Source organism: Pezoporus occidentalis, unplaced genomic scaffold (assembly GCF_034315485.1).
Source record: "Pezoporus occidentalis ecotype Australia unplaced genomic scaffold, CSIRO_AGI_Poc_V1 ctg234, whole genome shotgun sequence".
NCBI classification, from domain to species: domain Eukaryota; kingdom Metazoa; phylum Chordata; class Aves; order Psittaciformes; family Psittacidae; genus Pezoporus; species Pezoporus occidentalis.
This window is the reverse complement of record NW_026914222.1, coordinates 358,405-486,451: the sequence shown is the minus strand read 5'-3', so window position 1 is coordinate 486,451 and position 128,047 is coordinate 358,405. Positions and strand designations below refer to the sequence as shown.

Below are 128,047 nucleotides of genomic sequence, written 5' to 3'. Positions count from 1 at the left end.
GAACTTCTGAATGCCTTCTTTGCATCAATCTTCATTGCTAAGGACAGCCCTTGGAGGTCACAGACCTCAGAAGTAAGAGAAGGCCAGAGAAGGGAAGACTTCCCCCTGGTTGTAGAGGGTTGAGTTAGGGACAGGCTGGACAGATTAACACTCATAAATCCATGAGCTTTGAAGCGATGCACCCATGGGTGCTGAGAGAGCTGAAAGATGTTGTTGCTCTGCTGCTCTCCATCATCTTCGAAAAATCATGGGAAATGGGAGAGATGCCCGATGACTGGAGGAAGGGCAAGATCTCTCCCATCTATCAAGAGGGCAAGAATGACTGACAAGGGGGAGAGCAGACTTTACAATTCTCTCTCTTTAAAACTCTCATCATCCTTCTGCACACCAGAAATTTATCTGTGGGTAGTTTCTTTTGGGAGAAAAAAAGAGTCCAGAAGAAAAATGAATTTGAGCTGTGAACAGTTTAAATGGTTAATGCACTCAGTAAGACGCAAACCAGCCAGATTCAGTCCTCTGCCTGAGAGGGAGGGTGTAGATACCTCCACTCCTTAGGTAAGCTTTCCTGACAGCCAGCTCAGGCCTTAGGGGAGTGTATTTTACATTCAGCGCTACATCTTACTGATACATAAAACAGAGAAGAAACCTGAGGAGGGACTGAAGTGCCCATTCCCTCCCGTCAGGTGGGCACACAGAGCATGGGCTTCCCATGCCCTGACCATTAGATTATGATAGAATGGGATGAAAGTTGTGTTCTTTGGAAGAATGCAGTTTTTTGTCCCAAATAATTGGATTTGGGCTTTACACAGCAAGAATCCAAAGGTACCAGCTCTGCTGCAGTGCCAGAATTGCAGAGGAATACCCAGTATTTTCTATTGGCTGTTTCAGTAAAATTTTCATTGCAAGTATTTTGAGTTCCATTTGAAGCAGCTGACTCCATGCACTCCACACACACACTCTCCCCTAAGAGCCAGGCATTTTACCTGGAGGTGCTTTTACTGGATTTTAGCTTTTACTGCAGTAACAGCTGTCATCACCAATGGAAACCACTCAGAGAGCCCTTACCTTTAGTACACAGCAAAAGGGACCATTCCTCAGAGGCAGCACTTTGGAGACCAAACTGCAAGAAGAGAGGATGCTGTGTCTCAGGTGCTAACAGAGATGAGAAGCTGGCTGGCTGACATTTAGAAGTCAACACATTATTATGCAGCTTTAGAAAAAGGACCTAACTCACTGAGTACGAGAGCAAAGAGACAGCTGAAGAGTCTTCCCTTTTCAATCTTTGTTTTTAAAAAAATCAATCATAATTTAGAGGATGGCCACAAGTGTTTTGTTGAGAGGATCTGCAGCTGCTGAAAAGAAAGAATGGCAGATGTTTTCCACAGCTGGCTCACTTGAGAAAACCTGATGCTGAGATACATAAGCAGGAAAGAAGGACATTGGGATTTGTATTTCTTAATAGAACAAAGATCAGTAACTCTGCATGCTTCCTTATTATTAAAAAAAAAAAAAAAAAAAAATCTGCTGGACTACACAGCATAGCCTTTTTTGCAAACCAAGTAAAAAATGAGATTTTTACATTAGTTGTTCACACAGCCTCTTCCCAACTCTGCCTTCCAAAAGACTTCTCATGACAATTCTAAGTGCCAAACACCATATTCCCCTAACTTTTGGAAGTTTTTTTTGGCCTGAACTGACATTTGAATGGGGAAGTGAGTCTGGTATTTTGATTCCATAAGGCGAAAAGCAAACTGGGGGATGGAGAGAAGGTCTACTTATAAATATATAATCTGAAAGCTCATGCCCTACAGAGCAATATCTGATCACACACAGATCAGTGGTCTGGTTCAGCATGATGCTTTGTTTCTATCCTGCTTCTCCTCAGCCCTAAAAGCTGACTTTCAGGACAACATGTATTCTGAGCATTTATTCTAATTTCCTTATCTTTCAAAAACGAACATTATATGTATAGGGGGATCAGAAAAAGTGACAAATGTTCAATGGAAGTTTGTTAAATCTGATTTTTAAAAAAGGTTGGTGCTTTTTTCTACCAACATAAATACACAAATGTTCTGGTCTTAACACTTTGGCTGAAAACATGTTTACAGTCACCAAAGGCTTACACAGGGACAAACACAAACATGACCACTGCATGAGGTTATACTAACACAAGGCTGTGTGGAGTGCTTGCAGCAGATTACATCAGTGCATGAGGATCAACAGCCTTGCACCAGTTTTTCAGGGAACAAACGTGATTCTCCCTCTTTTCCTGACCCAATTCACTGACGGTTACACTGGCTTGTGAAGTCATTATCAACCCTGAACTATGATCTCTTGCAGCCTGTGGTTATAATTCAATTTTGTCTTACAAATCGTCATGCCCACGTTACATTTTCATTATTTAGCTAGCACTATGATTTTTACGCAACTCCTCAGGACCTCACATCTGCCAAGCAACAGGTAGTCATCCCCTCACAGCTCTGAGGCTAGCATACTTGTTTTTTCATTCACAGAGTTGAATTCATGCTTTCTTTATGCCCAACGTAGGTATCAAAGCTGGGGAAGAGGCAAAATAGCTTCAAGACTTCTTTTATGCTTCTCATGGCCTCATAGCCTGGGCTAAGAAATAAGAGGGGAGCTCTAACAAAGGATCTTTTCTTCCTGAACGGATCCCCTGGCCCGCTGACTGTGAAACATGAGTGGTGTGTTCTTACCATGGGTCCCTGCATAAGTTTCCTATCAACATCCATCCTTTTTGAGGAGCTGCCAGGTAGCTCATCAGAAGAGGGGGAGCTCACTGTGTAAGGAGCCATCATTCAAAACAGATTCTTACACATTGGTTTGATTTTTTTAGCTCTTCTTCTCAGAAGGGAACAAAAAAGCTCCAGTGAACAGTGTGCCACGTACATTGTATGTGTGCTACTGTGGAACACGGCAGGCAGGACTGCAGTGGGGTTAATTTCTCCTGCCTCATTAGTAGAAAATCTGATGTGCCCTGCTTTCGGAAAAGGCCACACTTCACCAACAATGGGAGACAGCCATAGCAAATTCTGAACAGTAGAAAGATGCATGAGTTGGTACACATCCTCCCTGTCCTCCTCCGTGATGTCACTGTCTGTGTACAAACTTCTTAAGATTTTTTGGTTGTTTTTTTTTTTTCAATAGAATTAATACAAAAATAAAATATGTGGGGCTATTCTTGGCAGCTTTTTTTGGAATGCCAGATGCACGAGTTTCACAAGTCCTAGGGGTACGGGAAATGCCAACATTTTGGAGGAAAAAAGAAAACAGTAGTACCAATTTGCAATAATTAGTTTTGATTTGCTTTTATAAAGTCTGCTACTTAAAGTTAAACAAGATCAGAATCAATTCTCATGTCTTCATATTTTTATAGTTAAATGTTATCTGCATGATATAAAAAATATTTATATTCTACTACTACTTGGGCAGGGACTACCTTGCTGTGTTACACAACACCTAACATAATGAGAGACTGAAACCTTCCTGCACTACCCAGAACAAATAAACTATTAATGAGAATGTTGTTAATAATATGCTGCTTCTGCAGTTCTCACTCACTGACACTGGGAAGGGCTCTGGGTTCTGGATTGGGCCTGCTTGTCTTTTGAATTCCACTTAAAGTGATGTGATCACCAAATATTCCTCATTTGCAATAAAGGTTACACTGTGAAACTTGCACAGTGAACCATGCTCCTCTCTCAGATAACAAATCAAGGCTGCACAGATGTAACACAGTAAAATTTGATCAGGAAAATACACAGGAACAAATTAGCATGCTAATCTCTTTTAGGTTATGTTTACAACTTGAAGTCAGGCAAACAAAAATACTCCTTTATGTTTCCTCTTGTCTACAGTCAGCACTGACCATGTGTTTCCAGTTAAAGATGGGCCACGCTGGCTTTTCAAATCCTTCAGGGATCTAATCTTTAGGTTGCAATAAAAACCAAACAGGAATAAGAGACAGTAAGTGCTGACTGTCCTTCCCAGGGGAGGTTCTGTTCCTGCCAGAAGACATTACACACACACACTCTCCCCATAATCAATTTCACTGCTTTTCTTTCAAATTATCTGATGGTTTCCAGTCCACCAAGTACTTGGATGGAAGAATCGTCCTGCGATTTATTTATTGACTAACTTGGGCAGGGTGGTGATTTACTTTGGCAAGTGAATTTGGTATTTTAGTTCCTCATTGCTATTCCAAAGCCTGTTTTCCTGGCATTGGAAAGTTGTTTGCAATAACCTGTTCTCTTTTTGTAGTTTTAAACCCCAAACTATTTCATCACTTTAGGTCAGCTAGCAGGAAGCGACTGATGCGTATCATTTAACTACGAAACTCAAAGCTAGTAACTACAGTTTGAAACAAGCTCCTCTCTAGGGGAGTCTTTCCTTGAATAACTACATTTCATCCTAACATTTCTGTCAGCTCTACCTCTTCTGCTTTGAAGAAGTAGGGCTTTGAACACACTTCTCTGGCCCAGCTTCCCCACAAAAAAAAAAAGCTGCTTTTTTTGTTTCCTCCCTGTAAACTAATTAGAGACCTAGTGAGATTGGGTAATGCTTATAAAGCACTTGGGAGGTAAATGTGAAATGCCATCATGGAGGCAGGAATACAAGAGGAAGAAAACAAGGGTCAGTTAAGCAGTTTTCCTTTGATAATATATAAAGGGACATAACATTCAATTGCATTCAGATGTATTTTATGCATGTCAGAGAACACCTTTGTTCAACTGTTTTGAAAGCCAGCAGTTACCTCCTTCAAAAGGCTGGTAAACCATTTTGTCCTGTTGGTACCTCTGCAAGTCCTTTTGTCCTCCATCAAGTAGACCATTCAATTAACTCCTAAGAGCCTGCAAGTATTTTTATTTTGGGATAGAAAAAAAGCAGAAACAGCAAATACCCTTCATAAACATGTCAGGAGAGTGTTTTCAAACTCTGTCTTCAACACAAACCATTCTGATGCACTGTTTTTTTCAAGTCTGGGTACAGTACAAAGTTGAAAAATTTTAGTAGAAGGTTTCTCATTACACAGAGAAAAATCAATGTTTGTTACCTCTGTAGATGTAATTATGTCAGTGTGCCAAATCAGCTGGAAGCTCAACTGAGAAAGCTTTTCTCTCCATCAATAAAGCAATATTCTGCCAGGAAAACTGGAGTGATATTCTGGCATAAGGAAGTATTACCAGAGCCAGGGAAATTGACGTTCTCTACCTTCAATCAATACTACTTTTGAGAGATGCTCCCCCCTCTGGTTTATATATACCACCACCAACTCAGGAAGAGAGCATTCTGTTATAATCATGCAACTCAAGTTCACCTTGTGCACTTGAAAGCTTTTATCTTTCACATAAGCTTAAAGTATGTGTACACTATGTGGCGATGCGAACAAACTCAGTGGAAGGCCAGTCCTTCTGCAAGCTAAGGAGACAGAGAAACTGGATGAAGAAAAAGCTAAAGCAAAGCAATTCTTCAACACTTCTTTTTTCAAACAAATAGCCTATTTTATGATACCGGTTAATTTCTTCCAGAGGAGGTGCACCTACAGCTTGTTGTGTAAGCAGTTTGGACAGATTCTGATGAAATGTGTGGTGTATGATTAGTCCAAAGCATTTTCCACCTTTTATTGAATACCTTGCGTAACCTTGCATGACAGGTGACTGCTTATGAATATGTGCCAAGGCAAAAAAGTTGTACTTGGCATTTGCAAACCTTTATACCTGTCCACTATAAAGATGGAAAATGCTCACTCTCTTGATGACTAAGAAGACACTGCCTGTTTTGCAGAGCTAATCCAGGCAACAGACAACCACAAAGTGTGCCAATTCATCCCTTTGAAATAGGCAGCAAAAGAGACTTTCTTGTAATTAAGTACAAGATTTTCTTATTTGAAACAAGTTTTCAAGAAATTTGATCATTCAACACAACTTTCAGTGGTAGAAACTCATTGGGAAAAAACTCAGGATTTTCTTCTTAACAGAAGCAGGTTTTAACACTCATGGAGCCCCATAAACTACATACTTAGGCCATGGTTTTGCTTAAGTAACACTGCAGCATTCCTTCTTTGCCCTGAGTGTGCAGAAAGCAGCAGCAAGTACAACCCACATCTCTTTGGAAGGGCTGGAGAATAGTATCAGATATTCCTAATGGCAATAAATATTTATCATGACAATAACAGACAATCCACTTTCATATATTGCAATTACAAGAGACTGACAGTACATAGTAGAAGCTCTGCTGTAGAGCCTCTTCTAAATCAACTTCCAAAGGAGAAAGAGGCTCAGACTTTTACAGTACTTCATGTTCCTAGCCTAAGTTCCCATACGCTGCAGCCAGAGCCATGTTATTTTTTCAAGGAAATACAAACTGAAGCAAGGACTTGGCACTGGAAATTTCAGCCATGATAAATATATTAACTGCAATGGTTTAATCTTTTAAAGAGAATCTCCTGGCTTTGGACAGATTTAGATTTTGAAAAAGAAAATAAGCTAATTTTACAATACGTTTGTTCTGCATTTTAAAAGCTACAATTCAGTTTTAAAAGCTACAATTCAGTTTTAAAAGCTGAAATGTGTCAGTCTAGAAGTTACATGAAGTGACTCATGGGATTTGGCTTTAGTTGTTTCACTTTTTCATGCTTTTCTGCATATTAAGAAATCATCTGGATAAAAGAGTTCTTGAAAAGACAGTTCACTTCTTCAGCAATAGGAAATCACGGTGAATGATAGGAAGACAAGCCCAATCTACAACCTCAATTTTAGCCACCTACCTTCCAATTAAATACAATCTGTGGTGACTAGAATGCAATTTAGTAGAACAGAAGTAGACTTCTCTTTTAGGAAGAGATGAATCATGTTTCAAGCACCAACAGACAGACTAGATACACGCTGAATACAAAGGGACTCTGTGATGAGACAGATGTCTGCCATCTAGTCTTGCAGAATCCAGCTGAGGTATGTGGGTCAGGTACACTGAAGCAGAAGCAAGCTTTTCATCTAACCTGAAGTTAAGTCAAGCACAAACGCAGCTCTATACTGTCTCTGTACCCATATAAAACTACTAGAAATGCCATTTGGTCAACTTTTACATAGACATGCAAGACGGATGAAGCAAGATGCAAGAGCACGTTAAATTGTTTTTACTTTGGGGAAAAAAATGATAAATAATGTGCGTACATTTTCATGGCACGAAGTTGTAAGTGCATTTGTTTGGCTTATTTATGTTTGATGTACAAGGAATACAGAACATTCACTCAAAATATGCTTGTAAATCACTTAAAACTTTCACATTAACAAAACATGTCTAGAAAAAGGGAAGATCTATCTCTCCAAGGACTAATGAAACAAAAATTACTTGTGTTAAAAGGTTTTGCTATCTAGAGTATTCTATATCAAATCTCTCCAAACGTGCTTCCTTGGTAAGATCAGGAAAATGAGTACCTGTGTCTATACATTATACACAGTTACATGAATAAAAATACATAAATGCTTTTGTTGAAAATAGATGGATAAAGCCTTATTACTTAAATCTTACAGTATTCATTTATCCCAGAAACACTTCAGGCTTTTAGAGCAGTCATCACAAAACTTGCTTCTAAATTGTTGACAGTAATATATAAAAAGAAGTTGGTTTTGTTCGACTATCTGCAATTTAAACTGAAACATAAAAGTGAAACTAGCAGCATTAATAACCTTGTAAATTCCTTGTGCCAGTGTTACATCTGCTGTCTTTGGTTTCATTTCTTTACCCAGTTCCTGTACCAGCACTCACAACTACCAGCTTTTTTGGTTCATCTGTAAGATTGTTGGGAAGGAGTGAACAGCACATCAAGGAAACCACCACACACCAGTCCAGGAGCCCTTAGTGTGACACAATATTTAAGTGAAAGACTAAGATCAAAGTAAGACTGAGTTCCCTTGGCAACCTGAGGAAAGCTTCAGGGACATTAGTATCATTCCTTGGACAAAGGAATTGTTTCTGTGGTGGACATGGCAACAGCATACAGTCTGACTTGCTCAATTACCCTTGCAACAGTTTCAGGGTACAAATCCATTTTCACACAGATTGTTCCCCCATATTTACTAATACAAATGTTTTCAGTCAATTCGTTTTGATTAAACAAATCTGTTTCTACAAGCTGCTTAGAAATCTACTTAACATTTCAAACAAAAAGAATGCAGCATCATTTATTTTCAACATTCTGAAATTTTCTTAACACTGCATTAAAATGTTTTTGCTAACTAATAGCATACCTGTGTTTCCTAGTCACTGAGACAAACACTCCTCCTTACCCTAGGTAAATTTGATACAAAATTAGGTTAAGCAATAGAAGATGATTATATAAACACAGACCAAAAGATCAGTGTGTGAGATATATAAATACAAGTACTATTTATCTTTAATAGCGGGTCTATGTTATATGTAATAGAAAACAGTTCTACAATACAGAATTCAGTGTAGAGGCCATGAAATGTGGAAAATTTTAATAACTAACTGAAGTAACCAACTTACTGTTTTGAAGAAAAGCCTTATTATTGTGGTGGTTTTTTGTTTTTTTGTTTTTTAAGAGATGCAAAGTGTATTTTAAACCAACAGCCCTTCCTTTGTTTCAGTGCAAGGTCTGCCTGTAGCAGGGAAACAAAACCTGGATCGTGGATTCAGAATTAGTGGCTGAACAAAGCCCGTGCTGTGCAACACCTGTAATATAACATTTACTCTGTCCTGAATAAATTTACATAATTGACAGAATACAGATTGGCTCCATTAAACAGAAATGTACTCTTCTGATGCATTTCATTTAGCTTCATACTGATAGTAGCTGATGGAATAAAAATATATGTGTTCAAAATTAACTATGAACTAACATTTCCTTTAGACTGAATTCTAACCCCTTCCCTCCCTCATTCTGGAACTTTATTTCCATTAGCAAAAGAAATGTTCTGCTAGTAATAAACTAATACCAATGGCCTGGCTGTTAAGATTACTTCCACTTAATGCAAACTCCCTTGAAGCACAGCACCAATTATGAATAATTCACTTATCAATAACCAATTAAAGGCACATGATGCAATACACTTCCCTGTAGAATAAAGTGGTACCAGGAGTCAAGTGAAAAATACAGATTACATTTTAAATATAAACTGGTAAGAAATGTGTTTACTCTTTCTGTTAAGGCCACTGGGACATTAGGAAAAATTTTGCCTTGTTTCTGGAGGACTGGGGAGAAGAAGCATTCTAACACTTATCTTTAAAACTTGGCAATTGTTAGTACCTACTTTCCACAATAGCAGTCCATTAAACAGGAAAAAAAGCAGCAAAGTTCTAACAATAAAGGAAACCACCACACTTTCTTCAACTTGGTAAGTACCACTTGAAAATACATGGAAAAGTTTAGATTAGCATAGCAAATGAACCACTGAAATAACTATTGTTTTAGTATCATGAATTGTGCACAGAATTAACTTGAGCTTTTTAACATTTTTTTTTTTTTGTGTAATTCACATGCTTTTTGTACTTCACACTTATCCTTTACTGTAAAGGATGCAGTAAAAGCACAAATTCATTATGGTTTTAGTGTCTTGGTTTATTTTTGCCATGGTTTTGCTACACATGGTAGGTATCAATGCATAGTTGTAAATACCAATGAATTTGAAATGCACATGAAACACTGGCAAGGAATTGTTAGGCAATTCATTCCTAATAGGCAGGTGTATCTCCTAGGTGACATGAACTTCACCATTGTTCTCTAATCTGTGTACCCACAAATTACAGCATTACATGCAACCTGTCAGTTTACTCTGAAAAGCTGTCAACAGCCTGAGGTGAAGTTGCCTGAAGGCCAGGATGTGAGACTGCCAGGTAGGTCTGCAGGGAGAGAAAGAATTTAAGTGTCACATGTTCTTGCTACCTTCCTTCATATATTTCTAAGTGGCATTCACCTGTTGCTGTGGTAGAACTGGTACAAGAACATGACCAAAAAAGTAAGATATTGAAACACAGCTGAAAATTATTGTAAAAAGCCCTCACAAAAATCGCAATACAGAGAATGAAAATATGTGTTTTTAAACTACTGAAGATACACCTTTAACATCGCCAGGACATTACAGTACCATACCAATCTTAAGGACTGTTGGTGGACATAGAGTTACCGAAAATACTACAGCTACAATCTAAAAATGAGAAAATGCAATTCTCCACTTTGTTCCTATATGCATTTCCCTTTGCAACAGACCTGTATATTATAAAGCACAAAATTATATGAGTATTATACTATAAATAAGAATTCAGAAAATTTGCTGCAAGGATTTAAGTGTTCACTTCTTGCACAATATATATTCATAACTGGAATTTCATAACCTTATAGTTTAAAATACAGGTTAGAAGTAAATGCATGAACTCCTCCTCTTCTAAACCATTAAACCTTTGGATAAAAGGCAGTTCCTGCTTTGACGGCTCTAAACCAACAGAGTTTTGATTGTTTCCCTAAGCATACCTTTCTTACATGAAGAACATATAGGGCAGAGACTATTTGGAAGGCACATTTTAAAAGGTGAAACGCTTTCTGTAATTAGCTTAGCGTACATCAGCCAGCCTCTAGTACTTTGCAGCCATAGGTCGCTGGTACTCAGTAAGCCAGTCATCCCAGATAGTATCTTCTGTAACTTCTTAGCACTTTATACTAAGATGTATTTACCCACATAAGTGTCGTATGAACACATCACCTCATCTTTACTTCCTTTGATAACTTCAGCTCAGCACATGCTACCCTATATATGCTCTTCTATAAACATAAACCCTTTTGACTGCTGTTCATCACAAACTGGAATTAAGGTCCCGTCTCCTTAATGGCCAATGGAGTTCAGTGAACAAAAAAATTAGTAAAACAATGATTAATAGACAATTCTCAGCTTGTACACTGTAACCTAGACAAGAGCTATACTTTTACTTTGGGACTTTTTCTGAGAAATTTCTGTAAATGAAAACTGAATAGATCCCAGCACAAATTACTACATTATGAACATGCAACACAGTAACATGTTCTGTTAGAGAACTTGTTTATGAGGAAATTTATACTTCCATGTAATAATACTGAATTTTATGGATGACATTGCACTTAATGGAAAATGTTGTTTATGAGGACAGCAGTAAGGTCTGTAAGCAAACTCACATTTTGAGCAATTTTAATTTTCTCATATCTGAATCTTCCTGAATCTTCCCAAATTTTCCCTAAAGCTTCTGTTTACTGTAATAAGTAAGTTTGCCTTCACACAGTCCTTAAATATTCAAGCCTTAACAGCCTTTAAGAAACTTCATTCTTAAACATCAATGCGGATTCCATGTTTTATAGACATTAATTCTCTAGTGCCTGTTAAATACATAATAAATGAACATAGATGAGGTAAAGATGCTGTTATTGCCACATAGAGCCAATATGGCAAAGGAGGAGTTTTTCCAAATGGGCAGATCCAGAGGCCATGACGAATCCCGTCACGGATGTGATGAGAAGTCCAGGATATGAACAACATCCAGGGAAGAAAGCACCATGAATCCTTAAGCCTGAAAAGGTGCATAATAAACTTTAATGTCAGAGCCACAACAGGAATCACAGTAGAACAGTGAAGAAATGGTCTCCGTGGAAGAGTCAGAGCAGCCTGCAGAAAAGAAAAATGTAATTGGCAATAGGTACAATTGTGACAAGAAAAGAAATGTTTCACGGATGTTTACAGGTGTATTATCAAGTGGCTAAGTGCAAGTGCAAAGAAAAACACACTGTTTCTTTCCACTGTAGTTTACCAAAACCAACATGATTATTTAGACATATGAGAGCTGTTTACTGGGCTGTCTCTCTATTGTATGGTATGAATCACGCATCCAATGAAGCATTACCAATGATGAAACAGGGAGGGAGAGGGATGAGCTGTGCTATCTGTCAGATAGGCATGTGGAACCTTGTACACACAGAACTTGTACAGTCTGCTGTACTGATTACATGTTTCTAATTTTGAATTCAAAACAACCATATAATACACTTAAAAATTTAATATGCTCTACTTGAAATATTTCATATGTTTTAATGATTCAAAAAAAACCCCACTATACTGGTTAGCACCTGTGAAGCTGTTTTAGTTGAACAGCATCTGAAACAGAAGAGTAACTTCCAATACAACAAAAATATCATCTAAGTTACATATATTTTGGTTGCCTTGACACAGTATTCTTTACAGACAGGTAAAAGAAAAGTTCAGAAGCCAACCTCTGAACCATTTGTGACTGGGTTCTTTTTAATCAACAAATTGTTTAACACTATTTCAGTTGAAAGCCTGATATTTGGTTTTAATTAAGGCAAATGACTAACCAGTGAGATTAAAATTAAGTGTTTTAAGAAGTGATAGCTATCAATTTAATATATATACTTGAGAAAACATTCCAGATGTACTTACTAGCAACAGCTAGAACTATCTCCACAAATTTAGGTAGTAAAAAAAACAAAACAAAACAAAACACCTGTTTCGGTTTTCTAAGCAACAAATAAGTAAATCCTTGCTTCTGTAAGCATAAGAAAAATGATAGCACATTACTAAAAGAGCTATACAGGTGCTGATGTAATATTAACTGGTTCAATTCAGATACCAGTGAGCATTTGGAAAGACTGTTAACAGGCACCAGAGGCATACTCTTTGTATATAATGGTGCATCTGATTGTTAGTTTGAATACTGCATCTACTGCAGAAAGCAAACAAAGCATTACTACAGGACACCAGACAGTAACCTGTCAATGCTTCAGCCATGTTAACTGTTGCAGGTTTCAGCTACGGGAAGTGGGACTCTGGAATGGCTTAATGAAGTTTTTATGAGTAATTCAGACAACTGCTTGGAACCGTCTTCGTTGTAAGGAAACTTTGATGTAGCCTTAGCCACAAATCAGAGATGAAAACTTACGGGCCACCTTAGAATAACAGCCCGTGCTTTAAACTAATGCCAACGTTAAAAGGCTCACAGAAAGCTTTGCTCTATTAGGTTCCCACCACATGCTTCTCTGTGACTCTGTCAATCAGGTGACGGAATTAAAAAGCTCATAAACTGTCTCAGCAACTTTTAACTGCAGTGGTATGGACTCAGGTCCTTAAAGTTGGTGCAAAGGGTATATTTTCTACAACTTCGTTTCTGCTTTATACAAGCAGAATTCAAGGACTGAGGCAGAAAAATCTTGTGCTGCTACCCTACAAAGAGAAGTCATTGCTATTGTCAACAAGAGTCTGAAAAGTTCATACCAGCCTAATTTTGAAAAAATTCCACGCTGGATAGTGATACATTCTGGCAGACATCCTACTGACTAGTCATTATTCCTGCACTTTATAAAATTCAGTGGTAAAGTCTAAATGAATATTTTCCCAATATTTGCCCTATGGATGTTAGGTACCAACAGCAACACAATGAGTAAGTAGAATGGAAATGTTAATTACATATGCAATTTATCAGTATTAGTGCCAACCTCTATCCAGTTTTGGGGAGGTGATGTTTTAATTTGTTTCATACAAAGTTTAGATGGTAAGGCTGTTCATACAGCAAATTGACCGTGCAATTTAAGCACAAGACAACCCTATTCTGTAATAGCAGTAGTCATTGAACGTCTGAAATGCTGTGCCTAAGTTCTGAAAGAAGAACGCTTTGTTACCTCTTTTCCATCCGGTAACTAGAGAACATTTACATCTTTGAGTTGACAAGCCCAAGGGATAGACATGTTCCACTTGTCTATATAAGTTGTTACACACTTTCTCCTAACTTGTTTGCCTTTAGAGATTACCAAGGCCTTTTCTGCCTTAAATCTCTCAGAAAAAGATGACTGTGATTTGGGTAGATTTAGGGGGATGCCTACCATGAGAGAGATCAGGCTGCAGTTGCAAACAGAATTTATTCACAACACAAATTACCTTTCCGTTTCCCTGAATGTTGAATCAGGTGCAAGATCTTCTCGAAGCTCCTGTTGCTCCAGCCCCTTTTACCCATCACCATGAGCATCTGGAGACTGGAGACAATTCCATGCAAGAGAACCCAAGCTAACTCTGCTTTACTGCTCGAAGTGACACCACAGAATTTATGTAATAACATGGGCTGCGTCACTCATATTCCATGATATTTCACAGACCTGAAGTCTTTAGTTTTGGGCCTGATCTATAAATTCGATGTTGTATTAGTTGTTCGTGGGCAAAACTTATTCTCCATATCAGGAATGCCTCCTGTGCAGCCCAGGCTGGTCAGTAGAGGCACATTAACCAGCTGTTATACATACGTTTGCTGGTACAATCTTGTTTGCCGCTGACTGCATTCTCTACACTTTAGAAGCTGGTAGTTTTAAGCAGCAAGCTAGCAATTCCTGCACATCTGTTCTACAACATGAGTTTTCAGGCTACAGTCCTGTGCGACACTGGGAACAGCCCATAACGCTGTTCTTGTTTATCAGCAATGCTGAGTATGATGGCAGGCTGCAGAAATGTTCACCTTTAGAGCTAGTCAATGACACAGATTCTTCAAACACAAATTCTTAGATTCTTCTACACTTATGTCCATATAATACACAGTAAAAAATGGAATACAAAGAACTACAAATTCTAAGTAGCAAGGTCTTTGTAGACTTTATATTTGTTGCAAAAAATAATGTGGCCAAAAGGGCAGATCACATGCTACTTGGTACACAAGTATTTATCAGAGTAAACATATAAATACCACAGGTGACTATTTAACCTGAATACTGCAGAAAAATAATGATGATACCATGAAAAGCAGCCCAGTAGCCAAATAATCCAAACAGCCAGCTGCGTCAGCAGGAAATGACGGGAGGAGTGTGACTGTAGCAACTGCAGGTAGATGGCAATACTGCCTACTTAAAAAAAGGAGCCCATCATCAGATTTAAGAGTGATTATGAAGAGCTTTATATGTAATTGTGTAATGTGAAAAATACTGTTGTTACAAATTAGTAAGAGTGGTGTGGTTAATTAGATTCTTAATTTATTAGTTACTTAGGAATGTGTTGCATAAGCAGTAAACACTGTAGTCTCTTAAATCAGTTACTCTCAATTCTGCAATCTAAGGAGGAAGAATGGGACCGGTGCTAACAAATACATAGTAAAAAAGTATTCCACGGAGTAATAAATTATATAGGCAACAGCCTGAAATTACTACATGAAACTGAAAGTTACATCATATAAAGCTGAAGAAAGAAAAATCACGTATTACAATCAAGTCTAGCTAACTGGGCAACAACAGAGCAGTAAAGAGTAGCGTATTACATTATATCACAAGCTAAAAACCCTCTGATTGCAGTGGAAGAAGATTTAAAACCTGTAACAGACTTGGTTTTGTTTTTATTTTTTTCTTTTCAAAATGACAGAAATGTTGCATGCGACACTAAAAGGAATTAATCTATGCTATCTGGATCTAATGAAATCTCACCTAAAATACTATACACAATTTGGGCCGGGACCCTTTAAAGATAATTTAGGCATAAGGTAATACAGAGGAGACCAAGAAAAATAGCGAGGGGTTTAGAAAACATAGATCTAGGCCCTTCAGATTTTTTGCAAGCCAGCTAGTCAAGAAGAGACTCTTTGAAAAGCATAATGGTTTTGCAAGTTGTAAAAGTAATGCTGTTACTGCTATAAGGGTCAAGAGACATACACAGGACATGATTTACAGATAAACATCCTTTATTAATGCAGTTAATGTTTGGAAGGAGAAGTTTATAGGCAAATTGCTATGAAAAAGCCTTTAGGCATCCTGCATTCTCCTTTCCTCAGCTAAATAAGTTTGGCTACTAACTTACTGCTGGCTATTCTCCTACTTTCAATACCTTGTAGTTCTGATTTGAGCAGCATTGGGGAAAGCACAGCAATCAGCTGTCTTCTCCAGAGAGGGCACAAAGAATAGGGAAACAAGATCTAGCTGTCACAGCAATACTTTAGGCTGGATATTAGAAAACAACTGCTAGCTGCTTGGGAACCAAAACAACACAGGAAAAAAGTCATGAAACTGCAGTTATTTACTTTGTTTGGGATACTAGGGATACGCTATAAGAGCAGTCTCCATTATGGAAAATATAAGCATATTTAACCTCACCTCACTGAAGGTGGCAGAGACAGGTCACCTCCCAGTTTTTTGACACAACCCAACTTTCTAAACAGACACTGGTGAAGAGTGTCATCTAGTGGTCATAATTAAAAAAAAATACTGGTAATAACCTCAAAAGCAAGAATAAAGCAGCAATAAAACTTTAACAATACTTTCTAGTAATTAACTATTCATTACTTGCATTTGCTGATTTTAAAATAAGGAAATATATACAGAAAGTATTATAGATTTAAATTCCATACCAAAATGTTAATATTATAGGACTCCTTAATGAACCAAACTTTCCTTTTCTTTATATAGTTTTATAATTTTACAGTATTTCCATATGCAAGAAGTACAAGAGAAGGGGAGAACCAGAAGCTGCCTAAGGAGGAACAATACCAGGCAGCGCTACATGCTGGAGGCTGCCTGGCTAGAAAGCTGTTTTGAGGAAATTTAATTTGTTAGAGGAAATTCAACTTGTTAAATACAAGCTGAGTATGAGCTAGCAACATGACCTGTGGCAAAGGCGGCCAGTGGGCTGCTTAGGAGTGTTGCCAGCAGGTAGAGGAAAGTGATGCTTCCCTTTATCCTCAGCACTGGTAAGACCACCTTCGGAGAGATGAGTCCAGATGGGCTTCCGACTATGAGATACATGGAGCTACTGGCAATTAAGTCTGGAGAAGGGCCACTAAGAGTGTGAATGGACTGGAGCATCTTGCATACGATGAGAAGTGGGACTCTGCAGTGAGCTCCAGGTGAGCCTGCTTCAGCAAGGGGCCTGAGAAGGTGACTTCCAGTGGTCACTTCCAACTACAACCAAGAGCAAGTTCCTAGTAACAAGCAGAGTGGCAGGGCTGCTGCTATGGGGAGCAAGAGCTAGCTGGCTGTCTGCCTAAGGTATGAGATATGGCAGGCACAGAGCTAAGAGAACTGGGGCTGGGTCTGGCACAGACGGAGCTTACAGAAGGTGCCAATGTTTTGTAGAGTATACAGAAGAAACTGTTGTGGTCAGCAAAATCTGGGCATACATATCTACAACAAGCAAGAAAGACAGGGATATAGGTATGTGAAGGGGGAAGGAGGAACAGAACACACCGAAACCACCAGAGCACTACCAAAAAAAAAAAATGCCAGAATCTGGTAGTACTCCTACTGAGAAACTCTTGTTACAAGCAGTTCTGCAAGTGGATGATGATCATGTATACTCCTTAACAAGAGAAAAATCACCTTTTTATGTTTATAAAGAAGTTGACACTTGCCTTTTTTTTTTTTTTAAATGAACTATATTTAAGGGCAAACTCAAACTGCCTTTTTAACAGTGACAGCTCATATATAGCTTGTTTGTGGGAGAAATACTTAGGGCTGGCTAAAACCAAATGTACTATTCAGTCAGACTGAATGAAACCAAACTGCAGCTCAATTATCTACTTTCCAGATGTTTCTATCCCTTATTGTAAACAGAAATGGAATAATCCACTTTATACAAAAAGCACACACTGCAGCACTTAACTGTTTAACTTGGATAACAAAGCAATTATGTGATACACAGAGGATATAATAAACAAAGGCTTTCAGAACTCTTTTTTACAGAGCAAGAAGAACTTGACAGCAGATATAAAATACTTCTAGGGTTTTTAAAATTTTAACAACTGCATCAAATATAATTCCCATATATCTACTAAATGTATCTAATTGGAACTTTTTTTGCTTAGGATATGGCAGAAGAACAAAAAAGTAAACAGTAGTGAAGAAAAAAAGTACACAACCACTTATCTACTGACTTACCTTTAATGACAGGGAGCCAGCAAGAACGAAGTGGTCCACATCAATGACAGAGGAGAGGAAGCCAGCCAGAGTGACCTCAGTGAAGTCACTTTTCTTCCTGAGTCCAACCACTATTGCCCAGGACCACATTCCTAGTATACTGTGCACTGCATTATCAGAGAAGGCTCGGAGCCAGTCATTTTGCTGAATGAAAGAAAATTGCAGAACTCTGTCTGCTACAAAGCAAAATACTCCCAAACCTAGACTAGAAATAACTGAAGCTGTGCTGAAAGTCTGGAGAAGAGCATGGGCCTTTTCAGTCTCAGATGCCATGGCAATAAGCATGTTACATCACACAAAATGTCATCAGGACACACACTGTACATTGTCCTTTGCATAATCAGTTGTTCTGTAACTGTTAAGAACAGAGAGAAAATTATTAAAGAAAAAACCTAACATCACAAAGCATTTATCACTACTACAGCTGAGCAAAGAAAACTCCAGTTCAATATTTTATTATATATTCCTAGGGATTTCTTTTTTCATTTCAGTTATTGTATTCTATTTGATTGTATTATATGTATTATCACTCAGGTAGTCCTCTCTGAGCGACATTTTTTTCTTTTAGCTTGGAGACTAGCACATAGAATAAGCATTAAGAAAACCAGAACCACTAAAATATCTTTACTATTTATCTCAAACTCTAAGACAATAATGATTCAGTCAAGCAGAAGTAACAAAAACTAACTCCGTACAGAGCAAAACTACTTATGCTTCTCCTCAGTATGTGCTCCAGCAGCAAACTCTGCTGTTACTTTTAGGACTTGTTTATTGTCTGTCATATTACCTTCACAACAGCTCTTCTTGCAGAAGAAAACAAAAAAAAACAACAAAAAAAAACAACTATCCCAGACATCTTACTTTTCAAAAGTTGACTGTTTTAATTTGAAAATAAATGCACTATTACTAGCATTAATAATCACTTAAACTTTTTTTTAAATTATGAATGTTCTGTAATTCTTATGAAACTCTCTCCTAGAAGGTGATTTCTTGGGAATTACTGTCCCTAAATAACCATCTGACACCTCAAAAGAAATTCCAAAAATAATTCAAGCCCTAAAAGACACCCTCACCGCACTTCCAAGAAGCAATTATGGGATACTTGGATTATAGAGACAAACTACTGATTTCTGTGATACCATAAAAAGCCACACATTTGAAGTAAAAGTGGGAATACGTTAAAATGATGTATTTCCAAGCTTTATTATGTTAAACACACTGAATAGCAGTCTGAAGGACAGTATAATTTCTGACTTTCCCAACTATTACCCTATTCTGCCTTTTGGTGGAGCCATGGAAACAGACCACAGTTTCAAAGCCTACATCCTAGCTAAAAACCTTTTTCTCCAAGAGTTTGCTATTTCTGTGCAATCTCAATAACTCTTCTTCACACAGTACTATTAGGTAAATTTTTATTCTAAATGGGCTTTTACCAGTGTATTAGACTTTCTTTAAAAGTGAAAACTTCTAACAATCATGACACATAATAGTTTAAACATGTTATTGATTATAAGGCCCAGAAATCTACAATGTGTCTTCCAGATTATGTGCATGCCTGCTTATTGTAGAATTACTCACAAAAATATGCATACTGACACTGATCTTTGTAGAAAAAAAGCCCACTGATTTACTTATTTATAAGCTCTTAAGGAGAAGAAAGCATGAATAATACATGGACTTTGCTCACAGATGAAAGTAGATTGTGTTTAGAGTCTGTTAACCATGACTGTCCTGAAGGAAGATGTAAACACAAAGTACTTCCTGAAACACTGGAACTGCCATTTCTGGTACGTGACTTTACAACACACCCAACATTTCTGAATAAATTCCATTTTAAGGAACAAATGTTGATCTCCTTACAAATGTTTCTTCTGTACAAGCATCAAATCAGATTGGTTTTTATTTACCATAAAACCTGTCATAGGAAGCCAACTTGTGAAGAACTGATGTAGCAGCATACCTTTAGAAAGCACACCAGTATTCAGAATCCAACTTACTCTGGGACTAAGTGAACATATTCTTCCCATTGCAGTTGCTTTATTCCAGTAGCAAATCTGGTCTATGCCTCAGCATGGAGCTTCTGTGCTTTTTGAATCCTGCCTGCGCAGTCCAGTGCAGAGAAGACCAAACACCATTTGTTCCATCCTAAATGAATTGAACCAGGTAGCAGTAAGCACTGATACTACACAGAGCTCTTCAAACTCTCTATAAAACATACATAAAAATTAAAAAATTGTATAAAATAGAGAAAGAAGCAACATATTTTAAATGAATTCCTTAACAAATTTAATTGAGCTAAAAGTATCTTCAGCAAGGGCTTAGAAGCCCTGTGAGAAAAAGCAGGAAAAGACGACCATAAAACACAAGAAGGGCACTAATTAAAGATGGAACAGGGTAATAATTAAAAGATAATAAACCCCAATGTCATAAAGTCAGAAAAATGCACTCCCAGCCTTCTGTTTTAAGTAACTGCATTTCAAACTACATGGAAACCTATTTTAACAGATACTTGTAACAGTGTGCTTCAAAGATTCCCACCTAATGAAACATTTGTGAGTCACATTAAGTGGTCTCTTTCTAATTTCATTCCATCAGTTAGTGAGCTTGTCTATTCCAAGTGGTGACCTATAAATTCAAACAGCAATAGAGGTCTGCATCAGTCCTGTGGTGGGCTTACACTGCTTTGCTATAGATATTATTAACGTGCATAAAGTGCACAGGAAAACAAGTAACAAAAAATAAGTATGATTTGAGAATTATTGTATAGTGAAAAAAGATAACAATACCAACTGGAAAACAATATATGAATGGGTGTATTTGAGCCAGAATAAAGAATAGGAAGCAAAAACGTGGCTTCAGATTACCCTTAGTAGAGAGCCATGTCCATGGAGTAACTGTTTTTAAACTGTCTGGCTCTGTCACCTTTCACAGACACAAATGACTGATATCTGTGCAAAAATCAAGTCAAATTCCCAGGTACAATGGCGTAACTATAAATATTCTGCAGATCAAGAGTGAAATCAAGACTAGAAAAAGCAAAACTCTGTTCAACCAAAATAACCTCTGAAACAACAATTTCTAATATAAAAGTAGAAAATGCATTTTTTACGTGAAATGAACAACGCTTTTCAGGTGGTGTAAATATACCACAATAAAGTGTGATGTTTACACATATCACAATAAAATATAAATTATCAAGTAAAGTGTAAAATATCACAATGAAGTGTCAAGAGCTTTTCTATCCTACAAATCTGACAAAGCACAGTTCTGAAGCTTGCATTCTTGTTAGAAGAGGAGTCGGAAAAAGATGTATTACACAGAATGCTTAGAAACCTATGGGTGATCAGTCCAGTCGACATATTGAAAGAGAGATTTAGGTTGGGTTTACATAAAACACATGCACACAACAGCTGACAGAGTTACACTGCTCAGAGTTATGCTTTCTCACAACATTTTTCTATGAGATATATATAGCATTATGCATAATCTCTGCCTATACCCAGAAAATGCAATTTTGCTGATGCATTTAGATTCACTTACGGAAACTATAAAAATAATTTTAGCAAACATGCAGTTAACATTGTAAATTACTGACACAATAAGATATTTAGATCAAAGTTGCAAATATGTATTTGAGGAAATAGCTGATACTAAGAAGTCTTTCAACTTACTTTGTAACAGCAAGAGAAAAAAGTCAGGTACATGAATACATATAGGAATTCAATGCTTAAAATTAGTAGAACTATGCACTTTATGAAAGCAGTGAAAAAGACCTGTGAAGAACCAGTAATGCAAGTATTTTCGGGTTAGATAATTACAATGCATTATTGATGTTGGAGGGTGGAAAGGGGCTGAACAGGAAAGAAGACAAAAGCACACAAGAGATCAGTGAGATTTTACCAAATTACTGAGGAAGAAACGAAATTAAAACCACAAGGAAATTAAGAAAAACAAATACCACCACCCCCCCCCCCTAAAATCAGGACTTAAATAAATTGTTTTTTTCAGGGACCATAACTTAAGGTGTTTTTTGAAAAGAGACACCAAGACAGCAAACGGCACACCTGCTCCTTAATGAGTACTTTGGAACTGAGATGTACCTAAAAGAAAACATTTGGAAGAAATATCCTTAAAGTATTTAGGAACAGAAACAGATCCCAGTACTATCCAGTAGAAGAAAAAAAAAAAATCACCTGTCATCCTAAACAAGAAAAAAAGAAGCACGAGCAGTTTATGCATTACCCTCATTAACTACAACATCATTTGCATCGTAAATAACTAATCCAATTTAAGACTAGAATACAATCAGTATGTGTAACTAAAGACGAGGAAGAAGGAAAGACAGGCATGCGGCAAGCAGACGTGAAATTACACCGATCAGCAAAAATTTTTACGTCCTGAAGAAGGAGTATGCTTTGCTTCAACACCCACCACCAAAGCCCCTCATCAGCCATCTCCTCAGTCATTAAGAAATAAAAATGTGCCGTCATCTTTGCCACAAGAACGGAGCGTGAGGCAGCCTGGCAGCTAAGTGACATGCCTGGCTTCAGGCAAAGCACCGCATTCTTACATGAAGAGCCAACCCGTATATCCGGCCCGGGCTGCTGCGGCCGGCTTCCCGGCTCCGCGGGGCGAGAAGGGCTGCCGCTCGGAGCCGCCGAGTCCGCGGAGCCGGGAAGCCGCCCGCGGCCGCCGCCTGTAGCGAGGCCGCCCCGCGCCCCTCGCACCCACCTCAAGTGCGGCCACCACCACTGCCAACAGCCCCCTTCGCCCCATGAGGTGAAGCAGAGCGGCCCGGACCCGCAGGAGACATGCGTGGCCGCGGAGCAGGCTGGGAGGACGGATGAGGGAGCTGCTTGTGTCGTCGTCGGCTCGGTCTGCGGTGCGCGGGTTGGCTGTGTGGAGACGTGTGCTGGGAAGTGTTGGGAAACAGGGTGGGGGGAGTCGCAGTGAAGCGACTGCTGGAGGACAGGAAGGCTCTGCAGAGGGATCTGTACAGGCTGAATCAACGGGCTGTGGCCAGCGGTAGGCGGTTCAACAAGACAAAAATGTGCCTTGTCCTGAGTTTGGGTCAGAACAACCCCATGGAACGCTCCAGGCTTGGAGCAGAGTGGCTGGAAAGCTGCTCATGGCAAAAGACCTGGGGGTGCTGGTTGATGGAGCTTAACTCGATTCAGCTGGCCTTTATCAGCAATAGTGTGGCCAGCAGAGCCAGGGCAGTGATGGGGCTGCGGCATCACTGTTCAGTTCTGGGCCCCTCACTGCAGTGGAGTCATTGAGGTGCTGGAGCGGGTCCAGAGAAGGGCAAAAAGCTGGTGAATGGTCTGGAGAATGAGTCTTATCGCTGAGGGAACTAGGAAGGGGTTTAGCCTGGAGAAGGCTCATGGGGGAACGTTATTGCTCTCTACAACTGCCTGAAAGGAGGTAGTAGTGAGGTGGGGGTCAGTCTCCCAAGTAACAGGCGATAGGACAAGAGGTAACAGCCTCAAGCTGCACCAGGGGAGGTTTAGGTTGGATATTAGGAAAAAATTCTTCACAGAAGAAGGTGCTCAGGCATTGGAACAGGCTGCCCAGGGCAGTGCTGGAGTCAGCGTCCCTGGAAGTGCTCACAAACTGTATAGCTGAGGCTGTGACAGGGTTTAGTGGTGGACTTGGCAGTCCTCAGTTAATGGTTGGACCTGATGATCTTAAAGATCTTTTCCAACATAGCTGACTGTGTGATTCTATACAGGTAAACAGGTTTCTTTCTATGATCTCGGCCTTTGTACTGCTAATCTTCATCTCTGGAGCAGCAGGCTACTGTGTTTTCACTATACACCACCAGTACAACAACGCACCACCCAGTAACAGAAAATGCACCAGGAAGCACTGATGACACTTTAATACTTATTTACTACAAAACCATGAAGTAGAAAGCATTTGGAAAGCTTTCTATTCAATACTGGACTACTCAGTGTATGCATCTGCATAAAAGCGCATTTATACAGTTAAAACTGCTTATCCCCACCCTAGCCACTTGAGCAGTAACTTAAGTTCCTTGTACAGTCCTCTGTAGAATCACATGATTCAAACAGACATTCTTACGTATAAAAACAGCACTTCCAGGTCAGCCCTGATGTATTTATACAGCTGTGCTCTGTTATTTCACTGTTCTTTTTGCCTATCCGCAACACAAAACTCTGGTCATCCAACAGCAACTCAGTCACTCTGCCTTAAGCCTTCATTCCTCTTGCACCTCGAAGCCTCCTCAGACAGAACTGCAACAATTCCCATGAAGATGCAGAACACAGGTCTTCATGAAGCCATGGGGCTTCACCTCCCACAAGCTGCAAGCAGAGATTCAATATCATGAATTACTTTGGAAGTTTTTTCCAAAGCCTCCAGGACGTACCCTTCACTGATTCCTTCTGGCTCACTCTCATTCTCTGTTTTTCTGACAGTAAGACTAGATGGATTGGTTTTTGCAGCAGATGTCCCTTCCAGAACATTGCTATTATCCAATAAAACTAGGGTTATTTTGTTAAGGAAAGAAAAAAATAATTCAAACTCTTCCTCCTAATGAGAAAAATACTTCTCTGGATTCCTGTTCATCATTCTGCAAAGTCTCACATTTCATAGCATGGCAGTTACATAAAGCTAAAAAATAAAAGTGTATAACTTAAAATGTCTACAACATTTATAGAAAATGTCTTTGAGACTTTGATTTATCCAAAAGTTACCTTAAAAAGGAAATTATGTGATGTTACACTGCACATTCAACAGCAAGCACTTTTCATACTAATCAAATTGAATGCTGGCTTGGAGACAATTGTAAGAGTGGCTTTAAGCAGAGGCAGTGCAGCACACTTTTTTGAGCTATCTGAATACAGTGGAGTGGAACTTGGGTAATTAAAAAACAGAAGGGTTCTGTGCTGTAACAACAAGCCCCATGGCAACTGCATCATCCTGCTTTCAAGAAAAGATCAGCAGGTGAGTGTTAGTGAAGTTAAGGCAGTGCCCATTAAAGGGCTTCCTATTTTTGGTGATTTATTTATTTTAGTTTTATACACTGCCATTGCTTTTACTACTGGTGCTGTGATACAGAAATCAGACAAGCTAAACAATAAAAGGATAAATAAGAAAAAATGGCTTTATAAGATAATCTTAAGAAGTGAGTAAAACAATAAAAGGTGATAACAGGATAGACAGACTTTGATGATCAAAAATGCAGATAAACAACAATGTAAAAGTAAAAAATCTTTACAGCTTTCAGAAAGGATACGGTTAAATCTCTGTATTTTTTCAAGCTCAACATCAGCAGACCTGTGCAAAAAAAAAATAGATTATTAAATGATGTAGTATCACGAAAAGTTCTCTTAATGTATTTTCTACTTCAAATTTTAATTTTTAGTAGTTTCCAGCAATACTAAAAATCAGATGAGCAAAATCCAAGTGAAAAAAAAAAGCAAGCTGTATTTTTGTCCTTCATACCTCAAGTAAATGGCTGCCATCTGTCAATCAGTTGTGTTACCAAAAATACGGACTCTCCTCTAAAAACAACCTCTTTGCTATATGTATGTATGTACAGATACAACTTTTATTTCATCAGCTACTGAATCTGCTGTAATTTGAATACAAAGTGTAGTCATTTTAAATGATAAACCCCACTTTTTTAATACCTGAATGTGTTTGTATATGATGTCAGCAGACTTTTGTAGCATGTATTAAAAAGGACAAATGTATTAGCAGGAGATGTTAAGTGTCATTTAGCAGTTCAAAGTACTATTTTGAGCTGCTTGGTGCTCTGTTAAAAGACGCCTTTCTTAGCCTAGTTTCTCTTTTTCACCTTGCAAGATATTGTCTCTATAACATTAATCCTCCTTTGGCAAAGTCACCATAATTCTGATTTTTAAATAAGATAGGCAGAAGGTCAATGAAACAAGCTTCAGCTAGAACTCAATTTAGCTAACTTTTTAAACAATGAAAGAAAAATAAATGAACTTAAAATTATTACTTCTGACCCTTAGGAAATACAGTCTATGAAATTCAAAGTTTATTAGTCTTTTTGAATTTTATTTTCAACTTATTTATAGGTCACTTATTTAGGATAAAGGTTATTTGTAGTCAGTTATTCAGGATAAAGATTAATACCAATTTTCTTCAGTTACAGAGTGTTCAGTATATTCAGGAATCTCCTTCCTTTCATTCAAACTTCTGCACCATTTTATTGCTGTTCTTGTGTACCTACATTAACATGAAAATTTACAAAAAATAGTTACTTATATGAGAAATATGCTGCAGTAATTCAAGCAAAAAGACCTGAAGGCATTAAGCAATAGACCTGGATCTGAAAGAAAAACCATGAGTCAAAATCTAGCTTTTTTCTCTAGGTTCCCTTGCCAATTTTGATTCCCATTTTTTGTCTAGAATCTTCTTCATATTAAAATTTGTGCTGTCACAGGAAATCATAACAAAGCTGTATGATTTGTAATGAATAGTTTACAAATGTTAATTTTTGTTTGTGAATATCTCCTTGCTGAAAAGTAGCACAGTAAGCTTCTAATGATTCCCATAATGAGGCTGTAATTAGAGCAAGCAGATTAGAGAAAGCAATCTGCAGGCAGAGGTCAGTATCTGAAAGTCAGTATCTAAAGCAAAAATCTGATAAAGTGCTATCCACTTCTGTGTACCAGCTCTATATAGGACAAGGATTTTTTTCTCCCCCCCCATCCTTATCCACTGATCTAAGTGCCAAGTTTCAGCTCTAGTCACTTTTCTTAAAAGATATTACTGGAATAACCATAATGGAATGACAGTATGCAGAGGTCCTGAGCCATAAAGGTCCTGAATCTTTGCCAGATGAAACACAGAGCTTTTATCATGGTGTGTTTGGTGTTACCCCCCTTCCGTATATTTTCTGTAAATACCATGTCTTCATATAAGAGATCTGTGCAGAATTCTTTTCCATTTAACTTGTTTAAGTTACTTATACCTTTCATAGATTCCAGGATGACTTATTTGTATTAGCTGCTGTAACCCATCAGAAGTAGTTAACTTACACCAGCCTACATCTTCATTTATCTTAGAAGAAAAAGAAAATTAGAATTATTAGTTTTCTGATACAGTCCAAAGAAAAAGAAAAAAAAAAAGCAAGTATAATATGCCAGTTTAAGAATTAAGTATCTATGAACATTCCACTTTAAATACTTAATAGTCTGTATTTCACTAAGGATAGAATTCGGTTATTGAAGAATAAACTACTTCCAGAAAAGTGTATAGAAATGTTTCCAAACCTGTAGAATATTCAGTTCTTCCTCCTTTTATCAGGAGTGAGTATATAGATTCAAGTTCACATCAGGAAGTTATACTGTATCTCTTAACACACTATCATATTTATATATATATAGCAATGGAACTGAAGTCAGGATGCAGACGATTAAGCAGTCACTTCAGGTCTCCTTTTGCTGTTTCTGGTGTGGGAGAAAACTGTAATCAATTTCAATGAATTGTGGGGGCCTATAAGGATGCTGGGGAAGGACTATTCAGTAGGGACTGTAGTGATAGGACAAGGGATAATGGGTTAAAACTTAAACAGGGGAAGTTTAGATTGGATATAAAGAGGAAGTTCTTTACTCTGAGGGTAGTAAGGCACTGGAATGGGTTGCCCAAAGAAGCTGTGAATGTTCCATCCCTGGCAGTGTTCAAGGCCAGGTTAGACAGAGCCTTCGTGACATGGTTTAGTGTGAGGTGTCCCTGCCCATGGCAGGGGCTTTGGAACTAGATGGTCTTAAGGTCCTTTCCAACCCTAACTATCCTATGATTCTATGATTCTGTAATAGAGATGTCCTCAGACACTTTAACATATTTTTGTGTCTTGTCACCTCAGGATAATAAGCAAAGGCACAGAAGCAAAAGTCTCAGAAGTCAACCTTGAATTCCACACTCATATTTTCTCTGTAGTGCCATTCAGCAAAAATCGACATAGTCATTTTACTTCTGTAGTAAATAGATTTAAATACATACATGGAATACCATACGCACAAGGTTACTTTTCCGAGTAATTTTTCACTATCCATTTACTCAATGGCAGGTAATTTGAAATAAAAACCAAATACTCCCTTCATTGATCAATGTGACTTCTTGAAAGGATATTTTCATTTGCTTCCTTAGGCATCTGTGAGGCACTAAAATATTTTTCCCCCTTGTTTCTGGTTAAAATACTGGCAATACATTAATGGTGGTATTTGCAGATAGTTCCTGTTTTCATTTAGATGACTATACAAGCTTGTGAGACAAACCTACTCTTGAGCTTCTGTACTCTTCCAAATGAAAAATGCTATGAATGAATCTCTCCAAAGTCTTCAGTTTGTATTTTACATGCATCAAAACTTTTGTTTCATGTTCTCATTAGTTTCCTAGTGATACTTTTCATGAAGAGTTTTAAGAATAGTTACCCCTATAACTCATGAGTTACCTGGATCTTGCTATAGCAAGAGCTGAAATCCCAGACCATATTCAAGGTCACCCCATCCCAAAAAGCAGCATGGACTTTATGATCCGAGTACACGATGAGTCTTCCTATGCTGGGAATAACCTTTTCATACAGCAAAACTGGCAACATTTCTCGTCCATCTGTCTCGGGTACCTAGAATGAGACAGATACATTAAAAACTTGAGGAAAGGTTACTTACATCATTCAGATACTTGAATCTCTCCCAGATCTTCAATTCACTTGTTTTTCCACACCATAATGAGATCCCTATCATGCAGTTGCCTTCTGTTTCACAAATATACATTTACACTGCATGCTATTGGTTCCCAATATATATCTTGTGATCTTCAAGGATACACTAACCATTCTTCCCTATAGATTAGGTCCTATTCCCTATAGGGCCTGCATAATCAACCTTGTAACACTGAAAGGTTTATAAATCTTCAGCTACATACCATTTTCCAGCAGCAGAGATAATAGTTATGAGTTAGTGACAGTTTAGTCTTGTAGCAGTTCTGAAGTATTCTGAGAAAAAAAAACCAACAGAGTATTAAGCATTTCATACTTACTACATTTTCTAAATAGTTGTGATCTTCTGTAAGTTTATAGACATACTTAGTGCTAATATAAACTCCTTTAATTTTTATACTTCATGTCATAATATGTATTACGTGCAATTTTAACTACTGTCCTTTCACAGTCAGAGGAATTAATGTAACAAAGATAAAGTTACTTGGTTGCCTGAGTGATGATGGAGGATATAGAATATGAATTTCCTGGTACGTCGGGAGGTAGGCTGTTGACCGAATACATCTTCTCTTCCCTCTGCAGTAAAAAGCAGAAAGGAGGTGAGTTAGTTACAGGTACTGTAGCATGAAAACAGTATTAAAAGGTTGCAAGATATGAAACTTCTGACCTCCCAGAAAGCAACTGTAATCACATTTTTCCAGAACACAGACAAGTATCTCCTTGAAAAGTACTGACCTGCAGTTGTATTCTTCAAGCCTCCTTCTGTGGGAAGAAACATGCATGGGTTCCATGCACTCAGTATGTAGTTTGCTTATCAGAGAGTCAACTAGTTCATTACTGAGTAACTACGACTGACTACAAGTCACAGGCTTGGTTTGAAAGGGACAAAGTCGATGCTTAATTCTGCTTTAAAAATACAAAACACTGCATGAGCCTTCAGAGGATGTCTATTCTGAGGAAGTTTAACAATAGACAGACGCAGAGAGAGGCAAAGCCATTTCTCCAGCAATGAACAGCAGGTCTGTGACAAAGCTAGAACAGAACTTGCATCTTCTAGGTTCTGTCTCTGTACCATGAAAAAGAAAACATTTCCAAGTGCACAAAGATTAACCTCTCATCAGTATATTAAAGACTAAATGTCTCTTCTAAATTAGTAAGAAATGGTCATTATAGAATCCTACTGCAGTGCATACCTGAGCTTGTGAAATGAATGTTACAATGACAAAGAATTTTTTTATCTGTAAGAAAATCATATCCGTCTGTAACTTATAAAAATACATTCTGGAACAGAAAGTATAATCTCATTTTTTGTATGACTGATTGATTCACTACAGATTGCATAGGCAAATGTCTTAAAAATAAGGAAACTGCTTAACATGAAGGAATTTAGAAAATATTTTAAAATTTTAGAACAGTTTTATACCTTTTTTGTTCCTTTCTGGATTGCATAGTGTATGAAATAATTTCCAAAAAGCGTTCCCTCTGACTTGAGAACTGAATCATCACCAGGATAGATTTCTATGATGTTTTTCCTACCATGGATAAATCTGAAAGAAATAACAAGTGTTTTAACAAGTATTTTAAACGCTGTGTCACTACCCAAGCAAAACAGGTTGGTATACTTCAAGAAAGCACAAAGAAGAAACATATTTTCAGTACGACTCCTACATGAGAAACCTTCTACTGTTTTACAAACACCAGAGTGTACCAATTATTTCTTTTAACACAGAACATTAACATTGCCAGGCTCTTTCTTTGGTAGTGTACATGGTGTGCAGGAGTTAAACAAGCTAAGGAAAGCTTTTTTTGTGTTGAGGTAAACATATCACAAGAGCTCATTCTGCTGAGAACAAAATACAGCAATTCTAAAGAGAAAAGTCTTAATTTTCTTAGTGGTCCAGCCCTACCTATGTGTACAGAGAGCATCAGAATGAATGATTTCTGAACAACCTGAAGGTCTTCACTTTCACTGCAGCTGTGTTTTTCCCTAAAATAAATGGTCATTCACTTGTGATCATATGGTATCTCAGAAGCCTAAAAAGCATTTAATGGACCAATTCTGTGACTCTGTGATTATGTGCCTGGAGTTTGGTAATGGGACTTACAAGACTAATTAGGTACAGCTACTCACCATATCCAAAGAAATAGGTATAGTACTGAAGAGCTGCTGAGCATTTTGTTCAGAAATGAGATAAAAATTTAGGAATTGCACTGAGGAAAGTGAAGAACACTGGGCAGAAAGATTAAAGCTTTAAACACTGATTATGTTTTTATCAGAGACTTTTAGATGCTGCTAGCAACTGTAGAATTTTCAGGTTTTACAACAGATTGGAAAGGGCAATTTTAGAAAAAAGTTTGGGGTTTTGTTTTTGTTGTTTTTTTTTTAACCATACACCAGTAAAATCCACAGTTTAGCTGCCTGCAAGATGCGAATTATGTAGGTCACCAAGACATCAAGACCAAGATAGGTCACCATGCATTTATAAAGCATGAAATCTTCAGCATCAAAAGCAGCAATGTAATTTTTAAAGAAACCAAGCACCATTTTGCCAGTGGGAGCTCCAGCTGTGCAGTAAATCTTTAAGAACTCTCATACAGCACCTTGAGCAACCTTGAGCAAGTAGGTGGTGTCCCTGGCGATGGCATGGGGTTGGAACTACATGATCTTAAGGGCCTTCTTCTGTGATTCTAAAATCAGATCACTACTTTAAAAGCCTTAAACATGATTTCAGATTGATTGTTTCAGACATACCCACTTTCAGACCTGGAAATACACTGTACCAGAAAATCTGCAGTCCAGTGAACAGCAGAAATGAACACTCTTACATGAAGACTGTGTACAATCTCTCAAAGAGTGAGAAAGGGACAAAGTAAGGCATCTTAAAGCTTAATTTCTGTAAAGTCTTCCAAACATGAAACACAAGATCTTCGACATACCTATAAAAAACACCTTGCCACCATATGATTTGAATTAGCTGAGGGCATGAATACTTTTCAATGTCTTCATTCTGAAAGAAGTCACAGAAAGTCCACCTGTATAAAATACAACAAATGCTTCAGTAAGGCTGAAGGTCAGATTTTTTCTTTATGTGCTGCTGATCGTTTCTGTATCAAGAACAGATGGATGCACACTTATTAAAGGAAAAGAGACTAGGTATTTTCAGATTCCTCTGATTCCTTAATTACCCATACTAGTTACCAAATTAATTTTCTCAAACCTGCAAAGGTTTTCTTTTGTTTTGTTTAATTATTTTTAGTGGTGCTGACAGAAAGCGTATGCCACTGGCACAGCTCAAAAGTATTATCTTCTCAAAAATGAAACCACACCAAACAGATCCAAAAACTGTGTTCTTTTTTCAGTATTCTTTTTTTCCTTTACATAGTTGTACAGCATGTCAGAAATATAAAAAATACTTTTCTCTGGACTAATTCCTGTATTTTAATTACAGTAAGATACAGAATGTTAGTTTCACAAACTTTGTGTCTCTCATTCCTAAAAAAATAAATACTATTATAGTAATTAAAAAAAAATCTTTCACAGCTAGAATTCAGTTATTTTGCTAGAGGTTGAAGTTCCAAATTACATATTTCAAAACATGTCAAGAACTATGAAGTAAACAAATTACCTGTGTAAGTGTGGGGCTCTGCAACTGAGTGGCAAAGCTGTAGGTAAATGAGAAACTGTTTCCTTTTTTCCAGGGTCTATTAAAACATCAGTTTCCATAGATGCATGGTTCTTTTTTTCACATGTCTGCATTACCCTCTTAGCATTGTTTAAGTTATAGCACATTAGTGCCAGTGACAAAGGGTATTTCCATTCTTCCGGGTAGGAGGAGACGGACCAACACTGTGTAACCCATATGTATTCACAAGAATGATTCATGTAGAACAAAGGGACTCCATCTCTGTCTCTTTGGTCCTCTGGATTGGTTGATTCTCTGTATTTACCTTCAGCACAACCTTGATCATTCTTCTTACCCTCTATTCTCATTTGTTTCAATGACATTTCAGCAACAGGATTCTTTCTTGATTTTCCATACTGATCTCTGGTTTGACAGTTGCTGTTCTTTTCAGAGGCGTGTAGGGATGCTGCAGATGACTGGCTGACTTTGCATAAGAACTGCACTGTGAATTCCTGCTGCAATTCTGACAGGTAAAGGTGAGCATAACCATCTACTGATGAGATTTTCACACTGCCATTGTCTGCACATCTTGTCAGATCAGCTGTAGTAGGGTCAGGCCATCTAATTTCTAAGATATCCCTGAAAATAATCTAAACCAAGAAAAAGGACTGGAGTATTCAGCAAGATAAAGATGACCTGCTTCCCACAATTTGCAGTGGAGGATTACATTTAAATGAATTCAGTCCTGCAAGGTGATACATAGCAAGAAATATTATTCTGCATTTATTTGCATACATGTACTCAAGAAGAGGCAAAATATCTCATTTTTGTGTCTGCTTTCTTCTAACAGAGTTCTACCTAGCAATAATGTTTTAATATGCAGTATTAGCTGGTAAGGTACATGGTCAGCTGACCAGGCACAACTGTCCACTAGAGAACTAGAGCTTGGTAACTGTTACCTTGCTATAATGGATTGCTGAGTGTGGGAAGTAGCAAAACAATGAACACTAGTTGAAAAGAGGGCACAGAACAATAAGCTAGCAGTGAATTACCAAGGAAGTACAATCTTAAGAGCTACAGAAAAACCTGCTTTTGCTTTAACAAAAGCAACAGTTGATAAACAGTTGCTGTGGGCTGGGAAATTTACCCCCAGCACCCTGAACAGTGAAAGCTCTAAGTTAGGAAACATCTAGAGGCCCAACCATGCTCCAGAAGATGGTGGCCTGGGGTCGGGTGGAGAGTGATTTGGGGAAGTCTCCAGGAACTCGCCAACAAAGTTTAAATTGACAAGCAGGTATTCTTTATTGCGGCACCGGGAGACACGGGGGATAGCTCCTCCTAATGTGTCTCAGCCGAACCTCAAACAGACTGTGATTATATTGTTGCTTAATATGCATATTCATTAAACATCATACACATTCATTAACCACCCGAGCACTGCTTTACATAATTCCATGCCCATTTTCACACGCACATAACAATGTGGTAGTGGTCTTCTGGGGATTGTTTTCTTCTTCCAGCAATCTTCATCACTTCTGGCAGTCTTTGAAGCACATGCAGTAGATAATGCTTACACCAGCTTAATTGGTTTGGTAACACTGCAGACATAATCATCCTGTCCTTCTACCTGTCAGGTAGCTTAGCTGCAGCCTGTCCTGGACATCTGCTAGTTTCAGGTACTCTTTTATCTACATGTTCTGTTTTTCTATCTGGCTTTTCTTACACATATTTTGTACTAAGGTCGTAAGGACCTAGAACTATATCAACTACAATAGTTTATCTTATACAAGGATTCTCATTATGTTCTCTAGCTGTACTCTTTTTTTTCTTCTGTGAAATATATATCTTAGTTATTTTCCATTGCTACTGTTACAACACCATCAAACTTAACATTACTTAGAACTGATTCTACTTATTTACAAAGGTTTGTATTTCATTTTGTGCCTCCTTGTCTCAAGTGTGACCCACGTGTGCTAATGACAGAGCATCAGCCTACTGCTAAGTATGTAGTGATACTGTGTTTTCAGGAACTAAATGTTAGCATGAAGTATGCTACTAATGAAGTTTTAACACTCGGTGGCGCTCTTAAATTGCCTTAAGAGTCTCACCATAGCGTGTACACGTGTGCAGTGGGAACCCGGACGGGAGCTCCTAGAAATGGTAATGGGGGTCTCCGGATGGACCTCAGCCAGACCTGGAATAGCCATTCCTAGAGTAACATTGCCCCTGCCCTCCTGCAGCCTCCAGAGTCACAAAGGTGCTGCAGTGCAGAAACAATGGGATGCTGAATGTGACAGCTCTCAGAAAACACTGCCCTATGTCACCCAGTCTTCCCTGGCAGGTTTTCAGTGCAGGAAAGTGACAATATATAAACCAGCTCATTCTGGCGTATATACAAACCCCAGGTTTTAGTCTTACTATTGATGCGAGGAATAGTAATGGACTAAGGAAAGGGTTAAGAGTTTTCTTCAAACTGTGTATTGATTGTGTTAACTTAGTATGGGGAACAGATATGTTCTTGTTCTTGCTAGTCTTGTGGTTAAACTGTAACTCAGAATAGAATAGGTAGCTAAAACACATTATTTAAAATCAGGGACCCTTTTCCCTCAAGAAGATGAATGTCTGACAAGAACCTGTTTCAGCTAGTCTCTGTAAGACTTGAGGTTGCCAGCTGGGGAAACTGCACCAAGGGTGAAAAGTGCACAGCGAGGAAGACCTCATACTTCATCCAGAAGATCCCAGCCCAAGACCACCAGATGGCAATGTGCAGGTGTAGACAGGTGAATGGTATTAATGAATTCTTGGAACTAATTGTAATAAACTCCTCCTATGTTTGTAAAATCTGATGAATATGTATGTTTGTGTGCAATAACTATCCAGCCTGTTGAGCTCTCAGTGTGTGAGTTAGGAGGAGCGATCCCCATCACACCTGGCGCCGCAATAAACATACCTGTTTTATAACTCTTTGTGAGTTATGAAGTTCTGTTCCGTAAATCACTATGAGTAAACAAACTCTTTGGTGTTTGGCTACAAAAGATGTAGAGAGAGGACTAAATAAACTGTTGAAACTGTAACTAAAACTAGCAGTATTCTAAAGTTGTTAGCTGCACTCACCAGACTGTCCTCTGTACATCATCAAGGCCTGTGCTCATCATACATATGCATGTAAAGTTACTGGAGTCCACCTTGCCAGGCTCCTAGGGATGTCCATTGTACAACAGCATTATATGTGTAACTCTCACCTTTTTTCTTTCTGGAGGTATAACATGTGAAGGTAAGTATGGGCGAGAAGAGAACCTGTTCCGGAAATCTAGAGCTCGTACAAGTCGTTCCTATTGAAGAGAAAAACAAACCAAAACAAGCCTGTTACGGGTTTGTCTACACACTGATGACGTTTAAAGCTGATTTTATCCTTTCTGTTTTGCAGCAGAGGCTGAGAGATCCCCGCCGTATCACGCAGAGGAACTTTGCTGGACAGCAGAATAAACTGCACGCCGGGCACCCCGCACCACGGCTGCTCCCCGGAACCCGCGCCGGCATGCACGGCACGGCAGGGCAGAACCCAGAGGGAAGCTCCGAGAAAGCATCTCGACACTGGTCCGGCACTGCACATCAAGGCCAGGAGCACAGGGATCAATCAGCGGGCGCGACGCCAGCGTACCCGGTGAGCGCTGCGGCAGAAGGCGGTCCGTTGCCGGGTGCTCTGGGCCGGCTGCAGCTGGTGGGAAGCGGCAGGCCGCGCCGCCTCGTACCGGTACTCGCAGCCGCAGGGCGACAGCAGCAGGCGGGCCCCCCCCGCGTAGTGCACCTCCGCCGAGTCGTCCCCGTACAGCACCATCAGCCGCTCCGCCATGGCCGGGGCGGCGCAGCCTGGGCCGCAGCCGGCACCGGGAACTGGGAAAGCCCCACCTCACGGGTGCCGCCTCCGCCGGGCGGGAAGAGAGGGATGGGGCGTGGCGCCGAGCTCACCGCCCACACAGCGGGGCTCGGTGGGGTCGCTGCGGCCTCCTGCCTGCAGGGCAGCGGGCGGAAGCGTGAGCCGGTTTATGCGCACGTCCGTAGAACAGCTGGGTGGGAATACAGTTTCAACTTGTTAGGGTTCGTTATTACCTGCTGGAAACACAAGTATCTTTTTGTTGCTCCAGAGATGAAGACTAGCAGTACGAAGGCCGAGATTATAGAAAAAAACCCCTATTTACCTGTATAGAATCACACAGTCAGCTATGTTGGAAAAGATCTTTAAGATCATCAGGTCCAACCATTAACTGAGGACTGCCAAGTCCACCACTAAACCCTGTCACAGCCTCAGCTATACGGTTTGTGAGCACTTCCAGGGACGCTGACTCCAGCACTGCCCTGGGCAGCCTGTTCCAATGCCTGAGCACCCTCTCTGTGAAGAATTTTTTCCTAATATCCAACCTAAACCTCCCCTGGTGCAGCTTGAGGCTGTTTCCTCTTGTCCTATCGCTTGTTACTGGGTGAGGAGAGACCAACCCCCACCCTCCTTTCAGGTAGTTGTAGAGCGCCATAAGGTCCCCCCTGAGCCTTCTCTCCCCTCAGCTGTTCCCCATCACACTTGTGCTCCAGACAACAGCTCTGTTGCCCTTCTCTGGACCCACTCCAGCACCTCAATATCTCTCTTGTAGTGAGGGGCCCAGAACTGGATTCAAGGTGTGGCCTCAACAGCACACAGTACAGGGGGATGATCACTGCCCTGGCCCTGCTGGCCGCACTACTGCTGATGCAGGCCAGGATGCTGTTGGCCTTCTTGGCTGCCTGGACACAAGCTGGATCATGTTCAGCTCTGTCAGTCACGACCTCCAGGCCCTTTTCTTCTGGGACCTGTACCTGTGCTTTAAGAAAGACCTTGTTCAGCAAGTGCCCTGATACAGAGCAGGGCTACCTGGAGCACAGCAGCAGCAGCACCAGTGCATTCCTTCCTCCCAGCTACTGTACAGGAGCTGTGGGTGTCTCCCCACAGGGTCACCTCTAGAAAAAAAGGAGGCCAATGGCCAATCTGCCACATGTCCCGAAGACAGATTATATTTAAGTAACTGTCTGGTCACTGCTCCTGTGTATTTATGCATTTGCAGGGCAGGGAAATCTAACAGGTATCCCTGTACTCAGAACTGAGTTGCAGAAGCCCTAGCTGAATGGACTGAAAGATTAATTTACCAAAGGCCAGTTTAAAAATTATGCCTAATTGCATTCAGTACAGATCTCCATTCTTTCTCAGCAAAGCAGAGAGTAGATCAACACCCAGTGAAGTGGCTACAGACAGCTATGCATCAGTCAGTCTGCTTCTGTTTGCAATACCCTTTTAAATGACTATTATCCTGCATTGTCCTTGCCTGAAGCAAGTTTCAAAGTAGGTATCAGGATTACAAATCCTTCATTACTCTTTATGATTTATGGACAATGCATTGTGTGTTACTGGCAACTTCACTGTTGTGGCCAGAATCCTCAGCACAGGAACTGTGGCAGTAGGTCACACATGCTGAAGTAGAGGTGGTAAATAAGCAGTACACGAAACAGTGCACTGCTTTCCCTGACTTCTGGCCAGAGTATCATTTTGTCTTGCTGCATCAGCTAGTGGGATTCACAAGTATAAACTGGGTGATTAGAACTACAATGCAGATGGGGGAAGCTGCAAACTTGAGCTGTCAATACCAAAGGGAAGGCAGGACGTAGTAAGAAAGTACTGTCCCAGAGAGAAATAAAAGCAACTGTTACAAACCAGACTGTCACAAACACTCAGTGCCGTAATGGATTATTCTATTTAAACAGAAAATAAAATCCCAGCTATGCGTAATTTCTGATATAGGACACAGCTGAGCTAGTTTTGCTTGTTTCTGTAGTGCTACAATTACTGAACCCAACATTCAAAAAACCAGTGACCATGTTTTCCTAAAAAAAAAACCCCAAAACCCCACCCCAAATCAAAACCAAACACAAAATACCCAACCAACCAAAACCCAAAAGATTAGCAGATTTGAAACTACCAAGAAAAAGTTGACTCAATATCTAAATATGTAACTCTCTCTCAAAAGCAAACCACATGAAAAACAGCACGTTTGAAATGACTTCAAGCAGCGTGTGATTTTCAAATACTAAACATTTTTGTTAAATCACAAATAATTTGTCTGGAATGGCAAATACTGTTTTCTAATGTGTGAAGCTTCCTCATGTGCTTGAATTTGGAGGCAAAGTCTGTTTCTTTTCAGAACCAGTGCTAAAGAAGTTTGCTTCACTTCTCTCCCACAGTTTGCTTTCCATGCTTTTGTACCTTCACTGGTTTACCATTATGTCATAAAGAAATCTATTTTAAAGTGTTATTTATCTGCAACGTGTTGTTCAGAAACTTGTGGATGAGAAACATACACAGTGCACTTGAAAATTCAGGTGAAATTATCTTTAAACCTCTCAAGACTCATCTCTGTCATGTACAGAACTACTGGCAGTTAAAAGCAGAGAGATGAGCAGGAAATGGTGATTATGATGATGCAAAACCTGCTGTTGGCTTTGCTCTCTCACATCTCATTCCCCCATCAGTAATTTGTGTTAGACTTCTGTGAGGTTTAAGACAAGTAAGGTTGTCAAGTGTTTAAGGCCAAGATTATTCTGTCTTCCTTATACAGTAAGGTAGAGTTAAAACCAATTTTTTACTCCAGTATGGCCTTAAAAACTCTTACAAAGCTTCCTATGTGGAGAGACCACCACCATTGCCACTACTTTGAACAGAAGCATCATTTTATGTCACCAAGCAGCACTGCTGGTGGAAGGCAAATCTTATGTTGCAAACTTTGAACCAAATTGCTTCATCCTTCCAATTCCTAGTCCTCAACATTTTTGTACAGGATGACTTGCCCTATTTCTTACCTACAGGGAAGACACACTGTCTCCACAAGCTGACACGGTATACAACTGGAGTCCGACAGCTACATTAGACAAAAAGACACTACAAAAGATACAAAACTAAAACACAAAGTGGAGTCCCTTGAAGACACTATTAGTTTACTATAATGGATATATGAATACTTGTTCCTTGGGAATTCAAGGTTTGAGTAAGTATGTTTTCCACAGGACATCTGCCTGTAAAGTCAGTGGAGGTCCAATCTGTGTTTGGATTCAAATTTTTGTATGAAAAACATGCTAAACATTTGAGAATGTGTGTGTGAAAAGAATCTAATTTAATATTCACTTTTCTATATTCTGGATTTTGTTCTAGAGACTCTGAAATGCTAATATAGCTCTTACACCCACACTGCTCTTTGATAAACTTTATTTTTCCAATGAGTATTAAAAGATAATACTCTCTGCAACTATCTAAAGAAAAATAGGAGTATTAGGTAAAGGGGAGATAACAGAAAAAGGACAAAAAGTACCTTTTTTATTTTTAAGCAAAAAATGTAGTGAAATTATACCAAAGGAAACAAAGCTGGTTAAGTTTTATTTTCCAAAACCCCAACCTAAATAAGTATGTTAAATGAACAGAAAAGAGTCAGTGCTCACTCTTAGCAGATGCACAAGTTATTTAATCAAACAAGTAACAGTGAAATATTACCAGAATTATTTACATGCATATTTACAACATGTGTTCTTTATAGTTGCTAACTTTTGGGATTTTTTTTTTTATTTTTATTTTTTAATTTTTTGGTAAGGGATTCTACTCAATCTAACCAGTAACAGATAACAGGAAACAGTACAACTGAGTTTGGCAACAACAATAACAGAGTATCCTAGGAAAGGTAACATGATTATATGGGGTCAAAAGAAGAGCAGTTGGCTTCAGAATGTTGACATTAATGAAATACATGAATTTACTCCAACTACAAAATCAAACTACATAAAATTAGAAGAATAAAGTAAGTTAGAAGAGTTACCAGCTCAGACATGTTAGATACATTGAAAAGAAAACCAAAACTCTATACTGAGCACTGCACAAACTCTTGAGAAGCATGGGTTAAAACAGAACTACATTTGTATGCTCTTGAATAACACCGCAAATTAAAGGCTAGTTTTTGCTTGTAGAAGTTGAAAATAAGCTTATCTAAACCAAAGACTTTGAAAGCACCCAACTTCCAAAATACTGCCTGCTTTCTCACCGATCAACATAGAATGTGTTTGTACCAGGGGAAAAAAAAAAAAACAAGCCAAACACATCTGGACCTCACCCGTACAGGTTTGGGGGAAAAAAAGAAGGAAATAAACAAAACAAAATTTCCCACAAAACAAAACTTACACAAATCACTTCTCATGGCTGTAATCTACAGGGGAAAAAATAAAACAAAAAAACTCCCCCAAAACACCCCTCCACCAAAAAAAAATCCCAAACCCAAGACTCAACTGTTTTTGGATCATGTTTTTTTAGGGGAAAAAAAAAAATTAAATGTGGGTATCTTTAAAAAGGGTGAGTAAATCCCAATGTATACTGGAACAAGCAAGAAAGCAGTTAAATTCAGATCAAGTTATTCTTACCCTTTTTCTCAAGTGAAATTTTACGGAGTAATTCCCCATTAGCTTGTAATTTCAGTTACGATAATTTTAAAATATTTTTTATTGCAGCCAAAACATTGTTCATATACCTGTACATAAAATAAACTATGATTATATACACAACATTTTAAGATACAGGGCATGAGTTTACAATTTTTGGCAGTTTCTGTTAATGACAATTGTGTAACTTTAGTACTTGGAGAAACTCAAGCTCCCTGTTTTGGTACAAATGTTTTTATCCCCATGAATTCTAACCATAAAGTGGCTTAATAAACTAACATTAATGTGTAACATCTCACTATTTTTTCGTATGTTCTGATTCTAGACAGAATTTTTCATATGCCTCTTCAATTTCTGGATCCATCTCATCATCAATGTCATCAAAATACCTGGGGAAAAAAAAAACAAAAACAAAAATCACCAAAGACGTTAAGTACAGCTTTTCAGAAACATTTATGTAGATGTCAAAAATAAAACACAGCTCTGTAAATAGCTGTTAACTATGACATTTTCCTAAAGGAGCTGAAAAGGAAAAAAACCATGGGTAACTAAGAAAATAAGTAAATAGAAACCTCAAAGCAGCATGGGCATGGTACAAATAGTGACAGTGCTTGTCACCATTTTGGATCATATTACACTGTCCACAGTTTAAAAACAGAAATAGTTTCCAAGATGATAGTAAGTGCCATAATGTTAACCAAGCTTCATAAAATTCAATAGTGCATCTGTATTGATCTATTTGCAAGAAACCATAATTAGCATTATATTAGCTTATTTTTTTGGTTGGTCAGCATCCTAGTTCAAATAGTGCATCCACCGCCTTGGTTGCACACTAGTTAAAGAATCCGTTTATATAAAAACCTGCATTCCTTTTTGTTGATACATGAAACCTTAATTCCAAAGGAATACTGAATAACCATTGAAGGAATACTACTTATTCTAAGGAAAGAACCGTAACAAATGTTGAGATACTGAAAATTTTGTAATCATCTCTAGCTGGGATGTATATGCATATCACTCAAGTGAATTCAGTTTGTCTCACTACCAACACTTGAAAGTCTGCTGCTTCATTTTGCTTGCAAATTTATTTATTTATAATGCAGAAAAGAGTTTGTTTGTACATGTATATGAATATCTGAATTCTAATTAACCCACTCAGTTGGATAAATATAAAATGTTTCAAATTTGTGTGATTACAAAACAGCTAACCTCCACTGTAGAGGTAACTATTAATTATTTAGTTTTATTTTTGGCAAGACTGGATTTCTGAGTCTGCAGTAAAAAGAACTGGTATTAAAAAAAAAAAAAAAAAAGAAAATTATCACTCAAAAAGAAAACATACGGATCTCCAGGTCCTGGCAGATACGTTCCATTTTCTTCGTATTCTGGAAAAAAGTCCTCTCTTTCAAGTAGCTCTTGGTATTTTTCTTGATAATCTGGCAAAGCAAAAATGACATTGAATAATATATAAAACTAGTCTTCTAAATTACCATACATCTGTATGGTTGGAAAATAACCTTCTAAATGAAACCAAAATGGTATGAAACATCTTATAGAAAAAAACCTCTTGCTACTGTGTTTCTCAGGACATGAACTAACCTTTAAGAATGATACCTAACTTCCCAGGCACAGATGTCTGCTGCAAGAGATTTCATGCCACACTGTGCTCAGATTACAGAAAACAAGGAAACTAAGGAAGAAACAACCCTTTTTGCTACTAACAAAAACCAAAAAATTGACTTGAAGATTTCTGGCTTTCTGGAGAGATCAAGTGCTGAGAACTATGGCACAAATTCTTCTGAGTGACAGGAACTCAAATACATGCTCTCCATTTCAAATATTTATTTTCTTTTAATGCAGGATAAGGCATGGGTTACACAAAGTCAGAAATTCAGACATAATTTTGTCTTTTAATCTGCATGAATTTCAGAAATTTGAAGAACAACTTTTTATGTACTTCAACAGGACAAAGTTGATTACAACTTTTCAAAGACTAAGAAGAAAGGTATGCTAAGCTATTGACATACCTGGATCCGCTGCAGTGAAAGGAACACCCTCAGAAGTGTAAAATGTTGGCTCATTCTAAGAATAAAGTTACACAGAAAGTTATACGTATTCAGAGAGACAGCTGTTTGTAGTTTTCAGCAATGTGACTGTCTATGAATCAAATTAAATTCACAATTAAGGAACTGAAGTGTATGTTCTTACCATAAAATAGTTAGGGTCATTTTCAGGGGTAGCTTCTGTATGTGCAGAAGATCCATGAACTCTACCCCAGTTACTTGATCTCAATTCTACTAGTTTCAGAAGCATATGTTTCACATCTCTGAAATAAAAAAAGCAGCACTCCAAAAGTTAGAATGTTTTGTGCGAAGTAGGAAACTGGGCTTCTCACATCTTGCAAATATTACGTAGTTAAATCCCCTCCCAAAAGCTCTATAACGGACAAAACCTGGTCCAGTCGACAGATAACTCTGAGTTAATTTCCACACACACACCCCCCCCCCATGTCTAGATGCTTTATATATCAAGTATAAGATACTCACCCTCTCCACTTCCTCTGTGGTGAAGTAAGGAGCCCATATGAAACAAAAATTGCTATAGTTTTTATCAAGATACCAAACCTGTAGCACAAGTTTTTCTGATAAAAGGATTGTACTGGGAAAAACAGGCAAATGATCTTCAAATTGTATTTAATAATCTAATTGATTCTCCTAACTTCAGCCCTCTTAATCACACTGTAATTTTGCAGTCAACAGTGAGAAGTAATGTCTCCAATACACTAGATATCACGAGTCATTTCACCCCTAAAATAACAGAAATTGCTTTTTTTCTTTTAAGCAAGTTCATGCAGAAGACTCTCATTAAGGAATAAATAAAATCTTCACTTGTTTTCTCTATTAAAGTAAGTTTGTGCTTCTGTGTCTTTGAAGCCTTTGCTTGTGCTATCAATTTTCTCAGGTTCCTGAAACAAAATTTTCCTCATCCTCCCTGGGGACAGCTCAATTACAACCCACAGATGCTACAAGCTACCTGTTGGCCTCCCTCCATATGGCAAGATATCAGGTCACAGTGCCTGGACCATCTATAGGTTTTTAGTGAATTTGCAAGAAGCTGAGGATGAAGTACAACAGAATCAGATCACCTCATTCATGCTGTTGATACCACTCATTGTTCTCCAGACTGCACTAAGACCATGCTCTCCAGAAAAAACAACACAAAACCAAGTTTCACTTTGCCTTTACATTTATAGTTATTTGTATATATTTATATAACCCTAATACTGTTAAACTAATATTTAAAAGTATAAACTAAGAGATATCACCACAGTTGTCTCCTTGTATATATACACTTGCTCTTAGAAACCAAAGCACTTACGAAAGATTTCAAGATCTAAAAAGTTGAAAAAAAAAAATTAAAAAAATCATTACTGTGGACACACATACCTATCAAAACATAAAATACACTTTTTTTAAAAAAAAAAACAATCTCCCCAAGCCTCCTCAATTAAGAAATATCTGATTTTATACATAGGAAGTGAGCCAAACATCCCCTTCCTTCTTATAAATAGACGTTTTTAAAATGTTTTGGATGTGTTGTTCATTATTCTTGAAGATTTTTAAGGTGTTCTGTTTAATATAAGAAAACCCCACTGCACACAAATTTATCTTCTCACCTGCTACAGTTTGCATCCAACACAACATTTTCAACTCTCTGAATAATATCCTCCATATCACTTTTTCCTTTTTCTTTCCAGGCATCTTCTAAAACTGAGCCTGTCAACTAAAGACATTGGATTAGTTTCTTTTTTTTTGTTTCTTGTTTGTTTAGTTTTTTTTTAATTATAAAACATTAATAAACTGTCAAAAGAACAGGTTCTGTAACAATTCATAACATTTAGACGTACTGCATGACTGCTTGAGGACTGACATTCCCAATTCCCAATACCTTTTTGCTAAACAGATTAACAGATCTTGTAAACAGTTTATTTTAGATTACAAGCAGTATGGTAGCTTTATGTCCAATGTTTATGTCACCAAGAAGTTCACAACCACTTCTCTCTTTTCAGTGTTGAAATGTGATTTGAAACAACTCTTCAATGACATTTGTCAGATCTTATGTAAGTATATGCTATAAAAATAGGAGACCTTATTTTTGCAGATAATGCCACTAGCTTACCTGAGAATAATGAAGAGTTTAACAAACAGTTTAGAAACACTTCAGTAAACTTAGCTAGCATCACACATGCCAGAGGATTTCATCTGGGTATATATGAGGAGCTAAGAATTATCTAATTAAGCCAGCCTGAATTTTAATCCATAAAATCTGGGAGGCTGAAGCTGATGCCAAGTTTTAGCAGCAGATAGTCTACTACTGCTGTGGATGAAAGCCTTTTCTGTTAAAAATAGGTACTTCGCTGCCCAGTAATTGCACAGTAGGAATTAAATCACAAGAAAAATAGTTTGCCTCTGTGATCAAAGTTAACAGCAATTCCTGATCTACTCAGCATAAATATTACACTTTCCAAAATGCCTGGAACGGCACCTGATGATACAAAGGAATAAAATGCAAAGATAAAAGCAAGCATCTTGGTCAGCATTTGTTTGGTGTTCTCAATTTTCTACTGCAGTCCTACCCTGATCCTAGACAATTAGATAATAGCACCAAGGAGTTTTAATTACAAATAAACATATTGCAGAGCAAACAGGTAAAACACCTGTATCTATCACTATATTAAATGGAAAAGACAACAGGAGACATTTACTGCTTCAATAATGAAGCCAAGGGGTTGGACTAGGTGATCTCCAGAGACCACTTCCAACCCTAACAACTCTGTGATTCTGTGTGATTCTGTTTCATGAAGTAGCCCAATCTAGCTACACATATACTCTAATATTTGTAGCTACTGTAAGACACTAGAGAACACTTGCATCACCCCACCCCCCCCAAACCTGTGTTCTGTAACACTCTGTAGGTTAGTACTGTGTCATAAAATGATTTAGATTGCTGTCTTTTATTTTGAATGGATGCTGTGAAGTCAAGTAAATATTCCAAGAACATTCACACAAATAGCAAGACGTCCACCTTCTTTTGAGAACAATTATAAAAACCAGCAGCACTGGAAAACCTCATGATTTGTGTACTGCCTTTTTGGGAAGTCCTTCAATGGGCCTTGCTTCAGGGAAGCACTGCCAACATAAGGATTGACCACAGGAGGGACTGTGCTTATTGAATACAACCTCACGTTTTTGCTTTGAAGCAACCTGTTTAAACATCCTAACTTCAAATGAAAAGTTTAAACAGAAAGATGTAAAACCTCTCTTCCCTATTCACCATATCAAAAGAAGCTTCCTGCATTTCAAGACAGAAGAGTCTGAAAAACAGTGGAGTGGCAAGAAGAGGGAAGAATGAGGAAAAAGCAACTAAACAACCAACCACCCTTCCCCTACCCCCTTTTTCCCCCAAAAAACCTAAAGTCCAAAAAAATGCTGTTTAGCTTTTAAATTGCTTTCCTGTAAAAGTCTTTTCGCAACTATGAATATAACCATGGCTAGCAAAGAGAAAAATTTCTCCCTGCATAGAAGCCACCATTTTTTTAAGGAAAAATTTAAGAGCAAAGAGGTTTGTTTTCATCATGAAAGAGGAATATATTTATTTGTGCAGTAGCAATGATACAGGCAATACAAGATGAAATAACTGGTATCAAGAACCTTTTGCCACAAAAAGTGGCAGACACGTCCTTCAGAACAGAGAACATAGAATCATAGAACAGTTAGGGTTGGAAAGGACCTTAAGATCATCTAGTTCCAACCCCCCTGCCATGGGCAGGGACACCTCACACTTAACCATGTCAACCAAGGATCTGTCCAACCTAGCCTTGAACACCGCCAGGGATGGAGCATTCACACCTTCCTTGGGCAACCCATTCCAGTGCCTCACCACCCTTACGATAAAGAATTTCTTCCTTATAACCAGTCTAAACTTCCCTTGTTTAAGTTTTAACCTGTTACCCCTTGTCCTATCACTACAGTCCCTAACAAAGAGTCCCTCCCCAGCATCCTTATAGGCCCCCACAATTCATTCAAATTGGTTAGTTTTCTCCCACACCAGAAACAGCAAAAGGAGACCTGAAGTGACTGCTTAATTGTCTGCATCCTGACTTCAGTTCCATTGCTCTTGTATGTATAAGAACAGCCTTTCATTTTACTTTTAGAGCTTATGTTACTTTTTTGTTGGCTCAATTTCATAATGGTACTAAGGAAGAAAAACACAGCAAACAAGTATAGCTTCCTCTGTTAATGATGTAATGCATAAAACCTTATAAACATTTCCTCATTTGCAGTTTCCCCCACTGCTTCCAAAGTTAAGAAGGTTAAAAAACTTGACCATTTTTTCCGTTAAAACTACTGTCTCACCTTCAGCAGTTTCACTGCACATATCAGATTACTGTCCACAGGATTAGACAACAGCGCATTTAGTAATTCCCGAAGGCCTTCTTGAAGAATTTCTGCTCGCATTACCTGTCCCTTTGTTCCTTTAATCTGCAACAAGGTTAAAAGACGTTTTAGAAATCAATTTAGTCACATTTTCATCTCTTGAATGCTGTTATGATTTGGTTTGTGATCAACATAGCTGAGGTCTTTAACTGGAAGAACATGCCACATACTGTAGCTGTTTTAGAACACAGACTTTGAGAATACCTTGCAATTCTGACATATACATAACAATGCATGCCTAGCATTTTGTTTGCTAGTAAATTGCTAAGAAAAGCTACCAAATGCCTGGCAAATGGTCCACAAAATCCCAGATTCCCAGAACCCCATGCTCTTTCCCATGTTACGATATGTATTCTCTACAGCTGTAGTGGCTTACTTCTGGAAGGTGCTCATTATGTATTTAAGAGAGTATAGAAAACAGTTAAAAAAATAAACCGTAAGTTCCACAGAACTGGACAACTCCTCCTCCTGCAAAGCCCTCTGTAAATTTTCCCATTTACTTCTAGCAAGTGAAAAGCAGATTTCAAGGCCTACTTACAAACAGAAATGGAAAACTCACATATTTATTTTCTTTCCTTATGCCAGCACAACATTTTTATATTGTTTGCTTATATCAAACTGTTGAAATAATCCTGCTAAAATACCTTTAAGTACACTTTGGCAGTGACCTTACTGAACTCACAAGTGTAAGAGTCAGAAGCTTTAAGTGTACATAAACTTTTCTGCACCTATTACAGATACAAAAAAACCCCAATCTAAATACAAGATTACATGCTTAAAGCATAATACAAGGGCTCAACCTTCAGAAGATGTATCTTTAAAGGCCTACATTTTTAATTGCCCATTTTAAAACTTTCCACATCTTCCTCAAGGGTGTGCTAATAGCTCCTATTGGTGACTGGATACTGAATTATGGGTTATTGATCATGATCTGCTTCTGCAAGGTTGTAACATTTCCTCTGCTGGTGAAGTGTACTCATCTGGGGGTACTGCCAGTCTAAAGAACATACCAAAAGCTGCATTCCAAAGGTGGTTGTGGTTGGTTTTTTTTTATAATTTCTTACACTTCAAAAAATATAAACTTCTACTGATCTTGTCCTATTTCCTGGACACACATTATAACAAAACTGTTCTAAAGTTCTTTTAATTTATTCCCCTCTCCCTTTAGAAAAAAACTCCTCAAATTACATGCCATTTTCAGTGTTTACCTGAACACAACAAAAAGTCAACAAAGAACCACACCACACGGAAGTTTCTTCTTACCTCTAGATTAAGGTAGAGTTCAGCTAAGAACAGGACAAAGGCATGAAACTCTTTTTGGGTAGTCTCATCTGCTCTGGTGGCTTCATCCCTGTTTTCATACTCTGCTCGACACCTGTAAAAATTAAAACAAAGTCATACATCTGTAAACATCCCAATGTATTTAACATGATATTTACTTAACAGAATGCTAAGAATTTATGAACTACATTGCAGCTGTTACATGCTGAATGTTGGCAAGTACAATTTGTGAAGGAAATGAGAGCACTTCACAAAGACACCATGGACTTGTCTCCTTTTAGATGAATACATATGATTACATGATGATGTTTTCAACGGCTGAAATTGGAGAGAGCAAAATGAAATAGAGCAAATTACAACATGGAAAAATTAAAAGACAGTTACGGTCTACATATAAGAATATGGGTCCAGGAAGTTTAACTCAGGCAGCCAAATGTCCACAAACCCAGATATTACTGTGAAAGCCATACTCCCCCTTTCAGGGTGCTGCCCACACTGTCTTAGATACCTTTACACTTACTCAATATATTCTTTATCTAACCATTTTAAGTGACAGTGATGCCTAGTTCATGACACTAAGCTGTGTGGCGATATGCTGGAAGGGAAGGATGCCATGCAGAGGGACCCTGACAAGCTTTAGAGGTGGGTGAGCGCAAACCTCATGAAGTTCAACAAGGCCACTTGGCTGGGGCAATCCCAAACATGGATATTGGCTGGGTGCATTCAGAGCAGCCCTGAAGAAAAGGACTTGGGGGTACTGGTGGATGAAAAACTGATTATCAGCTGGCAATGAGTACTAGCAGTCCAGAAAGCTTAACCACACCTTGGGCTGCATCAAGAAAAGCGTGACCAGCAAGTGAAGGGAAGTGATTCTCCCCCTCAACTCCACTCTGGTGAGACCCCACCTGCAGTACTACGTCCAGCTCTGGAGCCCCCAGCATAAGAAGGATGTGGAGCTGCTCAGAGGAGGGCCATAAAGATGATCAGAGGGCTGGAGAAGCTCTTCTATAAAGACAGGCTGAAAGAGCTAGGATTGTTCAGTCTAGAGAAGAGAAGGCTCCAGGGAGACCTTAGAGCAGCTTCCAGTGCCTAAAGGGGCTGACAAGAAGTCTGGAGAGGGATTTTTTGTAAGAGCAAATAGTGATAGTAGAAGGAGGGATGGCTTTAAACTGAAAGAGTGTAGATTTAGATTAGACATTAGGAAGAAGTTCTCTGCTGTGAGGGTGGTGAGGCCTTGGCACAGGTTGCCCAGAGAAGTTGTGGCTGACCCATCCCTGGCAGTGTTCAAAGCTAGGCTGGACGGGGCTTTGAGCAACCTGGTCTAGTGGAAGGTGTCCCTGCGCGTATCAGGGAGGTTGGAACTGGATGAGCTTTAAGCTCCCTTCCAAACCAAACCATTCTGTGATTCTATAATCTAGATATAAATACAGAGGATTAAGATAATGCGGCCGAGAGGTAATTTTTCTAGTACGCAACAACTGTGCCAAAAACATACAAGCTTACACAGCAGTTCAAAACCAGAATTAGAAAGTATTTGAGATAAAGGAAAGACAGACTTCTAATGTACTCTCTATGGTTATGTTGTGAATTAAGAAACACTAAGGAAACGAAAAAATCTACATTTTCTATTTCAGCTGCTTAAAGTAGAAACTTGGGTTGAGAAACAGAAGATGAACTCTCTGTGGTTATACTGTTAGGTTGTTTATCCCTCTTCCCAATTACATCTGTATTAGTAATAAAAACATAAGCAGGGTGCCAAAATTGATGTTATCTATTGGGTTGGCTTTAAAAAACCTGATAACCCAACCTTAACAGATTATTTCCTTCAAGTAACAAACATATTTAAAAAAAAAAATCCCCAAATAAAAGTCGTAATTTTGAAGGCAAAAAGGCTCATTTGGGGAAGAGAGAAAATGTAAGTATTTTCCATTTCTCTGTGTCCTGGTTTCAGCTGGGATAGAATTGATTTTCTTTCTAGTAGCCGGTACAGTACAGTGCTGTGGTTTGGCTTCAGTATGAGAATAATGCTAATAGCACACTGATGCTTTAGTTGTTTTGTGAGTACACTGGAGGAGTGAGTGAGTGGCTGTGTGGCATTTAGCTACCTGTCAGGTTAAACCATGACAGTCCTTTTGGGAGCTCAACACGGTGCACAAAAGATTGAGCTAACAACAGATCTGACCACAGTGTGTTAAAACAAATTTGCTATAAGCATTCATTATATTAGTTTAACAGTCACTGGTCACAATATTGATTGATTTTCCCTCAGACTTGCTGTGTGTGTTCTCAGAGTTGTGGTAACACCTTCCTTGCTGTACATGTTGCCTGTTGTGATATTTATCAACTATGGGGGCTGGGTTAAGGTTACTATTTTGCTGTACTTTGTAACACTGGCTTATGACATGATAAAATTGCTGCTTGTGAGACTCACCTGGTCTCTCTCAACCTTGCCTCATTTCTGTACTTCGGGAGCCATCTATCGGAATCTATTGGCAATTACACCTTTTACCTTCTCGGAGAGTCAACCCATTGCTGGAGATACGTTCCTCCATCTTCCCTTTCTTCTGCAGGAGAAACCTTCCTCCATCTTCCTCTTCTTCTCCAGGCTAATTATAATAGCTTGAGAATTTTGAATATTCTAGGGATGTTCAAACCAGCATGATCCTACTGCTATGTCTCCTAAACGTCCTCAGAGTTAAACAACTATTTAAGAATACCATCCAGAGATCTGTCACGAGGCTAGATAGTTATGAGTGCTGCTTGGGTAAAGTACCTGTTGTAAAAGTATGCCACGTAGACAGATACTCAAGTACTCAAGAGTTGGGCCACTGAAGAACATCAAAACAGCCAAAAGGTAGATCAGGCTGCTAAGACTGAAGCGTCTCAGGTGGATTTGGACTGGCAACATAAGGGAGAATTATTTTTAACCCAGTGGCCTCATGCAGGCCACCAAGGAGGAGATGCAACATATAGATGGGATCATGACTGTGGAGCAGATTTCACCATGGACACTATTGGACAGGTTATCCACAGATGTAAAACATGCATTGCATTTCAGCAAGCCAACTACTTGGCTTTATTATTATTATTTTTCCTTCAATTTCTGTCTTATTAAATTGTCTTTTCTACCCAGGTCTTCTCCTCCATCCTCCTGAGGGGCAGGGAGAGTAAGCAAGTGGCTGTTATCATTTTTAGCTACCTGCTGTCTTCAACCATGACACTCCAGAAGTTACACTCTGGATAAAAGATCATCATAATGCATTGCTGTTGAAGTTTTTCATGATTTTGTTTCTAAACATAGGTGCACTAAGTGAAACTTTTTAAAAGAAGCAAGCTTGAAGTTTATAAAGCCAAAAGTCCTTAAAGAGAAAAAGACTAATTTCTAAAGAATTCTCAAGTATTACAGTGTACTGCTTCAAAAGTCATGCAGTAAGATTTAAAAGATCTAAAATAGTCCATTTAAAAACTTTTTTTTTTGTCAACTACAAAGTCTATTAAACTGTAAGCCCTCGGAATTCTGTAGAAACTGAAAACTGAAGAAATGTATTCTTATGGATTTTATGCACCCACTTCACAGACAAAGTCAGTTAGCTGATCAGTGAATAAACCTTGCACAGCAACTCCAGCCAGAAAAGTAATTAAAGGAAAAAAAAAAACCCAAACCACAATGAAGTCAGTCTTGGCAAGGGTCAAAGGACAAGAACAGTACATATATGTGCATTTACTATACTTCCAAACTTTAGTTGATTAACTTTCCAATTTACCCTGTAATTTGTGATCAGTCTGAGATACTCAGGTCAAAAGAGCCAACAGAACTCCAAATGGAATCCCTTTCTCATATTTTAAAATATTAGAATATTTTAAAATGTATGTTTTTGATAACCAGTATGTACCTGTGCTTTAATAATCCTCAATCTAAACTATTTTATAGATGTACCTGGTTGCACATGATGCTAACAGTTACAAAGTAAGAAGACATGTAACCTGAGGAAGTAACAGGCTTAAAATTACATATTGATACTGACCTTTGAAGTAACAGTTGTCGGAAGTTCCCACTTTGTGGACTAATGGTTAGATGGTGAGATAGATAGTTACACAAGCGAGCTCCCATGTATGAAAAATTTGGGACAGATGTTGCCTTCCAAAATAGAAGTGGAAAAAAAGGAATTATTCATAAAATCATTATTAGGCTATCAGGAAGTATCTTTAACAGCTTTTTTGAAAACTACTTAACAACAGTTGATAGGACAACTGAAGAGCAGAAGATTAATAATTACTATTTGTCATGTTAATTTTTACATCTCATCAACACTTTGCTAAATGCATTCCCGCACTTAAAAAATTACATGTACTGTGATTTTTTAAGAATCTTTAAGAAAACAACTACTATTATGCTGTGTGTCTCAACTGTGCTTCTTCACTATAACCTGCAACCAAAAAGTATCTGAAGGTCACTTAAAAACTGTTTTTACAAAAAAAAAAAATCAACACCGGACATCAAAACATTTTTCCAAGGACACACTCTCTCTCTCAAGGAGCAAAGAGTATATTAAAACAGCAGCAACAGCAAAAAGTCTGCTTCATTCAAAGGGCTGTTTATCCCGGAAACTATTCCTGGCAATAATGAATGCCCAGGGAAAAAGTATAAGAACATGGCAAGTAAAGACAAATACTTTCTCCTTTACACACTCCAGCAATCTGCAGAATAGCAAACTCCTGATTTGGAGGTTAAGACTGTTATCATTACAGTTAATAGCTCTTGATGGGTCTTTTTCTCCAGAACAAGTCATATTACTCTGAACATTTACACTTTTGTCATCTAAAAACAGCTGGCAGCAATGAAATTCTACAATGTAAGTTATACACTGTCTGAAAAATATTCTGCTTTAAATACTATACTTTAAAATTTTAAGAGGTGGAAAAAAGCAATTGAAAATTCAATATTGTCTATTACTCAAAGTCTCTTAGAACTTAATGCAGAACATCCCCTTATTTTGGCAATTTATTCCTGTTCAATTATTTTAAACTATCTTCTAACAACACTTGAATTAGAGATTCTTTCTCAAATACAGCTTCAGTGAAAAGTGGTTCTAGTTTAAGTAACTCCAGCAGCTCTGCCAAAAAGAAAATAGGATTATCAAGAATTCATTAAACTTCTCCCATGGCTGAATCATCTTTGAACATTCATTTTATATCTTGATCATCTATCAGCACTACAGCTGTGCTTGCTGCTTGTAACATGTTCAAATAAAAAGCATCTTGCCATTAGCATGTCAATGCGTTGTATCTAGTTACCTTCTATGTGTACTATAGCTAGTTACAGGCAGAGAAAAATGCACTTACTGTAACTGTACTGTGTGCATGAAGTCGCTGGTAAAAACTGAATTGTCTTTGGAAGATACAACAAGTTTATGTAGCTAAGATAGTAAACCAGAATCTAGTTTCCAGTAAGAGGCATGTGAAATATCTAATGAGCTTTTTGGTCCTTTGGTTCAATTAGTTGCTTGGACTAGAAAAGGTGTCCCCTTTTTATAAAGCAAAATACATCACTTTAATTTCACTTCTCTCTCCTAACAAACCCCCCAAATCAATCAAGCACACACGCAAATTCTTCGAACCTCATCTGTATTTTCTAAACTTCATCTTCCTAAGTACTTGGTCTGCATTTGTGGTTGCATCAAATACTGAAACAATTAAGTTTTAGGTATTATGACCTAAATTTTAGGTATTATGACTCAGAGACCAAAAAAACCCACCTCTACATCTTCTTAATAACCAGTCATTACTGTGCAGTAACATCCTCCCTGAATTATTGTTGCTGGTAATCCCAGTTTATCTCCGACTCAAAAAACTCACAACCTAAGCAGAAGGCTAATTACCAATACTTATCTTGAGAAATTTCAGTTGGTGTATTAACTATAAACAGCCAAGATTCTTGAGCTATAATGTCAGAGTGCTCAACTTTTGGAAAACAAGAGAACCAAAAATTCACTCTGTATAGAGACATAAATGGGTTAGGAAGAAGAAGGGGAAGTATATAATTAATACTTATAGGCAGATTGAGATACCTGATACACAGACAAAGGGAAGAGTGTACATGTCTTGGGTTTCATTCATTTTAGTCTTTACACATAGCGGGTGTAAATCTGCCACCTTTAACCCAGGACTGCCAAGTCCATTACCAAACCATGTCACTGAGGGCCTCACCTACATGGTTTTTGAAGACTTCCAGCAATGGTAATTCTACCACTGCACTGGGCAGCCTGTTCCAGTGGCTGACCACCCTCTTGGTGAAGAAATTTTTCCTAATACCCAGTCAAAACCTCCCCTGTTGCAGCTTGAGGCAGTTACCTCTTACCCTACTGCTTGTTACCAGGTAAGAAAAGACCAGCCACCTCTTGGTTCCATCCTCCTTTCAAATAGCTGTAGAGAGTGAGAAGAACTCCCCTTTGCCTCCTTTTCTCCAGACTGAACACCCCCAGGTCCCTCAGCTGTTCCTCATCACACTTGTGCTCCAGACACTTCAGCTTTGCTGCGCTTTTCTGGACATGCTCCAGCACCTCAATGTCTCTCTGTAGTGAGAGGCCCAGAACTGAATGCAGGACTTGAGGTGTGGCCTCACCAGTGCTGAGTACAGGAGGCCTCTAACCATTTCTTCCTGAACTATAGAGACTTCAATCAGCTCCCCATCTCTGCCATACAGCTCAGAAAGCTGAGCACCCTGAGGATGGCTGGTGTGACTACTGAAGACTGAGGCAAAGGCAACATTAAGTATGTCATTCTTTTCCTCATCCTTGGTCACTAGGTTTCCCCTGCTATTCAGTAAAAGATGGAGGTTCTCCTTGGCCCTCCTCTTATTGCTAATACATTTGTAAAAATACTTTTTATTATCTCTTATGGCAGTAGCCAGAGTTAGTTCCATCTGTGCCTTCCCCTTTCCAATTTTCTCCTTCCATAATTCAAAAATATCCTTGTAATTCCTGATGGGCCAACACTCCCTTCTACAGGTAATAGATTCTCCTTTCTTCTCCTGAATTCCCACAATATCTCCCTGTTCAGCCAGGCCATTAGATCAGGTTGCTCAAAGGCCCATCCAGCCTGGTCTTGAACATTTCCAGGAATGGGACATCCACAACTTCTCTGGGCAACCTGTGCCAGCTGTAAGATCTTTCTGGAGTAACCTTTTCTCCAGGCTGAACAAAACCATCTCTCTCAGCCTGTCTTCATAGGAGAGGCGCTCTAGCCCTCATTGAGTAATAATACTCAATGCTTCTCAGTTGAAGAAGGCACAGCCAACCCTAACACTGGACCTGTTTTTAAACAGGGGGGGAGAGAAAGAGACAACACTGAAGACATTAAGTAAGAGTCTATTTAACTTGTATAAATTTAAAAATCTGATAAATCCCTCTTTTTCTTCCAATAAAGTTACATGGATATGTTAATCTTTTTAAACTGTTGTCCATGTGTTCAAATAAAAGATGGGAAAACAATGCTGCCAAACACAGCACAGATAATCTTACAGATAATCACTAATCTGTTGTGAATTAAATCTGCATTAATTCTATATGACAGTAAGAAACTTTAGACTCTACGGTTCTGTACCATGATCAATTGGTCATGCAGCTTCTACATGCCTCAGATTAAAATATTCTGCAAGTATCTGCACTTAAAAGGTAAATAAGAGTTTGCATTCTCCAAGGTAGAATTCAAAACCAACCAACCCAGAAAAGTGAAAGATGCACAAGGTAATGAACAGCAAGGGCAAGTGTGACTTCATTCTCTGCAACAAGGCCAAAAGACAGTAAAACCAGCTAATTTGCTAACCAACAGATATTAAGCTGTTTGTTCCAATGGCTCCTCCAATTAGTATGGAGTTCAGCTCAAGGTCGCTGTCCTCATTTCCATGGCCATCAATGGGACTGGACCTAGTTACCATTAGATGAGCTTTCCCTTCCCCTAGTTACGCTGTTCTGAAATAGGTACATTCCAAATGAATAAGAAAGCCTGTCAGTAAAGGAGTATTTCCCAAAGGTTGATGAGCACAGTAGGTATGAATTTAATTTTTTAAAATACCAAGGAATTGAAAGTTTCTGAGTAGTATAAGGAACTTGCTTTGCAGGATAGAATAAAAATGTACAACTCTGGCATTCCTTAAGAGTGCACTTCTTCAATCTTTACTACATAAATAAAGCAATTCAAATACAACTCCCTTTAACCGTCATTTCAAATATAGTATGTGAGCCAGGAGATAAAAATTTATCAACAGCCCAAGTATCCCACACCTGAGCTACCATTTAGATTTGATTTAGCAAAATCTTTCCCTATATGTTCCAGTCTAAAAAGAAAAATTCATTAAACAACTACATAGATAAAATTACATGACAAACAATACTGGTATGCATACTTTGGACACTAGGTAATAGAGGCATAGTATCAATGTTATATACACAGTGTACCTGCTGATAGATGAGCTCAACAAGCCCTTGTAAATCTTCACCTGAAGTGACCCAGGCATTCAGTGTTTCAGCAAACTGCTCTATTTCAGTTTCAAAACAAGCTGGTTGGTCGGTGAGGTGATTTAGGAAGTCTTGTACATATTCCACCAAAGTCAGATAGCCATCGTATCTATCTTCAAAGGAAGAATCCTATAGCAATGAAATAACATACCGACTATTTAAAAGGAACAGTTTACTTCAACACAAGAGAACACAGACCTCAGGGCATCAGAAAGCTCTAGTAGTCCTATCATCTTAAGAACTAAGTAATATTTTTATATAGAGTCTCCAGGCAAAACACATCAAAAGACAGATCAAAAGAAATCAAAGAGTTTGCCAAGTTAGGTGCAAGATTAACTAAGCAATAAAGTATATATGTTAAGACTAAAGCTAATAGAGGCTCAACACCCATTCCTGATGTGCAAACAGTGCTGCATATATCCGAAATGTAGAAGGAAAAATAATTGGAAACTTGAAACAAATTATGTTGGGCTTAAACAGAGTATATAGTGCTTCAAAACATGCAGAATGGCAAGAAATTACAGAAATACAATAAATACAACTAGTGCCCCCATGTAAAAAGTATTTTTTAAAGTCAGTGAATCTGCATCTCTTGACAATGGATGAAAGACTACAAAGCATGAAATGAAACTATTCAAATGGTACTGCATTAATTTGCAGCTATTGAGGTTAAAAAACAGACAGTAAACACACCTGCTCCCTAAAGGAGGGATGAGCTTGCACAATATCACTTTATCAGTGTTGACACTCCTGCTGACGGACAGAAGTCTGTCAATTTTGTTCATTCAGAAATGAACATATGTAATGGTATCTGAAGTCAATACTGTTCTGGAGTATTATGATGCTAGCATGGGAGGGGAACAGCAAAGTAAGCAGGATACTTTGTGATGTCACTAGTAATAACACAGTACAAATAATTCACTTTGTCACGCTATACACAAGATGGTGAAAAGCATTCTTACACAGATTTCAGAAGTGTAAGCAGGAGCCTAAAGAGGGACTGCTAAAGAAATGACTTATCATTAGTTATTCAAGACGTAAGGGTAACACAGAATATCAGGCCTGTCAACTGATCTACTAGTTAACAAGAAAAAGGTTTAAAATACATGAACTGTAAAGAATAAAATTATCTAAAAATATTAGTGAACTAACAATTTTCTTCATCTAGTGGACATAAATACATTGCCAAGGGTTGTAAGTACATTCTCCTTTTCCCCACCACTTCTCCCTTATTGAAGGGATGTAATTTACTTTCTGTCTTCAAAACACCTCAGTCTCTCCTCTACTGTGAAGCAACATGGATCTGTGAAAGATTTTTATTTGGACATGAACTGCACAGAAAGACACTGCTGACAATTAAGTATTTACATTAATTTCATGACCTGTGAAGAATGCGTGGGGAAAAAGGCAGACCTTCCAAAATTCTTCAAAGATCCGCATCATAAGGTTATACAACTTAAGCTAGGGTGAGACATATCCATATAATAAAAGAAAAAAATAGAAAGATTTCCTATTATGTTTAATTAAGTAGAATATTTGTCTTTAGTATTATTCACTGTACAAAGTTACATAATATTGCCCACAAGAAACTGAAAAAAGAAAGAAAAGGGTTTATGGAAATGGTGGCGAATTGTTATTACTATAAGGATAAATATTTCAACAACCTGGTCCAAGTTAATTTTATTTTGAGCTGGGGAAGGGAGTCAAGGAGCTTCAGAGGTCTTTTCCAACTTGAAGTATCCTACAGTTCTAATGGTTTGGAGCTTACAAAGCCAAAGAATAAAGGGTAACAGGCCTATGTGTAATTTGCTAAATACTCTATTTTGCTAAAGGAAATCAACTTTTACTAGGCAATTTCAAGTACCCCAGGAAAAGTTCTGTACAATAAACTTCAACTATTTTGTTCCACAGAACTATGACATTATTGTGCAACGACTACAGCTTCGTCATATACAAATGAACTGGCATTTCTCCAAACAACCTGTTCAAAAACTCTCCTGCAGGGAGATAGCAGGGAATGCTATTGCTGCAGCTAGCATAAAGAAGCTGCTCCTTCTGACAGCCATCAGGTTGTTAGGAGATCCTCATTCACCAGAGAGGAAGGTATCTTCCTCTCATACTTACCTGATAGGAATTCAATATTGGAGGAGAATGTCTTTCCGGAAGGAGCCCCAATATCATTTGGTATACCGGTGTCCCTGTATTCATACTCCTCTTCCCATTTTGTAATTAAAAGGCTAAACACAGAGGCTTTGTAACCACATTAATCTACCTGTACTAACTACACAAATCCAAATGCAATTGAGGTTTTAGTAACTATGCCAGCAAAAAGAACAAATAGGAGAGAAAAATGAATAATTCAGATGTTATAATAAAGTTGTATATTGCTAAATAAGTAATGCTTGATACTTTAAAAATAATAATGTTTAGCCCAGTAACTTCTAGACATAAACCACTCACATTTGTCACTGGCAGATTTTAACAAGCGAAGACAGCACTTATTACTGTATCAAATAAAGAAAAGCAAAGCAAATCCCTCCTATTATTTTTATTAGTTGGCTAATAGGAAGCTATAAGTTTACAAATTTGTGATTCAAAGCCATGAAAATCAAACAGAAATTTTCCACGAATTTCTGTTCTGTTGTTGATTTCTCAATCAAGCGAACACTGTCTAATCCTTCTCCTTTATGTTTGCTAGCTATAGGATGGGATCCTGGATTATTCACAACAAAAGACTGACCAATTTAAAGATAATGGATTTGCCTCTTTTTGGCTAAGAGATGACTTGCTTCTCTTTTGCCTCTGCTTCTACTAAGAGTCAATTCATGAGTTTCGAAAAAACAATAGTGAAAAAGCTCAGTAGGTACTAAAACTCCTCTGGTTTATGTAAAGGTAACAAAAAGGAAGATATATGAGCCAAGTCTGCTCTTGTGCTCAGTTTCTGCACATGTGCTAATTACCGCCTTCCTATACCTGGTAGATATTTACAACATTTCTTCCACTTATGAACTTCGTCACTGAATCCTTCATTCGATTTCTCTTCAGACCCTTAGGAACAAGCTCTTCTCACTTTCAGATTATATGCACTTAACAAGTTTACAATAAATTTATTGGAAACTTAAGTACAAATGATGTACAGTGAAAATGGAATTTGCCATAGTGATAAACAGTGATTAACAACATCACTTGTAAAAACAAGACTGTGTGTAAGCAATACACTCCTTACTAATTACCTTAACCTTAGAAGCAGAGCTAAAGGACTGATAAAAGGAGAACACCTGCACCAGACAGTGCCAAACACAAAGTGAATACTAGAAAAACAAGTGGTCAACAAGAAAGGGCAGTAGCTGGGTGAAAAGCGAAGGTGGCACAGGAAGATTGCTGACTGGCCCAATTCAGGACCCAAAAAGCTTGCTGTCTCCCCACCCCCTTTCATGAAGCATGTGTGCTAAAATAAAGTACTAATTAATAATATATTTGGTAACTTTTGACCAATGATAAGTAATTTCTTTGCTCTCTGAAATGTATATATTTGATGTACACAAAACTAAGGTGTGCTAGCTTTGTGGAGCTTCCACCTAATACCTTATTCTGCAAAACACCTGAGAATAAAACACCTCGAGTCTGAGTATATATAGTCATTCTGCACACCAAGTAACAATTTCACTTTTGGGACAGCATAAAGACTGTTGCATATACAAAATCACCTTGCCATGCTGTATAAAGGGAAGAGGCACCCCCCCTGCTTGGCTAAACATATAAGACCAGCACTGAGGCTGCTTAACCTCCTTCTTTTTGAAATGAAAAGAAGTAAAGAACAAAGCCAGATCAAATGGTGATGGTCGGATTCCACCTAAGATGATACAAATCTCATCTTACGAAGTGAAGACATCATTGTGCCCTTCTGATGTAGTGAGAGCCATGTTATTATCATACACTTGTGCCAGAGAACAAGTCTGACATTTCCAACTAGCAATTCAAACCTAAATCCAGTCACCAATTCTACTGCAGAATTCCACAAGTTCTGATTGGACCGACCTCTGTATGGAAACAGATAATCCCATAGAATCATAGAACAGCTAGGGTTGGAAAGGACCTTAAGATCATCAAGGTCCAACCCCCCTGCCATGGGCAGGGACCATGGGGTCTTTATTCCCTAAAGTCCTGGTAAAGTTTTTCTGAAAACTCTAGTATGCCTTGTGTGCTGTACCACTTACACTGTCTTCACAGCGAACTGATAGTTTGAGTATCAGAACTAACCAGATGTCATCAAGTAATCTCATATGCAAATGTGATATGGACATGCACAGTAATTACTATAATGTACAATTAAACAAGAAATCTGTCACTTTTTCTAAAACAATAAATGCTTAATAGCAAAACCACTGGGTATTTTAGAAGAGAAATGGAGCTTTCAGATGTAATAATTCCAGGGAATGTTATAAATTAAAGATAAAAGATATTAATTTTAAGTCAGAAAAGCAGTATTTTCTCAAAATTTTGATTCAAATTTTAAAACTCATGATCAAATTCTGTGTAATAATGAGATGTGCTAAATTTCTTATTTTTATTGCAAGTAAAATTAATTCAGCCATTAAAACGAAAAAAAAACCCGAAACAACCAAACCAAAAACGCACCAAGGAAAAAAAAAAAAGCCAAAACCACCAAAAAACTTTGTAATAGTGAAGCACAAACATCTGAAACACCACTATTAAGGCCCCTGCAACATACTTACATGTTCTAGGATTTGCCTAGCATTTTAACAGGTATTTTAATTAATAGATGAGTCACATATTCCTACAACATAGTCCTACATATTCCTACAACACAGCAACCAGGAACTCCTACATGCCTGTGTATTTTCGCAAAAGAGCTGAAAAGCAACACTGGTGTCCTCAAAACTTTGTAATTGTAAGCACGCGTTGTCTATGACAACCCAAATGGCAGGTTTTTTGGTCTTGAAACTGAAATCCTTTACTTATGGAAAACACGTAACATATATTGAGTGAAAATAGTTATTTTTCCCCTAGATTACCCAATTCACTGAGGCATGTTTGTGTTGGCCTTTCATTAGCAGTTGTATATCGGCTACGGGCTTCTATTATGCAGGACAGTAATTCTATTCAGCAAACTGGCAAAGCTGGCAACATTAAGATAACATCAATTTCACTGGTGAGGAAAAGACTTTAAATCCAAGCCACCACATTTAGCATTCAAATCAAGTATTTTTCTAGAAGTTATTAAAAATCTGTATGTTTCTATAAATTGTCTGGGGTTTTTCTGTTGTTTTTTTTTTGTTTTGTTTTGTTTTTTTTTAAATTCACTTGAGTGTATTTGTAAAAGTCATTGTTCCCACCTGTTTATGTACAATACCAGAATTTGGCTGCTTGCACAAAAGGATATTCCAAGAATTCACATACATCTTTCCCTTTACTGAAGCAGTAACATGGAAGACTACAGAGTAGAAAATACAAAGTACCAACTTTTATTACATGATACATCTACAACATTGATCTGAAATCACCCTTAAGCTGGCTGTAAAGGTATTAGGTATGTGGGTAGGTAACTGCTAGGAATGAGCCTAATCCTACTTTTCTGCCCTTCGGTGATACAATACCACTTTTAAGTGAGGAATTAAAAGTCACGGTCAATCATACCCACTGTAGAATAAATTTCAAAAAGGTAAAGTCTTGTGCTTGGAAAAGATGAAGGTCAAGCTTTCTCCCACACTTGCTTCAGAAACTGAAATCTGTATAAACGTGTACCTAAGCCTTTACTTAAAATCCAATGCAGATGTAACTACAACAGAGGTAGCTGCTAAAAAGATGCAATCAATGCTTGGTAAAATCAACAAGTAACATCGTTATCTGCAGCAAGCTTTAACAAAATATCTCATGTTCTCACATACACCATAATATTCACCCACTATCACTTAACATTCTGACTGTGACTCCCGAGGTTATCATCAGAGTTTCTGGAATCTCTTCAGCAAATGAAGCATTTAAGTTATCTGATTAAACAAGATCTCAGAAAAATGGTAACTTGAATATAAGCAAGTTGGCATTGGCAGAAAAGAAAATAAACACTCACCGCAAAATTCTGATTGAAGTTCTGGACGTAACCTGGTGGATAAAACTCAGGTGCTTTAACAGACAAGTTTGATCTTATCACAGGAGCTGCAGCCACCTGAGGTTCAGCCATTTCTGGTTCAGAATCAAGAACTGAAACTTTATCTTGTGATCCAGATGGAATCCCTGTCTGTGGCAGGTGCTCTGAAAAATTTTTGTTAAAAGCTTTTCTTAGAATTTACTAAATTAGTATGTATTCACACTGAGTACACACATAATACATATTTTTATTTAAAATATACTTTTACTATTAAAAATACTTTCAAGTTTACATCAAATACATTGTTTTTCTTAGACATGGATAAAGCTTTTACTTTAGCAAACTCTAGATGTCCTTCTACCTCATAGAAAATAACCACAATGTTCATGTGAAAGAAACATTTAAAACAAAGAAAGAAAAAAAAAAGAGAAAAAAGAAAAAGAGCTCTCTCCTCTCCCACAAAAACATGCTTTTTAAGAGAGCTAACCTGAGAAACTAGCAAATCTTGCTCATCTTGTGGGTTTTCCATACTTTTCAGATAGAAATTCAAGACTTTGAAGTTCAATTATTGGAAGACATGACTGATTTTTAACAACACTAATTTTTACCAGAATTCTCAAAGACACTTAGGTGTTCTTCTCATACACTGTTGGCAGAAAAACCCCCACAACTACACAACCAATCAACAGTGAAAGAGTGCTTTCAAAACAGTATTTCCCAAGAGTACCAAATGTATCTTTATAGATTAGCTCCTATGTTTATTGAAAATGGAACCTGAGACCTACCTGAAAAAGCTAACCAGCAAACAATGCTTTGTATTACTGTCAGATTGTGTTTATTTTCTGGCAAACCTTTAGGCTGGTGTTCTTCAATAAGAGGAAGGCTGAACCATCTGCTGTCAGTTTAACAGATGGATAAAATGCACACACAGATGTGAAGGCCCAGAACGGGGGGAAGTGGACAAAGAGGTGTTGTGAGTGGCTGCAGTGCCACACCACACCTTTACCTGGCCATAGGCCCACAACCCAGAAACATGATCACTCTTCTAAGGAAAGGTGCAGATGCCCCCATGCAGCTCTCCTCGGTGCCATGCCGAGAAGAACCCAGCGGATGGCTGGGGTGCACAGCGAGCTGGTCCTCAGGCCGCGGTGACTCCTCCGCCTCTACGTATGGGGGTGCGAAAAATCACGCGTCCCCGAGCTTTGGCCGCGGGGAGGTGAGGCGAACCCCCATGGCTCCAGTCTCAGGGGGTTGGCGAATGGGGGTACAAGCGAAGCAGGAGAAGCATGCTGCGGGCACACGAGTGGAGCGCGGCAGGCTGCAGGGAGCTGCTCCCCTACGCCTTTGACACCGGAGACCTCGGGAGGGGCAGGGAGGCGGCCGCTGCGCCCGTACCTGCGATTCTGGTGCCCAGAGGCGCAGTCTTCGGAGGCCGCAGTGATTCCTGCTGCGGGAAGAGGCCGCCCGCTTGGTGCTGCTGCTCGTCGGCCGAGCCTGAGCTGTTCGAACCGCTTCCCCCAAGGGGGGCCCCATCGCCGCTCTCCGGCGCTCCCGCACCACCGAGGACAGCAGTGCCTTCCCAGCCCGCACCCCGGCGTCGGCCGGCACCCGGAGTTCGGTCGAAAACATCCGACATGCTCACGCTGGGGCAGCTCAAGCGCTTCTGGGAGACAGCCGGCGAACGGCGTGGGGGCGGAACGTGGAAAGGGGCAGGGCGGCCGCTGAGTCCCGCCTTGCCGCGGCCCGAACCCTTCACTTTCAGTTGACAGCGCCCCCTCGCGGCACTTGTCATGCCTGTCGCCATAGCAACCCCAGCGCAGGGTTAGCAGCTCGACCGGGCCCGGGCGAGCGTCGCCCAGCTCGGCTGCCGCGGACGAACAGAGGTTGTTACCGGACTCGATGACAATCTCGCCTGTCCACAGCTGATGGGTCTGCAGCCCCCACCACAGCACGGGATCGCTTTCTAGCGGGCTGCGGGTGTCAGCAGCCGGTTCCGGGGCCGCAACTCGTCACGCCTCCCAAACAGCAGGGAAGCTTGGGCACGGCATTTCTCACAAAACAGTATGTTCTTGTGATTGTTCCCCTGCAGGAACACACAGCGCGAGGTGACCCCACCAGCACCAAGACTGCTGCTACACGTAGCAGAAGACCTGTAGCTACACTACGCACATATAGGCAGAGGAGAGGCGTTCGCATGCGCAGCTGCAGCCTGAATTCTACACTTGAGCCCTTAACATGGCAACATGATTGTACAGCTAGAGTGATTTCCTATAAATATGCTTATTCAGAATAATGTATTTTCATGTATAATTGTGCATGACATGGTAACAAACTCTATTCTGATTTAACTTTTTAAACCTTCCACACCAACAGGAACTAACTGGAGGAGCCAGTTATCTATCTGTGTAATGCATTTTGCTAATATTAACTAATATTTGCTAATATTTTGCTAATATCAACCCACATTAACTGTGGGTGACTCAGTTTAAGTGCCTGCTCACAATTTAATTCACCTATTCCTGTTCAGTTTTAGCCCAGAGCCTTACTCTACTCACTTTGCAAACTCCATCAAACCACAATATGCCTTCAAGATGAGGCAGGTAATGGAGACACAGGGTGCCCAGAACACACCACAGCTGGTCTTGACCCCACAAAGGTGCTCTGTCCCTTCCACAGCCAAAGCCAAAGCCTGAGGTGGGGTCAGGTCACAAACTCTGTTCATAACTCATGAGGGGGTGAAAAATACACATATGTGTGTGAAACATTATTAAAAAAAAACCAAACAGAATAGCATTGTCTTGTATAAAAAAAATAATAAATTGGATTGTAAAATGGTGCCTTTAGAAGTTATGTTCCCATTTGGTTTATTATTACATTTTTACCATTTTTAATTATTAATGGCATGTTGGTGTAGGGTGCAAAATATTTGTGACTTCCACAAAGCATGAACTGGTCTGATTTTTGGTGAGAGACAGGCTTGGCCAGACAGTAAAGGTGACAGAGCTGAAGTTCATTATGCTCATGGGAAAACTGTTCCTAGGCAACCGTTACTGAAAGCCAGACTGGTAAACTAACAGATCTACACACTGCAAAGGAAATGAGAGCAACAGTAGGAGGTTTTGATGAGACAAAAAAATACCGGAATACTTCCCTTGTGTAAACAATTCTCAAAACCAGATCTAAGCAGCATTACCAACCCTTTCAAGATCACAAATTAGGTACTAAAATAACTAAATGGAATAAATTCAGTAGTGTTGTCTTATTTCAGCTCCACTTTTAAAGCCTGTGTTTGTGACCTCGTGTCACATCTGCAGACTCCACCTTACCAGGAGGATAATGAAAAGCTTACATTAATGTGAAAAAGGAAGCTGAGATTTTCAACCACTGGTCTTGGGCTCCTGAGGCTTTAAAGGAAAATCATCATTATACTCTGGCATCACTTTTTAATAGATCAATTTTTTGAAAAAAGCAAATCTCATTCTTTAAGGTATACAACTATTGAGGAATTAAATGTTACTGAACAGGTAACTTTTCATCTGTGATCATAAATGTGAATTCTTCTTAAGATAATTCTATATTATCTTAATTTAATGTCTGTTTGGCAACTACTTACCATTTAGAGTGGACTGTGATACCAGATCCATCTTTTCCTCAGAGATGTAGTACTTGAGATTGTATGAAAGCAGTTGTGTTTGGCTGGGAACCCGACTGTATACACCTAAACAAAAAATTAAAAAAAGGAATTTTTCAGGCAATGAAATCCAAATTACAATACCCAAAATACTACCTACAATAGCCAACCCTTTTAGACAATGCCTAAAATTCTGCTTCGAATGTTCTGGCCTGAGTAACTGCCAGTTACTTCAATCCAAGATGGCTACGCTAGTGAGACACCCAATGACGGATGAAAACTTTTACCAAATGCCATTATTACTTACAAATATCCATTTGTAAGGAGTTACCTGTTTTGTCCTAAGTGTGAGACCTAATAGTCTATCACCTAATTTTGAAGCAATATTGTATACACCTGCAACACCTGGTGCTGAGAAACCACAAACTGCAACTTTGTCACTATTCAGAACACAAGCACTTTAAGATTTTTCTTTTGCTTTTTATGCTCACAACCTATTTATAATTAGAAAAAATGGAAAGGACTAGTTCTACCTTTTAAAACTGAAAATATTATGAATAATTGGTATTTTGCTGATCCCTATTATATTGATAAGGCATGGCATTGCACTACTTAATGGTTACTGAGTCTGAAACATAGAGCACCCATATTAGTACATAAAGTGTAACTCTAACTGGAATCTTTCCCATAGATTTATTTAAAAGCACAGTAGTCTCCTGAACATCTAGCAGCAGGGTATCCTATTAATTACTCTCAGAGAAACATGTTTTCTGAATCATTAACTTCACTTCTATTCGTAAGTCATTGGTTTTGAGGCTGTATGACACCTCTGGCAATGCATGTTTTGCAGGAACAGTTACACTGATGTAAATAAAGCCCAGCACATACCTAGAAACTACAGACTGTGTGAAGTAAGACAAGACACACAGGCAATGGGCAAGCTGTCATCTGTAAAGTTCCTACCTAATGGCACGTTCTCTTCATTGATTCATGTATGTTGCCAGAGTTCCTCCGTTTCTGTTATCCTCCCACATTGTATCTACCACTCTAATGCAGACACCAGCTCGCTGCTGTATTACACATCTCAAGAAATAACAATAATAAAGAAGATATCACCTATATGCCGTGGTGCTTGTCCGCAAGAAACCAGCCACGTTTCAGACACCTCCTTTGCAAGCCGCTGCCTCGACCTTCGCCTCCTCGTCCCAGTCACCGGCGGCCTGCCACGGCTGAGGGACGCGCCCGCCTGCTGCCAGCGCCCAACACTTTCGGCCTCCAACAACGGCTGCGACGCGACCAGCCGCGGCCGCGATACCTCAGCTTCCTCCGGGAAACGCCTCGCCAGCGCCGCAGCACCGTCCTGAGGGCAGGGCCGGGGGCGGAGCCAACCCTCAGCCGCGCGCCGCCGGCGGCACGCAAAGCACCACGTGACGGGCAGACCCCGCCACTTCCCTCCCGCTGGCGGACCGCCCCGACCCATGCCTTCCCCTCACTCCTTCCGGGTTGGCGGGCAGCGCACCCCCCACACCCCTTCTACACCATCCCGTCCCGTCCCATCCCATCCCATCCTGTCCCGTCCCATCCCGTCCCGTCCCGTCCCATCCCATCCCGTCCCATCCCATCCTGTCCCGTCCCATCCCGTCCCGTCCCGTCCCGCCCCGCCACGCCCCTCCCCACCCCACCCCGCGCTGGAGCTACCGCGCCGCCTCGACCCAAGGTCTGTTAGTGCAGCGGCAGGGCCAGCGCTGGCGTTACGGCTGGTGGGTGTCTTGCGGGATAGGGGCGGTGACATCCCTTTCTCGCTGCTTGGCCGGGGGCTGGCCGTTGCTGACTGGAGGGCTGCGGTGTCTCTTTCTCGCAGCGCCCCGGAGCCGCGGGAAGGAAGGGCGGGAGAGAGGAAGGAAAGACCTGTGGGAGGGACGACGTGTGGAGAAGGCAGGTAGCGCGGAAAGGGGCCTGCGGGCGGGCCCCAGGCAGGGAGCGGAGAAGTGGCGGCTGCGGGCCTCCCCCTGGGCGGGCGCGATAGCCATTGTGCCGGGGAGGAGGGGGCGGGGGGCCCTGGCGGGCCCTGGCGGGCGGGGGGCGAGCCGCCTGCCCAACTAAGGTCTTTCAGTGGCCGTGGCTATAAATAGTAGCGGGAACAAAACCGGGGCTCTGTGCTGTGGGCAGGGCGGGTGGGGAAGCGGTGGTACCTCGCTGTGGGGAGGGACGGGACGGCGCGTTGGACCCGTCTGGGTGTCGGGCTAGGGGCCCTTGCATCCGTCAGCAGTTGGTACCCGCCTGCTGAAGACGGCATCCCGGCTCCCCTGCCCTCTGACCCGCTTGTCGCAGCCCGAGTGCCTGCTCTGGGATGTGTCCGGAGCGCCCCTGAGATGCTGTACCGCAGCGGGTAACTGTTCTGGGAACTGTGGTAGGGGGTTGAATTGTTTGGCTCTGTGGAGCGCCGGAAGTTTACACGAGTCAAAGGTTCTGGTTTACAGGGGTGGTGTGAGGAGAATTCAGACTTTGAGCACAGAAATGCGATTTCTAGGTCAACTTATTATAATGTCAACCCTGCTATGGTCTTGTTACTTTAGTTCGCTAGTTGCCTCAGTCAAAAAGAAAGTTCTAGCTAGGAAGAAAAGGGGAGAAATGATCATCTCATGGCTTCTGGCAGTAGACGAGGACTTGGGCTACTGAGTTTACATGCCTTCTGTCTTGTATCATTAATAATTCTTGCGTTGTTTTTATGTGTGCAGCCCGAATTCCATAAGTGGCAAGGAGTCTGCTGTAAGGTCTGGGCAAAATGGCGAGCCTTCTGCGCGCCGCTGTTAGTGGGTGCTCCGCTCCTGTTTTTTGCAGTGTCTTACCACCTAATGTGCATTCTGCAAAGATGCTACGATTGCGAATGTTTAGAACCCACAGGATGCTCACGACTCGGGCAGTTCTAAAACCAGGTAAATTGATTACACTATTGTAAATAATCTTTTATTTTAAAATATGGAGATAGATTTAATTTTTCCTTTAGACATGCATTAGTACAGAAGAGACTTAAAAAGAGTGCTCTTAAATCATGTCAGTAGCATGCTTGGGTCAGATGTACAATTTTACGCTGGTTTTAAAGGGGGTATCTGAAAGGTGTTTGTGTTTATTATGAATACTTTTCTTAATAAGAAGCCTGAGTTCCTCAAGAGATGTGGCTGTGCAACTCTTTGTGTGCATGCAGGGGAAAATAGAGCCCTCATAGAGAGGGGATCTGCAAGCATGACTATATGTAGATGCAGCTATCCCATCTAAAAAAAAAGTCTTTTGTTCAGAAAACTTATGTTGCACTGCCTTGAAGAACTTTTGATCTGCATCTTCACATACAGGGCTTGTTGCTATGTTTGCACTAATTACGTTTATGGGAAGATAATGGACAGGCTCAGGTATTTTCTGGAGAGAAAAAAAAAATGGAGGGGGGAGTGGAGGGGGGTCCTTGGCTCCAGTTTATGATGTGAGCCTGCTGCATGAAAATCAGTACTGACTTTTTTTTTTTCCCTATGCAGTGTATAGCCTGAGAGCTAGAGGACTGGAGAATGTATAAAACTGATTTAATGATATTTTTGCCCATTATCCTGCATGGGTCATGCTTCCCTGAAGGAATTTAGAGACCCAGCTGCAGTGCAGATCTAGGATCTTCTCAGTCTGCGACAGATTAATGTGGAAAGTTAGACACTGTACACGTGATGTTCAGTTCTTCCAGATATGCACAGTAGGTAACTGTATTAGATATCTTAGTATTAGAAAAGTAGTGCTGTTTGCGGATTGAAGTGTCTGGTTATGAAAACACAGGACACAAGTTGAGACTATATAACTCTGAGAAGCCTTTGTTGCATGGAATTTCTGGCAGTACTAACAATGGCCGGTGCGTTCTGGGGTCCTCTCAAATCAGTGAGCCAATGATTTGGACCTTCTGAAGAAATGTGGTGAGAGGAAGAGTTTCTTTAGTCCCAAGGGCTCCTTATAATTGGTATCGCATGGCTTTTTACCACAGTTGCATGGTGAACCTGAATTTCTTTGCTCTGACTGACAGATTTGTGATGCTCCAAAGTTTTTTTTTTCATATTACGTACTGAATGAGACATCTGTCTGTCTTGATATGGCAAATTGACCCTTGGTTGGTGGTGTTAACCTGGGATGTAGAAAACTAGGTTCAAGGCTCTTTCTCAAATGTCCCAGGTAAGTGCCCTTGTTGTTGTTTGAGTTTGGAATCAATCTTTGTAGTTGACTTAGACCACAAATTTGATCATGAAACTGCAAGATCTTTTCAGTTTTACTGAAGTGAGTATGCTTGTCTCTGTCTCATGCGTCTGTGTTTTTCTATTTTTATGAATCACTCTTCAGAATGTTTTCCACAAGGACAGGGAATTCTGATAAGTGTCATGTGTTCAAGCATTCGGTTCTCTGAATGTCTCTTCACATCTGTCATGTGAAAGTCCTTATTTAAGAGCGAATAGTATTCATGCAATGCAGTTAGTTAATGTTGAGAATTAAGTTGGAGAAGTATTTTGGTTGATAATTAAGCTGTTATCGTAGTTAGTTTTGGTAACGTGATTTGTCACTCAGTAGGGGACAAATCAAGGATAAACCAGCCATTGACTGACGAATTACTGGCAGTACTGTTGCTTATGTATACTTTTTAAGTGCTCTTGAATCAAAATTTAACAGCATGGAATATAACTACATTTTATTCTTTTAGAAATTATCAGTGACACTTGGTAAAATCACTGTAATGCTAGGAACAGTCAGTTTTCTGAAAAGACCCCTGTCACAGTAATTCTTGTTAAACCTGTGGTTGTTACTTCCGTTCTCTCAGATTAGCTTTCATTTAATCCAGGATATGTCATGTACAGGAACAACAGCTACTTCAGGTGTGAAGGGATTTGGAGTCAGTTGAAAAGTAAACTTGGAAGATGGATACATTTCTTACTGCTGTTTAATTTGCCTTCTGTGTTCCTTAGGAACATAGGCATTTTCATACAGGAGTAAAAAAGTATTCTGCAATCTATCTTAAATAGTTGCTAGCACAAGGTGCTTGAGAAACAGATGCAAAACTTTCCCAAGCCCTGTGAAGTGTGACTGACTGTCAGGTTTCCAATGTACTTCCAGATTCATTTGCCTTAGAGCTCTGTGACTTTCACCCATCTCTATCTTGAGATTTTTAATGTAATTTTAATTTTGATTCTTCTTTCTTAAAAAGGCCTTTTTTTCTCCTGTATAGCAGAACTTTTAAACCTATAACAGTTCACTATCAACTGATTCTCTTGATAAGCTGTACATTATTTATAAATCATAGGCATTCTCCATTAATTTCCTTAGTTTTTTTTTTATATCCCCTTGCTTGTGTAAGAAGAGGTATCAGGTTTTTGTTTAATATTCTGTACCATTCTTTAGGTTTGCTTTTTGGTGTTTTTTGTTTTTTTTTTCTGATTTTCCCAACATCATATTGCTGTTCTTTGGAATATGTCCTTATCTTCAGAACAGGTGAGATGTTTGGTTTAAAGCTGGTATTAGAGTAACTTAAAAATTAAACAGGTTACATATCCTGTTTTCCCATCCCAGAACATATGGCATATAGTCAAAACTTCTCTTTTCTCCAAGTCTGTTGTTGGTAATACTTTCCTCCAGACTTCTTCCTGAAATCAGGTTAGGGGAATAAAAAAAAATCTCTATTTTTCTCTATTTCTCTACATAGAATGTTCTAAGTTTTCTTGCTAGTTTTAGCTTATGATCTTCTTTAAACACCTGGTTTGTAGATAAAAGTTAAATGGAGATCATCACTTCTGTTGATGATAATTATTTTTGTTTGATTTCTGGAGCTTGAAGATTTAGACCACCTACTTATTTTGCTTACTTGAAGTTTGAGACTGTGCTTTATGTCTTCATTACACAGTTGAGATTATGTTAGGCTTCTTACTAGTTTTCTATATTCCACACTAAGATTCTTAGGCCTGTGAAATTTAATGTTACTGCCACTTTTGGTATTGGCAGTGTCCTTTTGCTATTGATTCTTTGTATCAAAAAAAAAAAGTGGCGTATTTCCTACAAAATGAACAGTACATTCAAAATCTTCATGTGACTCAAAAAAGGCTCTCAAGGTATATGTGTAGTGGTCAGTTTCTTGAAAATCTTCATGTGATAAAGCACTAAGTTAGTTATTAAAACATTCTCAAGGCAATTCTTAAAGAAATTATTGGATGTGGAAACTTGGAAAGGCAACTTGGAAGCTTCACATTCTCGTGCAGTTTAAAATGTACGAGAAGGATTGCAGATGTTCTTTCTTGAAATAAAATCTCATTTATGATTCTAGATTTAAACTTTTGAAAAGTAATAACTTCCATAATATTGCTGAGTTTAGTAACCTAATCTGTGCTCATAGTATAGCTATTATTCAAAAATAATATTTATTGTAGCCTGTCCTGAAGTTTTAACATAGGTCTTTGCTTTGCAGTTGTAGACATTTGCTTTGTTCTGGTGTTGAATGATGTGATGGCTCGGTATAGTTTTCTTGATAAATGTCCTGTACCTGCTGTAGTTAACTGCTGGCAAACTGATGTCTCTTTGCTTCTGTGTTCATGTGCTTCTGTATTTGCTGTTTGCTAGAAATTTGGTAGTGGGACAGAGAAGAACAGAAGGTGAGAGGCAGATGAGACTTGTTGAATGTTTATCTTGGATTTGATCTCCCAAAGCTTTGCATGAGGACATAGTCATAGAATCATAGAATAGTTAGGGTTGGAAAAGACCTTAAGATCATGTAGTTCCAACCCCCCTGCCATGGGCAGGGACACCTCTCACTAAACCATCTCACCCAAGCCTCTGTCCAACCTGGCAGAGGTTTGAACAGTGTTCCTTGAACGCTGTCAGTGATGGAGCATTCACAGCTTCTTTGGGCCACCCATTCCAGTGCCTCACCAACCTTACAGTAAAGAACTTCTTCCTTATATCCAATCTAAACTTCACCTGTTCAAGTCTGAACCCATTACCCTTTGTTCTATCACTACAGTCCCTAATGAGAAGTCCCTCCCAGGCATCCTTTTAGGACCCCTTCAGATACTGGGAGGGTGCTATGAGGTCTTCATGCAGCCTTCTCTTCTCCAGGCTGAACAGCTCCAACTTTCTCAGCCTGTCTTCACACGTGAGGTGCTCCAGCTCCCTGATCATCCTCATGGCCCTTCTCTGGACTTGTTCCAACAGTTTCATATCCTTTTTTTATGTTGAGGACACCAGAACTGTACACAATACTCCAAGTGAGGTCTCTCGAGAGCAGGGTAGAGGGGCAGGATCACCTCCTTCGACCTCCTGGTCATGCTCCTTTTGATGCAGCCTAGCACACAGTTGGCTTTCTGGGCTGTGAGCGCACACTGCCCGCTCATGTTCATTTTCTCATCAACCAACACCCCCAAGTCCTCTGCAGGCCTGCTCTGAATCTCTTCTCTGCCCAACCTGTAGCTGTGCCTGGGATTGCTCCAACCCAGGTGTAGGACCTTGCACTTGGCATGGTTAAACTTCATGAGGTTGGCATCAGCCCACCTCACAAGCATGTTGAGGTCCCTCTGGATGGCATTCCTTCCGTCCAGCGTATCAAATGAACCACACAGCTTGATGTCATTGGCAAACTTGCTGAGGGTGCTCTCAATCCCACTGTCCATGTCACCGACAAACATGCTGAACAAGACCGATCTCAACACTGATCCCTGAGGGACACCCCGTGAGGGACACCACTCATTACTGGTCTCCAGCCGGACATTGAGCCATTTTCCACAACTCTTTGCATGCAGCCATCCAGCCAGTTCTTTATCTACCAAGTGGTCCACCTGTAAAATTGATGTCTCTCTAATTTAGAGGCAAGGATGTTGTCTGGGACAGTGTTGAACGCTTTGCACAAGTCCAGGTAGATGACATCAACTGCTCAACCCCTGTCCATCAGTTCCATAGCCCCATCATAGTCCTCAGTATTGGTCTCTGATTGTTCTCCTTGCTAAATAAGGTGCAGAAATAGTTTTACTTGTTTTTATTGCATGCAAGATGTACCAACATGAAAAGGAGAAATAAGGAAACACATTTGGCATACAGTGAGAGCATGTTCTTATCCCATCACTCCTAGGTATTTACTATGGTACCCCACACAAAACAAGGTAGCAAAAAAAAACCCAGAAGCATTTATTGTCATTTGAGCTGTAGGAGATTAAAAAAAAAAAGAAAAAAAAAAATTTTCCTGAGAAGTTGTCGTGGTTTAAACCCACATATCTTTAGCAAAGTGTTTGTGTGCCTTTGAATTTGCAGTCATCCTTCTATCCCTTTCATGCTGTAATTCCTTCCTTTCTCTGAATTTGTGTGCTGCAGAAACTTAGAGAAGCAGAAGGGCAAGGTAGCGCTCCAGTTCTTATTTTCTTAGTGCTTCTTGAAAAGCTATTTGCCTTTTATCCTAGAGCAACTTCATTTGGAATGATGATTGGTCTCTTTAACAAATTTTAATCTTCTAGGTTTCATTTCTGCTTCTAAAAGACAGCAGAGCTTGTTTCCACTGAACTGATTTAGTGAAAATCAGAAGCAGAACTTTATTGTGTACTAATTAGGAGAAGAAATGAAGAGAAAGTTCTTTCCAAATGAGAAGGGTGATTTGTATGAGTGACAGCAACAGTTACTGTGGCTTTAAAGTGGTTAGTGCTGCTCTGATAGGGATGCCCTGAGTTGCACAGTTTGCACAGTGATGATTATATGTGGTGTACGCTGGCGAAAGAAATCTTTGCAAAGCATTGTCACCTTTGTGCGTCTGTTGTTTTAGATGTGCATTCTCACTCCTGCTGTGACTTCATGTTCCTTTAAATCATGTTTTTCTGAATTTGATTTTTTGTCTTGTAATTTAAAAAATTTTAAACATTCTCCAACATACAAAATATCTCAACACTTCTGTCTTCAAATTATTTGTTACTATTTTATTAGTTCAATTTCAAAGAGAAAGCTAAAAAGAAAAAAGGTAAAAATAATTAGAAGTAATGCACTTTTTTGGTGAGCTCTGTCATCTTCTTGGATATGTTCAGCCATGTTTTTTTTAAAGGATTACAAGACTGACAAGTACATATAGATATATAACTACCAGTTTAGCAATTTTTTTTCAGAACATTATAGGTTGATAGTATCCTGAAAGTTGTTAAACATTTTCAGATGTTCACCTTTAAACACCTTATAGTCCTAGTTTTTATTTCAGATTTGGCTTTTAAAACATCAAACTAACTCAGTTCGTCCAAGTTCTTCTAGTGTGATATGGTTTGGCTTTGTTTTGCTTGTTTCTATCTTAAAAAAAACAAAAGGAAAAAAAGTGAAAAGGAGGCCTTCCTAAAACATGCAACACATTACTAGTCTGCTACAATGTTTGTACCAGAATACATAGTTCAGTGGCAAAATGAAAAGCAGATCTGTAAATTAAAATAAACCTCTCATCACCTTCCTCTCACCCCTTTTTTTTTTTTTTTTTTGTTTGCTGCTTGATCTTTAGTATCTGTGACTGCTTAGGCACATATATTTCATTAATCTATATGTGGTGCAAGTGGCTCATGTACAAATGTCACAATCCAGGTTTAAATTCTAGTCAGACAGCACTGAAAGCTGATGCAAAACTGGGCCTTCATGCTGGTCTGCATGCTGTCTAGTATATTTAAAGCAGTAGTTTGATTTGTAAGTATACTGCTTGGGTCTGTGTATTTATAAATTATGTATTTAAGCACTTAATTTGATCTTTCAATGTCTTCTGTAGTATGTAAGTTGCATTCATTAGTAGTTATCAGAGACAACTGTAATTTGATAAACATTAAAAACATGCTCATTTAAAATGCAGTTTAAGTGAACAAACTGATTTGTTTATTTCTTCACAATAGTGACTAGAGAGAGATTTAAACCCTTCTTACCCCAGGTAGAATGTGTTATCACCAGAACACCGTGTAAAGTATAAGTCAGAATGACAGTTACACAGTCAGAACTGTAAATTCAGATGGGTATGAACTTCAGACACTTGTTACTGCTTGTGTGGTTGATTGGGCTGATCTGTCAATTCCTGAGAGAACAAGGATCTCTAGCAAAGTGGTGTAATTTAAGGAAGTGTAAACTACAGTGCCAGCAAAGATCATTCTACTTCCTCCTCCATTAGGAGGGAGAACTGGTAAGTATGACATGTCTGCATGTGTCTGTACAGCACTGAATAGTGCCATTAATATCAATTTATTAATCTTTGCAACTAATGCTGTTTTATCTGCCACTCTTACAGGAATTCCATATAAACAGCTGACTGTAGGTGTCCCCAAGGAGATATTTGAGAATGAGAAGAGAGTGGCTCTATCACCAGCTGGAGTTCAAGCCTTGGCCAAACAGGGCTTCAATGTTGTGGTGGAATCTGGTGCTGGAGAAGCTTCCAAATTTTCTGATGACCATTACAGAGAAGTTGGAGCAAAGATCCAGGGGACCAAGGAAGTCCTGGCTTCTGATTTGATTATCAAAGTAATTGCTTTATTAATATATCTCCTATTACATTCTTTTTGGAGAAACATTGAGGTAACTTTTTTTTCCTGCTAGTGTGCTGAAAGTTCAGTAAGTAAGTTAGAGTTTTCCTCTGATTCAGTTTTCTTTTTTTTTTTTTTAACAGCTCAGGTGTACACCTGCAATAATAAACTAGTAAATGGCAGCATTGAAAAAAATGAGGATAATTACTTACCAAGTTTTTAACTAGCTTGGAGATGTTGTGTTTTCTAGAGTGTGGCAGGCTACTAGTTCTAGACTAATCAAATGAGATTCCTGCTGTAAGAAACTTTCTCTGCAAAAGTAGTAACATACAACTGAGATTATTCTTTAGAGAGAGTTGCTTGGAATTCTGAAGATGCTGCTTTCTAACTTTTCTCAATCAGGCATCCAACAATTCCACAACTGAGTGTTTCAGACGTTTTTGTAACTAGATGAGTTGTATTTGATCTAGGAGAGCTGCTAGAAGTGAAGTTGCTTGTGAGGTATTAGGTTGTGTAAAGTACTGAAGGAAAATGGAAAAAGACCTTAAACTTGATGCTGAGGCTTCTTTTAACTGCTTTATTTAAAGTTATCCTGTCAGGTTTGAACATAGAATATCTGTGAGCTGCTTTGTGAACAAGCCTTTTAGGTAGGTTTCTTTTTGAAGAAAAGTGAGAAACTCGAAGTGAGTACAGATGAAGATGAGTATCTGCTGGACTTCATGCTTGAAATTCTCTGTATGCTGTGCTGCATTGCAAACTGATAAGTGATTCTTAGCCTGTAGAGCTTAATGGCACATCTGCTCAGTAATCATTTTGCTTAAAAATTGTGTGTTTGGGGCAGCTATCTGTCATAAAAGCCACTAATTGCTGGTTAAAAGCCATCATATCTTTCTGAAAGTGTGATGGCTATTACTGTTCTGTCACCAGTCTGCCTAGAGCTAATCTAATACATGGATTTCAGTTAAGAAGTGCAGTTACCCAGTTGTGTTCATTTGTGTAAACAGTTCAGTTATGTAAACAGCCTTTGATATACTTCCATCCTTGTGTACTCTGTGGATGGGAATGGACAGCTGCAGGTGAGGAGGAAGAAAGTCCAGTGTTCTGATTTATTTCTTCTGATTAATTTGGAAATTTCTCTCTTTCTTCAGGTGAGGGCTCCTATATATAACTCAGCTCTAGGTGTGCACGAGGCAGATCTTCTTAAGACGGCGGCTACTCTGATTAGTTTTATCTACCCAGCACAAAATCCAGACCTCCTGAAAAAACTTGCAGAGAAAAAAACTACTGTCTTGGCTATGGATCAGGTTCCACGGATCACCATTGCTCAGGGATATGATGCACTTAGCTCCATGGCCAACATTGCTGGGTATGACTCTTACTTTTTTTTTTTTTTTTCTTTCAGGTCGAGTAAGTATGGTTGGATTAAAAGCTATGTGCTTTGGTATTGGGTATATACAAAACAATTCTGTACCTCTGTTTTCATATAGTTGTTTCACAGAGGATGACACTGTTGGAGGTGCCAACCAACTTAAATTTATTGTGGTCAGATTTGCAGTAGATCAAAAAAAGCCTACAGAAAAATTAAATAGACAAAATTGATGACACTTCTTTTAATTCCATGACTGCTTTCTCTATTTTTTTTTTTTTTTTAATCCGAGCTAGATCTGAGCAGGCTCAAGTTATTTTTGAGAAAGCTTGAACACAGGTTGTCTGTCACTGAGATCTGGTGGTGCGGGGAGCTCACTGACCCAAGCAGCATGCAGTATGAATGTAATTGCCATGGCAGATATAAACAAAAGACCAAATACTGTCAGGCATCTTCATGCTTTGTGACTGGTATTGTAGGTATTCCAGTGCATTAAAATGTTGTCATCAAGCTGACTTCTATTATTAGATTCTTTATTGCTTTTTTTGTTTTTTTTTTTTTTGACTTTTTACTTAGATGATGTCTGTGAGGCATAATAAACCTTGGAGAAGGCTACCAGATTTTGTGGACACCAGCATTATACATCTGAGCACATGTTTGGTTACTTCTCTGTGTTTCATTCTGTGTAATTTTACTAAAATACAGAAATTCATAATGTTTTTAAAGGTATAAAATCTACAACCTGTATTCCAAAGTAGAACTAATTTTTTGTCATACAGACCTGCATATATTCCTGCTAGAGATAGTAAAAAGGGGAATGGGGCTGTTGAACACAGCACTATTAGTAACAGTGCAAGAAAGTGTGCACTCTTTTTAATAAAAGACACAATTACACATTAATCTGCATTTTTGGATAGCTCTATTGATGTTAACTTGGCATCCAGCCACCCGTTCTTGAATGGCTACAGAGCGGATGGGGCAAAAGAAGTAGCAAGCTTAAGCTATTTGGCCTAAACTGTATAGCTCTGCAGAGTTAGGGTCAGAGTATCTTGTTTAAATGTGTGCTTGTTTGTCTAAGTGAGCTTACTGCAGAATTGCTTTGGGTTTTGCAATTGCTTGTTCATGTTTTCTTCCTAGCAAGCTTCAGGTTACAGGCTTTAAAGATAGCTTCAGAGACCACAGAGTTAACTGTTAGCAAGTTATGCGTATATTGTTCAGGTAAAATTTAATTTGAGAGAGTGAATGGTTGTGGACATCCAGTATATGGCATTCAAAAAATTATGCCTGAAAATGCATTCCCTGCCCCCCCCCCCCCCCCCCAAAAAAATAAAAATACAGACTATTAAGCTTGTGCTCAACAGTAAAATATTAAACGTGCTTTATCCTGTGCAAGCTATGGTCAAATGTTTATTCTTTTGATTGCTGTCATGAATGGAATTGTACTGACCCTAGGAAAATACTGATCTGTGTTCATCCTTAATTGACAGTTACAAGGCTGTGGTACTGGCAGCAAATCACTTTGGTCGATTTTTCACGGGTCAGATCACAGCTGCTGGTAAAGTTCCTCCAGCAAAGGTATGTGCAATTAAACAGATATTGTGGCAGAAGAATATGTGAGTTCCTGAGCGCAGCTGACAACTGCTGAAACTGTCTTAAAAGGCTTTTTTCGTGCCTTGGGGCTAGTTCTAGAGACTTCAGAAATTCCTGTAGTTATTCCCATAACAATTTTTGTTTACTACCTGTTGTAGGGTTGGTGTTTTGGGGAATAGCAGAATAATGTGAGTTTTATTTAAGTTTGCTTAGTTTTGCACTTCAGACTGTTTATACCTGGATGGATTTCCCCCTTCTCCCCATATGAGGAAATGCAAGGAAGCAGTTCAGAAAAGTCAGAGATGTTGGGATTTCTGGTGCATTGAAGGCTATGATTGAAGGGATTGCTGGATTGGAATGGCAGGTAGATTGGGTTGAAGAGAAATGAAAGTAGAACTGGGGGGGGGGGGGGGGGGGGAGCTAAGGAGAAAACATATACTTACATAAACTGTTAGCTGCAGATGAGCTGGCTTTCAGAGAAGTGAAGTTAGGAGTTGCAGCTTTTAAACTTAGATTATGGGGCACCTTTACCAAAGTAATTTTGTGTTCTATGTCTTAAGGTAGTTTAAATGGCAGTACAATGCTGCTGCTTTTCTAACCAGCTCTAATTTTAGGTTATGTTACAAATACAATGATTGTATCATTCTAGGTCTTGATTATTGGAGGAGGAGTTGCTGGCCTGGCTTCTGCAGGAGCAGCTAAATCGATGGGTGCAGTGGTTCGTGGATTTGATACTAGGTAGGTGTATGAAAATGGTAATAGCAATCTGACGTTATTTTAAGGTTAAGTAGTTTGAGTCAGTATTACAGTGAAAGCACTTGTACTGCGCTGAATCACAGTTCCTTTCCTGCTATTTTTATTCCATCTTTGTTCCTCTGTTTTTTTTATACCTTAAAAAACCCAAATCTTCCAAAAAGTCCTTATCATTGCATCATTCAGCAATACATGAATAAAAAAATCATTACTTTATGAGAGTGAGAAAGGTAGGGCTTTTATCCATAATTTCATGTCTCTCTACTTCTTGGGGACACAGAGGAAATAGTAAAGAAATAATCTAAGCCCTTATTTATAGCTTGCTTTGATCCAGGTTCATAGCTGCATACTCTTATTCACTTCCTCTCTCCTGATCCGAGAAAGGCCTGGTAGGAAGTCTTTGGAGAGACTCTCTCCTTCAGCAGGTTGAAAGAAGCAAGAGATCAAGTTTTTTTATTTATAAATCTCAGGATGAAAGAACAGAAAATGCATCTAAAGCTGTTCCAAATTCTGCTTTCTTTGGGTCTCTTCTTTATGTTTGGAAGGATTATTTTGTCCTATAGCCATTTTTTAGAGCAGTAGCATGGGAAAATTACTGAGCACAAACATTTGTTTTACAGCTCTGGGGACTACAAACTGGATTATTTTCTGTTAAATGGCCTTATATTGAATTTCTATGTGCTTAATACTGTATTTGCATTAAAATTACTTATATAGGTTTGATTTTATGCAGAAGTGGCATTTAGTGCTTCTTAACTATATTTAATATGCTTAGGAAAATTAAAATGAAAAAAGAGGCTTATAAAATGTGGAAGCAAGGACAGGCAGCCTGGGAAGAGTACAGGGGTGTTGTCCGGGAAGCTAGGGACCAGGTTAGGAAAGCTAAGGCCCAGTTAGAATTAAACTTGGCTAGGGATGTTAAGGGTAACAGGAAGGGATTCTACAGGTACGTAGCAAATAAAAAACAGACTAGGGAGAACGTAAGCCCCCTCAGGAGGCTCTCGGGAGAACTAGCTACACAGGATTTGGAGAAGGCTGAGGTTCTGAATGACTTCTTTGCCTCGGTCTTCACTGGCAAAGGCTCTGACCACACCACCCAAGTCTTGGAAGGCAGACCCAGGGACTGTGAGAATGAAGACCTTGGGCCCACTGTAGGAGAGGATCTGGTTCGAGATCATCTTAAAAATCTGAATGTGCACAAGTCCACGGGTCCTGATGAGATCCATCTGCGGTTCCTGAAGGAGCTGGCAAATGAAGTTGCTAAGCCACTGGCCATCATATTTGAAAAATCATGGCAGTCAGGTGAAGTTCCCGAGGACTGGAAAAAGGGAAATATAACCCCCATTTTCAAGAAGGGGAAAATGGATGACCCGGGAAATTACAGGCCAGTCAGCCTGACCTCTGTGCCTGCCAAAATCCTGGAAGGCATTCTAAAGCACATGAAAAATCAACAGGGTGGTTGGTGACAGCCAGCATGGCTTCACTAAGAGGAAATCCTGCCTGACCAATTTGGTGGCCTTCTATGATGGGGCTACAGAACTGATGGGCAGGGGTGGAGCAGTTGATGTCATCTACCTGGACTTGTGTAAAGCATTCGACACTGTCCCACACAACATCCTTGTCTCTAAATTGGAGAGACATCAATTTGAGGGATGGACCACTTGGTGGATAAAGAACTGGCTGGATGGCCGCACACAAAGAGTTGTGGTCAGTGGTCTCCAGCTGGAGACCAGTAACGAGTGGTGTCCCTCAGGGATCAGTGTTGAGATCGGTCTTGTTCAGCATGTTTGTCGCTCACATGGACAGTGGGATTGAGAGCACCCTCAGCAAGTTTGCCAATGTGTCGTGGGTTCAGCAGTAGCAGTCATTTTTCCCCTTCTTGGTAGCTGGTGTAGTGCAGTGTTTTGACTTTCATCTGGGGAACAGAGCTGATAACAAGGATGTTTTGGTTTGGCCAAGGACTTTGTGAGCCTCATGCTCTGCCAGGGGGGAGGGGAAGCCAGGAGGAAGCAGAGACAGGACACCTGACCCAAACTGACCAAAGAGGTATTCCATACCACAGCACGTCATGCCCAGGATGTAACTGGGAGTTAGCCGGAAGGGCTGGGAGACTGCAGGGTTGGAGGAGGTATCGGTCAGAGCTTGGTCGGGCTGGGGGGGGCGAGTTACCAGTCGGCTGGTGGTGAGATGATGTATTCTCTTCCCTTGTTATTTCCTTTATCATTATTATCATTGGTGGTAGCAGTAGTGATTTGTGTTATACCTTAGTTACTAAACTGTTCTTATCTCAACCCGTGGGAGTTGCATTCTTTTCGATTCTCCTCTCCGCCCCTCCAAGAGCAGGGGGAGGGCAAGAAAAGGGGGGGAAGTGAGCGAACGAATTACCTGACTGGGTTTAAACCACGACACAATGACATCAAGCTGTGTGGTTCATTTGATACGCTGGACGGAAGGAATGCCATCCAGAGGGACCTCAACATGCTTGTGAGGTGGGCTGATGCCAACCTGATGAAGTTTAACCATGGGAAGTGCAATGTCCTACACCTGTGTTGAAGCAATGCCAGGCACAGCTACAGGTTGGGCAGGGAAGAGATTCAGAGCAGGCCTGCAGAGAAGGACTTGGGGGTGCTGGTCAATGAGAAAATGAACATGATTAGGAAGTGTGTGCTCACAGCCCAGAAAGCCAACCGTATGCTGGGCTGCATCAGAAGCAGCGTGACCAGGAGGTTGAAGGAGGTGATCCTGCCCCTCTACTCTGCTCTTGTGAGACCTCACCTGGAGTATTGTGTGCAGTTCTGGTGTCCTCAACATAAAAAGGACTCATCATTAGGGACTGTTTTGATAGGACAAGGGATAATGGTTTAAAACTTACACAGGGAAAGTTTAGATTGGATTTAAGGAAGAAGTTCTGTGAGGGTGTTGAGGCACTGGAATGGGCTGCCCAAGCAAGTTTTGAATTCTCCATCTCTGGCAGTGTTCAAGGCCAGGCTGGACAGAGCCTTGGATGAGATGGTTTAGTGTGAGGTGTCCCTGCCCATGGCAGTGGGGTTGGAACTAGATGATCTTAAGGTCTTTTCCAACCCTAACTGTTCTATGATCCTATGATTCTTTGAATATATCTCCAGATTTATGATGTGCAACATGACGAAACCTTCACTCTGGTTTGTTAAAAAATCTGCATATGCCTTAAAACAAATTAGAAGGAGTTTATTTTTCCTAAAAGCATGATCAAAACTTGTCTAAACCTTTTTACATTTTTTTTTTAATTCCCTTCTTAAACATCCTTTATGCTTTTATGTTGGTGTGCAAGAATTTTATCTTAAATCTTGTGTGTTGTCAATGTTCAGCTAAGTCTAAAATTTAGTTCATTATTTACTGTGATACCATGTGATGAAAAATAAATATCAGATTTTCAGGATAACTGTTAAACCCCCAAAATCTCAGAACCCAAATAAACCCTCAAACCCATGACCCCTTAACACCCCAGACCTCCCAGTTTTCCCTGTAAAAATAAGGCTTACTAGTTCCCATTTAACAGATTAAAGACAGGGCCACAGGTTGTGTATTTGTCACCTCTCTTTGGCATCCAAGTTTGGGCTGTAGGTGTACCTGGGCATGATAAGAGAAATGGGTAAGCGGAGTTAGTCAACAGTTAAGCTCCCAGCTTTGAGACTTTTATTGGAGCAATGCTGCTGAGTGTACAGGAAACCTTGGCTGCCTCTATTCCTTACCCAATTATTATTATTATTATTAGGGACCTCAAGTTAGTGATGCAATTACTTTTTTCACTTAATATATACATTTTAGGACTTAATTTATGATCTCCTTAATCCTAAAATAAGTTTTAGATCTCTTGTGTGGAAACTGCTACTAAAAAGACCAGAAAAGTCGTGGTGGATTTTCATGGCAGCAGTTGTTTTCTTCCCTGCAATTTTATTTTCTTAGAGCTGCAGCTCTGGAACAGTTCAAGTCTCTTGGGGCTGAGCCTTTGGAGGTTGACTTAAAGGAATCTGGAGAGGGACAAGGTGGTTATGCTAAAGAAATGTCCAAAGAATTTATTGAAGCTGAAATGAAACTCTTTGCTAAACAGTGCCAAGATGTTGATATCATCATCACTACAGCTCTTATTCCAGGTATGTTTTATGTGGAAGATGCTGATTTTCATTTATCTTGTGTAAGTTGGCATGTTTTGGAGCTGTGCCTGCAGTGAAAACAGAGGTGTTACTGAGTTATTTCAGTGCTACCATGTACCTTTTAACTTCCCTGACAATGCCTGTTTTTGAAGCATGTGTCTTTTTTTGCAGCTTTTGTTTTCACAAACTAGAGTCTTTGACTCAATACCATGTTCTTCTATTGAACAAGGAATAGATGGTAATAAAATAATATGTAATTCTCTAGCATATTTATTGCATCACTGCTACTGCTGCTGTCCAGCTTGTGCACAGAAACGAATCCAAACAAAACAGTACTGTCTTTGGTAATTGAAACATAGTAAGATAGAGCTTACTATTTGTGTGGCGCAACATCTGTATTTTGATGTGTCATCTTTTGTTGTTTTTTGTTATGACTTCAATTGTAAGATTGGATGTTGTCAGTTACTGAGAACAAAATTTTACATGCTCAGAGCACGATGTTCTAGCATCTCTTTTCTCTGCTTGTACAAAAAAGCCTTCTATGACATTTCATCCGAGGTACTGATGACTTGAAAATTTTGCTTAAAAAAAATAAGGTTTATATATCTAGAGAGCAGGTTTACATACAGAGAGAATGTATCTCCTGAGCTATACAGATAAAAAGCTTTATTTTGTGTTTAACTTAAAATGCCTTGTCTTGTCAGGCAAAAAAGCTCCCATCTTGTTTAAGAAAGATATGATTGAATCAATGAAGGAAGGTTCCGTTGTTGTGGATTTAGCAGCAGAATCGGGGGGAAACATTGAGACTACAAAGCCTGGAGAAATGTATGTTCATAAGGTGAGCATTTTAATCTGCAGATTGTTCTCAGTTTGTGTGAATTCACATTGTGTTTTGTAAACTGTATGCTGAAAATGAGTAGCTGATTTCACTATTTGGGCTTAAGTAATCCTTATGTACCTCAACCACTTGTAAGCCAAACTAGGGTTCATTATCACTACCTGTTCATTAAAGTAAGCAATTTTGCTCTGGACTGAACTTACTACTTTGGTTTTGCTCTAGTGTTTATTGGCTCAGTAGAGAGCCTGTTTTTCATGCTTTTTGGGTTTTATTTTTGGTACTTGTGAGGAATCTACTAGCAGTTACAGAAATTTGGGTGATGAGATTAAAAGTAGCAGGTTTCCAAGGTTGTTTATTTGGTGATGTCAGGACATAATGGTGTTATTAGGGAAGCTTGTAGGACATACTGTTGCCATGGTTATTAATATTAGCAGGGCTGTGTGTGTATGAGTCATGCACTGTATTTGGCTTTGTGGTTTTCTAGGGCTTTTGATGTCATTGCTTAAAAAATTAGAGTATGCAGAACAGAAGTAATCAGATACTTGCATGAAGAATTTATACGGAACACTTTTAGTCAGAGGAGTATTATCCCTGGATATAGTGTGCTGGCACTGACCTGTGGAAAAAAAAGCAGCAGTGCAGAGGTATTATCAGTGTGCCATAGCATTGTATTGTGAAGCCAGGATTCCTGGAAGCATGCATGGATCTTGGCTCTCAGTTGTGGGAGCAGTGTTTTAACTTAAGTGTGCTTGTATGTGCATGCCAGCCTCAGCTTCCCATACATTCCAAAATCCTGATAACCAGGTATACTCAAATTTCTTCTTTAAACAGTAGGGATGTATTATGTTACCTCTTTACATAAATGTGAACCCATTAGGCATGTTACTTGCACAGCTAGCTAGCTCTAAGGAAGTTTCGTTCATTCTTCTGTCATATGGAAAGCTGCCTTCAGTGCATGCCCTCAAGAACAACTCAGAAGGTGCCAAGCATTGGGCAGAATAATCTGTTACCTGATGCTTTAAGAAGTTAATCTGAGAGAATGGTAGGATTTGGAGAGGACAAGCTCTTTCACCAATACATCTTCCTCTCTGTGTAGGCTTGCTGCTAATAGCATTTAAGTTGTTGGATTTGGTCATGTTGGATACTGTAATTGTTGTGAGTAATCCTTCCCCCAACATAAACTGTTACCTACAGCTCTAACATTATTTATCTGGGGTTAAAACCAGAAATAAGTGAAACAGTTTGGATATATATTTCTAGGAGGATATATAGGAATAAGAGAGGGACTTTTTAGAAGGGGATGTAGCATTAGGGTCAAAGGGAAATGGCTTTCAGCTGAAAGAGAGTAGATTTAGATTAGACATTGGGAAGAAATTCTACACTCTGAAAGTGGTGAGACACTAGAAGGGATTGCCCAGAGAAGCTGTGGCTGCGCCATCCCTGGCAGTGTTCAAGACCAGGTTGGATGAGGCTTTGAGCAGCCTGGTCTAGTGGAAGGTGCCCCTGCCTGTGGCAGTGGGGTTGGAACTAGATGATCTTTAAGGTTTCTTTCCAATCCAAACGATTCTGTAATTCTGTAATTCTTCAGAGATAGTACTAATCCTTAGTATTTTGTTTAAATTTTTTTTTCAGGGTGTTACACACATTGGCTATACAGACCTGCCTAGCAGGATGGCTACTCAGGCCAGTACTCTGTATTCCAATAACATTGTCAAACTCCTAAAGGCTATTAGTCCTGACAAAGAGAACTTCTACTTTGATCCAAAAGATGATTTCGATTATGGGACTCTGGATCATGTTATTAGAGGAACTGTAGTAATGAAGGTAAGTCAGTAAATATCCTTTTCTTAATTTGTGAGTGCATATATTTATCAGTGTTGCCTATTTAAAGTACTTCAAAGATCCTGCGTGTGAATGGACTTCAGATAAGGCTTCATGGGTAGTGTGGGCAATCATGTTTGTATTCAGCTGAATATTCCCCTGTCCCTTTTTGTGAAGGGAGAGCTCTTTGCTTCTGTCTTCTTGTCATGGTTAAACAAGTATCTAATGTCTACTATTGAAAAATAGGAAAAAGATTCAATTTGCATGTTGTATTCATATGATAAAAGCATAGTTATTTAAAACATGTTTGAAACATTACTGCAAGATCAGAAAATATTCCTTTTTTGTTGTTGTTTTTAATAAATACATGTTTCTGTTCTTATAAGAGTAACTTCAGAAAAAAATGGTGGAACTTAAATGTGCAGGATACTCTCAACTCTATTAAGAAATACGAAAATACAACTTTGGTCATGGGCCAGTATAGGCTCTCCTCCTGAAACTATTAGGAAATAATAACTTGCAGTTTAAGTAAGAGGTATTTGCTTCTGTTGAGTTTTGCTGCATAGTGTTTCCAGCATTTTGTAATGCCGATGATACCTGGAGGAGGATTGCACTGACCTCTGCTCTCCCAGGCCACTGAAGTGGTGTTTACTGCTCAGGTCTCGAGGTTTTTCCTCCAGAGGTCTGGAGAACAGCAAGAAATGTGAGAGGGTATACTTGGTTCCTAGCTGTGGTCTCGGCAGGCTCTGATTACAATTCAGATCTGTAGCAGATTTTGCTATTTCCAAGACCCTGTTTTATTTTGCATAAATGTTTTCCATTTAAGGAACTTGACCACTTTGGTTTCTGCTTTCAAGCCTTGTGTTGTGATTCCACGAGGTGCTCTTGGACACTAGTATTAAATCATGTCTGAAAAATATGTAAATCAGTAAGGTTAACTTGGTCAGGCTGTACTGATCACCTAACCTTGCAAAATTTTGCAAATGCAGAAAAAGAAGATATTCCTGTGGTATGCCCGTAGGATGTTAAAACTTAATTGAGTTGCAGGATTAAGAAGAGGAGCTTCCTCTAACTGTAAAGCATCTGCCATGTTAGTGATAACTGTAAATACCTCTTGTCAGGATGGCAAGGTGATTTTCCCAGCACCTCCGCCAAATAACATTCCTCAAGGAGCCCCTGTGAAGCAGAAGACTGTCGCAGAGCTGGAAGCTGAAAAAGCAGCTACTGTTACACCTTTTAGAAAAACTGTGACTTCTGCATCTATATACACAGCAGGTAGGCACCTTCCAGATTTGGAGAATCAGTGTATAGTGCTCCTTATTTGGCAAATACTTTTAAGACTCCTCATCTTACTTATTCAATTTAATAACTATTTGGGAGAGCAGGTGATTGGCTGTTCTACTCTAGTGCACAATCAGTGTATTAGAATAGCTGCTGTTGGGAGGGAAAATAAAATTTTATAAGTTTAACTAAAAGTATCAACATTTCAAACAGTGGTGACTCATGCTGTATGCATCTATGTGTTTGGTTTTATTTAAATATCAATAAAATACTTAAAATCCTGAAGGACTCCTGCTAGGACTGTATCCATACTTTGCAGCAGAACCAATTCAATGCCATTGATTTCTTCAAATTTTAATGTAGTGTATGAGTTAATTTGCCCACAATCTACTGAAGTACTGAGAATATGACATTTGTTATATATATTGTCATAATAATATATATTGTTATAGATATTGTTTGCTGTTGGCATTTGGTATTCTGTATGTACCAGAAATTCTGCATGAGGTAATTAATGAATTGCGTATTCTTTATTTTAACATCTGTTCTTCATATGCATGGTTTGAGTCTTCATAATAGTATTTCAACATGATCGTCACTCTTCTATATTTTTGCTCTAGATCAGGGGAGTGATAGGATTCAGTGTTGCTATAGAAACCTATCATTGCTATTTTGTGGGCATGCATAACAAAGGTGTATGTATTGTATTTATGATTTTATTTTCTATTGCAAAAGAAACACTAGCACCAAAGAGCCTTGTAGTCGACAAAGATGACACAGCTGATCTTGAAATAAGTCCATGCACAAGACTCCTTTTTGCTTTTACCTCAATACTGGGCAATCCTGTTGTACAGAGGTTAAATGTAAGAAACCAGTGAAAACTATAAAAACACTTTGCTGTTCTTCTAGGTTTGGCCAGCATGTTAGGGCTGGGCATTGTAGCACCTACTTCTGCTTTCACGCAAATGGTGACAACATTTGGCCTAGCTGGAATAGTGGGGTACCATACAGTGTGGGGTGTGACTCCTGCTCTTCACTCTCCACTCATGTCAGTGACTAATGCTATCTCAGGTGAGTAGCTGTCACACAACTGCTTGTTTTCTGTTTGGAGTAGGCACAGCTCCTTTTATTTGAACTTCATACGAAAGTCTGCTGATAAATAAATAGCAAGGACACCTGAAACAAACCCTTTATGAGACTATGATATTTCAAAGGAAGGACAAATGTGGTGCTGTGTATTTTTAATTTTTATAACTGATTTTTCACTTTTAACCTGTTTGCTCTAAAATTTGTTTTACTTGGGAGTACTGCAGTCTCTCCGTTCATAAAACGTATCTTCCCATCTCTCCAAAATGTTGCCCTGAAAATAACTTGTCTTTCATATTTTCTGCATTCTTTTTTCCTCTCCTCAAACTATGCTTTTTGAGAGAGAGGAAAAAGTTCCTAAGTGACCTGTAAGGCTCATAACTCTGTCAGATGTAACATACTGCATTTGTATGTATGTATGACATGTCACAAGTCTGACTCACTTTGACTGTTAAAAGCAAAGTTTCTTTTATTGAATGAGCAATTGGAGGCTGACTCTGTGTTTAAGGCACTGTACTTCAAAACTGTATTCATATAATAATGTTTTTTTTTTTGTTTTTCTTTTTAAACATTTTTGTATTGCTGAAAAGGACTGTTTAGTCTGACTAGGACTGAAAAGTCTTTGTTTAAATAGTAGTGTGTACAGCAGGGGTCAAAATTTGAGTTGACTGGTATCTGTTTGACAGCTGAAGGGAGACTTCCTACAGGTATAGAGCCTTTTCAGGATCAGTAATGCTTTTTTCTCTTTTAAATAGGACTAACTGCAGTTGGTGGGCTGGTAGTGATGGGAGGACACTATCTCCCTGAAAATGCTCCTCAAAGTCTTGCAGTGCTTTCGGCCTTTATCTCTTCAGTCAATATTGCAGGTATGAAAGGCTTTCTCCTGAGGGTAACTTTAAAGCACTTGTCTGATTCTTCTACTTCTTCTAGGTCTTTAATTATATAGATTCCAGAAGTGGAATTCTGGAAATTGGGTAGAAGTTACTCAATCTGGTTTGCACACCCTGTTGTGTAAACCTTCTTTAGGGAAACATTTAAATGTGCCTTTTTCTTTTACAGTATCCTTTTGGTGATGATTATATGAAATATCTTTTCCTGTATATCTTGGGATTCCTTTTTTTCTACTTGAAAAATATACTAGTGTCATAGAACAAAATTCTGCTTGCTTGAGCTGCAGAAGCCCAAGCTTCACAAATAAAAAAAGATAAGAAAGTGAGCAATGTGTCTTATAGATACAGCTTTTTTCTAGAGTAGATAGGGAAAATGGCACAGTCATAAACCAAGCTGTATCCTACAGTCAGTGTATAGAGCCAGAGCACGTCCTTCATGTGTTCCAACTTGTCCTTTTATGAATTTCTTCTGAAGGTTAAAAAAGACAACAGGATCTCACACTGATTACATATTTGGTTCCTGGTGGTTTTCCAGATTAATAGCTTTTCAGAGGCTTTATTGGTGTCAGTTGTTAACTTTGTGTGGTACTATGGTTTAACCAAATATTTCTCTTACAGCTTGGCGTATGTTTAATTTCAGATTTTATTTTTGTAAAATTGTTCCTTTGCTTTGGCCAGGTGGGTTTCTAGTTACACAGAGAATGCTGGATATGTTCAAACGTCCCACAGATCCCCCTGAATACAACTACTTGTACCTACTTCCTGGTGGTGTATTTGTAGGAGGCTATGCAGCTGCTCTTAGTGGTGGCTATCACATTGAACAGGTAAGGAGATAACTGTGGCTCTTAGCCAGCTGTTCACAGCATGATATCTTTCTTCACTGTTTACTCTGAGGGATAAACTGCAAATTAGCCGTGGTCTTTTCATTAGCTATGTATTCCCACAAGGCGAGTCTGAAGTTGATTAACATGAAGTTTGCAATCATACCCCAAATGCTGAATCTGAAAATTTTAAAAGCTTTTTTTTTTTTTCCTTTCCCTGCAAAGCAGCAGGTACTTTGTTACTTATTGGACAGTTTTCCTAAATCACAGCTTAAGTATTAGAGGAACTACAGAAACCAGTCTTTGGTTTAAATGTTTCTGAAAATTCGGCTTGGCATGACAGTTGAAGTAGGTGTGACATCTGGATGGGATGAGATTTCAGCACAAAGAGATATACAGGGGTTGTACCTGTAAATGAGCATCTTTTATGGCATTTTTTTTTGTTGTTGTTTCGTTTTAAAAGGAAGAAAAAACAATCTGTATCACCTTCTGTGTTTGAAAAAGGTGAATGCAAACATATCTCTATGCCAGAGGCTTGTAATAGATTTGATTTTTTTTTTCAGTTATCTAGACATGTACTGCTCAGTTCATTTAAGTTTGTCCATACATACAAGGTAGGAGTGCAGATGTTCCATAAGCAAATTCCGAAACTATTGCTGTAATGAACAGGACCATTTAGTTTCAGGTTTGTACTAAAGAAAAATTTCCTTCTGAACTGATGAGGAAAAAGGGCTTGACTCAAGTTTAGTATTCACAGATAAACCAAGACTGGCCAAAATCACATCCTGTGCAACAATTTCTCACAGTCAGAAGAGTTTTGACTTCAGTTAAGAACTGTAACTTGCATATGTTCTGGAGAAATCAGCCCTTCTATTTAATATTCAGAAAGATTTTTATAATGATTATTCAGTTTGTCTTCGATTCATATATGCATACTGATGTTTTTCTTATTTTAAAGATGATGTATTTAGGCTCAGGCTTATGCTGTGTTGGTGCCCTAGCTGGCCTGTCCACACAAGGAACAGCTCGTCTTGGAAATGCTTTGGGTATGATTGGTGTTGCAGGAGGCTTAGCAGCAACTCTTGGATGCCTTAAACCCTCACCTGAATTGCTGGCACAGATGTCAGGTGCACTGGCACTTGGTGGTACCATAGGTATGTGTATGATACTATAACCTAACAATATTTGCTCTATGCATAGATTTATGAAGGCTGTGTATACACAAAATACTGTATAGCTCTCAGGTGAATTGACTAAAATACATGTCTTGTGTATGTTACTTTGCAAATACGTGAACAAAAAGTCACAAGGCTTTTATTAGTGCATCAGGGTAAGGTAAAGAATAGGGAGAGTGGTGGAAAAGCAGCAGCAATATTTAATGAAGCTTCTAAGAAAATAATAAACTTTAATCTTTTAATTTCCATTATATCTTCATTGCATAAAATACACAAATGCATCTTTCACTTAAATGCTATAGCAATTCTCTGTGTAGAAGAAATTCTTCCATTGGAGTAGGCATGTGTGTGCATTTATTCAGTGCGCACTGAACTATGATACATTAATTTCCATCTGCACAGATTGTGTTTTGTAAGACTTCCCTCTGTTTTCAACTTTTAATAGGTTTGACGATTGCTAAACGCATCCAGATTACAGATCTGCCTCAGCTAGTGGCTGCTTTCCATAGTTTGGTTGGTTTGGCTGCGGTGCTCACCTGTATTGCAGAATACATGATTGAATATCCTCACTTTGCTGCTGATCCAGCTGCAAACCTCACCAGGATTGTGGCATACCTTGGCACGTACATTGGTGGAGTGACTTTCAGTGGCTCTCTTGTTGCTTATGGAAAACTGCAAGGTGAGACCTTCCATTCAGAATTAAGTATTTGTAACAGGCTTTTTTTACCCCTAGGGTTTATCTTTGCTTGTAGACTGCTATGTAATTGGAAGGAAACTTAGTATTTTGCATCAGGTAAAACTTTGTTTAATTCATGTGAATTCATTCACCCCCCTTTTAAATTGTATTTAATTTGTGTACAGCTTTAGTTATAAAAAAATTGTCTTCAATGCTTGGACATACTACTGCTAGTAATAACTAAGTCATGTAAGCTTCCCTCAATTCATCTTATCTAGAAGTAAGTGTTGCTTTAGTGTTAAGACACTACCTGACATTCTTTCTCTAATTGATTTTATTGAACTTTTATGTTCACAACTTCATATTCCTGAGCAGACATTTTGATTGAAATCTTTGTGTTGCTGGAATCGGTGAGCACTGCCAGTATTTATAGGATTTTGTTCTCAGCACTGCAGGCTTCATTTAGGAAGGTCATTGCAGGCTTCACTTAGGTCATTGCAGGCTTCATTTAGGTAGGTCATAGCAGGCTTCATTCAGGTAGGTAGCTTGCAATATGAGCTGAGACTGCCTCACTTGAAACCATTCAGTTCACTGTCTACCTACTGTGCAAACTCCTTGCATCTTTCTGTTTTAGTAAATATGCCTTCTAAATTAAATACTAATTCCTGATTCTTATGCACCTGAAGGTTCTTTATTGTGTTTATTTTTGGTTTTGTAAGCACACAGATTTTGAGAGACTGAGGTAATACCTGTACTAAGAAGTTGTAGCTGAGCTTCCTGTTACTAATCCTGTTACTAGCTTTGCAGTAGTTCCTTTAGGAAACATCTGTCTGCTTTCTTCAGTGTTTATGAGACCAGCCATTGAAGGAGGAAGCATGACATGGATGGAAAGCTGTCTTCTCTAATAATCTTTTGAAGGATTTGTCAGTAGTATGTATTTATGATGTATTTCTGCTAAGTGGTTACTCATGTATTTCTTCTTGTTTTTTTTTTCTAATTTTCTCCATCTTACCTCCCTCCATCCCCTCAGTGATTTGTGCGCATGTCCCTGGTGAACTTCCTGACCTGTTTCAGCCCACTCTCCTGTTTCTTGTTTTGTTTTTTGTGGGGTTTTGTTTGGTTTGGTTTGTTGTTGGGTGGGGTTTTTTTTTGTTTTTTTCTTTGCCTTTCCCCCTTTCCCTTGTTTTTTTCCCCCACTTTGACTCCTAGTCCTGAGACCATCAATTCATTCTTCCCCTTTAGTTCAGCTAAATTTAAATGAGAACTCAGTAAGTAATTGCTTACACCAAAAGTAACAGATAAACTTGCATTATTTTTACTCATTGCCATGTTGTTTGGGGAAAAAAAAAAAAAAAAGAAGCCTAGGGTGCAAATAAAACTCACATAAATACCAACCCCTCTTTGCCAGTACAGAAAGCTGTAAGAATTCTGTGTGACTGAGGGTACTTTTGAAAGCATTTGAAAGCCAGGAGTATTTTATATTTGGGATTATCTGTGTGGTCATATTTTTCTAAGCACACAGCTTTTGAAGGGCTGAGGTAATAAATGTACTAAGAAGTTTCAGCTAAAACTTTGTATTACAGAGCATCCCAGGGCCAGATTGAAAATACGGGTTGTTTTGATTTGTTTTGTTTTTTTTTTTTCTGGTTTGTTTGTTTGGTTAATTGTTGTGTTTTTTTTTTTGTGATTATTCTGAAGGACTTCAATGAGATTAGGAATTAAAAAGAGTTTGAGCAAGAGTATTTGAGAATCTTAGCTTTGATGAATTTGTTTTCTGCTCCTCCTTTTTTCTTTTATTAATTTTTCTTTAGCTGAGCTATTCAGTTTTCTCTGAAGGCAAGAGACAGGCTCACCAGCACACATGTATCAATCTCTGAATATGCATTTGGTTGCAGGTATCCTGAATTCTGCACCACTGCTCTTGCCTGGTCGACATGTATTGAATGCAGGATTGTTGGCTGCCAGTGCTGGTGGAATGATTCCATACATGATTGATCCTAGTTACACTACGGGAATGACTTGCTTAGGTTCTGTGTCAGTTCTCTCGGCCATAATGGTAAGTCAGGGTGTTTTAAGAGGTGAAACAAATTAAACATGCTTTTTGTTTTTTGACTTTGCACAATTCCTCTTAACTGTTGCATTTTTACCAGCCTGAGTCGCAGTCGTCATAGTGCCTGTATGCTAACTTGCAGCAGTAAGTAGCAACTGACTGTCCTAAAGCTAGCAGTAAATTAGAACTGTTCTAGAGAACAGGCATGTGTATATAGGATTCCTTTTTGCAGCTATGACTTAATGGAGCCCTTTATATGACAAACTTCTTTTAAAAGACTTCTTGGAAAGTTTATCCTTAAAATAATCAAAAGAGCGCTAGGTCTGCTGGTTATCATAGCTTAGTAAGATTATCCCCATGTGTAACTTGCCCCTTTCTACTCGCACTGGCTGTTGCAATATTTACCTTGAGTATTACCATGCTGTAAACTAAGTCTTGCAAAGACTCCTCAGTACAAATCTTGTTATGAACAGTTTCACAGAGCAGGTAGGATATTTTTTTGAGTAAAAATATGTGGCTAAGCACAGGGTGAGGACAGTCGAGTGCCTTCATGTCCTCTCCCAAAGGCAGAACCAGTATGTCCAATTCTCAGGCTACAGCCTGAGAAGACTTGAATAGGTTAGTAACTTAATATTTATTTTTCAATGCCAGAGGCAGGTTGTCTTCTCTGCATATTCTCCTTAGTTATAGCTTGTAGCATATGCTTGAAGCATTTTCTTTCCTTTTCCAGGGTGTCACTTTAACAGCAGCTATTGGAGGTGCTGACATGCCTGTAGTTATTACTGTCCTCAACAGTTATTCTGGATGGGCTTTGTGTGCTGAGGGCTTCCTACTGAACAACAACTTGCTGACCATTGTTGGTGCACTCATTGGCTCTTCTGGTGCCATCCTCTCTTACATCATGTGTGTGGTAAGAAGTCAGCAGAAATGTGCTTGTTTTCCAAGGAATAAAAAACTGTGTTCAGCATGTTTGCTTGGCAGATAAGCAATTGGAAGACCAAACTGCTAGGTGTTTACAGACTAGACTGAAACTGTTGGACTAGTTGCCAGTCATCTCTGTTTGGTTTTGAGAGATATGTACTTCAAAACTGCAGAAAGCCTTTGCTTTGATTTGTGCATTGAGGTTTGGGATCTGGACTCAAGTTTAATTCCTTGTGCTCAGGTGTTTTTTTAGACATATCACTCTATCACACTCATGTTTACTTTTCATTTAAGATAAATGAAAAATCTATCAGCAGGAGATATTGTAAGTAGTAAGTTCCTTTAGAATAAAAAAAAAAGAAGGTTGGTTTGGTAGGATGTAATGGAAAGGTACGATTTTTGGAGTGTGGGGGAGTATGCTACTCTCTTCAAAGCAGGTACTGTGAAGTACCACGGGGTGGCAGCAGGCTTGCATTAATGTAGTGCTGGTACTGTTGCCTGTTGGAGCAAACTCGTGCTTCAGTGCAACCCTGTGTGTAGATCATACTGCGTTATTATTAATGGCCTCTTTTTCTATGAAACATTTGTGCATAAGTATTTTGTTTTCCTCTGTGTGTCTCCTTTTTGTTTTCAATGATGGAGAGATGATGACTTAAAAAATAACACCTATTCACAGCTACCAGCCTGGTGATTACCTGTTGTGTAATTCTATTTCACTTCTGCTGTTGTCTTCTTTTATGATCATATCACTCTTCTCCTGTCCTAATGTTTTCCTGTGGTCAGCTCTGGCTATCTTTTTGTATTTCATATGTGCTGATAAATAGTGTCATTACCATGTTAGCAATCACTCATTTTTATCCCTCTTGAGGAGCAATTTCAGAAAAGCTTAAAAAAGTATTTTTGTGCAGCTTTGTGGAAGTGAGTTCAAGTGAACAATCCCAGGTATGAATTTTAAAGAATCTTGTTCGTTCTTGAACATTTTGTATCTCCTTATCAAAAGAAAATCTGATTATGTGGTTCATAGGTATATTTATTTAGGTATAAATGTATATATTCATATATATTTGTATACAGGCATCAATTTAGTCCATATCAGCAGAAGGATGATGCTTATGGGCAACACAGGAATGAAAAGTGTGTTCTTTAAAGATCAAATCCTTGTAAGTCTTGGTGAAAATATAATCTGTTGGGTATGTATTTACATAGGCATAATACCTCTATAGCTTCTCTTTTTTTTTTTTACTGTCCCCACCTGTTTTTTTATTTATTTTATTGCTACTTCCTCTCAGCACTCACAAGAGAGTTTTGAGATACTGCATTTGTTGTGTGGAGGAATCTAGGTAAATAGGAGGCCTGGGGAAGTAATTAGAAAAGCAGTTGTGCTGTGACAAAGTGTCTTTCCTCTGTGAATTTCTTAAATTTCAGTGAGTTTAGTGTTTGAGATAGGATTCTAGAAATTTTGTGCTGCTTTATATAAAGTTTAGACAGAGTTCATCAGACAGTAAAATACAAAATATTTTGTACAATTTCTGCATAATAAGCAGAATAACTTGTTTCTAGCTCAGCATTTTTCTTCTTTACTTGTTTTAATGGAAATTGTTACTTTTAAAAGTATTGTAATTAGGGGATTCAGTATCATTGTCTTCAAGCTGCATTTCGGGAGAAAAACTGCTCAAAAGTTTCAATAAACTCTGATTGAGTTGTTGTTGTAACCTGTGTTAATGCAGCAATAGTTATCCTCTCATTTTTTTTAACTTCTTCCCTCTTCTAGTATGACTTCCATCTAAAGCAGAGTGTTTATTGAAGCTTATCTAGTACAGATGAGAAGGTGTTTTTTGAAACATCTTACTGGTTGAAACCTTCTTTTAACATTTCCAATTACTTTTTGTGATAAAACTCTAGTTTAATCATCCAAAACCTATCCAGAAAATCTCTTAAAGCTTGAGTTGATAAAATTGGCCAACAGGTGTTCAGATAACTACTTAGTGCTTCAGTTGTATGTACTTGATTTTATACCTGTCCCTCTTCTGTGCCTATTAGTTGGGTGAGTTAAGGACAAAGAATTTAACTTCAGAACAAAAAAACAAAGGCCTGTAGCGTTCAGTCATCCTGTGAATTGCAACTTCTCTTAAAACAGTAACACAACATGTCTTCATCAGAACACTTGATTGTGTTGGCATGTCCTTCTCTCCCTTTTTTTTTTTTTGCCCCAGGAGAATACTTGATGATAACAAGTGTGGTACTAGAATTGGCATGCTTAGGAATTGGGGAAAATGCTTCAGGTTGAAGAGGAACCATTAACTGGGGTGATGAAACAGAGCAAGAGAAGGAACAGATTCCGTTAGTCTTATAAATAGTATGATGGTGCATCACCTGAACTGTCTGCATGGTTTCTGTGGGCACAATGGAAGGACTTGGAGTTCTCAGGGATCAAGTGTTTGCTTTTGCCTGGGCTGTAAGCTCGTGGCCAGTACTACCTGTGTGTATACAGCAGAGAGGTCTTTTAGCTACTGGTTAGATTATCTGTGAGTGGTGAAGCCTGCACTTCGTTGTGTTTGTGGTCTGTGGTGGTATAGAAGATGAAAGAGGCTGTCGAAGAGTTTCCTTCTGCTGAGGAGGTCTTAGCTGCATTGTTTAATTGTTGCTTGTTGAGGTCTTGGCTTCTTCTTCTTCTTTTTTTTTTTTTAAATTTTTTTTTTTCCACATTTCCGGATTCCTCAGCTCTTTGGTGTGGAGCCAGGCAAGGGTGCTTCAGTCTCATGCTTGCTGTTTGTGGAGTTTTAGATTTCTAGTATTTGAACCATTTTTCTTTTGGTCTGGTCTTACTGTTGGTTTTTGGTTTAGATACGTGTAGAAAGTGCTTTGCTTCATGTAAAGTTAGTGTGCGCAACATCTGGGGAGGGTATTCTTCTGTCTAGGTAGTCTTACCTGACTCAACTGCTGAAATATACTAAGTAGTCTGTTCTTCTGTTTGATAGTTTGATATTGTGATACTTGTCAAAGGCAGTGTGTTCTTAGAGGATACGAACTGCTGCCTGCTGCAGACGGTAGAAAGATGTTGTTTTCACCAAATCTGTGAGCCTGCCTTGAAGTATCTGAAACTGATGATGAATCAGGACATCCTCTAACACCTTTGTTGTACTTATTTGCTGGATGGTGAATTTCACAGGATGGCATATCTTCTCAGGCTATAGCAAAAAAAACGTGGAATTGCATGGTTTGTAAAGTCCGTGGAAAACAGACACTTGGAAGCATAGTTTTGTGTGGGTGTTTCCTTTTGCTTGTGTGTGTGCCTCTCCAGATCAATTCTTAAATTCTGCTGTGGTTTCTGAGCTAACACAGCAGATGTACAACACACATGTTTAATTAAAGAAGCAATTTATCCTGTTCCTTTCCTGCTTCCGAAGTTTTGTTTACTGCAATTACAAGTTTTGCCTGCTTCCAGATATTGACAGATACTGCTTTGGGACCATACTCACAAGGAGCCATGCCACTGAAAGCATTTATGCAGTGGCTTTTCCTGGCTAATTTTCAGGAGCCAGATTTTCAGGACGTGCTCTCCTTTTAAAGCTCCTATTTTAAGATCTCTTGTTTCCCTTTAGTGCTCAGCCAGTAAGTTAATGGTCCTTTTCAGTTTATTATGATTTAACATTTGGTTAATTTTGTGTGGCTACTTGGCTTTGTTGTGTTTTTCCTGCCTTGATGCTGTAGGAGCTTTGCTTCTGTACTACCTGTAAGAGCTACGCAGTTTCCTTGCTGTCCTGTAGCAGTTCTGTAGCCCTTCTGTGCTTATGTGTTGAATTGCTCAACAACTTAAGAAAATGTCTTGCAAAAATAGTGTGTATGTATGTAAAAATAAACCTGTCATCAAACATGCATTCTTTTGTATTTTTCTCTTTTGAGAACAAAAAGAGACAATATTTGCTATTTATGTTGTTTTGTTCTTGTCTTAGGGAAATACTGATGCTCTCCTGTTACATGTAATGTGTTAGAAGCTGATGTTGGAATACTGTTGTGTTAATCTGTGTCTCTGTTTTAAGAAATTTTGAGTTGTAAGCAGGCAAAATCATCAGAGGAAGACTATTGTCAAGGAGGTTTTAATAGTTTCAGAAGTTTTCTTTGTGGACATTTCTTCTTTATTTTTGGATTTCATCTTTACCTGACGAAAGCTCTCTTATGTTTCAGGCTATGAACCGTTCCCTTGCAAATGTGATTCTAGGGGGCTATGGCACCACATCAACAGCTGGTGGGAAGCCCATGGAAATTACTGGAACCCACACAGAAATCAATGTGGACAATGCAGTTGAAATTATAAAGGAAGCCAATAATATTATTATTACTCCAGGTAAGACATTCTTGACTCATAGAGTAAGATGCTCAGAGGATGTATTGTTTAAAAAACACTCTCATAACCTAAAAAAAAACCAAAACAAAACCCAAAACAAAAAGAAGACGAACCACAACTAATGAGCAAAACCAAACAGCCCATCAAAAAAAAACCACAGTAGCGCACCTTGCAAAAAGAACACACTAGCCCACAGTTGCAACATAGCAGTAACAGGGCAAATGTTGCCTGGGTTTGTGGTATATGTTTTTGTTCCCAGGTTGTCATTTCTTTGTGTAGACATGTGTACAACACTTTATTTTTCCTTGGGTGTGTCTCTTCAAAATTTGTCGTATATATTTAGGCTTTAATTTTTTCAGGACAAAGACTGTCCTTTTTAAATTATGTTTACAGTTGATTTTATCTACAGCCGTTGTGGTGTGAGTTTCCGAGTACTACCACAGTACCAGTGGTACCAATAACAGAATATCTGTCTGTTAAGTTACTGAAAGAGGGGATTTTGTTTATACTTCTCATCTACTTGCTCAAGTCTGGATTGTACTGTTAAAAAAAAAAGGCAGAAAAACATCTGAAACTTTGTTAACATGTAATAAATACTGGAATTAAAGTGGAAAGAAACCTGAAAACCAAAACCCTGAGTTGTCTGAAACTATTATGTTGGCTGTAGGCTCATATGGTTCAATAATACCTTTCCTGTTAAAAGAGGTCAGGTAGGGAATAGCTCAATACTTGTTTTCCTTCAACTGAATGGCACAGATATTGTGTTAAATTTATTTTAGCATTTGAATGCAAAGAATGATAAACAAAGTCATCTTTCATTTTGCTTCAGCTTAAATGAAAACATCAGTGGGGTAGGGTTCTGATTTGGGAAGTCATCTTTGTTTCTAAGAAAGCTTGCAAACATTTTCAAGGAGTTTGTGTCTTGCTCCTGTGATCAGACCTTGAGGACACTGTTAATAATTTATGCTCTCCATTTTCTTCCTGGGCACTTTTGCTCTGATGATTTGAAAAGTTTTTTTGCTGTTAAAGCAAACCTAGTAGTATGTTGAGGTTAATAGTGGTGAAGTAACCTGATAGTAGCCTCTTTATCAATTTTTCAGTGTACCTGTCTGAAACGTCATTTGCTGATAGAAAGAGAAACGCATGCTTTTGTGTAGTTGAAATAAGTTACTTGCATAGTTTGACTGCTCAAAGCTAAATTAAGGAAGTGTGGTCTGGATGATCAGGTAGTGAGGTGGACTGTGAACTGGCTGAAGGAGAGAAGCCAGAGAGTTGTAGTCTATGGGGTGGAGTCTAGTTGGAGGCCTGTAACTAGTGGAGTGCCTCAAGGGTCGGTACTGGGACCAGTATTATTTAATATATTCATCAGTGATTTAGATGAGGGAATTGAGTGTACTATCAGCAAGTTTGCTGATGACACTAAGCTGGGAGGAGTGGCTGACACGCCAGAAGGCTGTGCTGCCATCCAGCGAGACCTGGACAGGCTGGAGAGTTGGGCAGGGAATAACTTGATGAAATATAACAAGGGAAAGTGTAGAGTCCTGCATCTGGGCAGGAACAACCCCAGGTTCCAGTATAGGTTGGGAAACGACCTGTTAGAGAGCAGTGTAGGGGAGAGGAACCTGGGGGTCCTAGTGGACGACAGGATGACCATGAGCCAACACTGTGCCCTTGTGGCCAAGAAGGCCAGTGTCATCCTGGGGTGTATTAGAAGGGGGGTGGTTAGTAGATCGAGAGGGGTCCTCCTTCCCCTCTACTCTGCCCTGGTGAGACTGCATCTGCAATATTGTGTCCAGTTCTGGGCCCCTCAGTTCAAGAAGGACAGGGACTCGCTGGAGAGAGTCCAGCGCAGGGCAACTAACATGATTAAGGGAGTGGAGCATCTCCCTTATGAGGAAAGGCAGAGGGAGCTGGGTCTCTATAGTTTAGAGAAGAGGAGGCTGAGGGGTGACCTTATTAGTGTATGTAAATATATAAAGGGGGAGTGTCACGAGGATGGAGCCAGGCTCTACTCAGTGGCAAACAATGATAGGACAAGGGGTAATGGGTACAAACTGGAACACAAGAGGTTCCACTTAAACTTGAGAAGAAACTTCTTCTCAGTGAGGGTGACGGAACACTGGAACAGGCTGCCCAGGGAGGTTGTGGAGTCTCCTTCCCTGGAGACATTCAAAACTCACCTGGACACATTCCTGTGTAACCTTATCTAGGTGTTCCTGCTCCGGCAAGGGAATTGGACTAGATGATCTTTTGAGGTCCCTTCCAATCTCTAGCATACTGTGATACTGTGGTACACTGTTAGTGGTCAGGAGACCAAAAGTGGTCAGTGGGAGTACAGTGATCAGGCTGGGAATATATAAGTATCTTGTGTGTGTGTGTACATATACATTTTTTTTTGTTTATTTTTAATTATGGGAGCTTCTGTTTGTGTGGAAGGTACACTTACTGTTTTGAACTATTCTTTCTGCACTGAAACAGAAAAATAGCTTACAACTTGAAAATTCTTCCAGGTTATGGTTTGTGTGCAGCAAAAGCTCAGTATCCCATATCTGATCTGGTGAAAATGTTGAGAGAACAAGGGAAAAATGTAAGGTAGGTACTTTCCTTGAGTATTACAGTTGTTTGTTTGTTTTGTTGTTGTTATTTTGGTTTTGTTTTTTCTTCATTCCAGAAAAGTCCCCTGCAAGTCTTTGTTTTGGTTTAATTTCTCTTCCAGTCATTATTATGCTGATTGCTCTCTCAGAATACTAGCTAAAAGAATGCTCTAGTTTTACTAAGCTATAGCGGAATATCTAGAAATATCTAGAAATTTCATACTGAATATAAAAGATTCTTTACTCCCTTATACTCTTCTTAAATTTGGTTTCTGGAAGAAGCCAGCATCTGGAGAATTATGTTTTTTTTCCCAGTTTGTTTTATTTGGTGTCATACTGAGGTTCAATTAAAAAAAATAGCTTTAAAATGTAATACTTCTTTATTGAGGCAACAAAATTTTACTTTTCTGAAAGGTAAGTAAGCTCCTTTGGATACATATGCTCTGCCTCTGGATATAGTAGTATTTTGCTACACAGCAAAACAACTGGAGTTATTTGTAAAATAAAACTTTAATATAATTCTGCATTGTGTTCAAAAGTTAGGATTTTCTACAGGTGGGGAGGTTGGAGAGCTCTGTGAAAGCAACCACTTTGTGGGAATACATAACTGTGAGGAGTAATCACAACAGCTGAAATCAGTGCAGGGAGAGTAGCTTTTATGTTTGTAGTCAATAGGAAGACAGCACAGGCCTAAAGTAAGTGCTTTGAATGCCCTTGTAGAGAAACCTCCATTGAAGAGGACTGTTTATTGTCCTGAAAACAGCTTTATTTTTTTTTTTAAGTCCTAATTTCTTAAGGAAATGGACCTCTCTGCTTGGGGAATGGTTAAAGGGGTGTAATAGGAATAGTTAAGGATAGTAGGCAGGAAAGGAGAGCTTTCTACAGTATGGAATAAGTTTTTGCTGGGGTCAGTCTGGTATGAAGTGGAAGAGTAGATGAGGTAGCAGTCTCTGCACAAAACATGTTAGACTTATTTATTTCCTGGGATAACTGACTTGAATTAATAGAAGTAATGCTTACTAATACACAGCAATGTTTGTGTATTAAAAAAATATGAATAGTAACATCCAATTCTGATTGGCATGTTTGAAACAAAGCTGAAAAGAATTAACCACACTATAAATGTTAGATACCCTCCTTAGGTTAAAAATCCACAGTCTGCCTTGCTGTTTTACTTTTCTTAAAACCTCTTCTGCAGTCTGGAATAGCTAAAGACATTCAGTGCATACTGATTAGAGGTGTCTCGCAGACACTAAAGAGCTTCTCTTTTTGGACTGATGTGTTGCACACAGTGCCTCTGTTTTAAAGTGTATTTCCTGTCTGTTGCATTAGTTGAAATCATTGTAAGTCAATCCATGTAATCCTGCATTAGCAGCAGGACTTTAGCTTCCACAGGGTATGCTGCCTGATTTCCCTTTGCCTCTTACAAGTATTAAGGCTGTGATATCTTCTCTCACACCAGGCTTTGCGGTTTTCTAGTCTGGTTTGTTCAGAAAGGAGACAGTGAACATTGGAAGGTCTGAGGATGTAAACTTCTGTTACCATTTTAATGTAATCTCTATTCCCTTAAGCAGGTTAACTTACTGGATTCTCATAAATTTTTGCTATTGCAAGCAACACTGCTATTAGAGTTCTTTGAGTATTGCATGGAAGGATAACTGGAGTGCATATGGCCAGACCCATGGTTTTATTTTGCTGGAGTGCTGATCCAAATAACAGGGTTAATTCTTAGATGCCAGTAATGGCCTGAAGTCCTTTTCATCTTCAATTTTCCATAGACCTTATAGATATTGATATATATATTGATAAAGATATTGGAGCAGTCCTATTCACATCTATTTCTCCATGTTTAGCAGAAGCTGTGTGTCCAAATTGCATTAAAAATTTTGAAGACCTGTTAGCTGTGCAACGGAAGACCCTTTCTTGGCTAATGCAGTGGCAGTGTTGTGTGCTCTGGCTTTCCTTTCAGCTCTTCTGTTTTTTGATCAGCCTTGGTGAAATAAGTAATTACTGGTTTTGCCTTTTATGTTGGCTTTGCAGGGGAGAAATGTGAATGAATCCTTGAAATAACTGGCTTATACTTGAATCAGTTTCAGGAAGGGATGCTGCAGTGCTTACCTGGTATTTTAATGAAATAAATCTGTATTTACAGTTTGTGGTAGTTCAGGCCTTTCATCACTTTGGGGAGCTCCCACGGTGTTCATTGAGTGCAGCTGCTGTCCCTCTAGTTTCAGTAGGCCTGGAGTGCCTCAGGACCCTAGTACAGTCACCATCCAGATGTAGTGACACTCTCACACATCCGCTGTGGAAAGATGCCAGCATGGACATACAATTGCATCAATTTGTAATGCCATTCTGTGCCAAGAAAAATTATGTCTGTCATATGGTCTTCTTTTGGTTTGTGGCTCATGATTGATCCAGAGGAGCTGTTGTTTTCATTTACTTTGCTTATAGCCATAACATTCTCAGTGAAGAGTGCAGATTATATAACATGATGTATAACCTTTGACTGGGGTCAGAAATACAGAGAGTTTGGAAACTTCAGACTTTTAAAATGCATAGCTAACATCATCGCTTATTTGAGATGGTCTTGCAGCAGATCACATCTTTAATGCATTAGGAGGATCACATAGAAAGCTGGATACTGCTGACCCTTCATTATAACATTCCGTTGTCATGGGTGTGTAAGAGAAACTTTTCATAAACTAAATCCTTAAGTTCCCAGAATCTACTGGCCTTGGAGAGGAAATGCCTGTTCTACAGCTGCTGTTGTATCTCTGTTAAGTTACAACTGAGTAAATTGTTGAAAGTTCTTATTTTTCAGGCACATGTAGTTTGTAGGCCCCTAGTCGTGAAATTCTGATTTCTTCCATATAATTAAATTATATTCCATAGAATCACTAGACTAGGTTGCTCCAGGCCATATCCAACCTGGCCTTGAACAATTCCAGGGATGGGGCAGCCACAAGTTCTCTGGGCAACCTGTGCCAGTGTTTCACGACCCTCACAGTGTAGAATTTATTCCTAATATTTAATCTAAACCTCTCTTCTTCCAGTTTAAAGCCATTCCCCCTTGTCCTGCCACTACAAGCCCTTGTAAAATGTCCCTCTCCAGATTTCCTGTAGCCCCTTTAGGTACTGGAAGGCTTCTGTAAGGTCTCCCCAGAGCCTTCTCTTCTCTAGGCTGAACAAGCCCAACTCTCAGCTTGTTGGTCATCTTGTGGCCTCCTCTGGACTTATTCTAACAGTTCCATGTCTTCCTGAAGTTGGGGACCCCAGAGCTGGATGCAGGGCTGGAAGTGGGGTGTCAGGAGAGGTGAGCAAGGGGGCAGAATCACCCCGGACCTGCTGGTCATGCTACTTTTGATACAGCACAGGGCATGGTTGGCTTTCTGGGCTGCAAGCGCATGTTGCTATGTCACATTTTGCTTCTTGTCAACCAACAGCCAGAGTCCTTCTCGTCAGGGCTGCTCTCAGTCCATTTTCTGCCCAGCCTGTATTTGTGCTTGGGATTGCCCTAACCCAGGTAATTCTATATATGGATATATATAGATACGTAATTACTGTATAGTATTATAGTACAGTTATAAACTGTATACATAAACATAACTGTATACATAAACTGTATATATAAACAGTTATATACAGTTATAAACTGTATACATTTCCATATATAAGTGGGTAATTGACATTTTCCCACATCAGATTAACTGTCATAGCTATTGCCACAGTGTGACTTCCCTAAGACTTTTTTCAATCCATGTGTTTTTTTTCTTGCATAGTAAGAAATACTTGTTAAGAAAAATGTATTACAGAGTGAATGGACTCTTAGAATGATGCTTTTTATAGACTTTTTAAATCTAATTCATACATAAATATGGTGGTTTTCTGGTAACTCTCGTAGTAGAGAGAAATATTGTCCAACATATTTGAAAAATCGTCCATCATATTTGAAAAATCATGGCAGCCAGGTGAAGTTCCTGACAACTGGAAAAAGGGAAATACAGCCCCCATTTTCAAGAAAGGGAAAACAGATGACCCAGGGAACTACAGACCAGTCAAGTCAGTCTGACCTCTGTGCCTGGAAAAATCATGGAGCAGATTCTTCTGGAAGGCATGCTAAGGCACATGAAAAACAACAAGGTGCTTGGTGACAGCCAGCATGGTTTCACTAAGGGGAAATCCTGCCTGACCAATTTGATGGCCTTCTATGGTGGGGCTACAGAACTGATGGACAGGGGTAGAACAGTTGATGTCATCTACCTGGACTTGTGCAAAGTGTTCAACACTGTCCCAGACAACATCCTTGCCTCTAAATTAGAGAGACATCAATTTGGTGGATGGACCACTCGGTGGGTAAAGAACTGGCTGGATGGCCACACGCAAAGAGTAGTGGTCAGTGGTCTCTACCTGGAGACCAGTAACGAGTGGTGTCCCTCAGGGATCGGTGTTGGGACCGGTCTTGTTCAACATCTTTGTCGCTGACATGGACAGTGGGATTGAGTGAGCCCTCAGCAAGTTTGCCGATGACACCAAGCTGTGTGGTTGGGTTGATACGCTGGAGGGAAGGAATGCCATCCAGAGGGGCCTTGACACACTTGTGAGGTGGGCTGATGCCAACCTTATGAAGTTTAACCATGCCAGGTGCAATGCCAGGCACAGGTACAGGCTGGGCAGAGAAGAAATTCAGAGCAGCCCTGCAGAGAAGGACATGGGGGTGTTGGTCAACGAGAAGCTAAATATGAGCTGGCTGTAGTGTGCGCTCACAGCCCAGAAAGCCATGGGCTGCATCAAAAGGAGCATGACCAGGAGGTCGAAGGAGGTGATCCTCCCCCTCTACTCTGCTCTTGTGAGACCTCACTTAGAGTATTGTGTACGGTTCTGGTGTCCTCAACATAAAAAGGACATGGAACTGTTGGATCGAGTCCAGAGAAGGGCCACGAGGATGATCACGGGACTGGAGCACCTCCTGTATGAAGACAGGCTGAGGAAGTTGGGGCTGTTTAGCCTGGAGAAGAGAAGGCTGTGTGGAGACCTCATAGCAGCCATCCAGTGTCTGAAGGGGGCCTAAATGGATGCTGGAGAAGGAATAGTCATTAGGGACTGTAGTGATAGGACAAGCGGTAATGGGTTCAGATTTGAACACGGGAAGTTTAGGCTGGATATAAGGAAGCAATTCTTCACTGTGAGAGTGGTGAGGCACTGGAATGGATTGCTCAGGGAAGTTGTGAATGCTCCATCCCTGACAGTGTTCAAGGCCAGATTGGACAGAGCCTTGGGTGACATGGTTTAGTGTGAGGTTTCCCTGCCCATGGCAGGGGGTTTGGAACTAGATGATCTTAAGGTCCTTTCCAACCCTAACTATTCTATGATTCTGTGATTCTGTGACATACATATTACCTGTATTTCTTCCACATATGTTCAAGTTAGTTGCTAATACATTAGTGTTTTGTTTTGGTTTGTTTTTTTTTTAACCTCATATTTATAGATGGATCTTGAGGGACTTGGCTTTCTGTCTTTTGATGCTGGAGAATCTAATTAGTTTTGAGCACATGGAAAGATGGGTTTCTTACATTTTTGAAAATAATAAAATATGGATTTAGTGTTGGACATTATTTTTTTATTTTTTATTTTAACTTTCAGTTGTTTTAATTATATTGATTTACAGTCATCATTCTATGTTGCTGTACAAGAAAATCTAGAAGAATTTTAAAGGATGAGCTGTTATGATGACCTCCCAACCAGTCTTAACATACTGCATAACTCAGATGTGCATAAGGTGGAAATTACTGTCACTGCTGAATGGCAGCTTAAGAACAACATACAGTGATGCAAGCTCATAGGATGTTGAAGTATGCTTTCTAGGCAGACACTAAATGGATCAGCAGGATATCATAATCGGTGTGTGTCAGTTCTCAGTTGGTGTCACATAGTCAAATTAACTAGGTGGATTCTGAATTATTAGTGCTGCTGAATTAGTAGGGACAAATGAAGTCTAATAGATCTGTTAGCTCAAATATATTGGTATAGCTAGAAAGCACTAGCAAATCTTGCTGTACCTGGTTTGCTTTTGCAAGGATACAGCTTCAGTTCTATGCTCCTGGGCCTGTATTGTAGGTATGCCATTGACTCCTATGGGTCAGCTCAGCTCTGGCGACCTTACTAGGTTAGTGTGTGATGCTTTGTGGAGGTAGGCTGCTCTTTCTTCCATGCAGTTGGGTTCTTGGGAGGATATTTGCATTGAGATGAAGTCCATGCCATATATTTGGAGCTTGCTGTAACTGTGATAAACCATAGTGGCTGGAAATAGGAGCCAGTACCAACTCTCACTCACTTAAGTATGCTTAATAATTTAAAGAATTAAATTCAATTTAAAGTCTTTAAATTACCTGACCCAGCAAACCCAGAGCTTATTTGATGCTGAAATAACTATTTCTAGGGATATGTTGGTGCCTCAGGCATGACGGCAGGCCTAAGCTAGCTATGCACTTTGATACTCGTAATCTACATAGTCATCCATAATGTGTGATGAGAGCATTATACTGTCATACTTCCCTGCAACTGTTACATGGCAGGATTCAAGCTGTTCAATATCTGAATGATGCACTTCTCAGTTAATTTAGTTTTGTATTTTGTTTTATTTTCTTTCTTCCCCTCCTTGTCACCTTAAATAACAGATTATTGTTTGTACTACAAACAGAGGTGGAGAGGTGTCAAAACACAAAGTGAACGGGGTGGAGAGAAGAGGAGGTGAGGCAAAACCCTTGGGCAGATTATTCCCTGTATATACAGTGCTTAAAGTGTTGAGTGAACTAAACTAGGCACTAGCCAGATGTTACTTACTTACATCACTCTGTCCAGCTTTGGCATAGTGACAAGAATCCTATCTTTACATGGATGAAGTGATCTTGAAACACTTCTGCACTGGGTTGGGCAGGTGCTAGCTGTTTCAGTATTGATAACAAGAATGTTATCTAGCCAGTTGTAATAAAGATAGATGTTGACTTTATGAACTGTATAAAAAGTGATTTCCATTCTGAGATTTTTCATGCAATAGTTGTCTATTCACACTGCTATAATCAACTTCATATTACTTTAAGTAACACAAACTGCTCCTCTCACTTCCCCCGAATTTAAGTGCTTTCTGTACTGAAAGTGTTGTCCTATATATGATGTGCATGTCAGGAGTTTTAGATTTTTAGTCTAAATTTAAATGAAATTGTTGCACTCTTTGTATTAAAAAAAAAAGTTCAAAATATGAGCATATTTTTCAGAGTGCTGTGTTGTCTTTCTAAAGGTAAGAAGAATCTGAAAGTCTGAAAGAGGCTGATTAAAAAGGCTGGATATCCTTGCCTGATATTCCTGCTGTTTAGGTATAGTCTTAATAGCAACGAGGTGTATGCTCACTTCAGTGTATCTGACAGTTGGAGGTGGTAAGCAAGCCCCATGTTACATGGTCAGGGTCAAGAGAAAAAAATCAGACTTAATTCTGTGTTTCAGTGAACTGCCAGAATAATGTTTCACGTCAGACACAGCATGACTGTGAATTTTCGATATAGGTGAAGTATATATAGACTGAAACCTTAATGTCACATAAACCAAAGGTCAAAAAGAGTGAGATTTCTGCTTGATTTAAAAACAAACCAACCAATGTAATTGAGTTCTTGCATAACAGATATTAAAACTGTATCAAAGAAACCTCACAATTTTTTCTCTTTAAAATATTAATATTTATAAAATAGGTCTCTCTTTTAAACTAATTTGAGTGTTGGATTTTTGAATATGAGTGAGGTTCATATTTTGAACATCTGGGAGATGTTCATGTGACAAAATGTTTCTGCTGTAATACACATAGCTTTCAAGAATTGCTGCTGTTTTGACTCTGGAGTAAGGATTTTAGCTACCTCTGTTCTGTGCTTACCTGAATTCTGCTTTCCATTGGACAGGCTAACTTCACTCCAGATGTATGTAGATCTTATCTTGTAAAATAATGAAAACCTTAGAGAAGCACATATTTTTAATGGTTCTTTTTGACACACTTGCACACCCAGTTTTAAGAGGTACTGGCAGGCTACTGTCATATTTTGTTAACAGGCTCTTAGAAGCAGACTTCTGGGAGTCGCTTTAATATTTATCCAGAAAGCTTTTGTATGAGTAGCTTTCTTCGTGAATACGCAGTATGTGGTTTCAAGCAGAGTCTGTCAGAATTCCCTAAGTACTGATAGTTCATGCTGTAACTTTTCCTGAATGAAGATTACTTGTCCCTTGCTTTTCTTCTTTCTTTGCTTCTTGTCAGGAGTGTTGCAGTTAAAGATGAAATTAATTCTTTTGGCAGCTTAAATTTTGGCTTTCCAGCCCTTGGAATAAGATTGTATGTGTACATAGTATTTAATAAAAACCTCACGAGTATTTTGTTTTGTGTATTGCCAAAGTAGCTTTGGTCACAAAGACACTAAAATAATTTTATTAGAAACAAAAGAGAATTTTGTTGGCAAATCTTATTTTCACTGCCAGAGGAGTGATGGGTTTTCTCAAGTGTACTTCAGAATAAGAGTTCTCTTACTGTACTGTAAGTGATTGAATTTGGTACACTTAAAGACTAGCTGCAGTACTGCACATGGCTTCCATTACTGAGTGCTATGAAACGTAAGCTGTTAATGTTTTGTCCTGTATATTTCCTCTCCTTTTTGTGATTCTAAGTATTCTCCTTTGCAATAGGATTGCAAATATTTACTTGCTGAATACTGTGTATTCTCTTTCTTTCCTGAAAAGCATTTCTTTTAAAGCTGGCTTTTATCCTGCTGCTTGACCTAGAGCTTAAAATTCTAGTATATCTTGTGCTGTGTGAATCGATCATATGTCCTTAATTTTGTTGCTAGAGTTCCAATTATGTCAGCTTTGCATTGTCTTAATGTTGTCTTGCTGATGGAGTGTTCAGTTGCCCTTTTAAGGATGTATTTGCACAGTGTTCAATTCACAATCCGTCATGGCAAATTGATTTATCAGTCTTGCCCTTCTTTCTGAAGAAGTCCAAAGCAGTCTTACTGCGCTCCTTGGACTTCTGTTCAGAAATTTCTGTTCAGAAATTCAGAAATTTACAGTTCTCTTGTTTATTTTAGATCTCTTCCAAAGTACATGTAGGCTTCCTTATTATAAAATGTGTAACTTCAGCCATATACATTTATCTGAGTCATTTCTGGTGTGCTGGAATCAGCATTCCATTGGTGAAAGCTCCAGAGCTGGAAAGACGTAAAATGTGCAGAGCAGTAGACATGAATATTCCTAGTTTATTCAGGGCCAGTAGGTGAGCAGAAGAGTACAATCTGCCCACGAGAAATAGAAATAGATCTGCTTCTATGCAAAATGTTTTTGGGAGTTGCAGCTAAACCAGTTTTAACACCTCCATTCTGACTTTTGTCAGGTTTTTACTCTTACAGAACTGTATGAATGCGCTGGCTTCCTCTCTGCCACCCTCTGTGTCTACCTGAATTTTAGTAACTCATAATGCATAAGCTGTGTATTTTGTCTAAGTTGTTTTTGAGCTGTTCTGAAAACATTTCCCACCTTCTCCCTCTTTTTTTTTTTTTTTAAATCATGACAAGAGTGTGGGACATTAACCAATTCAGCAAAACATTGTCTTGTGCTTGGAGTCCTTACCAAACTTTCCATTAGAGTGTTATATTGTGCTAACCATGCACATTCTAGAGCTGCCTGTGTCAACAAGGTCATTGCCAAGGGCATTTCTAGGAGTGGCTTTACTTCAGGAAGGGTGCATATTCTTTTGGCCTTTTCATGGAGTGTTACATTTTGTGGCCTATTCATTTACTCTGGGTGCTTTTACTTTTCAATGATGTAAGGGACCTGCAAAGCATATTAATGTGGGTGATGGTTTTGCAGCAAAAAGGCTTATACATAAAAACTCAAAGTTGTCTTGTCATAAATTTTTAAATGTGGTACAGCTTGGAAAGTGGATGCAAAAGCTTGCAGTGTGTGATGTGGCTCAGTTTGGTGATTGTAGCCAGACAAAATGGTAGTATAGACCTATTACCTACAAAAGTAACTGAAGAAAAGCTTTGTGGTGTAAGCTACTGCTGGGTGGAAAATTTGCTCTGTTCCATCTTGATAGGCCTGTGTTCCCAGGCATTTCTGGCCATGAGTTCCTTCTGTGTTGTCGCTACAGGTGTCCAGCAGGCTCTCCAAAGCCACTTTGCAGGTGCAGCAACTTTCTGAAAGACTCTTCTTATGATGGAAGGATTGAAAATGTGCTCCTGGCTTCTTTAGTTCTACTGGTGAATGAGCATATTCTTTTGCATGCCTTCTGTGTCAACCATACTTTTAACTTTGCAGAAAAGCAGCAGCTGCTCTCCAAGTGAAGAGTCAAATTTATGAGCTGTGTTCTCTTCCCCATCCTCTAACTTCCCTGCAACACTGGAAAAGTAACTCTGGTATTGTTAAGGTTTAATCATTTAATTAATTCATGTGTGCTTTTACTCAAGAACTCAGTCTTGTAGGTCACAGGTGGCAATTTTACTATGCATAATAGAGTGGTCATATTAATGGGATTGAACTTTCTTTCTTGTTAGGTTTGGTATTCACCCTGTGGCTGGTCGTATGCCTGGTCAGCTTAACGTACTCCTAGCAGAGGCTGGTGTTCCCTATGATATTGTAATGGAAATGGATGAGATCAACAATGACTTCCCAGGTTAGCATGTGAGCTGTGAGTTTCCAGTAGATTGGATTTGTTGTTCTCAATTTTTATTTATTTCTGGTTTTATATCACACAGGGATTATTAAAAATAAAAAAATCTCAGTCAGACCATTCAGTTTCTCTTTGTGCCAGTCATGATACTGCTGTAGAGGAGCAGGAGGCCTTTCTCTTGCAGTCTGAGGCCTCTCCCAGGTGATGGCAAGTGAGCACAGAGGAATACAAGAAATAGTGTGACTCAGGAGCAGAAAGTACGGACATGTAAAGCAAAGGGTAATACTGAATGCAGGTGTACAGAAGAGGGCAGTACCGAGAGATCAGTGTTCTTTTTTAGTTTGTATCTGTGAAATAAGTGATGTGCTGTGTCCTTTTTTTCCCTCTGTTACTGCCCCATACAGGAAAACTACTTTTTACTGACTTTTTTAAGTCAGGTGTCGTGGATGACTTGACCCTGTCATGTCTTGCAAACCAGTTTAGCATTGTACAGACATCTTGCTTTCTTACATCTATTTAAAAATCAGAAAGTTACTGGTAAAAGGTTTTTCAAAAGAATGTAGTCAAAGGAAAAGCTAGGCACAAGGAGATTTGAAAGTAATGGTACTATGTGTCTATGAAACTACATTTAAATGTCAAAGGAGTTAAGTTTGTCAGGTGGAATGATCTAACAAGTCCCTTAGAACAGGGTTCTGGATGTTTGCAGTTTGCTTGGGGTAGTTTGTAGCACACTTGCCTCTCACATATAACTTGTCTCATAAATTTGAAAAATACTTGTGAATGAAGTCCCTATAAATGTTGTAGAGTACGTGCCATAACAGGTTTTTCTGCCTCTGAAGATCAGATTTAACACAAAAATACATCAGCATCACTGTTCAGGTTTCAGATAATTTTTCATCAGTCTTATTTTCTTTGTCTTGCTGCAGAAACTGATTTGGTCCTTGTAATTGGTGCAAATGATACAGTTAATTCGGCAGCTCAGGAAGATCCAAACTCTATCATTGCTGGAATGCCAGTTCTTGAAGTCTGGAAGTCCAAACAGGTGAAATTAACAGAGTTTCATTAGCACTTACCTTAGGAAGCATGCTTTAAAAAAAAAAAAATAAAAAAATTTATAGGATAAGCTAACAAGATTCTCCGACTCTTCTGGTTTCCATGAGAAGTTTTTCTGCAAGTTGTCCAACAAAACAGTCAGTACTTTGAAAGTGTGATGCATTATTCATGATTTTATAATCATCAGCGAATGCTTTAGTGAGTCTAGTGGTGATTGCAGTAGAAAAGACCAATGAAAGTGCTTCTATTAAAAAATGCGATTAGCGTAAATTATATTCTGCTCACATTTGCAGTCCTGAAGCATTTCTGTACAAATACCTGCTTTTTTAAGTTCATAGGAAATTTGATTGACAACTTTGATATTGGAGTGAAAATACAAAAATGAATAATATGCTTAAATAAAAAGAATCAAAACAGTAACTGGCTGGGTTTGAGTAGAGCTTAGTTTGTCCAGGTTGAGCTGACAGTTTAATTACCTCACCAGTTTTGCTCTTCAAAAGCAACGTTGTTTCCTCTAAAATACATAGACTTGAGTTGCCTCATTGTGAAATCTTTGGTAGTTTGTTCTGAACCCAGATGTAACCTCAGTTCTTCTGAGGGTTTAGCTATTCAGATACTCAGTGGTAGGCGCAGATATTTATCAGGGTGTTGCAAACTGGGAAATAAACATGTATATGGGTGAAGCTAGTAAAGCTTCATAGTTTCTCTGCTGAAGGTGCCATGGTTAACTAATTGAGCATTTAATGTCTAAAACTGGCTGACATTTATTTTAGGATTAGAAAACCCCAAAATCTCATGTATGAAGTAATGCAGAGTAATGGTCTGGAGAAGTCTAGAGAAATGTTGCACCAAGTATTGATGTGAATGTTCATCTGAATTGTGTTGCTATCAGGGAATTGGCTCTTAAAATAATTCAAAATAGAAAAGCCTCAAAACCCTGTTACAATCATCAGTGCCCATCTTGCTTTGATGTTATTATACGGAATAAGTGAAAGTATATGCATATGTAGCATCCACAGTCTCTTCATGTGCTGTGTAATATTGTGTTTAATAATAAATGTTTCTGAAAATGGTTTGGTTATCAATTCTGTCACCTGTGTTAAAATTTGAAATAGAGTTTCATAGCAGTGAGTACCCTATTTTGAATGCGTCTTCCTCTCCCTTAGTTTGTGGAAGTTGCTTTTTGTGTTATCTTTGTTTAGAGGAGGGATTGCAGTTGGTTTTTGCTGTTTCAAACATGAACTCTTTATGTGCAGGTCATTGTAATGAAGAGGTCTTTGGGAGTTGGTTATGCAGCGGTGGACAATCCAATCTTCTACAAGCCTAATACTGCCATGTTGTTGGGAGATGCTAAGAAGACTTGTGATGCCCTGCAGGCAAAAGTCAGGGAATTGTATCAAAATTAAATACTGATTTTGTATTCCACTCATGATTGCAGTTAATGTTTTGTCACATAGGTTGTGAAAAAAGAGTTATAGAAGAATTCTTTACTGTCATAATACAGCCAGCATTTGAAGAAGACTGCATTGACTCCTAGGAGATGTAGTTCAGTTAGGGAATCATTGAATCATAGAATGGTTTGGTTTGGAAACCAAACTTAAGATCATCTAGTTCCATCTCCCTGCCATGGTTCCATTAGACCAGGTTGCTCAAAGCACCATCCAACCTGGCCTTGAACACTGCCATGGATGGGATACAGGCTTTATGAAAAGATGGCCATATTAGGCCTTCAAACTGAATCTCCCATGAGGCAATGCATTAAGGAATGAAAATGTGCTTTTTAAGGTTAACACTAAGCTGTTAGAAGCAGGAACTAATAACTCATGGGCATCTTTTAAGTAGTTACTGGCTTCTTCCTCCTTACTGTCTGTACTTCTGTCATGGTAATTCAGTAGAAAATACTGTGCCAAACCTGTATTCTGTCTTATCATCAAAGTTGTTCTTTGGCCAGTATGGACAAAACAACTATTTATTTCATCAAAACTTCAAGCAAATTGCAAACAGATGCAAGCAGATGCAAATAGATGCTTACATGATCTGAGACTCTGAACAGAATATTCTGTTTCTTTTGGGGATTTTATGGATGCTGTGAATCAGGAACATTCTAGGAAGGTTACTTTTCTTCAGAAGAACAGTTCCACTTTTTTGTAGTGTCCGCTTACATTATGTAAACACAGGATTTCAGGGACCTACCCAATGATTTCTCAAGTCTGAGAAGGAAAAGTACACATACTTGCACTGCTTAGCTTTTTTAAGCAGCTGCTAAGTTCTCCATTTTTTCCACTTGTTGCCTTTTTAAGTGTCTGAGGAAAAATATGGTCCGTTCTGCAGAGGCAGAACATGTCGCATACCCGATCTGTTCACAGAATTTGGAACACTGTTTCAGTTTATGTTCACTTAGACTTTTCACTGTATTTGCTACTTTGAAATTCAGTGATGCTTTCTTAATTAACATTTTTGTGATGCTGGAAAATGCACTTCCGAACATATTTAAGATGCTGGAGTTTTATTAGAATTTTTCTAAATAAATAAGCTATTGTTTGAACAGCACAGAAACATACCAATCTTAAAATCCAGTGTTTTGATTATTTGACTTCTCTCTAATTAAAAGCGCTGTTAAATTCCCATAATAAGTTCAGCAAAGAATTAAATTACATTATGACATAGATTACCATTTTGTTTTTATTATGTTAAGTGTACTTGAGTGGAACTCAAATATTTGCCTATTAAAATAACTTTATCATGTTTCCACAATCATGTAGCAACTGTCCATGGTGACAAAGGCTAAATAGAAATAGCTGTACTTGTGATAGAAAGCAGTCCTATTTGGGGAAGACAAATTGTTATGAAGTAAGTCTTGAAATTAATCCATTTTGATTCATAGAACAAACATTTTTTTATTATACCATGTACAGAGACCTCATTTAAAAAATAGTATTTCTACTTAGCTACCTCTGTTTTTATGTGAAAATCACTTAAAACACAGACTTTGAACTGATAAGAATTATATTAAGGGTTGTAACAATGTACTAAGGAAGCTACCCTTTTTGCAAATCTCTTTCATATAATTTGAAATAAAAATTTTCATGTAAGCATTAATATGTTGTACACTGCAGGAAAAAACTTGTAATTAAATTTTAATTTTAAAACATTGTGGCAGCTATATTTGATTGTAGTGTATATGGCTTCTTGATTTCATTATATTCAACTTTTCTTTTAGGTATGCAAAAAATAGGAAAATGGGTGAGCAGGAAAGGCAAGGAAATAATCCTCTGTCTGTCTCCCAACTAGACAAGATGGGATTTGAAGGGATTTAACATCCTAAAGCATTAATTTTTGTCTTGTCAAACATGATGTATCTAACTCTGTATGCAACATGTTTCTGCTTACAAGTAGCTTTTTAAAAAACACAACAAAACCTACAAATAAAAACAATATGGGAGGAACTTAAAAAAATTAAAAATGTATCCATACCATTATGTTGGATTAGAGGTGCCAGTGTTATCTTCAAAGCTGTGCTTTACCATGGAACACCAGCTGATCATTGAAGTGCTAATAAAGTCAATTATTTTTCTTATTGATCACTGTCTCTTTTCTCTCCTGTTGTTTGTTGAGTGGGTAAGTATCTGAGATTCTTTCTGGAAGTCAGAAGATCAAATTGCTACCAAGGATGTTGAGACTGAAGAATGTAATGAAAAGGAGTCAGTGAAATATGCATATTTCTTGGCTTTTTAATTTGAATAGTTCTTTAAAATGAAGTTACATGACTGTAGCAACTTCTAGTAAATAAAAAGGGTTAGACAACTTCTGAGAGCAGTTGATCCCAATATTTGTTGCCTTTTTAACTTAAAAAAAAAACCCTGAAAAAGCTGTAAGAGCTAACTTGGCTGAGGCGTGAGATTAATCCTATGCCCTTGAGCCTGATACCATATAAGTTTGCTTCAGTTCTTAGTTATTTTGATCTACAAGATGGTCAAGTTGATTTTTGTGAAGATTTCAGTTTCTACCTTTGGAGTGAATGATAGTAACTTCAGGCATCTGCTGGTCTGTTCAGTTGTATCGTTACACAAGTCTGACATGCAGCTTTTGTGTTTTCTTTGAGTTTTGGTCAAGCCAAGACTCAGAGGCTGCAGCCTGGCATTAATTCATGAGTTAACCCATCTTCCCTGTTGAGCTGCCTGCCTGCAGTTTGATCAGAAGCTGCATGCTTTGATTTGAACATTTCATGGGTGGAGGTGCCATAGCTTCTCTGTTCCAGTGTTTGATTCTTCCCATTGTGAACGATTTTTTTCTTTCGTATCTATTGAATTGCCTTTGCTGCAATTTGGGTGCATTAGCTAGCCTAATCCTGTTGCCTTGTCCCTCTGAAAAGAGTCTTTTTTCACCAGTCTTACTGAATACGACATGAAAACTCTGCCCTTATCCATCTATGCCTGAAAAACACTGTCTTTCGTTTCTCCTTGTATGTTGCATGAATGATAAGTTCTAGCTTGGCTCACTTTGGTGTGTTAGTGGTTTCTTTTACTGGACACGTTAATGCAGATGCAGTCTCATAAGTATGAAGTGCAGGGAAATCATCACTTTTACCTCTGAGCTACGTGCTTACTGAAGCAGTCCAATAAGTGGTTGGCCTTTGCTGCAAGGTTGTGGTATTGTTTCGCGGTTCATGATGGTATAGTGGGACCATCTTGTTTTCTTGCTAGTTGTCCTGCGCTCTGTGCTGTTGTGTGGGTTATTCTATCTGAGTAATGTTTTTTTTTGTGTTTGCTTTGGAGCTCATCAGATTCCTGTCAACCTGTTTCTTAGCTTGCTGAGGTCCCTCTGGCAGTCATGCCCTCCAGAAATAATTTGTTCCTGCAACTTTGTAAAACCTGTGAGCTTGTTACGAATGATTTCCTCCTGATTGTCCAGGTCAATAATAAGGAAAATCAAGACTTCAGTACTGACCCCCTCATGATACTGTTACTTCACCACTAGCTGGATTTCTTACTGTTAGCACAACCATTAGAGTCTGGTTGATGCTCCACCTGTGCAAACTGTATGTCACTAAAGTGCCTGCATACTGTATGAAACCTTGTCAAAGGCCTTGCAAAAAGCCAAGGTATGAAAATCCTTCACTCTTCATGGCTCCTATGAATGGAGTGTTGGAATGGAAGGTTACAGGCGTTTTAGAAAAGACAGGCCCAGCAGGCGGGGAGGGGGAGTTGCTCTTTATGTTAGGGATAGGCTGGAGAGTATGGAACTCTGTCTGGGGACAGGTGAGCAGTCCACAGAGAGTTTGTGGGTCAGGGTTAAAGGGAAAATAGCAATGGGAGACATTACTGTGGGGATCTGTTACAGACCGCCTGATCAAGAAGAACCTGTGGATGAAGCACTCTATAGACAGATAGGAAAAACCTCACGGTCACAGGCCCTTGTTCTCATGGGTGACTTCAACCACCCTGACATCTGTTGGAAGGACGGTACAGCCTGGCACAAGCAATCCAGGAGATTCCTCGATTGTGTAGAAGACAACTTCCTTCTGCAAGTAATAGAGGAGCCGACAAGGAGAGACGCCATGCTTGACCTCGTGCTCACCAACAGGGAAGGGCTGGTTGGAAATGTGATGCTCCAGGGCAGCCTTGGATGCAGCGATCAGAAGATGGTTGAATTTGAAATCCTCAGGACAGTGAGAAGAGCGTGCAGCAAGCTCAATGCCCTGGACTTCAATTGAGCAGACTTTGGCCTCTTCAGGAACCTGCTTAGTAAGGTTCCATGGGATACAGCCCTGGAGGGCAGAGGGGGCCAAAACTCATGGTTGATATTCAAGGATCACCAGCTACAAGCTCAGGAGTGTTGCATCCCAACTAGAAGGAAGTGCAGCAGGAGGGCCAGGAGACCTCCTTGGATGGATAAGGAGCTCCTGAGGAAACTTCAAGTGAAAAAAGAGGCTTATAAAACGTGGAAGCAAGGACAGGCGTTCTGGGAAGAGTACAGGGATGTTGTCTGGGGAGCTAGGGACCAGGTTAGGAAAGCTAAGGCCCAGTTAGAATTAAACTTGGCTAGGGATGTTAAGGATAACAAGAAGTGATTCTACAGGTACATAGCAAATAAAAAACTAGGGAGAATGTAGGCCCCCTCAGGAAGCTCTTGGGAGAACTAGCTACACAGGATTTGGAGAAGGCTGAGGTTCTGAATGACTTCTTTGCCTCGGTCTTCACTGGCAAAGGCTCTGACCACACCACCCAAGTCTTGGAAGGCAGACACACGGACTGTGAGAATGAAGACCTTGGGCCCACTGTAGGAGAGGATCTGGTTCGAGACCATCTTAAAAATCTGAACGTGCACAAGTCCACGGGTCCTGATGAAATCCATCTGCGGGTCCTGAAGGAGCTGGCAAATGAAGTTGCTAAGCCACTGGCCATCATATTTGAGAAATCATGGCAGTCAGGTGAAGTTCCCGATGACTGGAAAAAGGGAAATATAACTCCCATTTTCAAGAAGGGGAAAATGGATGACCTGGGAAATTACAGACCAGTCAGTGTCACCTCTGTGCCTGGCAAAATCTTGGAGCAGATTCTCCTGGAAGGCATGCTAAGGCACATGAAAAACAACAAGGTGCTTGGTGACAGCCAGCATGGCTTCACTAAGGGGAAATCCTGCCTGACCAATTTGGTGGCCTTCTATGATGGGGCTGCGGAACTGATGGACAGGGGTGGAGCAGTTGATGTCATCTACCTGGACTTGTGCAAAGCGTTCAACACTGCCCCACACGACATCCTTGTCTCGAAATTGGGGAGACATCAATTTGATGGATGGACCACTCGGTGGATAAAGAACTGGCTGGATGGCTGCACACAAATTATTGTGGTCAATGGCTTGGTCTCCAGCTGGAGACCAGTAACGAGTGGTGTCCCTCAGGGATCGGTGTTGGGACCGGTCTTGTTCAACATCTTCGTCACTGCCATGGACAGTGGGATTGAGTGCGCCCTCAGCAAGTTTGCAGATGACACCAAGCTGTGTGGTTTGGTTGAGACGCTGGAGGGAAGGAATGCCATCCAGAGGGACCTTGACACGCTTGTGAGGTGGGCTGATGCCAACCTGATGAAGTTTAACCATGCCAAATGCTAGGTCCTACACCTGGGTTGGAGCAATGCCAGGCACAGCTACAGGCTGGGCAGGAAAGAGATTCAGAGCAGCCCTGTGGAGAAGGACTTGGGGGTGCTGGTCGATGAGAAAATGAGCATGAGCCGTCTTCAGTGTGCGCTTGCAGCCCAGAAAGCCAACCATATCCTGGGCTGCACCAAAAGGAGCGTGACCAGCAGGTCGAAGGAGGTGATCCCACCCCTATACTCTGCTCTTGTGAGACCTCACCTGGAGTATTGTGTGCAGTTCTGGTGTCCTCAGCATAAAAAGGACATGGAACTGTTGCAGCGAGTCCAGAGGAGGGCCACGAGGATGATCAGGGGACTGGAGCACCTCCCATATGAAGACAGGCTGAGAAAGTTGGGTCTGTTCAGCCTGGAGAAGAGAAGGCTGCGTGGAGACCTCATAGCAGCCTTCCAGTATCTGAAGGGGGCCTATAAGGATGCTGGGGAGGGACTCTTCATTAGGGACTTTAGTGACAGGACAAGGAGTAATGGGTTAAAACTTAAACAGGGGAAGTTTAGACTGGGTATAAGAAGGAAATTCCTTCCTGTTAGGGTGTTGAGTCACTGGAATTGGTTGCCCAGGGAAGTCATGAATGCTCCGTCCCTGACAGTGTTCAAGACCAGGCTGGACGAAGCCTTGGGTGACATGGTTTAGTGTGAGGTGTCCCTGCCCATGGCAGGGGGTTTGGAACTAGATGATCTTAAGGTCCTTTCCAACCCTAACTATTCTATGATTCATGTGTCCTCAGGGTCAACCATCTCACTGCAGAAGGCAGTCATGTTGGTCAGGTATGATGCATCCATGGTAAAATCATCCTGCCTTTACCCAGTTGTCTTGTTTTACGTGATATTCTGAAGGCCTATCGGTTATATACCCTTCCCATGGTCATGGTTAGGATGCCTGGCCTATTATTTCCCTGTTCTTTGCTTTTCTTGAGCCAGTAACTTACTCAGATCAGAAGTTAAATTCTAACTGTAAAAGCTGCTGTTTCTAGCACACACTGTGTTTACTTTCTTCCTGAGAAACATGGAGTTTCATGATGGCAAATTGGCTTTGTAACATTTTGTAAATAGGGGAATTTAACTGATTGCCAAATGACAAGTTTGCAGCTATGTGAACTATTAATCCATCAATCTGTTTCTCAAACTCTTATGTTAGTCTGGAATTTTAGAAACCATATATTAATCTAATGAGTTACATATATCCTGCTATGTTGGTTCCTTGTAGCAAGCAGGCATTTCTGGCTAATTCAGATAGGGAAATTAGGGACTGAATCTACTTTTGTATTTCAGTTTCAATAAAAACCTGGCTTTTGAAGTGAATCGCAGTTTCCTTCACTTGCTAAGTTTTGGTTTCTGTTGCCGAGCAGTCTTGGAGTACACAAACTTGGATTCTTTTGAAACAACGGTAGAAGATGCTTTAGTGCTGTGAATGTGCATTCAGTCTGTAGAAGCAGATTAGCTGTAGTTCACAGTAAATATCCTCAAGCATATAGGGTGCATTTCATATCCTCGACACCAAGTGCCTTTTTTCCAGGTTTGATTCTGTTGTGCCAAAGTAATTACTAAGGTAGATTTCCAGATCTCCAGAGCATAAGGCAGATCAAGAGGGTATAATTCACTTCTTTCCAGTCTAAGGCTTAGTTAGTTGTAATTAGTTAACTAAAAATTTAAATTCAAAAAACAACCCACTCCAAAACAGAAAAAGATTTTTGCTCTATAAGAATAATTATATTTTTATATAAGCTCTCAGTTTCTGCAGAAAAACTTGGCAGGAAGGCGTGTGAACACTAGGAGGTCTGGATACTTTGCACCTAAGCAGTGCAGCTCAAATACCCATTTCATTAGACTTGCAGTGAGTATTTTTCCAATGATACCACTAGTGTGGGGTGGTGTTTAAAAAAAAATAATTCTAAAGAAGTGCAAATGCTGATGACTTGTGTAATCCAACTGCTCTGTAGCTGCAAAGAGCATATATGGGTTGCCCAGAGGGGCTGTGAATGCTCCATCCCTGGGACTATTCAAGGCCAGGTTGGACAGAGCCTTGGGTGAGATGGTTTAGTGTGAGGTGTCCCTGCCCATGGCAGGGGGGGTGGAACTAGATGATCTTAAGGTTCTTTCCAACCCTAACTATTCTATGATTCTATATCACGTTAACTTTGTTAAACTAGTGTTTAACTTCCTGAGAGGAAGATACTTACATATCTTCATAAATAGGTTTAGTAATATTTGAAGGTCAAAGTTCCCAAAAGGTGATAATTTGAAGTAGCAAAACCTGTCCTAAAACATCGATTTAAGGTATTGCTTGAGACATTAAGGGACTAATTTACAGCCCTTTTTCCAGAGCTATCATCTTAATGACTTTTAAGGAAAGTAGTCTTGCTACAAAGATCACACCTTCCCGTGTAAGTACAGCTTTAAAAATAAGGTTGTATGTGATGCAGTTCTGTTTGATGTGCTGAATATGAGCGTCACTAACAGTGTGATGTTTTGCAATTAGGTGTGAGAGAAGGTTTTGTGTGTCTCTTGGCCTTCTTTTCCTGTTCCTTGTAGACAAAACCCATAAACCTGGTTATTATAACCCTTTCCCTATTAAAGAAAGGAAGAAACAAAGGAACTGGAGAACAAAAGGGCTAAGAAGGCTTCACACTCAATCAGAAGTGTCTTCTGAAAGAAGATTGAGGTTGAACTCTAGCATAGCATGAAATTAAGTTATTCTATTACATGGTCAGTCTAACCCATAATTTAAAAAATCCTTAGCAGAATGGAAACTAAAGCTAGTGTACTTAAAAAGCTCAAGCAGATGTTAAAGCTGTCTCATGCAGTAATAACTAGCAGTTGCCCATTCTCCCTATTAAAATATTACAGATGTGGATACGAAAAACCATTTGGTTTTCTGATTTTGCATTCTCAGAAGCTCACTGTTGTCATAGGCCATGGTACAATGAACTTAAGTTTTCAAGTGTTTTATGGTGGATTTGTTAATGTGAGGACACAACACAGGAAGTTCTCTATTCTGTAATTTATAGGCACATCAACAATCCTTATTTTTCATCAGCATGCTCTCTCCAAATGTATCCATTGAAGTTGGTTTTATGAGCCATATGATATGAGGTCATCTATTTATATTTGAATTTTAAAAACAGAAAAGTGTTATCAACATAGTGCAATTTGGTAAGTGTTGCTATAATTTTCATGTTGTAATCGTTTTGAAGTCAGGTTGATTCTATGATTCATTTACTCTTTAAGATACCTATGATGATCATTAAAGATCTCAATATAGTGAATATTGCCTGAATGGGAGATGATATGAATAAGAAACTTTAGTTTTAGTTTGGAAGCATACTCTAGTGTATTACCTTGAAATTACTGTAGTCATGCATATATTGCAATTCCTCCTATTTATTGAAAAAGATTTTAATAAAAGGTTGAGCAAAACAATGTTGGGATGAAGCTAAGATGGCAGTGAAGACCAAAATATGGTTCAAAGAGCTCAGTGTAACTTTTGAGATAAAAAGACTTGTTTTGCTTGCCCTGTGGATATGCTGTGCTGGTCTTTCTGATGAATTGCGGTGTATCCTCTGGATAAGGAGACATCTGAAATTTTGTTGTCGATGACATGACAAATGAGAAAATTTTCAAGAGGGCTTGAGCTTGACTTTTGTAGCAATCAGTTCTCTTTCCATTCTATTTCCAGCTCTATTTCCATTCTATTCAAGGACCAGCTCTGTGGCTTTGGGCTGAACAGTTAAATCTCAGTGTTTGAATGGGTGTGATATCCTTCCATATCAGAAAATGCACAATGGCTTACAAACAGCAACTATTTTTTAAATAATATAAGTAGTAGTCTTAGCAACACATTGCTTCTGTGTATGCATTCTTCTCAAAATAATTGTCTTTAAAACTGTCAGCTCTTAAAAAGGGAAAGAAGAAAGCTGGATCTTTTACCAAACAGCACCTGAAACCCATGTAGTCTCCAGACTCCTCCTGTGTTGATTTTGTTTGTTGGGTGGTATTCTACCATTAGTTTTCAATAAACCTGGAGTATTTTAGCTTACTTGTCCTTTCAGAAATATGTTTTAGTATTTGGAAGATAAGTATCTTCCAAAGATGTTTTGTTAGAATTGTTCCAGCAGGCAACGTTTTTGGTTTGCTTGTTTTTTGTTGTTTTGTTTGGGGTTTTGTTTTTTTTTTTCCTTCCCTCAAAAAAGCATGTTGGTGAGGTGCAAAAGTCAGTATTTGAGCTTAGTTTTCAATCAGTATCTTTCTTATTTTATCTTCAGAATATACTGATTTGACTCTCAGCCAGACTTACCAAGTAATACATTAGGTTAGGATAGGGAAGTAGATCAGGTTTTGATCAGTTTGACACTAAGTTTACCATACCTGAAGACTTATGTACTTTGCAGGAAATACCGAAGCATTCTGCCAGAATTTAAATTCATTATATTTTTCCATTTCAAAGCAAAGTTAATATCGACTCCCTTTTGTCTAGCTCCAAAAATTAATTCCCTTATGTCTTTTAAGAATAGTTGCAATCGGTTTGGGAGTTACGCTGATGAACTTGCAGTATTGGATACATTTTGTGGGTGAAAATTAGTTTTTGTTAAATTCTTAATTGTCTATGCTTTGTGTTGGAGGGGGCTATGGTTTATCGGGATGGAAACATGGAAAATAATGACTATGGTTTGAAAATGTTAAATTGTGTTGCATACAAAGATAATACAAAGGGAACTTAGAAAAATAGGAGTTGGGGATCTAAAGCAGCTTTTTTATTTTGTGAAAATTTTCAGTTCTCTATATTAAAAGTTTCATCAAAATAAAGACACAAAATAAAGACATTTTATCCGTTCTGCATCTGATCCTGTATCCACAAATTTCAGTGCTCCTATTAGGAGATACTTGTGATTTAGGTTAGTATTCACAAGCTGTTAAAATAGAGGAATTTAACAAATGCAAATGTTGAGATTTTAATTTTTGAAATATGAAATTCATGTTTTCTGATTAAACTGTAGATAAGAAAACCCATTATCCTTTTACTGGATTATATTTCTTGTACAGAAAGTATGTTTTAGGGCCCAATGTAAGGGATGGTTGAAAAGAAAGCCCCTTAAATAATCTTTCTGTGCTAGGGAAGGTTTGATATTCTAAGAAGGGGAGTCCCAGTTTGCCTGTTATGGCAATACCTCTACTTTACAAGTAGAGGTGTTAGGACCTTTGTAAGTGTTCAGGGTGTGATATATGAGTTGCCACAAAATGAGCACATTTTTTAAGGCTGGTGTTTTGCCATCCTTTATTAAAATCCTGTAGGAATAGATACTGTTGAGGTCCAAACAGTGGATGCAAAGCTGTTTGTATGTGTGGTGTATGTAGATGTGAGTGGTCAAAATGTAGGTTTCAGCTGATACTTCTCTCTATAAACAGTTTTTCTGTGAGTGTCTAAGATATTTAAGTATGCTTCTGCCTGGTTGCATATTTAGAGGTTTTTTTT

General features: G+C 39.1%; 4 protein-coding genes across 11 annotated transcripts; 1 reads left to right on the top strand and 3 right to left on the bottom strand.

Moving 5' to 3' along the window:
* Positions 1 to 11,106: 11,106 nt before the first annotated feature.
* Positions 11,107 to 22,560, bottom strand: TMEM267 (transmembrane protein 267). 3 transcript variants are annotated; one of them, XM_062621812.1, is made up of 5 exons: positions 22,012 to 22,560; positions 20,486 to 20,572; positions 19,945 to 20,092; positions 17,909 to 18,296; positions 11,107 to 11,666 (listed from the first exon to the last, which is right to left on the bottom strand). In XM_062621812.1, the coding sequence occupies exons 4-5, from the start codon at positions 18,230 to 18,232 to the stop codon at positions 11,331 to 11,333; spliced, it is 660 nt and encodes a 219-aa protein (XP_062477796.1). In that variant the 5' UTR covers positions 18,233 to 18,296; positions 19,945 to 20,092; positions 20,486 to 20,572; positions 22,012 to 22,560; the 3' UTR covers positions 11,107 to 11,330. The 3 variants fall into 3 exon arrangements, with proteins under 3 accessions (XP_062477796.1, XP_062477797.1, XP_062477795.1); XM_062621813.1 differs by lacking the exon at positions 20,486 to 20,572; XM_062621811.1 differs by lacking the exon at positions 22,012 to 22,560 and having other exon boundaries at positions 20,486 to 21,061.
* Positions 22,561 to 23,810: 1,250 nt separating this feature from the next.
* On the bottom strand, positions 23,811 to 36,154 carry CUNH5orf34 (chromosome unknown C5orf34 homolog). 3 transcript variants are annotated; one of them, XM_062621786.1, is made up of 12 exons: positions 35,952 to 36,154; positions 35,533 to 35,622; positions 32,294 to 32,940; positions 31,605 to 31,700; positions 30,091 to 30,214; positions 29,152 to 29,243; positions 28,874 to 28,943; positions 28,401 to 28,571; positions 26,919 to 27,007; positions 26,078 to 26,170; positions 25,209 to 25,249; positions 23,811 to 24,453 (listed from the first exon to the last, which is right to left on the bottom strand). In XM_062621786.1, exons 1-12 carry the CDS (start codon positions 36,141 to 36,143, stop codon positions 24,260 to 24,262), a joined length of 1,899 nt encoding a protein of 632 aa, XP_062477770.1. In that variant the 5' UTR covers positions 36,144 to 36,154; the 3' UTR covers positions 23,811 to 24,259. The 3 variants fall into 3 exon arrangements, 2 of the variants coding, with proteins under 2 accessions (XP_062477770.1, XP_062477771.1); XM_062621787.1 differs by lacking the exon at positions 31,605 to 31,700; XR_009965441.1 differs by lacking the exon at positions 26,919 to 27,007 and having other exon boundaries at positions 24,358 to 24,453.
* Positions 36,155 to 40,829: 4,675 nt separating this feature from the next.
* Positions 40,830 to 66,891, bottom strand: PAIP1 (poly(A) binding protein interacting protein 1). Of its 2 annotated transcripts, none has more exons than XM_062621785.1 (11): positions 66,803 to 66,891; positions 63,172 to 63,353; positions 57,021 to 57,209; positions 52,590 to 52,702; positions 48,547 to 48,658; positions 47,203 to 47,328; positions 44,463 to 44,569; positions 42,995 to 43,112; positions 42,814 to 42,868; positions 42,129 to 42,222; positions 40,830 to 41,175 (listed from the first exon to the last, which is right to left on the bottom strand). In XM_062621785.1, exons 1-11 carry the CDS (start codon positions 66,831 to 66,833, stop codon positions 41,085 to 41,087), a joined length of 1,218 nt encoding a protein of 405 aa, XP_062477769.1. In that variant the 5' UTR covers positions 66,834 to 66,891; the 3' UTR covers positions 40,830 to 41,084. The 2 variants fall into 2 exon arrangements, with proteins under 2 accessions (XP_062477769.1, XP_062477768.1); XM_062621784.1 differs by lacking the exon at positions 66,803 to 66,891 and adding an exon at positions 64,585 to 64,964.
* A 1,590-nt stretch (positions 66,892 to 68,481) lies between these two features.
* Positions 68,482 to 119,007, top strand: NNT (nicotinamide nucleotide transhydrogenase). 3 transcript variants are annotated; one of them, XM_062621781.1, is made up of 22 exons: positions 68,482 to 68,537; positions 69,559 to 69,756; positions 77,103 to 77,332; positions 78,483 to 78,700; positions 80,188 to 80,275; positions 80,940 to 81,028; positions 84,989 to 85,176; positions 85,881 to 86,014; positions 87,647 to 87,838; positions 88,957 to 89,110; positions 90,026 to 90,187; positions 90,958 to 91,068; positions 91,771 to 91,916; positions 92,872 to 93,067; positions 93,534 to 93,767; positions 95,660 to 95,820; positions 96,545 to 96,724; positions 100,921 to 101,080; positions 103,591 to 103,672; positions 114,258 to 114,376; positions 115,300 to 115,415; positions 116,683 to 119,007. In XM_062621781.1, exons 2-22 carry the CDS (start codon positions 69,606 to 69,608, stop codon positions 116,830 to 116,832), a joined length of 3,261 nt encoding a protein of 1,086 aa, XP_062477765.1. In that variant the 5' UTR covers positions 68,482 to 68,537; positions 69,559 to 69,605; the 3' UTR covers positions 116,833 to 119,007. The 3 variants fall into 3 exon arrangements, with proteins under 3 accessions (XP_062477765.1, XP_062477766.1, XP_062477767.1); XM_062621782.1 differs by lacking the exon at positions 68,482 to 68,537 and adding an exon at positions 68,558 to 68,580; XM_062621783.1 differs by lacking the exon at positions 68,482 to 68,537 and adding an exon at positions 68,737 to 68,759.
* Positions 119,008 to 128,047: the final 9,040 nt, after the last annotated feature.

Bases quoted from the DNA above. Each gene is read 5' to 3' on its own strand.
- PAIP1 (XM_062621784.1), bottom strand. From the start codon at position 64,825: ATGTCGGATGTTTTCGACCGAACTCCGGGTGCCGGCCGACGCCGGGGT. The intron at 52,703-57,020 runs GTACACTGTGTA...CTATTTTGGAAG, and splicing joins TTGAGCTCATCTATCAGCAG to GCAACATCTGTCCCAAATTT. The intron at 47,329-48,546 runs GTAAGAAGAAAC...ACCTTGTTGCAG, and splicing joins AACTCTACCTTAATCTAGAG to ATTAAAGGAACAAAGGGACA.
- NNT (XM_062621781.1), top strand. From the start codon at position 69,606: ATGGCGAGCCTTCTGCGCGCCGCTGTTAGTGGGTGCTCCGCTCCTGTT. The intron at 101,081-103,590 runs GTAAGACATTCT...AAATTCTTCCAG, and splicing joins TAATATTATTATTACTCCAG to GTTATGGTTTGTGTGCAGCA. The intron at 115,416-116,682 runs GTGAAATTAACA...CTTTATGTGCAG, and splicing joins AAGTCTGGAAGTCCAAACAG to GTCATTGTAATGAAGAGGTC.
- TMEM267 (XM_062621812.1), bottom strand. From the start codon at position 18,232: ATGCTTATTGCCATGGCATCTGAGACTGAAAAGGCCCATGCTCTTCTC. The intron at 11,667-17,908 runs GTAAGTCAGTAG...TCTTTTCTGCAG, and splicing joins CTGGCTCCCTGTCATTAAAG to GCTGCTCTGACTCTTCCACG.
- CUNH5orf34 (XM_062621786.1), bottom strand. From the start codon at position 36,143: ATGGCGGAGCGGCTGATGGTGCTGTACGGGGACGACTCGGCGGAGGTG. The intron at 31,701-32,293 runs GTAATTTGTTTA...TATTTTATACAG, and splicing joins AGAGCCCCACACTTACACAG to GTGGACTTTCTGTGACTTCT. The intron at 27,008-28,400 runs GTAACTCATGAG...TTTTCTTCTAAG, and splicing joins CTTGCTATAGCAAGATCCAG to ATAAATGAAGATGTAGGCTG.